Genomic DNA, 110076 nt, shown 5'->3' on the forward strand with positions numbered 1-110076 from the left:
CCACGAAGCACCGACCGACACCACAAAAGTTTCAAATTAAGAATCAAGAAGAAAAATCTATTTGGGTGCGTTCCGTTTCACGCGTTTTGAGATTGCAATGTTACTTAAGGTGCGTTCTGAATAAGTACAATGGAAGAGTCAAAAATACAATTTCTTGTACGATTTCAAGTGTCTTATGGTAAAATCATGTTATAAAATTGTTTGAATTTTATGTTTTTAGTCGGATACAATTCGATATGAAATTATTTTTACGTTCGCATCACATGATTTGTTAAGACAATTTAAGCACAGGGACAAAATTGTCCTGTCTGGGAGATGCCTTTACAAGAAATTATATTTAAAAAAGTAACTAATGACACGTTCGGATTTCAAATATTCTTTGCACTCTTGTGGATAAAATGCGATTTTGCTATCTGTTTTTAAAGAATAAAAAAGTCCTTTCCGAGCTAGTGAGGTGAAAATGTATTTTACTTCTCGTGTGTTAAAAAACGTAACGTGTTTCAATTCCACACTCGGCGTTAAAATACAACTTTGCCCCCTTGTATAACAAATAACTATTATTATTGTGATTTTTTGTGGCACTGATCATGTTTTAATAATTTATTTATTTCGACTGGACGTGTAGGTATTCCTACGCGGAGTGTTCTTATCACAGATGTCATATATACCATAGATCAAGCAAACGTATCTACTTAGCGTGTCAAATGAACTCAGTGAAATCCACTGAGTTGTCCGTCTTTACTCGCAGCTTGCAGCTTTCGGGCGTCAATTTTTGTAAGTTGAAGTCAACCAAAACATAAAAAATGCCTCGTTACGTGATATTCAATTGCAACAACATAAAAATTATGAACAATCAAGAGCCTGAGACATATTTAAAATTACAGGCAAGAATCAACTTCAGTACAAAATTTGACACGCTCGGCCCGTATACAAATATATGAATTTGTTTCTTCTATCTAAATTAAGTTCTGTGGTTCTTATGCCTATGCGGGCTCCGGTAATTCACCTATGAAGGATTTTTTAAGGAAATTTTCCTGCATGCAAATTGCCTGCGGTTAAGCTGGATTTGAGGATAATGGTTTATAGGTCTTTTACCTAAATACTTACCTCTGTATTAAGCTTCTGTACCGTTATTTGAAGCCTATTTAATATATTGAGAGACAGCGATACTGTTTGTAGATGCGTAGCGGTTCACAGCAGGTACCTACAGCTGAACACCTGTAAACAACTTGCAACTCCAGTTTTACGATTCAGGTTTCCCCTTCCCCCAGGCGACCCGTGCCGTAGGGACGGCAACGATGTTTCATCATTGGCGTTCTGTTTGTCGGAACGTTCGGTTCACTACAAAAAATTCTTAGAATTCTTTAATTCTTGGAATTTTTTGTAAGTTTAATCAAAAATATCGTTTTAGAAAACGGTTTTACCGTTCGTTTACTATTATAAATTAAATGTTTTAGAAGCTGAGCACCTGATCGATTCACTTTGAGCGCAGCGTGTCGCGTAAGTAAGCGATTTTTTATTTCTTTTTCAGTTATTTTTTTTTTCAGTGAATCGATTCGTCTTAAGCACGGAACAGGTCAAGAAAGTAAAAATTGAAAAATGATCTCATTGTCCTCTTTGAGACTAAAACAGTCCTTATTAAAGTCGTAATTGACGCGATTAGTGTTTGTTTTGCCTTGCGGCCGAAGATGAGCCTGTGCTGTGACCTGATAATTTCCGTGCGTGCCCATTGTGGTAGGTACTGTGCTGCGGGATAAAATTCCTTTACAATCTCTTTAAATAGATCGATATTCTGTAACGGAATTCAGATTAGATCAAAAGTCGAAAGGTAAAGCCTATAGCTGCCGGACTTGGCAAGGGCGTCAATAAATATGTATTGATTCTAAGTATCATGTTGGCTTTTATATCCGATCCCTGTGTGCCTTAAAATCGACTTTCCGCTCTAAAGAAAGGTATCTAACAAACCTATATCATTAGCGTCTTTGTGGAACATGTTTGTGTAATCCGAAAAATGTTCCGTAAATAAATATGGGTAAATTTTAAATGCACAGTACGGTATCGTCAGGGATACCTCCGAAAAATGTAGTTTGGTAATATTCTTATGCCTTAATCAAATCTAAGCCGCTTGCCAGTGGAAGTAAAGGATTACAAAGTGAAACTCGGGTATGTGGAGAGTTGTATTAATTACCAAATATAAGTTCCGGTTAAAGATAATTGAAAAAATCTGCATACGTGAGAGTCACTCTTTAATTCTTAACTATAATAATAGCGTTTAATAACGCAAGGCGAGCGTATTTGATTAATTTGATTACTTGGCTGCTGCGTAAGCAGAGTAAAAGGGTGCATCATTGCACTAGCTTACTAAAAACTTCTTACCTGCGCAAGGTGTGAAGAAATTTACAACCAGTATGTTTTTATTTTGTGTATAGGACTATACATAAAATAAAAACATATATAAGGATATAAAAGGCTGGTATAATAATTATAATTCTGTGGAAGCAGGCATGAGTGGAAAAATTATCAAGTGTTAAGACGGTGTAAAAGCACTAGTCTGACCCAGTAGGCAGTGACCCTGTCTGCAGAGCCTATTGTTCTGGGTTCGAATCCCAGTATGGGAATATATTTGTGTGATGCACACAAATAGCGGGACGTAGTTGAACGAAAGAGAGCCATCCTCTGAAAATAGCCTTTTATTTGAATGGCTTTTCCCTTTTTACGTTGAGATTATATTCAAATATGTTTGTGAATTGGATCTTTTTCCTTTTACTACGTCCATTTTTTCCCGAGCTACGGTTGTGTTATTATGTATTTAAGTATACATATGCCTATAATAAGAGTATTATGTCGCCTTGCTACCATAGTACAAGCCTTCCTCAGTTTTTGGAAAAATAGATTCCCCAATGTCTATTTATTTTGGTACCGATAATAAATTTTCCGCTTATTAAGGCTTATGAGTATTACTATTTATCTAGATAATAAACCGGCCGTCTGCGCAAGACGTGCATCTTCCCATTTTCATATTTCCCGCCTGCGCAAGGCGTGTGAATAATATGATTGTTAAGACAGCTAAAAATTTTGCAGTCTGCGCAAGGCTTGCAATTTTCATGACTCAATTTTCTGCCTGCGCAAGGCGATTAAATATTTTATTTAGCCTGCTGAAAACCTGCCGCCTTCGCAAGGCGCGTGTTTACATATCCTGCGTCATAAGCAGATCAAGCAGATGTGGTATAATAGGTATAATACAATTAGCATGGTTCTAAAGCGGTTTTTGTCGGCCTACGCAAGGCGTTTTTGAAACTTACGTGTGATGGAGGAAACAACACAAGATGATAACGCCTCCTAAGCTTAGTACCAAGTGCTTAGTTTGTTAATTACCAAGTCATTTTGACAGTGGTTATATATTTCTACTGCGGAATCACTTCCCAGTAAACATTAAATAGTCTCGAGAAGACTTGTCAAAGCGGACCCCAGGCCTTCACAGGCCGCGGCCAATGCCGGGATAACGCAAGGAGGATGATGATGAGTCTGGTGAAGACTAAAAAGATTATCACAGTTATTGCTGGTGACTTGATAAACGTGGTTTCCTTTTCTGTGGGAACTTTTTCCACTATATAGTTATCTACTACATATTTTATCCTTGTCGTTAACGACGTTTGAAACACCTAGCTCACGTTGACGCGGAGTGGGTTGACATGATAATATTCAAAATTAACCACGGTTTTATCAGCCTACTGATTTAGGTTTTAAAGTGGGATTTGAGGTCATTTAATCATTTAAGTAAACCTGTTGATAGTGTTGATGCATATCAAGGCCGCAGTATTCTTTGGTTCAGGATATTAACCGTTTCCCAAACATCTTAAATGGGTTATTTATCTATTATTTTAATCAAATAGTTATATATCTAGCCCGCTGGCCGCTCCGGCGCCACATGAGGCCAATAATCTAAAGATCAGATTGCTTTGGACTGTTTTAGGTCATTCATTTGTTCAGTTAAGCCCACGTGGGTTGAACACATTTCAAGGAATTGGCTATGTGGATGAAATAGCAATACAATAGCATAGTTTTTCGCTATGTAAGAATGCAGTTGTGATATGTTATTACATATTTTGAGGCTCCAAGAACGACCTGAACCAATGTTACAGAGAACCATTACATTAAAATGTGTTCACATCTAGGGTATGCAAAAACCGGTTAACTTAAAAAAACCGGTTAATAACCGAGACTTTTCCTTCAAAACCGGTTAACCGGTTATTAACCGGTTTTGAGGATTTTTAGTAAATGGCCGTACTACGCAATAATTACAATTACCTTTAAGAATTCTGATGTTGATGATATCGTAGCAGGTATTACTTGCACGATGAAGATCATTTTTATCCAGTTAATTCCAGTTTTTGGAAATTTGGTAAATGCGGATATTGCTAAAATAGGCTTGTGTGGTTTGAATGTGATTCGTCAGTTTTGCGTTTTCTAGGCATGTCTACAGCTCCCAGAGCCCCTAGTAATACAAGCAATTGATGTAAGAAAACCAAGATCTCCATTTTGCCTTTCTTTTAAAAAATATATTCTTTATTCTTTATTTCATTGTAGTCATGTGCATGATACAGTAGGTGTAGTATAGTTTGAAATATACGGTAGACTCCGGTTACAACGACGCTCAAGGGACCGCTGATATTACGTCGTGTCGTACTAACCGGATGTCGTACAAAACGAATTTCATTTCTTTTAATTAAAAGTAATATCTACATCTCTATTACTAAAACATTTCAATCAATAGGTTTATTTACATGGTATTATTATCATAGTATTAATACCTTATTTTATTGTGACTTGTTTAGTTAAAAAAGTCCTTTTTAGTATGCGTGCTTGCTCATCATTTGTAAGTAAAGCTAGTTTATACGCAATCGAAAAATGCAAATTGGGTTCTATTTAGCTTATAAGATTAGACCCGAGGCGAACAAATTGTTAAAATTTTAAAAGCAATACTTCAAAATCTTGCTACTTATTGTAGGCAAGACAGGGGGTCGTGCTCGGGTGGAAGTAGCTTTGTTTCCTCAATTTACTAGTAAAACTAAAAACGTTGTCGCTCGTCGTTGCAACCGGACTTGACGGACGGATTCTGTGTAAAATGTGTCGTAAAAAGCGGCTGGTCGTTAAAATCGGAGTCGTAATAAACGGATGTACTTTCATACTATCACATACGAAAACCAAATAAATACCTGTGCTTATGTCGTTGTAAGAGGTTGGACGTTAGGTCTATGCGGAGTTGTAATATACTAACCGGACTCTACTGTATTGTATAAAATGTATAATTGAGTAGACACGGGACTAATTTTTAAAATAAAATCATTACAGATAATAATGTTGTCAATGAAAAGTATTGAATAAATCTTTATTATTAAAAAACATTAAATAAATACGTATTTTTGAACCTTTTAATGCCTAATTTTCCAAATTTTGAGAAATAAATATGGTTTCGGTTATTAACCGGTTAGAGACTATAAAAACCGGTTTTTAACAGAGGCCAAAAAGTCTCGGTTAACCGGTTTTTCGGTTAACCGGTTAACCGGTTTGCACACCCTATTCACATCCTCATAAAGTAGCACGGGGTGACTCGTCTACTCATTATTTAGTCCGAATGAAACAATGCGTATTTAAATTATGAGTTTTAGGTTAAGATTACCGCCATAACACGTTTTTAAAAATAAAAGAGGGGAAAAGGACACCTATGTAAGAAGTGATAAAATGTATGGGGTAATAAACCCACCTACAAGCTTAAAACGCTGTCATATTACAGCTTTTCATCAGCATTTTAAATAAAGTAACCTCTATGGCTAATAAATATATCACATTCATTGGGTATTCGGAAAACTATTTCTCATACCTAATCATTGTTTTTGGCAACAATATTTTGCAGGATAAGTACTTGATGTGGTTTCAAAATGATTTTAATACTCATATAAAGATAAACCGTCAAAAAATTAAAGCTATGCCGAATAAGCCCATGACCCATGGGGTTTGATGAGTGTCTCAAAATTTTGTTTGGAGCTCAGATCTCGGAACTACAGATCTAGGTACCTTAACCTCGATATCATATTCTTCATTACAAAACCAGAAGGCTACGTCATGCCATATAATGGAATGATTATATATCTTTATGCTTCCAACGAAAATTACGGGTCTTACCCGCATACATACGTATCCTTAAGGAGAAAAATATTTGATTGTAACATCTTGCGCTTCCATAAGCTGGTTCCCCAAAACAAAAAGGCATTTATATGAAGAAAATTCTATCATCAGCTTTGGCTATTACATGTGTACAAATTACAAATAAAACGCTTCGCACACGCGCGTCTAGTCGCCTAGGCGTTGTTAGCCTATGGCCAATCCTTGGCTTAACAGAAAGTACATACATATTGGGTAAATAGCTAACAAAAAATATTAGGAAACTGGGAGAGAACTCTCCAGACAAAAAGTCTAAGGTTAAGTTGTAGCCTGTTAACCAAGGCAATTAAAAGTTGAACTGTTGTAGTACAAATACTACCAATTGCACAGGAGGTACTTTGTTTAGGACTGTATTCATACATGGATTCAATGACCTTAATACGTATACTCATAATGTATAACGAATGACTAAGTTATACTTATACAAAGCCTCAATAGGCTTGTTATTTGATATACTTACACTTCCTTTCTGGATGATAGATTCGTTTACCAAAAGAGTATCTTATGCTTAGGAGATTTCAATGATGAAAAATTCACAAGTGTGCTTATCCTCACCATATGATAATAAGACTTTTTAGAATGATTAGATTATTTTTTTTTACCACTTACCAAACGTGCCCAGATTATTATTTCCGTTAATAAAATTGGAACCACGTTACACATGGCCCACATGGGTTCAGTATGGGTTATACTCAAGAGGCCAAGAATATTTCCGGCATACTAGAATGCTCGGGAAAATTACTAAAATTAGACGTCATAAAACGAATTAAGTACATCACGAAAGAACCATGATTGTTGGAACATTAGTCATACCATTGGTATTAAGGTTTTCAATAGCTGCGCACATTAGTGTTATACACTTTTAAAGTTGTAGCCGATTGAGCGAAATTTTTCTTCGCTACCAAATTTTGCCATGTCATAGCCATAAGGCAGTAATTATAATATTCACTGTCTATTATGTAATGCTGTAATTGCCAGAAATAAATAGTGACTATTTGGATAAGGCATTAATGAATGGATCAGTTCCTTAACTGTTTTCTATAATATCATATTATGTAATAATATCATGTCATGCAAATCAATATATTAATATAATGTACCTATGTCATGTCGATTATTCTATGATACTGAAAAGAGATAAACGAGTTGCGAGAAATTTGACACACAATCCAAAACTTAAGTTTTTCGCTTATACTTACCCTAAAAGAAATGATACTGCAATAACCCTACTTACTGGCAATTGCAGAGTCGGGGTCAAAACATTAAAAACATACTAAGATTGGATATAATAATGAAATAAACGTAAACAATAAGTCATGACCTGACCTTGTTAGGGGGATGAAATAAAAAAGTAACAGGTTTTTTCATAATTTATTTTAATATCATTATGGGTCCGTATACACAATAGGTATATAGATAAAATTTAAAAATATTTAAAACATTCCTTACCGACTAATAATAAGTTACAATAGAAAAATAGGTCACTGTGCACTTATCAATTCAGTCACTGCAGCTGCTGTCGGCTGCAATTCACATTCCTCCATATAGGTACACAAGGTATCTGATGTGTGAAGTGCACTTGAAGTTGTTATTTCCATTGGCGATTCAATTAATCACATTGGCGTTTCTTGACCACCAGGCGAATACAGACACGTCTCAATATATTAAATAGGCTTCAAATAACGGTACAGAAGCTTAATAGCAGCGTTTTACCTTACAATAAAACGCATATTAAGCGAAATACCTTATTTGAAGCCTATATTTTTAACTACGCCTGTGGCTACAACACTCAGTTGCAATAAACCAAGGCACATTTATTTTCCCATTTGAGGGTATTTTTTGTTCGCTGCTAGTAAACAACATTTTTAGACTATTCAGTTTCAAAGATACGTCTTTATTTCATTTCACATTTGAATTTATAAATGATGCAACTAAATATTTGGTAAGTGGTATATTGCAACTTCGGTTAAATTAATATTTTGAGAACCAATGATGAAACATCGTTGCCGTCCCTACGGCACGGGTCGCCTGGGGGAAGGGGAAACCTGAATCGTAAAACTGGAGTTGCAAGTTGTTTACAGGTGTTCAGCTGTAGGTACCTGCTGTGAACCGCTACGCATCTACAAACAGTATCGCTGTCTCTCAATATATTAAATAGGCTTCAAATAAGGTATTTCGCTTAATATGCGTTTTATTGTAAGGTAAAACGCTGCTATTAATCGTTGTGGTGACTGTGGTGAAGTAGATGTAGGGAAAATTGTTTTTCTGCCTAGATTTCCTTAATGGTAGTTTTTTTGTAATCCCATTTCAGAAGTTAAAAGGATTAGGACTCTACAGGGGCAATAAAATTATTGTATTAGTAAACTAAGTGTGTAGTTAAATTACTTACTAACGTTTCTCCTAATTCTTCGCGACTTTACCCACGTTTTTTAGGTAAGTATAAGCATTTATTTAATTGCCAACTAGTATTCATATTTATATTTTCGTCTTTTAAGCCCTAAATTATGAAATTATTTACTCTAGAAGATCATGTACACCTACTCTTTTTATAATAATAATAATAATAAGCCCGCGGGGGCAGCTTGTGGCGAGCTGACGGTGAGTGGCGACACCGCGGACCCCTATTCCAGAGGGCACTTCCATCTAGCCCTCGCCTCTGCGCTTGCCTTAACCGGCCGGCCAGAGTGGATTCGCAAGAGCGGGACCTATGCTCCAGGTTGGAAGTGTAAAATGTCATAACGCCGGCGGCCTGCTGAATGGAACACCAGGAACTGGCTACCGCAGACTCACCTCTCGACAACCTTTTAGCCACTCTCAAGTGTTGCTCTGTTGTCGCACCGTGCGTGCGGCCGTTTTGCAGGGCCCACTCAATGAGTTGGCGAGTCACCGCCTGCCTTTACAATTGTGAGACTAATTGTCACGGCAGGTGTCCGATAGTCTCCTCCCATAGCCCTTTAACCAGTTCATCCAACTTTCAAAACAATAACCCATGACCTTAGTTCCCATCGCAGCACAAAAGTGCTGCACTGCAATAGTCTTTGCACCTGGCGGGGACCATCTCCGGTTGTATCATATTGTGCGCTCGGGGATGGTATCCGCCACGTGTATCCCTTGCCTTTAGATTAAAATGTCTAAAAGGGCCTCTGTGCTGTTGGCTTCGGCCCCACGCATGCCTCCCAAAGGTCCGGGACCCCATGGTCCCGAGATATGGAAAGACAAACAAATAATAATAATAATAATAATATTCTTTATTGTGCACATTAAGTAATTACATACAACAAATAAGATCAAACAAGAAATTAAGCAACAACAGGCGGTCTTATCGCTAAAAAGCGATCTCTACCAGACAACCTTCGGGTAGTAGAGATCAATATGTAACGGAGAAATATAAGGGTAGCAAAAAATAAGTGGTGTGAGAGAAAAAAAAAACCAGCACAAGTAACTACGTAGAAATATACATACTAATATAAGTTATATAGATATACATACATACACATACATAAACATAATATTATATATACATATAAAAAAGCAACAGAATAACATGTTTAAGAAGTTTAAGGAAGTGACAGATAGTGTAATTTCAGTTGAGCCTTAAAAATTGGGAGAGATTTGGCACGCCTTAGATCAGACGGCAGAGCATTCCACAACCGAATCGCTTGAAAGGTAAAAGAGTCGTTATAGAATTTAGAAGAAGAGGAAACTTGGGCAAGTAGGTGATTCTGGGCGCACCTTAAAGATGAAAGATATTTGAAGCGCTCCTTCAGGTAGAGCGGGGTGGAGGGGTTGAAAAGTATACCGTACAAGTGAGCGAGAATATGAGAATTGCGTCGCAGACGTATAGGCAGCCACTTGAGCTGCGAACGATAATAAGAGACATGATCATACTTTCGCAAGCCATAAATGAACCGAATACATACATTCTGAAGACGTTCGAGTTTGCTAAGTTGCTCTTCAGAAAGATCAGGGTAGCTTATATCTGCATAATCTAAAATCGGGAGAAGCAAAGTATGAGCTAGAGCAATTTTGGTCGAATAAGGTAAAAGGTTACGTAGTCGCCGTAAGGATCCTATTGCAGCAAACATTTTCCTACTTACCTCTTTCATCTGAGGAATCCAAGACAGAGTACGGTCCATTATTATACCTAAATTTTTTACTTCAGATGAATAAGGAATTAAAGTGCCGTTAAACGAAATCCTAGGTAAATCGGAAAAATTGATCCGACAGATAAGTTTCTGACTACCAATAATGATAGCTTGCGTTTTAGATGGATTGACTATAAGACCGTAGCGGTTACTCCAATCTAAAATGTTTTCTAAATCATTATTTGTAGTGTTAATAAGGGATGGGAGATCGTCAAGCACACCCTGTGAATAAATTTGCAAATCATCGGCATACAAGTGATAAAAAGAGGTAAGGTTGTTGGTGATAAGAGTTAATAAAAATTGAAAAGAGAAGAGGAGATAGAACGCCACCTTGCGGAACGCCAGCAAGAGTGCTACACCAAGAGGAATGTGCATCTTCGATTTTGATTCTCTGCCGACGGTCAACAAGGTAACTTCTAAACCAGTTAAGAGCCGGAGTAGTTAAATTTAGAGAGTTTAACACTGAAATAAGAATATCGAAATCGACGGTATTAAACGCGTTACTGAAATCCAACAACGTTAATACCGTCACCATCCGCTTGTCCATTCCAGATCGGATGTCATCAGTGATTTTGATTAGTGATGTGACCGTACTATGGCCAGAACGGAAGCCGGATTGAAAAGGGTTCATGAGGCTTTCTCTATTTAAATAAGAAGTGAGTTGTTGATGAACTAAGCGCTCGAGAACTTTAGAAAGAAAGGGAAGAATAGATATGGGACGGTAGTCAGTGAAAGAAGAAGGATTAGATTTTTTAGGTAAAGGGACAATGTAAGCTTCTTTCCACAGCATTGGAAAAATACCCGAAGAAATTGAAGAATTGAGAATGTGGGTAATGATGGGAAGAAGGAGATCAAGTAGCGGTAGGATCATATTACGGCTCACATTGTCCACACCAATAGCATTGGAAGATATCGATAGTAAATTTTTCTTGACATCACATTCGGAGAATTCTGAAAAGGAAAATTTAGAAGAAACAGAAGTAGTAACGTTAGAGAGATAGTCGAGTGTTTGAGCCTTAGCCGGCCCACTGAAGGTAGTAGAAGCAGAGAAATGCTGGTTGAGTAAGTTGAGATCAACATCTTTATTCACAGGGGAATGCTGAGATTTTCCCACACCTAAAGTTTTAAGGAATTTCCAGGTCTTAGAGGGATCACCATTTTCGATAGAACTATGAATGTGACGTCTCTGGGCATCCCGACAAGCAGTGCTGCATCTATTGCGTAGCGAATGGTATTTTTCCTTATTTCTATCAGATGGATTAGTTCTATATCTCGATTTGGCCACATTTTTCTTAGAAATTAAGGAACGTATACTTTCGGTCAACCAAGGAGCCGGTAAATGCTTAATTTTAACAGGGCGAATTGGGGCATGTGTATCATAAAGCTGTAATAGAAGAGAGTTAAACAAAAGAAGCTTGTCATTGACATCACTAGCCCTAAATATCATGTCCCAATCCGCTCGAAGAGCATCATCGCACAACCTCTCCACACTCATTCTACGAAAACTGCGTTGCAACAAAATTCTAGGTTTTGGTTTAGGTGGTCTAATTCTATAGGATAGTAGAAGTAGATCGTGGTATGAAATTCCACCGCTGAATATTGCTCGTATTTAACTACATGACTAGAAGAGGAAACAAGAGTGAGATCCAATAAAGAAGGGGAGCAATTAGGAAAGTTGTGAGTAGGCCCAGACGGGAGGATAGTTAGGTTGCAAGCTCCAGCTAAGGAATTCAATGCATTGGATCGGTAATCATTCTTAAGCAAACATGTATTAAAATCACCCATAATGATATGATGATTGAATGAAGGCATAAGGTCTTCTAGGAGTTTCTCAAGCGAGGAAAAGTAATTTATATTCAAAGACGGAGAATAAAAAACACCCAGAAGAACCTTTGTATGGGATAAGGAAACATCTAGAAATAAATGTTCGGCTTCATTTGAGCAAGGGGGCGACACACTGACAATAGAGAAAGGGATGTTAGATCGAAGATAAATTGCAACCCCACCACCGCCTCTACCAGAACGGTCATTCCGCACCAACTGAAATCCTGGTAAGGAATACGAGGTAGAAGGTAGACATGGTTTAAGCCAAGACTCAGATACAAGAATTGCGTGTATGTTATTCAGGTCAAACGTTAATAAAAGATCTTTATAATGGGCAGGAATACTCTGCGCGTTGATATGCGCAACATTAAAGTTTTTATATTTCGGAACTAATTTATTTTCGAGATACATTTACTGGGTGTACATCTATTAACCTTAACAATAAAGGTATCATAACTCATAAATCTCATAATCATGAACAAACAAAGCTTGCATGATCTGGTAAGTATTCACGAGGCGAGGGAAGCCGGTAATGGCAGTTTTTCAGGTTTGCCCCAGGCATGACGCAGTAGGAACTAAAACATCAGCTGATCTTCCGTTCATTTCTGTTTTTTATTACGGCTTATGGGCGTATTAGTTCCTAATTCCTATACATATTTAAGTAGGTATTAAATAAGGAATGCGTTCAAGAATAAATAAAAATTCAATTTGGTTTTAGGTACTGAAATTGCTTTCTGTCCGTCCAATATAGTGCGACGCGTGTGCATAAAAATTAAATTATTATTAAAATAAATAAAACAAAACACCTTTTCCAATACTAGTCAGTCTTGAAAAAAAATTGACTGTATTAAAAAACGTTGTAATTTTAGATTTATTTAATGTAACATGTAATTTACCTACAAATTGTACTTAATATTTGCACAAACTGTGCTTTTAAAATCGCTGCTAACTTAGCTTGGTCTGACTCGCGTATAGGTCCTTCGTACATTGATAATGATTTTTTCTATTGTATATTTTTCTATATTTGATGTTTGCTATACAACAACGTGGACAGAACCTGGATAACATCTCGCCATAGCCATACCATTCTATGCTCACGCATAGAACAAGTTAGCATATCAGCTCAAGTCTGCATGTCGAAATGGGCAGTTAAGAGATACGATCGAAGAGCGCCGTGCATTGCAAGGTATATATAATTTAATGAATAGTGGACATAGTGGTATGTCCTGCCGAAGGGTTAAGCCTCGTTGTCATAGGAAAGGCCAATTCTAACTTATTCTACCAATTTTACATCTAGGTGATAGCAAGGACGATATAATACCGGACAGACAAATCCCATACAAAAAAGCGTACCCGTGAAATGTATGGACCATTTAGAATTAAAACTAGATGCCGCTGTTTCGCAGCCTGAAAGTGGCCAAAATCATATTTTCCCCAAATATTTTTGCGCGTTTTTATTTTTTATTAGAACTAACGACATGCTTCTTTATTTTAATATCATGATATCATGATGTCAATACACATTTTGAAAAATCATCAGTGTAGTTACGATAGTATTTAATAGGTGCGCTAAAAAAATGAGGTACAATTCTTAGATTGTAAATCCTATATAAATCATCCTTGGTAATCAAGCTTTGAGTTTTACAAGGGGACGAAGTTGTTGTTTAAATGCTTGTTATATTGATACCAAAAATTCAAGCAATAAATTCCAGTATTCAATAAATTGAATCATGAGCGTTGCGAGGGTTTCAGGGCACGGAGGTTAAACAAATTTTGCCACCGAGTGAAACACAACATTTTTTACCACATCCACAAGAGGAAAATATTAAATGAAAAACCTAAAACTAAATCAAATTCATACAATTTTGAACCATTAAATTTATGATTCAAAATCACCATGTAAACGTGAATTATTCCAGCCACCTTTGAGCATCAAGTTAAAATTTGTGATACATGTTACAGGACTTTGCACTCTTGTGAATAAAATGCAACCTTGTCTGTATTTGTCTTGTATGTATTTATGGGGCGACTCTGTCCGTCTGTATCTCTGTCTGTCACATTACTAAATATCTCGAGAACTACTTAAGCTAATCGCTCTGAAATTTGGAATACTTAAGAATATCGTTAACCTGTAGAAATTTAGAGTATTATTCAAATATCAAGAGACGAATTACCAGTTGGTGTAGTGAAATATATTTAATTTTGATGTCACAATGTAAGTTCAAAGTATATTCGCTATGGAGGGGGAAGGCTGCGTGCGCTATGGCTACGGGTTCGGCATAGGGCGGGAAAATTTTGACCATTCGCCCACTTCGCCCAAGTTATGTATCTTCACAGTACTTACTTACTTTTATTTTGCCAAGTTGCCAGCCAGATAAAAAAAAACATTGATCGCATTTAATTGTTACAATCTTCGTATAAAAACCGAGAAGGAAGGATAATTTTCCGGAATAATACACAGTTTCCTTGCTATGAAACCTTTTTAAACCTTATCTACCGTTCAATAATTAATATAATTATGGACCTTGATCGGTAAACAATACCGCTATGAATGTTAACACAAAGTTGCAGCGAAACGCGAAGGCGACGTCCGTTGAGGCTGCGTCCGTGTTAGAGGTGTCGCAGCATACCCTTGACCGGCCGTCAGTCGCCGCGCGACTCTCGGTCAGCATCCTCGCGTCTCTCCAGCGCCAGCTATATAGCCGGTTCACCCCGCGGACACCACAGTCCAGAGCCATGCGCCTCCCCCTAAACGCGATAGCTGACGCTCGCCGAAACGCGACATTTACGCACATCCCCATCGCAATTTTGCACTTTATACTGTACACTCACATCTTCGAATAATTGACTATCAGTGAAAACGACTAGTGGTAGTGAGAGACTGCAAGATGAAGGGGCGGAGCGAGGAGTTCGCGCCCCAGCCCGAGCTGCAGGAGCTGCTGCAGAAGCCAGGCAGCCTGCCGCTGCTGTCCGATCGGAAACGCGCGACAAGTATGACATATATCTCATTTAACTTATCTTTAAATCCGTTGACCGTGTTTGTAAATATTCTAAGAGCAACGTATGTAAAGAACTCCGTCACGCTGGATTAGATTTGGACGTAAGACGTAAAGCGTGCATAACTAAAACAGAATCTCTATTATTTGTTAAAATTATTATTGAGCAGGTACGAGTAACATAGACGTTAATTATTCAAAATCCTTGATTTGATAATGTCCAGTGACTTCTCTTAACTCTTAAAACTGGTATTTTCCATAAAAACTTATTAAATGTTCATAGAAGATTTAGGTACCTAATTTACATGTTACTGTTAGCTACAGGTTCGAGTATATGTCAAGAATGCACTCAAAAAGTATAAATAACGCGGAATGTACATAGTACCCACGCGAGGGAGCCGTCTGGCGTTCGGATTAGGTACTAAATTTATTATACTTTAAATGAAGTAAACCAGTAGAACCAGTATTTTGAGAATAAATAAACGTGAACTAAAGTCAAAACATAAAGTGCTTTCGATCGTACTTTGTCGGTGTAATAGAGCACGTGCTCAGTTGATTAACAAGCGTCTAAGAATAAGAACTATAACTTGTATTAAGTACCTTATAAAGCGATGTACTTACTTGCTTTGCTAAGGTGGAGTATAAATATGTATTCACTTTTGTAATTGTAAATAGAAATACTTATTTATATATGAGATGTCTTTGATAATATTCCAGTTTATTTTCAATGAAAATATTCTAGTACTAGTATGTTTAAATAAATATTCTGTTTTTAACTCCTTAGGCAAAAAGAGGGGTTTATACTCGTATGTTTAACGACAATGTCTGTCTGTTATTTTTATTTGAAAGCAGGTTTTCTAGTGGTGGTGCATCCGTTTTAAAGCTACAGCATCAAAATGTTTTTTTCTGAATACCTGTGTAGTGTATAATAAGTAGGTATTAGGTATGAATAATATCGTTTGTAGTGTACCTCAATATTTTTTGGATGCAACTTACTAGTGCGTAACTCATGGAAAACATTAGATAAATTAATTTATTGACCCTATATTTTACCATATTACGAAAATTTTATCAAACTTTTAGCTTAGGTATGTACCTAGTTAGTACATAATAGGTAATACATATACATATAGTGAAAAAGTGTTCTTTTTTTTTTACAAATTCAAGTTTAACTAGGTATCCATTAACTACTACTAGGTACCTATCCATAACCACAAAATTAAAATTTTGAAAAAAACCCCGACATTGTAGACCGCGGATTTTCAATTTTCAAGAATCATGGCTACGAACACTCCCGACTAACTTAGGTTTCAAACAAATAAAAACTAAATCTAAATCGGTTCATACGTTCGGGAGCTACGATGCCACAGACAGACACACACACACAAACAGACATACACGTCAAACTTATAACACCCCGTCGTTTTTGCGTCGTCTACCACACTTTAAATTAAATATCATTACCTCTGAAAACGATTGAAAATAGACGCGGAAAAATTATCGGTCGACATTTGATGCGACACGACCACTTTTTTATTACTATTCTGGAGGGACGGATTGGACATAAGAGAGGTCGAGGAAAGCCCAGACGCAGCTACATGGACCAAATAAAAGAAAAAGTAGGGGCCGTGTCGTATCAAAGAGTCAAAGAGCTGGCACAGGGGGCCGATTTTTGAGTCTCACTGTCACTAAAATACCGGTTGAAAACGGTGAATTGCCTATTATTTTCAGTGACAATTTTCTGAATTCGAACGCCGTGAGACTCAAAAATCGGCCCCCAGAATAGAAAAAGCTGGAAAATACTCCACCGACAAGAGATTAACTCTTAAGTTTATGATGATGATGACCTCAAAGTCCTCAAAGGATAACTGTTAAAAGATCTGGTGTTAAGTACCTCCATTTTTGTAGCAAGAAACATAATTATCAAGGGTTGGACAAACACCAGTCATTTAGACATTTTCACCCTGTTCCATTTGTATGGAACAGGGTGAAAATGTTTAAATGACTGGTGTTTGTAATAAACCCCTATTTTACCTATGGCAACGTTTAAATATGCCATCACCCCGTGTGGCCACGGGTTAAGAATTTCACCACCCCCATTCTTCCCGTGGGTATTGGACTAAGAGCGCAGAGCCGCAAGACCTTCCTCATTTTCTCAAGGATGAAACTTTGGGATAATGTAGAGTTCGTAACTTCGTATCGATGTTTTATATCTGCAAATATGACTATATAACTTAGTTCGGCCCGTCGGCCATTTTTTTGCTATAAGGTTTTTTTTATGACAACAAAGGCGAGAGGCTGGCAACCTGTCACTGCAATGTCACAATTTGGATTTCTTTCAACCCCTTTTTACCAAGAGTGGCACTGAAACTTAGTAGTTCATGTGCTCTGCCTACCCCTTTATAGGATACAGGTGTGATTATATTATGTATGTAAATATGCCATAAAGCGGCGTTTGTCTCGAACAATTTTACTCATAAATGGGTAGACATGGTTACGATTTCAAAATGACGGGTATTTTTCCCACCCTTGATAATTATGAATAGGTAAATTTAGGTAGCCCGCGTGATGGCTAGTATGTTTGTCATCGTGTGGACAACGAAAACATAACCACGACTTTTTAACTTCGCGTCAATAGATAGTATAGATACCTACTTACACAGATACATAGACTAACGTGATGCCACTACACTTTACGCACACTGCCTGCAAATCGTTGCTCATATCTCACCACGCTTGTTAGTCCTAGTTGGCGTGATAGAGCACGAATAGGTAAATATGATGCTCGCACAAATTTTGCTATAAGAATATATTCCAAAACAGTGGAGCTACTATGAGTTCAGTTTGTTCAGAAGACGTTTACGTCGATAGCGAGAACGGCGCGTTAAATGTACGGAGAACAGCCAAATGCACATACACTTACGATATAATATGTACTTATTTGTTATCATCGTTATCGAATATGTTTCGTTTGGGGGATTGGGGGTGCCAAACTGACAAACATTAACGCTAAACGCCGATCAAAACGCAGTCTGGCTTTGTCGCGTCTATACAAAAGTGCGATAGAGATTCTTACCTAAAATAACGATCCTGCCGGCGTAGCCGAATGGCAATCGTCGATATTATTTCATTTCATTTCATTATAGGTAAAACAGCGCAATGCCGCGAAAAAGTGCCTACTAAAAAGTACAGCCACCGGCATAAATAGAGAAGTGATGATTTCTGTACCTTGTCGCTTTTAATTGTTTGACAATTTCGTATGAAATTTCAAACAATACGTTAATATGACAAGGTACAGAAATCATCAATTATTTATGCCGGTGACTGTACCGGCTGAAACAATTGAATCAAATCATCGGAGTCACTGCGTTGATACATTCAGATATTGGCACATCGTAATAGCTTATGACAGCTTATGACAGGCGGTGGCATAATCGTTAAATAATGCAAGTTATTTACAATTTACATAGAAATAGGGGGCGGCGTAAAACTAAGAACAAATTCCTTCCTTCATTTCTTTTGCGCTCTCTAAAATCCCACCCCAGTATTAAGCATCCGCGTCATAAATACTCATAGACGAGCCAAAGTTAATTACCAAAAACAGACTCAGGTAAAAAAAAACAGAGAAACGACATTAAAGTGTGCCTACTGAAAAGTGAAAAGTGGCTCTGAATAGGCATCGGAGTTACTTTTTTGATACATGAAATAGATGTAGGTATGGCATCTTTATTTTTTGATTATAAGAATTATTGAGTTATCGAATTATTTGATATATCAGTGCACAGTTTTGATTTAATTTAATTTAATTTGATACATGAAATAGATTTTCTTTTCTTTCTTTCTTTTCTTTTGTGAATATGTGTATATGGACTAAAGTTGCCTGAAATGGGGATGGGAATCCAATACATTCCACGACTCTTGACTCTCCGAACAGACTCCAGTGGCACATGCTATTAGGTTATGACGGGAGCGGTAGGGCGTGTTTAGATATTTTTGGACGCCCCGGCCACTCCGATATAAGTTTATTGGTTGGGGACTGAAAATCAGCGGTCCCGCTGAGTCTCATCCATTTTACTGCACACACATCTGTAATTTTACATACTAAGTTTTTATAAGTTCTTACATTTCCATTTCGTGATGTGTTGGTAAATAAATATCTTTTTTTTATATATCTGATGGCGACTAAAAGGCTCAGGCAATTCTAATATACTTGGAAATTAAACGAACTTACCTGTAAGTGAAGTTCTATTTCAATTATATTAGCTGCACAAATTCCGAAATGATATATATTAACTTGTAGTACGCCGTAGTACATACAGCCCCTAGCCATGATATTTAGAGTAAATATTAAAATTTTTGAACGAAAATTCAAAAAACGTTGCGTCACATTTCCGAACGGCGCGTCTCCGTCACGCCGTTCGGCGCTACCAACTTCATTTAGTTTAGAGTGATATACCAGGACATATAACTTCACTGCCAGCGACCCGCTAGGCGATCCTCAATCGCAAGATTACAGAGCGGGAAAAAATATGCTACATAATAGCTACATAAGTATATGCTTATCTTGTAACGCGTAACTCGCGCTGGCAGTGAATATGCCAACTGATATAAAATAATTTGGCTAACAACTCAGCAAAGCCAGCCTTATCCTAAACTTTGTCAGGGATAGCTCCGGGATCCCTGGTTGTCTAGGACAACGCGGGTCCTGGGCGGAGGGTTATCATTTCGGAATTTGTGCAGCTAATATAATTGAAATAGAACTTCACTTACAGGTAAGTTCGTTTAATTTCCAATTATTATTACGCTGCACAAATTCCTTCAATGATATATATTAACTTGTAGATGTTTAGAGATATACAAAGTTTATTTCTGGCTTTGTATTAGGTATACAATGTTAGCCTAGCAAAATTATGTTTTATGTCAAGATTATGTGAATTTTTAACACGTGATAATCCTTAATCACTTAAATTTCAAATTTCTAGTGATATCATCATTTACCAAACATTAATAAATGTATTTAAACCAAAAGGAAATCCTTCCTTATTAATATTCATCTAGTACCATCTTATAATACTTATGTTTTATAACTATCGCAATCAGCAATGATACATACTATCTTTGTTTTTAAGAATTAACAACTCAACAACTATAGGTACATATAAACAAGTCTTCGTAATATATTACTGCTTACAATTTTATATTCATTGTTAATTGACGGAAACACTTGTTTCCTAACTAACTAGACATCGATCATCGATGCTCTATCAAAATCAATTGTAGACACTAAGGGCCTATTATAAAATTTATCGATAACTTAGAAGTATCAGGCCTGATGTTTTTCTGGTTACATCAATATTGACTCCTAATCGATTTGCGGCTAACACCGACGCATGGTGGGTCAAATGGGAGGTGAAAATGGAGGTGTCAATACCACTATCTTATTTACTTAATCCACCTACTAATCTAAGTGGTTTCTCATAGGCAATAAATAGTCGTTCACACCCACCACATATAACTATGTTGTTATGCACTCGTTGATCCGTACAGCTACCTACTTTAGAAGTTTTAATAAAGTCTGAAATTTTTTGAAGGATCTTTTCAGGATAATGGTAAATAGTATTATATAACTTTATCAATACAGATTTTGCACTCCGTGTGCTGTGACAATTGCTAATAGGGTGACTAATTTTTTACTCGGATATTTCACACACTTGTTGACAACGTTGACAAATTGTTTAAAACCAATTACGTCTCGATATTTAGGTTATGGTGGGTATATACGAAAAAAACGCACCTTCATAAAGCGTATCACGTTATCATCTGATGAGATCTTTTCTCTCAATAAAAGCACCAAAGCAGATGTGCAACAATTGACACTTTCATACCCAGCTAGCTAGCTACCTCGTTACACAATTTGTTAAAACCTAGTATTTGTGGAATAGATGTCTTAAAACAATTAATATTATTTTCCACAAAACATATTACATAATATTTAATATGCTGGTATATTAATACCAGCGTGTCAAGTACGTGTGATACTGCTTGACGGTGTTGGGCGCGAGGGACTGCAGCATGTCACCGCCGCCGCCCCCTTCAGCGCCAGCGCTGCCCGGAGAGCCCCGCGGCAACCAGGATAACACGTCGCTGAAACTGCTGGTTGCTGGAATAACATATATATAAATGAGAGCTGGGGCCCAATTCTTTGCATTTGACTTGACAAGTTTTATAAAATTGAGCTTGCCACTTGGTACAATAACAATACCTCTTGATTTTTGTAGAATACATAGATATACATATATGTTTTAGAAAAATCATTTACTTTAGGTATTAGTGTGAATGGGGGAAATATCGTAGAAAAAATAGGGTGTCCATGAAAAAAGTGAATGCATTTAGCATTTGCGCGACTAGCAGATAAGTCTATATCCAGATTTCTAAAACACTGCAGGACACCCTCTAAACATTCATCATTTAATTCACATTCAAATTCCGAATGAGCCTTTTTAGATTCCCTATCGGCTATCACATTACGTTTGGATTTAACATATGAGGCAAATATTGTGGTATTCGTAATATGTCTATCTTCACATTCACTCCACTGCCAAATTTTGTCTAGCAATTGAATTAAGGTGCAGGTAACATGTCCCCCCGGGCGATGAATATATATGAGATAACTGTTGAATTATCTATTCTTAAAAGAATCTCACAGTCAGATAGGATCAGATCAGAACAAAATGTCTTTAAAGATAAGAAATGCGCTATAAGCTCTAGATAATTTATGTGATGTTCTCTCTCAACATCATTCCATAACCCGGCAGCTGTCTCCCTACCACAGGAGCCGCCCCAACCTGTCAATGAACTATCACTATAAATTTCTCTATAAGATTTATTACACTAAATTTTTCATTTAGCCTCATTTATAGTTCTTGCCACCATTCTAATTCATTTTTTACACTAAGCATATAAACATAATGAAATCATAATTGTCATTATTTTTTCTTAAATATGTATATTTTTGTCTCTAGTTATTTTGTATACATGTAGCCATATTCAGTGGCAGGACAAATAGAGACAAGCAAGCCAGTTAAACGGGCAACATCCCTAATATAACAATTTGACAAGTTTATAAATAAATTTATTTCTTATTTAACTTTAGATTTATTCTTATCTGGTAAAGAAATATGCAATTTCTTAGAGTCTAATATGAAACCTAGATATTAGACAGCATATCTTTGTTTTAAGCAGTTTTTTCTTCCTTTAAGCCCCAGATAGGAAATGATATCAAATGTAACTTAGTGTACTATTTAAACATTCGTCGTGAGAACTTCCTAGATAGTTGCTCATTATGCAACCTTTTAGATCTTATATGTTTCATGACAGGTCTGAGTAGTCACTGTACATATAAGGAAACATTTAATTCTAAGGGTAAAACTTGAAACTGAAATATTTCAGTATTGGACAAGAAACAGGTATTTCCTATATTTATGGTGTATACGTATATATATATATATATATGTCAAAAAATAGGGCATCTTGAAAATCTAAAGTGCTCATGAAGCAATTTTTGTGCCATTAGTTTCCTCCTGAGTCCTGACATGTAAATTAATAAATTCAATTAATTTTTTAGATTCTTTAAAAAGTCAAAATAAATCACTAATCTCCGTATGATTCTGCCACAACAATATTTTAGACACATATTACTTTCCAAAAGAATTACAACTCACAAGGTAAATGTTTTACAATACCTTTTATTAACAGTTCAGACATAAGTGTTTAGTAAACACCACACTGTCAAAATCAGAGAAAGATATCAATTTAGGAATAACTGATTGTAATGTCATAAATAAAAATGAGATTTTGTTCCCAGATGGCCAAGACCAGACCCTTGGGTCATTGGTCATATTCTGCCAGTGCGCCAAAAAATATTTAATTTGATCGCAGTAACTTATACCAACCTGATCATTTAACAGCTATTGTAATAGTAATATTGCTGAGTGCGACACCTCCGCTGATGATGTGGCTTGGCAGAAGAGGTGGTGTTGTTATGGTTTCCTGTGGTACAGCTTCTGACCTTGGGCTCTGGGTATGTCTCTGTGTTATTGGTTGGGCCCTTGAATTTGTATCTTCTACTAGGTTATATCTTCTTAGGTCTCTTCAGATCTTCCCTAGATTATTCAATGGCATTTAAAAACTTTTTAGCTATGTTTTCTCTAAAAACACTAGTCAACATCACAATATTTTAAGGTCCCACATACAATTTTATTGTAAAGACCCGACGTTATAAACATCCTTTTAAGTTGTAACTCCCTGCGTCTCACAAAAAATGACCAATTCATTCAGCAAATGTTATGAGGGCCAAGCCAGTGGCAAATAATGCGCTTGAGACTTCAGATTATTTCTGTTCTATGGCTTTATACTTTGTAACTTCTGGAGCAGGATGTTTCTTAGTTGACTTGTCCTTTCTTTTCTTTATTTATCTCTTTGTAAGCTGGACAAAAGGTTTTTGCCAAAAAACAACCTGCTCAAGTGCCTCACCGAGAGGTTAAGACTTCATCGCTTAGATCTTCAATTGCTGAAAAATAGGAATAGCATTTTAGTGCACTTACAAAGCAATGAGACAGCCTAGGTTGGCATACCACTTTTGATTAACTCTAGGATAAAGAGCTGTGCCTAGCCGAGCACGCCACAAAACCCAGTAGATATATCCAACATAATCCAACAAGAAGTTTGGACATCCACAGCAAGTAGCAGTAGGTTTGAGTAAAAAACTCAGTGCTGTCGGCAAGGAATGTGTCTAGTATGACAACACCACAATGCCTAAGACTGCTGGCAGCGAACGCACCTAGTATAGTACGCCAAGATTGCCAAATGCAGTTAGCAAGCGGAGATACCTAGTCTAGTATTCCAATTTTGCTCAGCACAACCTTCACACATAGTGCCAGATGCAGTTAGCAAGCAGAGATACCTAGTATAGTATTCCAATCTTGCTCAGCACAAACTTCATACAGTGCCAAATACAGTTAGCAGACAGAGATACCTAGTATAGTATTCCAATCCTGCTCAGCACAAACTTCAAACACAGCGCCAAATGCAGTAAGCAAACGGAGATACCTAGTCTAGTATTCCAATTTTGCACAGCATAATTGTTGTTCCATGGCAGTATTGGCAGTGCAAGGTGTAAAATTCATGTGCATGACCTTCAAAAACATACAACACCAACATCTCACTAGCGGTCAGAATGCGTTTAACAAAGCACACACCACTGTCACCTCACAAAAATATATTAGAAGTTTGAAATTGTAAATTCTTTTCTTACCATTTGTGCTTCATTATGGAGGTCCTCAGAATCTCAATGACAACCAATGGAGACCTGTTACTACTTCTCGACGCCGCAGGCAGAGATGGTGATCTCGAATATAAGGCAAACCTAGGGCGCGGTTTGGATCTTGTAAGATAACGCAAACAATGTCCGCAATGCCCGCGATCATGGCGGCGAGGGACGCCCGCGTTGATCGGCTTTCTTCTATCTTCCTCTCCTACTCTTCTTATTTTCTCGCCTAATTTATCAAACAGATTACTTTCCACACTGTCTAATTTACTTCGATACATTATAATTCGCATTTTTTCCACTTTTATACGCAGAAAACACTTTAAAATTAGATGACGCGTAATGGCCGTCGGCTGCATGAAAACGACAATGAAGTTGGTAGCGCCGAACGGCGTGACGGAGACGCGCCGTTCGGAAATGTGACGCAACGTTTTTTGAATTTTCGTTCAAAAATTTTAATATTTACTCTAAATATCATGGCTAGGGGCTGTATGTACTACGGCGTACTACAAGTTAATATATATCATTGAAGGAATTTGTGCAGCGTAATAATAATCTTCAAGTGAACCATCAAGGCTTCCGAAGCATTTGTTACCGTCGCTTCACACGCCCACATAATAATGCATTCAAGTGAGACTTCAGTGCCTTTCCCAGACTAAAAACCATGGTTAAACGTGGGTTAAACTGATGAAGGCCGATTTTTCTTGATAGCCGTGTATTTAGTTTAATAAGTCAATACTTGGTGGGGATATTCCTAGACTTACACTAAGACGAAAGAGGACATGCCGCGCCAAATTGCCTTATCAATATCATACAAACGTCCTACCTAGATATTAACATTATTTAACATATTTTGCCATTAATACCATAATCACAGCTTTGGCCCTTTGATTTTATCAAATTTTTATCATTTTAATAGTTACAACCATTTTAAAAATTGTATGAAAACAGTTTACTGTTCCACTTAAAAAAAATGTCGAACCCCCTGCGTTCATAGCTATGGTTAAAATACATCTTAATTGTATAAAAATATTTTCCAAACTGATCCAGGGTCATGAGAATTACGATTGTATGGAGAAGCGGCCGTTCCCTTTCGTCTACTATTTAGTATTTACTTACCTATATGCAAAGGAATTTGCGTGAAGAATCAACCGCAGCCATAACCGCTTATGTAATTTATACATTATCCTGTAAAGAAATGTATATTATAATTCATAGTACATACTTATAAATTATGGAGTGCGATTTAACTCGTCATTTGAAGTCTTAACACATATGTACCATACTGCACAAGCACATGAAACTGCTCATGTTTTAGACCTCAGTGCCACTCTGCTAGCAATTAAGGGGTTGTAAGAAAACAAAATTGTTATATTGCAGTGACAGGTTGCCAGCCTATCCCCCACAGTATAATTGAACCCATATCTCACGGAAGGAAAGGGGGTGGTGAAATTCTTAACCCATCACCACACGGGTCATCGGTAGTCATCATGTTAATTACTTACCTACTTATTATTTTAATTTTCAACAACATAAGCAGTAAATTTTAGAAATGTCTGTTACAAATAAGCTACTCGTAAATCAAATATATGCCTAGTTATAAAGACCTTGCACTTTTGTCTCACGGTATTGAAGATACAGACAGGGTCATAGGTCACCGTATACTGTCCATACTGTCATTCACGGTTCGGCTATACACTTTCGAATGAAACGGAAAACCTAACCTTAACCTTTGATTGAGGTTAGTCTTTATTTATTTAATTTATTAACACAATAGGTGCAGGTGTGGATCATTTTAGACCTTAGCTGCACTAAATCATCTGATTAATCGAATATTCGGATTTCAAACCTTACTCACGACTGATAAGAACTGAGTGCGTGGGGTGAGGCATTCTGCTTACTTCTTGTCCACGAATGCTTTCTTTGTTTTGTAAATAAAATAAACCTAAACGTTTGCCTAGAATGGCTAGAATGAAATAATATTAGTTTGATTTTGAAGATAAATAGGTGTTAAATTGTTAGCAATAACATTATCCGTATTAAGAATTGATCGAAATTGGTTTCAGTAACGTCTATCTATTAAATATATTACTTATAAATAAATAATTTTTAAGAAAAAAAACCGTCGCCTTTCGGGTTCTGGTGAAAGATACTTGCGAATGTTGGATTATGTAGAAATGTGTAGGTATTTTTTGAAACTGCTTTTAATGCTTTAATTATTAGATGGCAACACAAATGAAAATACGTATAACGTTAAGGTTTGAGGGGTTTCCTCAATTCCTCATGAATCCGATTATAAGAAATCGAAGCTTGACAAACTTTGTCTTGAAAACTCAATATTACACTACACTGCAATACAGAGTGTGGATTCCATACGGGCGAATAATGTACCCAGTTATAGTATCCGATGGTACGAATCGTATAGGATAATCATTTTGTTAAAAAATGTTATTAATTAAGAGTAATTAATTTTTGAAATCTGGCCAAGCAGCAATGTACACCATCCAATTAATTTGACATGACATAAACGTCATGTCGTAATGACGTTTAGGTAGGTACGCTAATTGATGTGGACATAATACATTGCGTGCTGAATTATTATGTATGAAAAAAAAAATCTCATCTATTAAAAAAAAAAACATGTAGTTGTGCTCCTTAGATCCGATACTAATCGTCATTAAGATATTCGCCCGTATGGAATACACACCCTGTATACTAACTACAAACATAACTAAATAAATGTCACTGTTCTGAACTTAAATGCATGCTTTTCTTACAAAAATACCAAAGTCACTATGAGTGTGCCGTTCAGATTTGAGGAGTTCGGTTCTGACCATCATCAGCAGTTCCACTGCACCAAATATCACTGTTCTGGACGTAAGTGCATGCTGTTCTTATAAGAATACCAAAGTCACTATAAGTGTGCCGTTCAGATTTGAGGAGTTTGGTTCTGACCATCATCAGCAGTTCTACTGCACCAAATATCACTGTTCTGGACGTAAGTGCATGCTGTTATTATAAAAATACCAAAGTCACTATAAGCGTGCCGTTCAGATTTGAGGAGTTCGGTTCTAACCATCATCAGCAGTTTAACTGCACCAAATGTCACTGTTCTGGACGAAAGTGCATGCTGTTCTCATAAAAATATCAAAGTCACTATAAGCGTGCCGTTCAGATTTGAGGAGTTCGGTTCTGACCATCATCAGCAGTTCCACTGCACCAAATGTCACTGTTCTGGACGTAAGTGCATGCTGTTCTTATAAAAATACCAAAGTCACTATAAGCGTGCCGTTCAGATTTGAAGAGTTCCGTTCTGGCCATCATCAGCAGTTCCACTGCACCAAATGTCACTGTTCCATACCTAAATGCATGCTGTTCCTTTAAAAACACAAAAATCACCATATTTATGCCTTTCAGATTCGAGGAGTTCCCTCGATTTCTCCAGGATCCCATCATCAGAACTGGGTTCTGAGAAAAATGGGACCAATCTGTATGCATATACATTCAATCAAAAAAAACATTTTCTAAATCAGTCCAGTAACGACGGAGATATCGAGGAACAAACATAAAAAAAAAAACCTACAGACGACTTGAGAACCGTCCTTCTTGAGAGATTTGAGGCGACGGTTAAAAATAATGTTTATAGAAATTATCCGTTACGAGGGTCATGCCAAAAGAAATTAGATACTCCAAATTTACATACTTTATTCTTTATTACAGCTATCTATTTTTTCGAAGTATTCACCGTGAACACGTATACACGTTTTCATCCGTCTAAACCACTTAGAAAATACCGATGACCACTCTTCTTTAGAAACCTCAGAAATTTCGTAATTATACGCAGCCAACGCATCTTCTTTGTTCTCAAATCGCCTTCCTTTTAATTTTTCTTTAATTTTAGGAAAAAGATAAAAATCACAGGGGGCTAGGTCAGGGGAATATGGGGGGTGGGGCAGAATAGTCACATTTTTTGAGCTGAAATAGTCAAGTGTTTTAGCGGAAGTGTGCGGGGCAGCGTTGTCGTGGTGCCAGAGCAGGTGCCGGGTTCCTGACTTCGGCCGCTTGTCACACCAAGCTGACAGTACTCTTGGGGCACAAACTGTCACATACCATTCTGAATTAACTGTCTTTTGATCTTCTAGCACTATTGTTGCAATATGTCTCGTCTTGCAGAAAAATGAGGCAACCATTTGTTTTTGTGTGCTTCGGGTTCGGCGACATTTTGTTGGCGTCGGCTCATCTTCAGAACACCATACTGTGGACTGTCGCTTTGTTTCGGGATCGTAGTTATATAGCCATGTTTCGTCACCTGTAAGTATATCATATACGTTTTTGTTCTCGCCTGCGTCGAATTTATCTATCATAAATTTGCACCAATCCACGCGACGGTCTTTCTGTAAATCGGTGAGCTTGTGCGGCACCCATCTTGAACAACGCTTATGAAGAGACAGTTTACTATGAATTATAGTTTGCAATGCTGCTGATCCAATGCCCAGTTCACGCTCGAGCTCTACATATGTAATTCGTCGGTTCGCACGAACATTTTTTTCCAGTCTTTACATTTTCTTCAGTGACTGCGGTTGGCTGCCGTCCGGTCTTCGCCTCATCTTCAAAGCTCTCCCGTCCTCTTTTAAATTCAGCAAACCAATTGAAAACATTTGCACGTGAACACGCAGACTCTCCAAAAGTCGAGACTAAAAGTTCAAAACACTCTTGAGGTGTTAAACCTTTTTTAAAGTCATAATATATCATAACACGAAAATCACGTCGAGCAAGCTCCATTGTTGCGGAAAATTCCCGCCAAAATTATTTAGAAAAAAAATAATTAAAAAAGGAATCCTAAGAATTTCTAAGTGTTCCATTTTTAAATTTATAAGCAGATAACCTACCTTTACATTGGTGTATAACTGGCCAGCATCAATCAAATGACCATGGAGTATCTAACTTCTTTTGGCATGACCCTCGTATTCCGGATATTTTCAGTTGGATAATTCGAATATTTTCGGATAAAAATATTGGCGGATATTCGAATATCCGGATTGCAAACCCTAAGTCCGACACAGATTATTTCATTGTTATTCAGATTCTCAAATTTTGTTCCGTTTAAATAAGTTTTGAAGGAGGAAACAGTCGAGAGCGGAACCACGATTTTAAAGATTTTTTCGCAATATCTTTTAACTGAGTTGTTCTTAATTGACATTTTTTTTAACTGAAATCACCAAATTGAAAGGAAAGGAGTCCCTTTCCATTTTATCATTTTCGCTCCCGTAGCATCTTAAAACTATTTGAAATAACGAGGGTTGTGTGACTCCTCGTGTGGTGACGGGTTAAGAATTTCACCACCCCCTTTCTTCCCGTGGGTGTCGTAGAAGTCGACTGTGGGATATGGGTTAAATTGTGACGTAGGCGAGAGGCTGGCAACCTGTCACTGCAATGTCACAATTTGGATTACTTTCAACCCCTTTTTGCCAAGAGTGGCACTGAAACTTAGTAGTTCATGTGCTCTGCCTACCCCTTTATGGGATACAGGCGTGATTATATGTATGTATGTATGTATGTGTGACTTAACCTCGTATAATTAAATCTTATGACTCGATCTCGTATCATAGATCAATCTGGTAACGTTTGAGAAGTAAGGCCAAACATAACAAATTAACTGAACGGGGTTGAGTCACATCACAACAGCCATCGATAAGGTAAACTCGTTATATCTAAGTAAGTACCTACAAGTATTTACTAAAACAATGTCGTTAGATACTGAAGCATCACGTTAAGCAAATTTAGTTTTATGATAGGTTATTGCTGATTAAAATCATTATGCAAGTGTGTTTAAAATAAGATCTGGCCTATTAAATATAATGAACTTTGAGAAATGAGATCATTATATATGCACTCTTTCATAAAAAATGTCGCGGCATTATGCATGCAGATGTGCATATTAAACTTGTTTATTTAATTGACTTGCCTATTGCGTTGGTTAAACTGAGGTGAAGATTATGATGACAAAGATGATATTGAGATCCATAAATATTGTTGTAGAAGTTATGTATTAAATAATAGACAAATACGTATAATAATATTAATAATTGAAGAACCAATTTCGCACATTTTTTTACAATAGGATAACGATAACACAAACAGAGTCAGTGGTTTCGTTATTCATAAGTAAGTGTCGCAGTAAGATAGATAAAACCGTTATATAGTTATTACCCTAGGAATATAATTATACGTCGTAACATAGTTAAACGAAAGCGATTAATTGCTATCTTACTAGGAATATAACTATAATACGTTACTAGTTTAGTCAAATAGTTATATGACTGGATTCAGTCTAGTGAAATGATTGTAGGCAGGAGTGTGGCGGTGCGGCAGAGGTATAGTTATAACCCTAGGGATATAATTAAGTATATGCCGTAACATAGCTAAACAAAAGCGATTCATAACCATCTTACTAGGAATATAATTATAATACGGTACTAGTTTAGTTATATAATTATATCACTGGATTAAACTTAGTCTAGGGATATAATTATAATACGTCTCTAAGTGGGACTGGAACCGGGTGTCCCGGTTCTTTATAGTTCTATACCAAAAAAAAAATCAAAAGGAACCCTTATGTCGCGACTCTGTCCATCCGTCTGTGTGTTTAGAGAGAATAAGTACATTGAATTGGAAATAATTAACGAATTCTTGCCCTAAACAATTCTTCACTGTGGTTTGTTTGTTTAACGCATATAATTATATCCCTAGGGTTATAACTATACCTCCGCCGCACCGCCGCACTCCTGTCTACAATCATTTCACTAAACTGAATCCAGTTATATAACTATTTGACTAAACTAGTAACGTATTATAGTTATATTCCTAGTAAGATAGCAATAAATCGCTTTCGTTTAACTATGTTACGACATATAATTATATACCTAGGGTTATAACTATATAACAGCTTTATCTATCTTACTGCGACATAAGTATACAATTTGCTCGCTCACTTTCAATTTCGTGACAATATGAAATTAAATCGTATTAAATAAAGCTCAAGGCAGCATCGATGAGATAAGGAACAAGTCATTTAATTGTCACCAAAATAACACCCGGAAATATGACGTCGTGAAAGGTGGACAACCGGCAGGGTACCTATGTTTACCGACAGATTTAATGCCACACGAATTAAAGCTATGTAATACATAGACTCATATATTACTTCGTATGGACGGGGCATAAGGCTACCTAAAATAGTGTTAGGATAGATGCGACGTCAGTAACACTAACACCGCTGTGCACATAAGCAAGTGTGCAATCTATGAGACCAAATTCGCGCGTGTGATACGAACTCGTCAACCAATAGCCGCCTTTACACGGATGCTGTATCGCGCGTCATACAGCAATCGCGTGTGAAAGAATGCGCGTGTAAACTTGGGAAAGAACGCGCGATTGCGTCTGCCAGTGCGGGCGCGCAATCGCGTGGTTGAGGTTGTCTTTACACGTACGTTCATTCGCGCGCGCAAGATGGCGGACATACGCTCGCGGACTAAAGAATTAGTGGTTAAATTACTTGGTCTTTATAAATCGATACTATTAATAACAATGAATAATAATAACGCGGTATATCGCGCACGGTTAGCCTTTACACGCACGCTCTTTCCGTTCTCAAAAACTACGACGCGCAATCACGCGCGAAAGAATGTGAACCTTAAACATGCAATCGCGCGGGATTGCGCGCACAGGCTTAACCGCACGCTATCCTGTACGCTCCGGAAACGCGCGATAGAGCGACTGTGTAAAGGCGACTAATCGCGTTGTAGCGTTTCACTCATTTGTAGTCAAAATTCTACGAATGATATGAGTTATCCTATCTAGTATTATTTCCAAATCTTCGTATGTAAGTATATGAAGTTTGGTAAAAAATACATCAGTAGCTCGATGGAAAAACTTGTCTATCAGCTCTGGGTCCAGCACTGGAACCTTAATTATTATGCAAAAGTATTAGGATATTTTTGATGAATGGTCCAGCATTTATAATAAATAACATATTACCTTTTTATGATAAACGGATTCATATCTCAGATATTATTCATAAGGCGTGGTTCTACTTTAAGGCTGACACAGGCACGGCGTGAGAATATTGATTATCTACGCACCTTTTTGCACTCTTTTAAGTACTTATTCTGAGGCAAGTATACCTACCGATGTAAACTCAATGTCCAATATTGCCAATAATTTATATGTAAACCGGCAATAATATATCAATTGCAATATACAAAACGGATAAACGTCGCTTATTCTGTGTGTATACATGTTAATTAAATAAAAAAAAATATGTGCTACTTTACGTATTTAGGATTTCAGCCCATAAAAGGGACATACGATTAGTATTGAATCTACTTAGTTACAGGCAATTTTCACAGATGTGCCATTATATATTATGTTCTCAATAAATTACTCGTCATACATAGGTAACTGTGTGAACAGTAGCCGAATGCACAAACGCTCACGATAATATCTCTTTCGTAGCTATCGATCTCTATCGCTCTTGCGTATTGGCTTGACAGAGCCAGACTACATTTCTGCGGCGTTTCGCATCGCAGAAATGCCATTCGGCTACGGGGCCTGTACCGCAGAGCACGTCTGATTCTCATGAGTACTGGATCGAATCATCGCGCCAAGGGCTTTTCATAAGATATGAAGAATATGCGTAATGTGCATGGCTGCATGCCTAGATTGCCTAGGATATGGCCGTCAGCATTAGTAATGATGGAGAGTTTAAAGCCTCTAAAGTCTCTAAACACCTTCAAGTGATTGACGGATATGAATGGCCACTTTATTCAGCAGAACGCATTTTATAGGGTTCCGTACCAAAAAGGTACAAAAGGAACCTTTATGGCGCCGCTCTGTCCGTCTGTCTGTCTCTCTGTCTGTCATTATTAAATATCTCGAGAACTACTTATGCTATCGCTTTGAAATTTAGAATACTTATGAACATCGTTAACCTCTACAAATTGAACCTATTATTTTTTTTAAATTTATTAATATTACTTACAGAAAATGGCCAAAATGAAAGGAGGGCAAACTGTAAATTTCAAGTAACTAGGTCAAGTGGGTATCGTTAGAAAGAGCTCAAATTGTACATGCATATCAAAATTTTTATAATTTTTTGGTTGTGGAAAAAAAATGTTTTTTGAAGGAAAATGTTAAAAAAATACCGCCCCCCCCTTCCCCCTTATCTCCGAAGTTTACCAACATAAATTTATGAAATTTTCACCAAACATGGCTATTATAATGATATATTACAGGAAAAATAAAATCGTACACGTATCTTGAAAACTTTTTTTTTTAATTTATAAAAAACCTTTCATATTTATATTTTCAATTTCAACACCCTTGCGGGTGTTTTAGTACTAGGGTATGCAAAAACCGGTTAACTTAAAAAACCGGTTAATAACCGAGACTTTTCCTTCAAAACCGGTTAACCGGTTATTAACCGGTTTTGAGGATTTTTAGTAAATGGCCGTACTACGCAATAATTACAATTACCTTTAAGAATTCTGATGTTGATGATATCGTAGCAGGTATTACTTGCACGATGAAGATCATTTTTATCCAGTTAATTCCAGTTTTTGGAAATTTGGTAAATGCGGATATTGCTAAAATAGGCTTGTGTGGTTTGAATGTGATTCGTCAGTTTTGCGTTTTCTAGGCATGTCTACAGCTCCCAGAGCCCCTAGTAATACAAGCAATTGATGTAAGAAAACCAAGATCTCCATTTTGCCTTTCTTTTAAAAAATATAGTTTGAAATATACGGTAGACTCCGGTTACAACGACGCTCAAGGGACCGCTGATATTACGTCGTGTCGTACTAACCGGATGTCGTACAAAACGAATTTCATTTCTTTTAATTAAAAGTAATATCTACATCTGTATTACTAAAACATTTCAATCAATAGGTTTATTTACAGGGTATTATTATCATAGTATTTAATCCCTTATTTTATTGTGACTTAATTGTTTAGTTAAAAAAGTCCTTTTTAGTATGCGTGCTTGCTCATCATTTGTAAGTAAAGCTAGTTTATACGCAATCGAAAAATGCAAATTGGGTTCTATTTAGCTTATAAGATTAGACCCGAGGCGAACAAATTGTTAAAATTTTAAAAGCAATACTTCAAAATCTTGCTACTTGTTGTAGGCAAGACAGGGGGCCGTGCTCGGGTGGAAGTAGCTTTGTTTCCTCAATTTACTAGTAAAACTAAAAACGTTGTCGCTCGTCGTTGCAACCGGACTTGACGGACGGATTCTGTGTAAAATGTGTCGTAAAAAGCGGCTGGTCGTTAAAATCGGAGTCGTAATAAACGGATGTACTTTCATACTATCACATACGAAAACCAAATAAATACCTGTGCTTATGTCGTTGTACTCGTTGTAAGAGGTTGGACGTTAGGTCTATGCGGAGTCGTAATATACTAACCGGACTCTACTGTATTGTATAAAATGTATAATTGAGTAGACACGGGACTAATTTTTAAAATAAAATCATTACAGATAATAATGTTGTCAATGAAAAGTAATGAATAAATCTTTATTATTACAAAACATTAAATAAATACGTATTTTTGAACCTTTTAATGCCTAATTTTCCAAATTTTGAGAAATAAATACGGTTTCGGTTATTAACCGGTTAGAGACTATAAAAACCGGTTTTTAACAGAGGCCAAAAAGTCTCGGTTAACCGGTTTTTCGGTTAACCGGTTAACCGGTTTGCACACCCTATTTAGTACCTGTGTTTTTTAACAAAATAACAATGAAATTACCTGCTTTTAAATAGAGGCAAAATGGTTAAAATCGGTTTACACAATAAACAATTATCCCATAAAAATCGTCTTCCATAGTAGCTCGCGCGCATTAGTTTACTCAATTTGCCGATAGATATCGCTATACGTTGAACGCTCATTTCCTACATCGCGTTTTTCCTGATATAATGAGGTCGGTTCAGGAGCGTCCTTGCAACATGTCGTAAGTCGTAAACTATTGAAATCGAATAGTTTTGATTTTATTTGGACGTGTTGTCTAACAATAAAATTGTATATTAAATATTACTTGTTATGTGGGAAATTGAGTCTTGAGGGATTTAGTGAAGTCTGTAGAGTTCTATGAATAACATTTTGATGATTCAACTACTGAAAGTTTGTACGGAACCCTCGGCAAGCGAGTCCTGCTCCCACTTGACCGTTTTTTTACATATGGCTGTAATACTGGTTAGGTTATTTTTTTTTTGTTAATTAAAAGATAAGTGATTAAGCAGACAACTCGTGTCAGGTGCCATCATACATCTATGTTCTATGTAGGTATGTCATATTTGTTACAAAACACCGACTTCCGGTCCACCTACGTTTATCTTCCAAATTATGTGCCCTTGTTGCATGATATTACTTATATAATAATAAATACGGCAAGAATAATAAGATTAAGTTAAATATTGTTCATCTGTCGTCGTTTTAAATAATATCAAAATTTTTCAAGACGAAGAAACTTAAAAAAATAAGTGAATCTACTTACCTATGTCCAGACCCAGTAAATCCATCATCCTTGATAAATGTTTCACTCGTGGTTAATACAAGTAATAGGCAATCAATTACACACACAAGCATCCACGGTTCGGCACCATCCATGTGTGTGATATGATTGATAGGTGAACCATTTCAACGTATATTTACTTTATTAACATAATTAATTATAGATCATAATTATTAGTCCTCGAGTTTTTATTTTTCATTGTTTTGTCTCTGGGCGTAATAAATAGTATCGTAAAATATTTCGCTAGCTCGAGATAAAAAGTTAGCATTTGAAACAATAACTTTTATAGTAGTACTATTAAATAGGATTTTAATCAAGTACGAGTAAGTTCCGGAATAATTTTTGCGAATTTGATTGCTGAAATGTATGTTAATACGTAATTTGATACAAAATGCCATCGTACCCGTTTACACACCCAATATAAGTACTTAGGTACTTACATCATTTAAAAAACTTTTAATGAAAAACGCACACACAAACAGTACATAACCAGTTACGAATAGAAGTAAATTAACATGGGATGAGTTATCCCAAAGTATTTATTACACAAGACGATTCTAGAGAAACGAAAATTCTACGTGATTGAGATACATGGAGGTCAATTGTTTACATAGGCTCGTGAATGGATTAAATTGTGTCTGATGTTCTATTACGCAAGATTGTTTTCCAAAATCTCAATAATAAGTTGCTTGTGCAAAGCTAAATATAATAGGTCCTACGTAATTTAAAATATACTGTCGTATAATATTTATAAAATTATATTTCAACGCGGTCAATAATGTGATATGAGCCACTGGGGCATTTAAATCTACGTCAATCCAATGTCACATGCGCGTGGTATCTAATGCTAAACGCGTAATTGTGCAATGCTGTGAGGAACACTGTTGTATCCATTTGATATAAATCTACTAGAAAATTACGTACCTATTACCCAACAGTGGATCGTGTGGAAAATTAGCCCTTAAATTAGATCGTCTATATATTTAACTGAGTACTGAGTACGTGCTTATAGGTACAGTCGAGTTCTTAAATATGTGTACATTTTTTCATCTTATTGCAACGAGGTAAGGTGAAGAAATGTACATATATTTATGAACTCGACTGTACAATGAAGGAATACCCACCTACCTCTAAAATTTCTTGAAGTGCTGTTAATTTCTCCTGCGCTAACACAATATGTATATAAATGTCTCTGTTTGACCCAAGGTTGATTGGTAGAAAATGTCTTTTGTTTAGTGCAATAATGTTTGAAAAAATAATTAAAAAAGAGTGTGAATTTTAATTGGAAGGTCGCAGCGCGCAGGTTCTAATTCTAACCCAGGGGTTTTCAGTCAAGGAAATCATCGTATTTAAACTAGGATAATTCCGATAAGTCCCAGGTCACCCTACGGGTCTACGGGGTATGGGTTTGCCTGGGATATCCATTACTGTAGTTTTTTTTCGTCTCTTCGCATAACGTGACCGTAATCCGTATACTAGCATTATTACCTCATTCTACTCTTTGAGTGATTCGGTAACAGGCGCTACTTTGAATGTGCCACGTACATATTTATTGCGAATCCTATCAAGTCGCCTGACACCGCCGGCTCATCTAAGTATTTTTATTTTTATCTGTAACTCATAGATAAATATTTTTTCCCCTCACTAGCTCGGAAACACGTGTTTTTTCCTTTAATACCAGCGGGTAAAAACGCATTTTATCCACTAGTGGATAAAGTAATTTGACCTTGAATAGAGGCAAATTTTCTGCTTTAAAATTGATAAAAGTGGGTTAATCTAGTGATGAAGATGTTTTACCACCTGTGGAACTACTGGAAGCAGTGATAAACGCGTTTTTTGCGTTGTACTTTCCTCGCTATAGTGAGGGGAAAAGTTTTGTGTTACACACGAGTGCAAATGTATTTTACTTCTCGTGTATTGAAAAACTCGCTTCAACTATAGAATCCTTTCGCTTGCTCGTTTTTCAATTCCACACTCGGCGTTAAAATACAACTTTGCACTCTTGTATAACAAATAACTATTAGACCTTTGATATCTTATGCCTGTGCGCTAAATTACCTAGACATATTACCATAATTTAATACTAAACGTGCCTTTACGCATTCATTTATATTCAAACCGAATGCCTGGCAATGCGTTTTTAAAGCCAATCAACTTGGCTCTGTATGAAACTGGACCTTTAATCTATACTAATATTATAGAAATCTCTCTCTTTGGAGAAATGTAATTAAATAACTTTTATTTAAAATTCAAATAAAAATTTTATCACACACAGTTGACGCAGTTATCATTGACCGTCATCGCAACCATGTTTGCAGTCATACATTGCTGTTCTGAAAATTGTCAAAAATTCAATATGAGGTGAAAAAACACACTTAAGTCTTAATTCATGATGACAGTATGAATTAGATTCAATAGTTTAATAGTTTCAGATTCCACTGATATGAATTAGGTATATGCCTGGTTTAATTTATAGCCCGTCTAATAATAAGTCTTACACGCTGTGTAATGTTACTTCCATTATTACACATGTTTGTGAGTACCTAATGTACCTACATAAGTAATATGTACTAAATTTCACAAGCAAGTGCTGTTTTAAATAATCCTGAAAATGGTTATTAAGATCGTATATATAAATAAATAAATAAATAAATAAATAAATATACAAGAATTGCAATAGCGGGGCATATTTAATATGTACGCCTGGGGTTATTAAGGTACAGACAATTGTAACTAATCAATTTTTTTCATTATTACACTATGATGTTGAATTCTACATGTATCCACTGAACACGCCTACCATATATAACCGGTGGACACTCTATTTAACAATTAAAACATTGTAAAACATGGAAAAAATGGACGACTTACATTTGCCCCCAGTCGAAATTTGCCCCACTGTACCTTAAGTTCTTCCCCTGTATCCGCTGTTTGAATTTTATCGGCCCACGGGAGCAGTTCCCATAATGATTAATAATTGATTATGTAATATAAGTAGGTTCTATTTGACTAGATGAAGTTGATATATGCCACGAGTTTAGCGATAAATTAACTTACTTAATTAAATATTCAATTTAAATATTCATGGATATCGTTCTTACTTAGACCGAAGTCGAATTTTTAATTTTTTATCTATGAAGGCTGTCTAAATTGCGTGAAGCTTGCCTTGATTAGCAAATCGAGCGAATATAACTGACAAAAGGCAATTAAATTTAATAATTAGGTAATTATTTTTTCCCCTCACTAGCTCGGAAACACGTGTTTTGTCCTTTAATACCAGCGGGTAAAAACGCATTTTATCCACTAGTGGGTAAAGTAATTTTACCTTGAATAAACTCAAATTAACTGCTTTAAAATTGGTAAAAGTAATAAGGATCTAGTAATAAGGATGATTTACCACCTGTGGAACTACTAGAAGCAGTGATAAACGCATTTTTGCGTTGTAGTTTCCTCGCTATATAGTGAGAGGAAAAGTTTTGTGTTACACTCGGGTGCAAATGTATTTTACTTCTCGTGTGTTAAAAAACTCGCAAGTTCAGGATTCTATTCTCGAACCACTGGCTTTGCTCGTGGTTCAACTATAGAATCCTTTCACTTGCTCGTTTTTCAATTCCACACTCGGCGTTAAAATACAACTTTGCACCCTTGTATAACAAATAACTATTCCACCTCAGCAGCTGGAAAGAGCGTATATTGCTGCATGGAACTAGTGGGAAAAATAGCTATTTTCTCACTGCAAATATCTAAACCAAGTTCAAATTTAGCAGCTTGTTACGATTCTCATTTATTTGTAATAAAATGCTTTACTTTCTATGTATTATTTTTAGGGTTCCGTACCAAAAAGGTACAACAGGGTGGCTAGCCGAATGGCACAATCGCTCACGAAACGCTCACGAAACGAAGCGTTTGGCGTCGGAGAAATGCCATTCGGCTACGGGGCCAGGAACCCTTATGGTGCGACTCTGTCCGTCTGTCTGTCCGTCTGTCACATTGTTAAATATCTAGAGAACTACTTATGCTATCGATATGAAATTTGGAATAGTTATAAACATTGTGAACCTCTACAAGTTGAAAGTATTTTTTTTTTAATTAATTAATATAAATGATAGAAAATGGCCAAAATGAAAGGGGGGCAATCTGAAAATTTGAAGTAACTGGGTCAAGTGGGGTATCGTTAGAAAGAGCTCAAATTGTATACTGTATCAAAACTATTTTTTATAATTTTTTGGTTGTGGAAAAAAAAATGTTTTTTGAAGGAAAATGTAAAAAAAAACCGTTCCCCCCCTTATCTCCGAAGTTTACCAACATAAATTTATAAAAGTTTCACCAAACATGGCTATTATAATGAATATTACAGGAAAAATAAAATCGTACACGTATCTTCAAAACTTTTTTATTTATTTATAAAAACCCTAAAAACCTTTCAGATTTACATTTTCAATTTCAACACCCTTGCGGGTGTTTATTGTACCTGTATTTTTTAACAAAATAACAATGAAATTACCTGCTTTCAAATAGAGGCAAAATAGTTAAAATCGGTTCACGCAATAAACAATTATTCCATAAAAATCATCTTCCATACTAGCTCGCGCGCATTAGTTTACTCAATGCCGATAGATGTCGCTGTACGTTGAACGCTCATTTCCTACATCGCGTTTTTCCTGATATAATGAGGTCGGTTCAGGAGCGTCCTTGCGACATGTCGTAAGTCGTAAACTATTGAAGTCGAATAGTCTTGATTTTATTTGGACGTTGTCTAACAATAAAATTGTATATTAAAATATTACTTGTTATGTGGGAATTTGAGTCTTGAGGGATTTAGTCAAATCTATAGAGTGCTTTGAATAACATTTTGATGATTCAACTATTGAAAGTTTGTACGGAACCCTCGGTGAGCGAGTCCGACTCGCACTTGACCGGTTTTTTTCTTCTTGTTTGCCCTGCTGAGGTAAAAAATTGTATGTGCGACACGAGAGCAAATTCATTTACATTTCGTGAATTTTGAGACCCTCACTGCGCTCCAAATTCTAAATTAGAATATTTTGCTTCCTCGAGACTCAAATTTGTCACTCAATGCAGATATCAACTCATGTATAATTCATGTCAAAGTAAGTCGTTAAAGAGCTAGAGGTATGTGTAATCGTTCCAATTTAGTACCTTTTATGTACATGTGTATACATAGGTAATTAATTAAGTACCTATTTTATGTATTTAAACTCTAACGGCTTTTTGGAAAACAATCTCAAATATCTGAAAAAAAAAATCTTATAATTTATTGAAATATACTACCTACAATTTAAGACGTTCTTGTAAATAAATATTTAAAATTAGGTATGTTTACTCGTCGAAAAGTATACAATAACAATTATATGCATCGATGATACTGTTGATAGATGTAGCACGCCTTCTGGTTACATCGTTAAGATAGACCAACATCAACAGATTTCGACAAAAACAACATCCGCAAATTTAAAGGTTAGCTGGAAGAAATCCCTTAAAGGGATAGGTTCGCCTTTGTACCGTCTATCCTGTGTCATATCTGTGTTTTGTACAATAAAGAGTTTATACATACATTTATACATACATAAAGTAAAAAAAAACATTACATTACAGAATGTTTATTAACCCCTAAAAATAAAAGTTTTTTGATCTGTATTGTGTTACATATCAAATAAAAAAAATTTGAGTTACGTAGTTTAAGGAATAATTTAAGAAAACAGTCAAAAATTACCATTCCTCCCCTTTATCTCTGAAACTACTAAGCCTAAAATAGCCCTTTAGCTGTAGATGACAGGAAAACCTATTAGAAATCTACAGTCAAGCGTAAGTCGGACTTCAGACAAAAAAAAACTTAAGTTACGAATTTCATCAAGTGTTACAAAATCTCTTTAAATTGAGTGAGCTCGTGCGCGTTTGAAAATTACAAATATTTTTATTAGGAATTGTTCAAAATATCAATAATTTACATAGATACCTTAAGCGCCTTCAGAAGTGTAAGGCGTTTAAGACCGAAGAAAGAAGGTATATTGTGTTTTAATGTACGGAACTGTTGGAACGCCTGACTCGCACTTGGCCGTTTTTTTTAAATTGCGCTCAGTATGACCAGTAATACCTGTATATCTACCCAGCAAATTATTTTAGGGGATTAAATAAATATTCTACTCTACAGCAACATAAGCAGCGTATAAGATAAAGATATAGGGAAAAATACGTGCTGAATATCTATATAATATGTATTACTCGGACATAAAAAATGTCCTAAAGGTATTAAACATCCAATTTTATTAGCGCAGTTATTGGTTCCATAGTAAAAATTGCACAGTATGACATGTATATTTGCCCCGTAAATACTTTGTGGTAGGTATCCATACTATACTAATATTATAAATGGGAAAGTGTGTGTGTCTGTTTGTTTGTCCGTCTTTCACGGCAAAACGGAGCGACGAATTGACGTGATTTTTTAAGTGGAGATAGTTAAAGGGATGGAGCGTGACACAGGCTACTTTTTGTCTCTTTCTAATGCGAGCGAAGCCGCGGGCAAAAGCTAGTTACCTATATTTTTTTAATTTATTTACTTATACATATAAAAAAAACATGACTAACCGTTTTACATTTTTTTCACCAAACTGGACACAGTTTATTTTCGAATTGTAAGTACGCCCAAAAAAAATTATATTTTTTTTAAACTGCAACTAACATACTATGTAGTATAAAATCATCCCCAGTATAACCAATATCATGTGGGTAGCTAATAGCTATACTAAGCTAAGTATGCGATAAAGACACAGGAAAATGTTTTGCGTGAACACACTCTCTCTCACAGGGGGTTTTCCCCGAGACTTACAAGCCGGTTAGGAAGACTTGGGAATCTTGGGATATGTATGTTGATTTACCGGGATTTACCTTTTCTTTCAATACGATAATGACGGTCTGCGATCTACATAAAGTACTAAAAAGTTTCCTATTCCAATTTCCTATTCCAATTCCAACCCGTGGAGCGCCCCCCCTCCTAAATTATATACTATTTATAGACACCGTATGGTTAAGGACATTTAGGGATTCTCATATAATCATTATTTTTAAAATCGGGACTTAATCGCGTATAACTACATATTAAACTGACCTCCAACGTTTCAAGGACGGCGTTGTCCCCGTGGTCTCGGAGAAGACTGGCTTGAAATGACATCAACACCTTCTGACAGCCGCGCGAGTTTTTCGAACTACCCGCACTTGGTTTTGATTATCAACTTGAACTGTTTGCGCACTAGGGATGTTACTCTGTCGACATACAACACTGACGATATCTGAGATCACGGGGACAACGCTGTCCTTGAAACGTTGGAGGTCAGTTTAATATGTAGTTATACGCGATTAAGTCCCGATTTTAAAAATAATGATGTGTAATAATCGTGAAAGTTTAAATCAGTGATTCTCATATAATATTATGAAATTATTGTTTTTTTTTATTCTGATTCCACGTAGAAGTTGTACAAACCAGCAATATTTATTTTGTTTTTATTCATTGTATAACTATGTGTTTGTTGAAGTGTTGTTTAAAAACTTCGCCTCTTTTTAAGAAACCTTGTTATGTACCTGCTACAAGTCTTTTCACCATAAAAACAGATTTCACCATAAGGTAACGGCGGCTATCAACGCGGGTATCGAAATCGACGTCCATTACCGCCGCATTTGCAAATACGCATTTTATAGGCAAACCGGCCAATTTCCTAAATAAAGTTACTCACACAAAGGAAGCCTGTTTAGTTGACTAACGCACATATAGGCGCTAGAGAGTGTGAATGAAAGAAGACACTCGCTATTTGACAGTTTTTGCCACGGGGCCGCAAGAAGAGGTTGTGTCATACTGACGCGTGACGCTAAACCTAAGTGAACTCCAATCTCATTTAGTAGTTTACGTAATAATTGTGACAAATAGGTGAAAGTTATGCATTTTAAATTGTTGTTAATAGTTTTCTACATGACTTCTGAGTACTTTTTACGTATTGTTTAGCCTGGAAATGTGTTTAAAGTGGAAATTAAAAGACAGCGGTGAAAGGCGCCATTTTGTGAGTAGATTCTATTACTGTGGTATACCACAGTAATGGTTAAAGTAGTGATATTAGTTCTTTATGCTTTATTTTAAGTATATGTGCTCGGTTATATAATGTCTTACACTTGTTTCAATCTTGATCTATTCACGCTATCAAAGAACTATTTACGTGGTATGAAAAATATTTAACAAAATCTTAATTTTTAGCAAAAACTTCATTACTGATTTCGTAGTTTCTATGAAAACCGTTAATTTGTCAATTTTTTTAAACATTGAGATAAAGTCTGATGTTTACTTACCAGTTATGTAAACTTGGTTTTAATATAAAGTTGCAATATTTTATTTTGATTTGTAATGAAAATACATCTGTATGACATTGTTTTTATTGCTCGGAATTAGATTTTATTATACTCCAATTTATGCCTATCACCGATGGTACGATCGGATAACCCTCGGTAATGGAATATATAAGAATCTATTACCGATCCATGCAATATTTGTTTGGGTCGGTAATAGGTTCCTAAAGAAGTATCTATTACCGAGCGACATATTAGTCTTGTATCAAAATATGACATTTAGAGTACCGTAAGTACAGATTTCTTAGATGAAACTGAGTCTTCTGTGGGTATTCATAAAGTAAGATAGTATAGGTATATGTATTTGTCATAATTTGTATATTCAACCGTCGGTATTAAGCTCCGAATTTTGAGATGGGTTTCTATTTACCGATGGCAGAAAAACACTGTCATTCATACCCTCGGTAATGAAATCTCAATTCGCGTTAATAGAACCGCAGCCTGTTCATTACCACGGTAATAGAAAATTTAGGTATGCTGGCTTCAATAATTATTTTATGACATATAATAAACTAAAATCATCCAAAAACTGTTCAAAACTAATAGTTCAATAAATACTCTTCCATAAAAAAAAATATTTGTGGCCGTTAACGAGCTTTGATACCCTTAATTTTTTGGAATCTTTTGAAATCTTCCTGAAGTACCACGTTAATAGGCGCCATTACCTTAATAAACTTGTGTTTATTTTATATCCTACAAATCAGGGAGAAATCAATGCCCCGTTTTTTCTGAAACATCGGATTGAAAAATTGGTATTAAAACAGTATTTTGTAACACATTGGGTAATCGAACTTATACATATACGAGTATCGACTTTCTACTAATGAAGGCTCCGTCCTTACGCGTTAGGTGCAATAAAGGTGTTATTATCTGAATTTTCAAAATAATTTCATCTATAATTTAATGCATAAGGACCCTTTAAGAATAAACAGAAAGCCACTGATAAGTATAAGAAGATTTCAGTCCCCCTCAGTTGGGAGGGGGTATCCACTATGGGACCGGCAAGAAACTCGGCGGGCAACTTCTTTTCAAAACATTACATCTTATAATTAACATGCATTAAATAACAACATACAATTTAACATGCAAAAGTATTCATCAAAGAATATGAACAGACTAGGTACTCTATGGAAATCAATTTCAATAAATTATATTATTGCTTAATAATACGTCGTTCTTCTTCAGAGAAAACATATCAAATTGTCATAGAAGAAAAAGATAATATGAATCTCAATATCATTAAATATGTAATTTACCTACACAACATAAAATATAAAATATTTGATGTGCTTTCTTATCTGAACTGTGTCCTCTATACATAATACAATTATTTTAATTGCTATTCGTTTTTTGTAGTTTCTGGTTCGGGCCATGCATGTTTGTCTGTCAAATAGTCCTCGACTCTGTAATAAGCCTTTAACATCAATGATTTTTTTAAGTAGTTCTTAAGAGCTGGGAGGGGTAATCTCAAAGCAGTGTCAGGTAACTTATTATAAAAATGAATGCATTGCCCAACAAATGACTTCTGTACTTTACGGACACGAAACTTCTTTATGGCAAGCTTATTTTTGTTTCTAGTGTTATAATTATGGATATCAGAATTCTTAGTGAAACAGTCTAAATTCTTAACAACATAAATTATACTATCATAAATGTATTGGGAAGCTACAGTTAAGATATTAATTTCTTTGAAGAGTTCTCTTACTGATTCACGTGTTCCTAAGTTGTAAATAGAACGAATGGCTCTCTTTTGTAATACAAAGATAGTCTGTATGTCAGCTGCTTTGCCCCAAACCAGAATACCGTATGACATTACACTGTGAAAATAACTATGATACACTAGGCGAGCTGTCTCAACATTAGTCAGTTGCCTGATTCTCCTAACGGCGTATGCGGCTGAACTTAATTTGCTTGCTAGTTTCTTTATATGAGGACTCCATTGTAGATTTTTGTCCAATGTTAAACCAAGAAACAGTGTTGTATCTACCATCTCTAAGCATTCATCATTCAAAAGTATTTTTGTATCGATTGGTTTAACATTCGGCAGAGAAAATCGAATACATTTGGTTTTCTTAGAATTAAGAAGTAAATTGTTGACAGTAAACCACTGCAGTACATCAGCTAACGTGCTATTAATTACATTGTAATCCGTAGATTTTCGGTCAACATTAAAAAGCAGTGATGTATCATCAGCAAAAAGTACTATTTCACAAAAGTTTTTCACTATACATGGCAAATCATTTATATAAACCAAAAACAGGAATGGACCTAAAATTGAGCCTTGTGGCACTCCTAATTGGACTACAGTCCCGCTAGAGCGAGTTTTGTTAACAACTACTGTTTGTGTTCTATTGCTAAGGTAAGAAGACATAAAGTTTAGGGCATTTATAGACAAACCATAATGTTCTAATTTCAAAATGAGCGTTCCATGATCCACACAATCAAAGGCTTATCAGATTATGAAAACATAGCTCAGTCATAAATATACAATATTGAGTACCTGACACATTTAAGTAAATTGTTACGGTATGCAAATAAAAAATACTTAGTGCTCTACAGCCACAACAACTCAATTTACCGAGTAATTAGACACCTTGTGGGTGGCTGATTGCTGTAAAATGTAAATACGGATTAATAAGGCATATGTATATTAAAATGGGTATTTTAACGTAAACAGGGGCGCGGGGCGTAGCGTATTAGTCAAGTGCATATTTGTCGAGTCTTTACACGTTGGCACCGCGGATATTTATCTGTCTCAAATATTTTGGCGTATTATTAGCAGTTACACTTTTAGAAACGGTCAAACAAATCTTGTCACTGAAAAAAGGTGCGAAATTCATATTTAGTATGTGTAACGCTTAACCTTCGCCGCTACATTTTTCAAATTGGCCGCTTTTTAGGGTTCCGTAACAAAAAGGTACAAAATAAACCCTTATGGCGCCGCTCTGTCCGTCTGTCTGTCTCTCTGTCCGTCTTAAATATCTCGAGAACTACTTATTTATGCTACCGCTTTGAAATTTGGAATACTTATGAACATCGATAACCTCTGCAAATTGAAAGTATTATTTTTTTTAATTTATTAATATTAATTACAGAAAATGACCAAAATGAAAGGGGGCAAACTGTAAATTTCAAGTAACTAGGTCAATTGGGGTATCGTTAGAAAGAGCTCAAACTGTACATATCAAAACTATTTTTTATAATTTTTTGGTTGTGGAAAAAATGTTTTTTGAAGGAAAATGTAAAAAAGAAATACCGCCCCCCTAATCTCTGAAGTTTACCAACATACAGTTATAAAATTTTCACCAGGCATGGCTATAATAATGAATATTACAGGAAAAATTAAATCGTACACCTATCTTGAAAACTTTTTTTTTTATTTATAAAAAACCTTTCAGATTTACATTTTCAATTTCAACACCCTCGTGTTTATTGTACCTGTATTTTTTAACAAAACACCAATTGAACACACCTGCTTTCAAATAGAGGCAAAATGGTTAAAATCGGTTCACGCAATAAACAATTATCCCATAAAAATCATCTTCCATACTAGCTCGCGCGCATTAGTTTACTCAATTTGCCGATAGATGTCGCGGTACGTTGAACGCTCATTTCCTACATCGCGTTTTTCCTGATATAATGAGGTCGGTTCAGGAGGGTCCTTGCGACATGTCGTAAGTCATAAACTATTGAAGTCGAATAGTCTTGATTTTATTTGGACGTTGTCTAACAATAAAATTGTATATTAAAATATTACTTGTTATGTGGGAAATTGAGTCATGAGGGATTTAGTCAAGTCTGTAGAGTTCTATGAATAACATTTTGATGATAGATATATTTTTCAATAGTTATTGAAATTTTGTACGGAACCCTCGGTGAGCGAATCCGACTCGCACTTGACCGGTTTTTTAAAAGTGACATGATTTGTTTGGCCGTCATATTAATAAATTTAAAAAATGGGACAGACGGACAGTCGCACCATAAGGGTTCCTTTTGTAACTTTTTGGTACGGAGCTCTAAAAAGTCCTCTGAAGTTTCGACCTGACAAAAAATGTCCATCTTCTCGCACTAGAGTGATTTAAAAGCGCCATCTGTACTGAAAATTATTATTACTTTACGATCGCATCTGATCTGATTTGACGTCTTGATATATTTTATTTCCATTATAAAAGAAATTATGTTTTCACCTCACTAGCTCGGAAAGGACTTTTTTATTCTTTAAAAATAGATAGCACAATCGCATTTTATCCACAAGAGTGCAAAGAATATTTGAAATCCAAACGTGTCATTAGTTACTTTTTTAAATATAATTTCTTGTAAAGGCATGTTCCAGACGGGACAATTTTCTCCCTGTGCTGTGCTGTGCTGTGTTTCTAAATTGTCTTAACAAATCATGTGATGTGAACGTAAAAATAATTTCATATCGAACTGTATCCGACTAAAAACACTAAATTCAAACAATTTTATAACATGATATTACCATAAAACACTTGAAATCGTACAAGAAATTGTTTTTTTTTTACTTTTCCACTGTACGTATTCAGAACGCACCTTTAAGTAACATTGCAATCTCAAAAAGCGAGAAACGCAACGCACCCAAATAGATTTTTCTTTTTGATTCATAATTTGAAACTTTTGTGGTGTCGGTGGGTGCATCGTGGAAATTGTAATAAACGCAAATTGACTTATTTCTGTGCAATTATGTTCCAGTTGTTTTTATTGCGTGTTTCCTCGCTTTAGTGAGTTATGTGTTACACACGGGATGCAAAGTTATTTTACCTCGTGTGTATTGCAACACTCTACGCTCAGGATTCTATTTTTGAACTACTCGCTTCGCTCAGGATTCTATTTTCGAACCACTCGCTTCGCTCGTGGTTCAACCATAGAATCCATTCGCTAGCTCGTAGTTCAACCCTAGAATCCATTCGCTAGTTCGTGTTGCAATTCCACACTCGGTTAAAATACAACTTTGCTCCCTTGTATAACAAATAACTATTTCTTGTCTACGCCCCCTGTTTGTACTTTAAACGAGAATATAGATCGAAGCATGTCGATCTCATTACACACACGTCAGAGGTTCCTACGTCAGCTGGCTTGTTATGCTACTGCTAGCGTTATCTAATTACCTAATACATGCAGTGAATAGGGGAAGGTTGCGATCATTGGACCAGCGCCTTAATTGGACCACTTAAATATTTCAAAACCTAATCGGACGGAATCCAGTAAGGTGCAAGGTGACCTTAGGTCTCACCTTGGGCCACTCCGTAACCTCAGTCACGCCTAGCTTCCTGAAAAAGAGTGACGCGTCCAAGTATGTTTCGAGCGCTGTTGAAGTTAAATTACGCGAAGGAATAAAATCATGAAAGTATAAATACATTTGCAATTGAATTTGTGTGTTGACGTATAATGCTTAAACATTTATTAATGAGCAAATTTAAAACGACAGTTTCCAGCCATTTGTTTTCTCTATTTTTTAATATTTTTATTTGTGATATGATACCTAGTTACTATCAATGAAATGAAATGAAATGAAATGAAATGAAATGAAATGAAATATTTATTTTTCCAAGTAGGCATATTACAATGCGCTTATGAACGTCAAATAAAACTACGCCGGCTCTAACCCTACGCCTCAGCCTCGAGAAGATTTCAGTCCCCCCTCAGTTGGAGGAGGGTATCCACTATGGGACCGGCAAGAAACTCGGCGGGCCACTTCTTTTCAAAACATTACATCTTATAATTAACATGCATTAAACAACAAAAAAACAAGATACAATTTAATAAGCAAAAGTATGTATAAAAAAAAATATTAACACAAGAAATTATACAAAGTAAAAAGCTATTATGATTATTAATAAGAGATGTTAGAGATGTATAGAGTCTCTAAGTGTCAAAGTACATCTAAAAAAATTATACATGAAGAAAAAAAAATAACTAAAATAACTTTAGAGTTGTAAAAGACTCTTGTTGTCTTAAGCGAAGGAAAAATATATATATATATACTTAATCTACTTTTTCCTTGGAGATGTATATGGTCGAATAACTAAAACCATTTTTGACACTGTTGCTTTTCGATTTTAAGTGTCAAACTTATATGACTGACAGATCATTCAATAAGGCTTTTTTATGAGAAGTATCATTTAGAGTGGTCCCTCCTTCAGAAACTAAAAAAAAATTGTTAGATAGGTTTTTTTTACTAAATATTGACTTACGTACTTTTTGCAGATATACTTGGAGACTCAAATTTCTTCCAGGTTATAAGTACTATTTAGTTAACCAAAATGAAAAAAAGATTGTATGATAAAGTTAAATACTTTTAGAGAAAAATCATATTTCATGAATTTGGTTTTTTTTTCTGCCAGCTGAACCACTGGGAATTTTTCAACAAAACTTTGCACAATCATACTACTAAGTGTAAGTAACTATAGAAAAAAAAACAGCTTCTAAACATCAAAGGGCATTTTTTCTTCCCTTATCCTGCTACGGCCTTTCCTAAGTCCATTGATAGCGACTTTGTGGTCCAATGAAGGCGACTCTGGTCCAAAGAAGGCAACAGCTTATGAAAACTTTTACACGATTTTTCTCTAAATGGATTATACTTTTTTTTATTGTGAAGAAGGTAATTCATAAATAGATATCAAGAATTACAACTTAATAATGGGATGCCCATTCTGTTTAAATGATTTGTTAATAAAGCATTTTGTTTTGATAAGTAGATAAATAAAGAACTGTTCCGTTCAAAGTGTTCAAACCGATAGCATAAGTTCCTAGTTCTCAAGATCAGAGTCGCACCATAAAGGCCCACGGCCCAGGTAAACGGCCCATTCTGACAAAATTGTTACCATTTTCAGTTTTATACTTAAACGGACGAATTAAAAATTATAGGAGTTTCATTCAGATTAAATACCTTTTTCATGTTGTTTTGATACGTACGATCTTGAGAATTGCTCTCGCCGAATAGTGCATGGAAAAATAAATCGAAGAACCAATCACCGACTGAGGGCTAAGGGCGCATTGCTGAGCGCTTTTTAGGGTTCCGCAGTCAACTAGGAACCCTTATAGTTTAACGGTTAGTTTTACGGATAAACTCGGAGACCGTTAGTACTAGAAAGCTGAAATTTGGTACCAATATGTATGTCAATCACGCCGACAAAGTGGTTAAATAGAAAGTGTAGTAAAATATATTTGTGATTTTTTTCCATTTCAACCCCAACGTGTGATATATTGTTAGATATGTATTTAAAAATGAATAAGGGTTCACGAAAATATTTTTTTCATTTTTGATATTGTTAATATTTTCGGAAATATTCGCTCCAAAAGTAAAAAAATATGTGTCCCCCCCCTCTCTGACTTTTGATCCATAAGTTTAAAAAATATGAATAAAACCATAAATGTAGAATTTTATAAAGACTTTCTAGGAAAATTATTTTGAACTAGATAGTTTTTGAAAAAAAAACGGAAACTACGGAACCCTACACTGAGCGTGGCCCGGCACGCTCTTGTTTATACTACGGCAAATAAGCATACGAATACGACCCGCTTGATGGTAAACAGTCACCGTAGCTTTATTATTTCCGTAGTTTATAAATTTTATAATTATTTACTAATAGATACTTTTGGTGCTAACACTCCGCGCCTTACTCACTAACAAGTTGAGTAGGGTCTAATGTTATTTTTGCTGCAATTTTCTGCAAGGGTAGCTACTGTAGAATATGACAATCTCTGATAAAGGCGACGTAACTTTACACCAATTGTTACAAAACCTAAGTTATTTATGTTTGTAATAAAAAATATTTTTTCAATTTTATAAAATAATAACAATTCAATTTAATTCTAATTAATTATCATGTAACTGGTGACATTCAATTTTTATATTTTTTCATTACAATATTCAGTATTGTTCGAGTTGACATTGTGCATATTATAAATCTTCAGTATTAATTTATTCAATTTATTTATTTACTGTTATTGATAATTCTATTATTAATTCATAATACTTGCATTTTTTTTTAATAAAATATTAATTGGAATTTATAATTACAATCAATTTAGAGATGGGCCGAATACGGACTTTGCCGAATACGAATATTCGGCCGAACATTCGGTTCAGCTGTTACCGAACCGAACATTCGGCCGAATATTCGGTTCCACTATATTTAATACCTGGCTTAGAGTTAAAAACTTTTCAATGGTTGGTAATGGGTACTAACTAAGGCTCTTAATGTTCCTATAATTTAGTGCATAAGACAGGGCGCTCATCCACACACCTTGCAACCTAAATGGTCGCGCACCGTGCGGTTTCAGAGGAATTTCCTCCCACGAACGCTCCGGCTGTGGAATGAGCTCCCTGTCGAGGTATTCCCGATGAACTACAGTATGGGGTTCTTCAAAAAAGGAGTGTACAAGTTTCTAATGGGTCGGCAACGCGCACGTGACACCCCTTGAGTTGCGGGCGTCCATAGGTTACGGTGACCGCTTTCCATCAGGCGGGCCGTATACCTGTTTGCCACCGACGTGGTATAAAAAAAAAAAAGAACATTTTGATTTTCGTTGCTTAAGCTACGTTATTTTTATTTTTTTACATAATTAATGTAGGTACTTATATTTAACGCATTTTTAACCCCCTTTGGTCCTTCGAATCCTGAAATAGGATGTTACTATCCCATGAATTACGAAACAACTTGCGCTATTTATTTACTTTGAAAATTCGGTAAATATTCGGCAATGTAACCGAACTATTCGGCCGAATACGAACATTGAAAAACTTGCCGAATGTGCCGAATACCGAATATTTACCGAATATTCCGCCCATCTCTAATAATCATATTTCAAATCTGTATTAAAGCCTGACCAGAAATATATGACTATTGTCAGGAGGGCGCTGTTATTCTGATGCAATATGTATATCGGGTGACAGTTCAGTTTAGTAAGAACAAAATAGTTCTAATGAAATTCTTCAACATGGCGCATAATGTATACTTATTTCTAGTCAGGCTTAGTATCTAAATTTACAAATGGCAATGTTTAAATTAAAATTCTGATAGCTTTTAGAAAACTTGCGGTTATTCTGCTCTCCAACGACAATTCACTGTGTCACTTTTTTCTGTCTTTACAACTTAGATTACACCAGTCCACTTATTACATTTTTTTTTCGATAAATCTAGTTAATAACACTAGTATATTTAACTGAAATTCCCAAATTGAAAGGGGGACTCCTTTCCATTTTAGCATTTTCGCTCCCGTAGTGACTTTTAAGAAAACCGCAGACCAGTGAAGATTTTACACCATTTACTTCTTGTTTATGAGTTTTATGACATGTCTACTCCATTAAGAAAAACTAGAAACTAAGCATTATCAATATTACAGTACAGTACTGACAGTGATTAATAAGTAAATTATAGACCTTATGTTTCATTAGTTATTTACGTCAAGCAAGACGGTAGTATAGTTACTAATACATACTTTACATTTTATTCAATACACACAGAAAAGAGAACAGTGTCGCAGACGAAATAAATAAAATAATTGTTTTTTAACTACTTTATTCCAGCGCGGAAATGCAGCTAGCGTCTTGGGAACCTTTGTAACTGGAATGACACGTGGGGGGATGTTTGATTGAATGTTGTTGGGATGTTTTCTGTTTTTTTTGTTGTATTTTTCGTTGTATATTGTAAATTAACTATTGTAAAGTATGATTGTAAAATATAATTTATCGTGTATTTGAATAAATAAAAAGCAGGATTGGTCTAGCTATTTTATTCTGTCCATGACTTTAGTACCGTAATATAGTAATAAATTACCTTACAAAGTTGAAAGTTTGTGGAAAAACTCAAATTTGTTTGGATGCTGTAGCCGCCGTGCAGGATCAGGAGCCGACGACTTATAAAAACTTCAATATAAGTAGACAATATTATATTCCAAATAGGTGCTGGTTTACAAGGGTGATTTGACTAAACGGTTAAGTATGGAAGTGGTGTTTAAGGTAGCGAAGATGATGAAAGAGTGATTTGCAAGATTTAAGCTGTTAAAAACGTTGGTTAAGTTTTAGGTGCCTCATTGGCCGCGATACATCGTATGTGGTGCGCTCCTATTGGCTCTTTATAAATCTTACGGAATTAGCCGAGCGATAAGTATACAAATAAAAGGTTGCGTTCGCAACAGATGCAAAAATTTCTCATCAGCGTATGAAAAATAAAAGGAGCTTTTATCAGCTTGTGAGATGTATATTTCTAGTCTACCTATTTATCATAATGAGCAAGGACTTACGAGTAACACGTCTAACGTCGACAGAGGTATCCAGAGAGAAGCGCCTGGAGTAATACATAATTCGAGCAAAATTTACACAGAGAATAATAAATAATCGCCTCACCTGGAAGATACGTTTACGTAAGTAAAGCTTTCAGTGAAATTCGGGGAATAAGTAGCATGTGAAATATGCTAAAAGACATAAAAAATGAAAAACTTATGTTTAAATTGGGTAGAACTAGGGATCCATTATTGTTAAATCCGATATAATTATGTCCATACTTATTTCACCTATTTGAGATTTGATCAAGCGTACATATTTATGATAACGTTTGTCCCCTAAAATCATATAGCAGATGTAGCACAAACGATTATAATTTTGGTGGGCTCTAATGCAAGGAAGTACATTAAAGCTCCTTGTGTTTTCTAATAGCAACACATTTTCATTCAACACATTACTTACATTTTGTGTAGGCAATTGGCAGCAGCAATAAAATTAATTTTTAGATTTTATTATAAATTCATGCAAAAGTAAGATAATATATCTACTTAAACGCAGTTATTAAATTAATTTAATTTGTGCTACCCATAGTGTAACTTGGCAAACCTGGCAGGCAATTATGGTCGCGCGATAAATGATAAAACATCTGGCCGTCCCTATCGCACTTACTAATAGTGCGATAGGGACGGCCTGATATTTTATCGTCTATCGCGTGACCATGCTATCCGTGCTGCAGGGTTAGCACATGATTCATACGAGAGTATGTCGCCGCGAGATAGACTACCCGTCCTTATGTCATTAATACAGTTAGAAGAAGACGTGGCATCTATCTCGCGGCGACATACTCTCGCGGCCATCATGTGCTAGGTCTACTGGTGTTATAATTAATCTGAGACCTCTATGTCGTTGGTTCTTGAAACTGAAAAAGGCTTGGGTGCGATTGGAAATTGAAGCACGTTTATGATTGTTGCAGCCCTTTCTTTTACTTTTAAATTAAAGAAAATATATACTAATGCAAGCGTAGCGTAAATATCTGTGCTCATCACACAAATAAATGCCATTTCCGGGATCCGAACCCGTGACTGCGGCTTAGCAGGCAGGCTCCACTATTCACTAGGCCAGACTGGTCGTCAAGTTATTTTGTTAAGAACATTCAATGACTCGGTAGTGGTCAGTGCCTATAGTGATGGATCATACGACTTTAGGCCTCATTTCACCAGAGTGCTAAAAACTAAGTTTATGAACACTGATCGATGGAATGGAATGGGGGATGTCTGAAAATTTTAAAATCGCCTGATATTTTTTCTGGTGATAGGAATAAGCATTTCTATTTACAGAAAAAAGTTACAGATTTTTTGGTAGCACCATACATTTTATAAAAATAAAAACGTGTTGCTCGACTGCGCGTACGACTCACTTCGGCAGTTATGAGATTTGTCTTAGTCTTTAAAAAAAATCCATTTTGAATCTGTGCTGGCCACAGACACTGACAGTTGATTGTCAGCTTGACATTTTTCTCGGAGAATTCGTAACCATATCTGGTGAACTATTTATTACTGTTTTCGACTCATTTTCTCTCCCTGGCCTCTGATTTTGCCTCCTTCTACGACTACCTTCGCTCTCGAACCCCGGACCGTGATTTTACTGGCTTAAAACGACGACCTTTGATTTTAAACCCTGGACCTGATTCTACTTGCATTAACGAAGACGTGTGCTTGCCCTGCTTGCTGCCGACGGCCTTTGCGTTGAACCCCGGACCTGATTACAATTTTTAAGCCCATTGAATTGGGAAAACGTGGATAGGTACTAGCGATTTTGTAAGAGCTAGTTCATCTAATTTGCCAAAATGTGGAACAGCGACAAACACAATGCCTGTGAAGAAGAAATTGATGAAAGATGCAGAGATATTTTGGACAGAGAATGTGTATCCCATTAATTTTGAAAAGTGCAACTACATGTAATAACATGAACTCTAATAAGAGTGTAATAAATATAAATTTGTCTTGATCTATATTAACATTATTACTCATTTTAGCACCCATAAGTACGTTTTCACATTATTCGATCTAATACCAGATGTTGGACCGATATCCCATACATTACAGGCGTCGTCTTGGATTTTTTCCATTGAAATCCTTCCGACATCCGATATTGGATCGGGTAATGTGAAAACAGGCTAACTCCTAGTAGTGATTCATAAGCGCACCTGCCTACAGATGAGAACTAGAGAAGGACCTGTGCCCTAAACAAATAACTTTAGATTGTTGGTTTATTGTCTGCTTTAAGTAGTTAGTGCTCAAAAAGGAAATGAGTTTGCGATGTGACGCCTAATACTGCTTTTCACATCACCCATTCAGAAAGGGTACTTTTCGGCCCTGTTAGGAGGGAATTAAGTGACACTTTTTTGTTCAATAACTTTGTCTGGCCTGTATAAAATATTAACGCCACGGAAAGTGTTTGCACATAAGTAATAATCAGTAATCAGTAATTCTTTATTGCTATCATTGGTACATTTCAGTAGGTATAGCACAGCTATGAACCCTGTAAGGGCACTGCAAATATAGTTCTCAATAACTAAAAATCTTAATACTTATAATCTTATAAATCTTAATACCTATATTGCTATGAGAACATTTTTATGTTGTAACATATTTTAATATTATGTATAAAAAAATAGTGTCGATTAAGTGCATAATATTTTTACAACAGACCTGATTCATATTTTAGTATTTTGCTTATATGTTGTTGTTGTATGTCCTAAGGCACTCCATAGGTGCATAGGGCCTCCACAAGATCCTTCCACGCCTTTCTATCTTGAGCCACCGCCTTGGCCTCGTTCCAGCTCAGTCCATATTCCCTCAGCTCGTTCTCAACGCTCCGCCTCCAGGTGTGTACGGGGCGTTTGCGGGCCCTCTTTCCTCCTTGAGGCCGCCACTCAAACGCGATACTGGCGCTGTTGGTAGCTCCTCTTCGAAGGGTATGACCGATCCATCTCCATTTCCGCTGAGCCACTTCCTGGGCGATCGGAGGTTGTCGGCACATACTCCACAGATTCTCATTCCTTATAGTTTTCGGCCAGAAGATACGGAGGATCGACCGGAGGGACTTATTGACAAACACTTGAAGTTTGTGCGTTGTGGTGTGTGTTTGTTTTGCTTATATGATATGAAAAAAAAGTGTCAAATGGTAGCAATAGTAGATTGTGCAACAAGGGAGAAAAATGAGATATATATCTTGAGTGTAGCAAGGTATTCTTAAATTTAATCCTGAGCGTAGTGAGGGATTCAAGTGTTAAGACACAAGGTGGAATTAAATTTGCCACACATATTAACATCAACTTTTAGGAAATTTATATATAATGATATGTTATATGAACATAAAAAATGGTATGTTATGTAACCATGTAAAAAAAATGTGTCCTTGAAGGGAAAAGTATCACTTTGGTCCCTAATAGCAAAGAGGAAAAGTGCCTCTTTGCACCCTCACAGTGCAGGGAAGAAAATAACCCTTTCTTTTCGAATCCCAGTCACTACACTCAGTATTCAATTACATATAGAATACTTCACTTTGTTCACAATTCAATTTATATCCTGGCTATAAATATGCAATTTTGCTCCCTCGTAACACAATCTACTAAAGTGCTGTTAATCATGCTTTAACAGTATGGAGGGCCATAGAAGAATATGGAAAGCCATAGCCGACTGAATTTGATAGTAACTTGACAGTAACTCGACACACATGACACACACCTATGTAACTCAGAAGTAAAATAAAACAACACAATAAATCAATTATATTTTATTATAGGACATTGCAAATTATAAAAAAAAATGTATTTTACCATATTTTTCCTATTGGTCTATCCAAAAAATACACATTTTATAAAATGCCACTGTGTCAGATATTTCTGGCTTTCTTTTTTATGATATTATTGCCAGCGTGTAACTGCATTTTAAGGTTGGTAAACAAGACACGGTATCTTACACTCAGGTGGTCTTCACAGCAAAATCGCACTCTGGTTGGGCAGTTCCTGCCAACCTATTGACACCAACTTTCCTTCAGCTCCTTTCTTAATATGAACAATTTTAAATCTGGATTTTTCTGGTTGGTTTTAGAACAAGTTGGTATAAAGCATGTTTTGGGATCCTTATATCGTGTTTATGTACTTGTATTAATTATAACAAATAGTGTCCGGAACTTAAAAGCGATGATCGTCAGGGAAAATCAGAAGTCAGGGAGGCACAACGGATCGTAAACAGTTCAGCAGGATCAGGTCCAGTGTTTAAAAGCAAACGTCTTCGTTAATGCAAGCAGAATCAGGTCCAGAGGTTAATATCAAAGGTCGTCGTTTTAAGCCAGTAAAATCAACGTCCGGGGTTCGAGAGCGAAGGTAGTCGTAGAAGGAGGCAAAATCAGAGGCCAGGGAGAGAAAATGAGTCGAAAACAGTAATAAATAGTTCACCAGATATGGTTATGAATTCTCCGAGGAAAATGTCAAGCTGACAATCAACTGTCAGTGTCTGTGGCCAGCACAGATTCAAAATGGAATTTTTTTAAAGACTAAGACAAATCTCATAACTGCCGAAGTGGGTCGTACGCGCAGTCGAGCAACACGTTTTTATTTTTATAAAATGTATGGTGCTACCAAAAAATCTGTAACTTATTTCTGTAAATAGAAATGCTTATTCCTATCACCAGAAAAAATATCAGGCGATTTTAAAATTTTCAGACATCCCCCATTGTTAGACGGATCGTTCCGGGTAACCTTATCTAATATCTAGTTCTGAATATAGTGTCTGAGGGATGCTACTCTCTATGCATAGGTACTAATAATGAAATAATTTGTAGGTACATTAAATTAAAAGACCTCTTGGTCATAAAATAATTTGCCTGTAAGAATATTATAGCAATGTCTATGATAAAAGTTCTAGTGAGTTAATGGCACACTGGCACTCCTTCGCAACTTAACATTAAGGAAATCAGTTATCACCGAAAATAAACTAAATAACCCATATAAAATTAGTATATTACGATACAAGTGCGGAAAAAAGGCTGTTCGTAACTCGTGTCACTTTAAAACACTCCCTGTGTTTTAAATCGACATGAGTTACGAATTTCCTTTTCGCACGTGTATCGTACGACGTTTTTCAGTACAGATGAGCCTCCGAAGTTTCGACCTGACAAGAAATGAACCACTTCTCACACTAGTGCATAAAAAAGCACCATCTGTACTGTAATAGTATATTGTGCAACAAGGGAGGTAAGGGGGAGTTTGTCTACGAGTGTTAATAACTCGCGACAGCCGCAGGCTGGAGAGAGTTATAGACACGAGTTTACAAAATCCTTACCTCCTGAGTTACACACAATATTTTTCATTACATTTGAGAGCAAAACACAGGGAAAAAAAAACATAAGGCAAAACCTTCAATGAATGGCGGTGTTGTACTGCCCGTTGCTATGGCAACGCGGTCAAGCTCAAATGGAGATTGCCGTCACAATTTCCTGCCAGATTGCAAATTATGTCGATTTATCTACGTGAAATTTACAAAAAAAACGTAAAACTCACTGAAATAATTGTAAAACATAAATAAAATGCATTTTTCATACCGTATAGGGCGTATAGTATTGTTTTATAGCTTAATAGTCAATTTTTAGTTGTGCAAAAAAATCCTTGGCTGATTGAAACATCCTTTGCCTGAAGAATTGTACAGATTGTATTATTTTTTAAAGCTAAATCCATTACTCCCTTGGGAATAAAATAGTACATTATTCTTCAGTACACGTAGACGCAATAAGACCTTTTATACAGCAAATGTGATGAAAACTATATTTACCGGTCATATTTTAAGATAAACACAGTCGGTAAATATCTACAGCAGATAAGTTACGTTAGACAAGATTAGTAATGTTTGCAACAGGGCTCGTGTTTGGAAAACTTACCTATGTAATAACATTATACCTACCTATGAAATAAAACTATGGAAACGGATTAAATCGCGTATAATGAATTTAAAATAATAATAATTAAATAAATAATTTTTTTTTTCCTCAGTCACCCGTTGACCACGAACGCTGTAAAGAGTTCGAAACGTCGGGATGTATTTTAAATTCATTATACGCGATTTAATCCGTTTCCATAGTTTTATTTCATGAGTAACTATCGCGGTAACCGAAGACAATATTATTATACCTACCTGTTTATACTTACAATATGAATGCTAATATAAAGAACTTACAATATAAAGAACTTGAACGGTTTCATTCTTAGAGTCCAGAGAAAGAAATACAGTTCCACTTCCATTTATAAAATTTCTATATTTATTAAATTTGTATATTTTCTTTGTATTATGACTTTAACTAACGATAACTAATATCAGACGTATCGTACTTATACACGAGTATGTTCAAGAGAAGTTTCTGTTATTTCAGCATATTTTTGTAATGAAAGCGTAACTCCACATAACAAGTAAAGTTCGTAGCTTAACTTTTATAAAGTTGTTCCACAATAACTTAGAAAATTACCAAATTTGCTTCAAGCAATATAAACTTTCCAAAAAATACTTGGTCTTTCCAAAAAGTACTTTGGAAAACATTTGTTCAATTGCATAGAGTACTTTTTGGATTGTATTATGTTCGAGTAAGAACCTAATCCAAATGGTGCTCTACCCTGGGCTGTTATAAATGATACATAACGTGGTGTGACAGGGACAGCGCGCCATCGCCATCGCACCGGTTCTGTCACGCCATGTTATACACGGTGCTCGTGAGCATTGTGAGAGACTTTAACAGCATATTCCTGATACCATTTTCAGACTAAAATGTCAAATTATACTTTTCTGGATTTCGCCTAGTTTCAGAGTAATCACCAACGGAAGAAAAAATATTTTATTATTGTTACTCAGTACAAAAAGCTTTTTTAACGGCGTTGATGACATTATGACGAATAGTCTCACTATCCTCATTGATAGATGTCAAAAAGAGAGAAGAAAACCTTTCAAAAACGAGGTTTTAGAAAAAAAAAAACATTAAAACTCATTTTTAAAGTGCCAGATTTATGAATAACATTTACTTTTTGTGTGAAAATACATTCAAAAATAGTAAAAATAAAAACCGGCCAATAGCGAGTCGGACTCGCCCACCGAGGGTTCCGTTCAAACTTTGAAAAGGTAAAATAATTTCATTTTTCTCATAATTATAACTCTAAAGACGTGACTAGAAGACAAGTATAGGTACTAATGAGCATTATTGTGTATTAATGTAACAGACGGACAGACAGACGGACAGAGTCGCACCATAAGGGTTTCTTTTTGTACCTTTTTGATACGGAACCCTAAAAATGTCAAAAAAATTTTTTTTTTCGCAAAATTTCTTCATCGGGTATTATTATTTTTTTCTTTTTTCCGCCTCAGAAATGCGTGGTAAATATCTGCCCACGAGCACTGTATATAATATTTTGTTATAAATACACACGCCAGTGTGGGAGCACCGTAAGTGTTAAAATCGCAATAAGCACTTCAAAGCAAAAATCCTGATCACATCCGAAACGTGAACGTATTTAATTTATATGCATTTTAGATGACATTGTCATTTTTTGTGTCACTTCGTAAAAAGGGAACTTCAATTTATTTGTATGACTCGGGATTTTTTTAGGCATGGTCCGCCCCGGGCATGAACATACTGAGCCGTATTATTACTTATTACAAGATTCCTTCTAATTTGATATTAATAAGTATCTTTATTAGTTTCAACTACTTTAAGTAGGTAGATGCTGACTGTAAATGTATATATCAGTCATGCAATTTTTTATCGCGCAACTACAAGGGTTGGTGTCCTAACTCCTAATTAAGTCCCTAAGTAATATCATAATATGAATGTACTCATTAGTTACTACAGTAACTCTTTGTGCCTATAAACTGTACAAAAGGTTTTTGCTGTTTTGCTATTGATGTAAGTAGATATTCATTATTAGTACTTACTTACGAGTATATTTAGGTATTTATTAAATATATATCATAAAATAAATATAACAAGTTATATGAATTCATAATTGTAATTTTACTTATTTTAACAATAAATATTGATCATAAATTACATTACTTTAACTACATACACTGTAGGTATATTATATTTTTATAATTCTTCTTTTGTCCATCCTTAACCTGATCGCATAGCGAACGGATTATGAAAGTATGGATAAGGCCCGTATTCAAAGGTTGGTCTGGGATGTTCCTCAACCACATCCAGCGGCAGGTCTGCAGATGCATTTTGCACAAAATCTGTTACTCCATCAAACATAGCGTGGAACAAATCGGAGAGTGTATATCTGCCAAGACTTTTTAACAGTTTAACTTTAAGATCGTGGAAAATTGATTTTAGATACGAAAATCCTTGTAGCGCGAGTTCTTCTATCGCCTCTCTGAATTGGTGTCTAAAAGCGTAAGCAAGGGATCCGAGTTGCTCTAAATCTTTAGTATGAAGATCTTCTGCCGCCTCGCTGATGGTGTCTTTATAGTCCTCAGAGTCCTCAATCCTCAGGAATTTGCTGACTACGGAAGGGCCTGGGCCCGGTTTTAAAGTAGACGCGGCATGGCTTTGGAGGACTACACTTGTTATAGTTACTGCGACGAGGATTAGACGATACATCTGAAAATAATTATTTTACATTTACATACAAAAAACAATTACATGCCTTAATACATAGGGGAACAATATTTATAAAGGTACTAGTTTATTAGAGGAAAAATGTAATTGCAAATGAATTATGCAAATTGGGTTTAAAGCGATCTGTCATTGATAACAATGCCCTTAAAAAGTAAATAATAAATAAATAAATAAACATTCTTACACAGACTGACTGAGTCCCACGGTAATATAATAAAAATCTACTTACATTTGTTTTATGTTTGAGCTTGTAACCTTAATATTCTCTCTGGTGTACAATTAACACTGGTAGTTCAAAAATGAAGTGGTGGAATTTTATACAATTTTAGTCTACATTATTAAATTATCCACATTATCGTAATTAGGTATAGATGAGTGTGAATCATCTACATGACTAAATAGTTCGTAGTTTTCACTATTCATCACTTGATGAACCATTTAGATACTATTAAACTTATACTAATGGAAGTTTGAGTATTTAATAAAGAATTAGTGCGTTACTAATAGATATTTTCTAAGTAAATTATCTAAAAGGAAATTCAATACAACTTATATTATGTCAATTAGAAATCACAATCTTCTTATAGCACTCGGAGTAGCAGCGCATGTGAGTTAAAAAACAGTTCATAGAATTTTAAAGGAGATTATCAATTAAGATCTATATAGGATTTGGTCGGTGTAAACTTGAATGCGTTTTACTTACTGCATTAGGCATGAGATAAGGTATAAAACATACTAGTTTGTTGCTCCAAAGATATAAAGAAATGGCGTTATTTTGCGAGTGTCCATTACTGGAACCGAAAAACTGCCTACCTCCTATGATGGACAAGGAACAATTTACAAAACCAACATTTACAAGAAACAATCCTATGTTAAAATAACTCAAACTGATTGCATTTATGGTATATAATATTGACTCATTGAGTATCAGTTGGCTTTAAAAGTAAAATTTTAAACTTATTTCACTGTCCATAATGGGGGATCCATTACTGGAGAACTGCCGTCCATAATTGGAGAAAAAACACCTATTTTTAATTCGTTAACTACATGAAGAAACCAATAGGAGTATCCATACTGCAATACGCTTGAAATGTAAAAGAAGGATTGGACATTCAAGATTTAACACGCTTAGCGGTAGAATTTTTACATTTATGAGTGAAATATCAAAAAGAGGCCAATAAAAATGACCTAATCGTTATTATGAACTCTAACAGCCATTTAAACGATTCCGATAACGATTCCTTTAACTAAAACAACTACATATATATAAAGGTTAGTAAATTAAAAATAAATGAGAAAGTTGCATCTTGACAATTTTTTTTATTTTTTTCAAAATTTTAAAATATTTTCTCTAAAATATTGCGCCGCTGAATCTGCTTAGAGAATACGACCATTAAGAAAATATTTTTTTTAGCATTTTCCGGTATAATATTCAGCAGATTAAATATCCTTGCAATTTTTAACCTTGTAAGTATTAATGTTATCGTTTATGTTAACTGGTCGCAATAAAAAAGTTTGTTGATTTAAAGCCTATTCAGTGCAATTTCTCCATTTGTGTTTATGTTTTTTATCATGAGTCGTCTGGAAACGAGTCTTTAAGTTTGCTGATATGCGAGATACGGAGAGATGTACCAATGAGTGTAATGAGATAATTTGTTCTCCTCGTATATGATTTCCAAGGAGTGCTGTTTTTTTTTCAAAGCATATTCGCTAGCTACAATTTTATTTTCCAGTATGTTAGGCATACTATTTACCACATATGTGTAATAAATATATCTTCCGTTTTTGACCTTATTCAGTGTCAAGGCAGTGCTATCAGGGTATATAAAAGTCTCACTAAACGGTTTACTTAATAAAGCCTTTAATTGAATAATTGAAGTGAATTTGAAATGCAATTTCTTTTATTTGTTTTTTTTTTATCTCGTCTGGCAATGCGTTGTTAATCTTACTGATATGCGAGATACGGAGAGATGTGACAATGAGTGTAATGAGATAATCGGTTCTCCTTGTATGTGATTTCCACGGAGTGTGGCAATGGTCCGGCGGAGCGCGAGCGCCGGCTCCGGCGCGCGCGCCGCCCGGGTGTCAGTCTAATCTATCAGCTCGGAGCGGTTCGGTGCTATACCGGCTAAATTACTTCGCGCGGGATTTAAAAAAAAACTTTTCTTTTTAATTATACGTAATTAAAAGTTTCCTAAAGTGAAAACTAAGAAACAACATTAACGCATGTTCACGTGGAACAAATAATTAAAAAATAAATATTTACAATTTTGTAGTAGGTACTGTGAAAAGCTGAAACACCTATGGGCGAAGTAAAAGTTAACAGCTTTCCGGACATAATGAGAAAGTGTTTCAAAATGGGTCTTTTTAAAAGTAAGTACATAAAATGAAATATGTAAATTCGATGTTTTTTTTTCAGGTTTCATGAAATTGAATGGTAATCGATATACATAATACAGGTACCAAAATATTATTTTAGTTTTCCTGTTAACTGAATGAGTCAAAATAAGAACATATAAAATACCTTCACTTGGAAAATGACGATCGAACGTAAACTGACATGACGGGTCTTTTTACGGCATATCGGAACAACGATAAAAATGGAAACGGTTCGGCATAAACTTTGCATAGTGCCTGCGTTCGATACCTAATCGGTAAAGAGTTTACTTGAAACACGTCGAAGTAGGCTGGCGTACTTAATAAATAAAATAGCACTTCCCCTTCCGCTGTAATGCATCAATGTGCAAGCGGGTCGACCGATCCCGAGGTTATCTCCGTATGCGCAAAATCGTTTGATATCACATAACTCATATACAAATCTTAGTTTGTGATTATCGCTGCAATTAAACTAAGCGATTACTACAGATTACACTAATTGTTTAATTCATCATACACATGTCATCTATGGTCATTTTCTTCAATTAATTGGGTTCATATGTATAAGTACAGATTTATTTCCATGATTTCAGTGTTCGTGAATTAGCCTAAGGTTTATTTGCCAAGACGAATATATACTTAATGTAAAATATGTACATACTATCAATTACATCTCAATTACTAAACAAAATTAAAGTATGGAACGTATATACGCAAAGCGTTACTTATACGTTAAGATGCTAGACTAGTTGCCGAAGGAAACATTACAATTTACATGCGTCTGAATACTTAATAAGCGTGTTTGTACATAATTTTAATAATGAAGCATGAATAACAGGCGTTTTACAAACTTCTGTACGAAAATATAATTGTATATGTCGTCGCATAACACACTGCTAATTTAAAAGAAGGTTTTCAATTTGTTGAAATCTTGTTTATTTTTTGTGTATTTTCCACGATTTCTTTGTATGGGATCTTCTTTTACTTATGTTTGAAGATAACAAAGTATCCATATAGATTAAAATATAATAAATTTGAATACGATTGTCGTTAAGTACTTCTGAATCTGATGCCGATGGGATCCTATTGGCTTAGCACTAGTGCACCGCGATAGTATGGTGGACTTGGTTTTGTTTGGTTTAGTATCTATTACAAACTGAAATAGATACCTACCTATTTCAGTTTGTAATTTATATATAGTAGTGTGAACCGTACTTATAATACGAATAAAAAATATTTTATAAAATAATTTGATTTGTTGTTGGACATACGTGTGTTTAGTGTGAGTTACACGTGAGATATTATCACGGTACACTCACGCTCTAAGGATCTTCAGTTTATCGTGGGACAGTCAATCAATCTATATGAAAATGTCCTATAAAATGAAGATAATGTTATAATTGTAACACTATTTAGTCACTGCTTAAGTGCTTATGGCGATCAATTGTCATTTCATAAAATATTGAAAGTTTTGGCAACAACAGGCTTATGTTGGTGATAACTGAACCTGATAAACGTTATTGTATCTCAATTCATCATTGTTATTTGTGTCTGAAGTATCTATAGCAATTCATATAAAGACAATAAAGTACCTACTTATTAAGAAACATTTCTGCATTTAAAACATGCTTGAAATATCGTTAGGTATATGTATGTGCAGTTTCGCCACTGCACAAGAGTGATTAAAATCTCTTTATCAAAACCATTTGTCTTAAAATCAAATGCCTACTTGACTGAAATCTTGCCCACTCATTTTTCGCACAACGAATGAAACGAATTGAAAATTCGCTGGTTGAGTGGGCCCCGCGCCGGGGAGGGGGGTGGGGGGCAATCTGCGCGTCGCATGCATCGGTGCAGCGCCACAATGACCCTCGTACCTTCCATTCCACGTATGTTTTCAGCTCGGAATAACCTTTTCATTGTGAATATTGTGCAGTATCCACACATATCATATAGGCTTCCTTGGATAGCGAGAGACGATGATACCACGAGCATTCGCAGAGTCTCTACATATTTGGATGCACCTTTACGCTTTACCGAGCAGTTAAGTTTCCACAGCCTTGGAATTAGAATTTACCGTTCTCGTAGCAATGTTATGCAAATTGCAAAATTTTTCTCGATTGGTGTTAAACCGGCATGTCATGAAAATCTTGAATACACACCAAGTAAAGTATTTGAATGTTAACAATGCCACTTAAGAATAATTACAATATCATTTGATATTTAAACACGTTAGCTAGCTCCCGAAGTCGTGACGTGACCAATATCTTATATCTTTATTAAAAGGTACTCGAACTTAAATACCTACTTGACAACCGCCCAACCTTTTGTTTGTGATAAAAATTGCATTTTTGGGACAAGTTTTTATCGCTTAATTGTACATTTCCTTCCACAGTCAAATAATGCTCGTCGAGACAATTCCACTACTATTTCTTATATCCCCAAAACTAGGTTGCATTGTTTTATTATATGTATGTACGATGTTGCTATGACTACCACCTATCTGCATCTTCCGACTTAGGTACGTAAGTGCGTTTTCACATTGTCCAATCCGATATCGGATCTATGACCGATATCCCATAAATTACAGGCGCCATATTGGATTTTTTTCATTTAAATCCTTCCGTCATCCTATATCGGGTCGGATAATGTGAAAACGGACTAAGCACATTTGTATGCACATTTTCAGCTTCATCGCAAAAAGAGTTTGATTTGCAAAGTTTTGTTTGATTAATTATTACAATGCAATGATGAAACTACATTAATAAAACCTTTTCAAAATTCCCCGTTATCGCGTGTGTAATTATTACATAGAAATCCTTAAAATCTTAAGTTAAAGTTAATTAATATATGTAGCACGCTATCGCGTTTGTCTACGTGTTAATGACTCCCCCGATTACCCAACCAAATGGATTAAAACAATAAAAGTCGCGTTTCATTTCGGTCTTTATCATTAACACTGTCATAGAACATGCATTGCAACATGGTGATTGCCTTCGTCCTTCGTTTGTGGGAAATTATATCTGAATGTGCAGTCTCCGTCAAACATCGGAGCGCTCGAGGAGCTCAAAAAATCTGAACACTCACTCTAACGTCTTAACAATAGAGGCGTGTTCAGATGTTTGTGAACACTTCGGGCGCATCGATATATCTGATGGCGACTGTGCTACCGTCGCGATGCATTTCGGTATGCAATCCAGCGCTTGCTCAATGGGCAATAATGGTTGTATAGAAAGGCGATTAGACCATAGATCTTGTTAATATTACACAATATACAATATTCACTTAAAAGTGTGCGTACATACAGGGTTTTTGTCACCACTACCTTTAATATTGTATGATGTAAATATATATTTCATACAGCGCAGCTTCAATCAGACAATTACGATTGAGAAAACAATTGACTTTCCTATAGAAAATATTAACATCAGACCAGAATGTATGAAATAACCATTTTTCCCCGTGAATAATGGGTTGATTCTGACTTATGACGGACGTTTAGTAGATATGACATATTTATTTACATTCACATCGCAAATTATTGTAAACAAAAAAATGGGAGACAAAAATATCTTGTGTTTGCGCGAAATTGTCCGAGGAATAAATAGGAATACGATATTTATTAGTACTTTTACGTTATTTTCGCAGTCAATGGTGTTTACATAAAAAAGAATTTCGTTGATTTATTAGTATACTGACAATTACTAAAAGTTGAAAAAATCTCTGACGTCTTTAATCTAGAAGGAAATTAATAATTATTCTTCTAATTACCTATCAAGAGCGGCTGGTCCATACAAGCCGATTCCCACCGGCTTGCCTAAAATTGATTACTGGTAAAGTACCTTAATGTTAAGGTAAGGTCAGTGCGGGCAAGACCGGCATAGTTTATTTGAAATAAAGTTTGAGTGGATAAAACTCTATAATTAATGTAGTCTGGCGTAATGCGCATGGTCCTATGAGATAGCAAATATTATATTTTACAAAGATTTTATAATATTTTGGTGAAATAAGGTACTTTTAAGTCATAAAAATCACATTTTATAAGGCTCGGCGGGTTGACCGTCCTCCCGCGATGAGTACAGAAAGACCGTCTAGTGCTTGTTGTCGCGTAATTTCATATGAGACTAGGTTCCAAAATCATGATCATTGTTATTTTACGCAATAACAGGGCAGAATGTGCTAGATAATTAATAAACTAATGTTAAAATTTTGAACATATAAGCATTTTTCTATTTATTCCCGTGTGGGGTTCATAACCTTTTCTTTTCCGACGGTCGTTAAAAATAGCAGGCCGTCCCTAGCGCACTATTTGTAAGTGCGACCATATTTTATCCGCGCGACCATGCTTCCCGTGCAGATATTGCATAATACTGTTTTTGCAACGAACACCTGCGATTTCTTCCTTAGCAATGCTGGGTTACTACCAGTTACGTAGAAGAAAACCTAATGACGACACCCATGACGACTTTTTGCGACTGTGGGATATGGAGCAAATTGTACCCATACAGGTTGGGTAATGCTGATTATAAAAATAATAAGCAACTTGAAACGAAATATTTGTCGCCGCATGTTTCACAATCTAAATATACTTAAACAATAATAATAAAAAACGGCGAGCTTAGGCTGGCAACCTGTCACTGCAATGTCGTTTACACTCGAGCCTAAAAAATGTTGGCAACTTTGTTTATCATATGCCGGTCTTTCCTTTCTCTTTTATGCGTTTTCTTTCTAAGTTACATATTTCAGAACATAAAACTAGCCCGTTTTGAGTAGAATAATAGTACTAGTCAGAAATAACGATTATTAAATGACTGCGTTACATACATGATATACAAATATTCCGAGTTCTATTTTATTTTATTTTTTTGCAACTATTGAAACTAAACGAGAAACAAGAGAGGGATATGTTTCATGTGCTGCTATACCTCCAGAGGTGTGAGAGGCGTAAATATATAAACAAAAAAGTTATAGTCAATAGACGGTCTTTCATCTTCACCACACTGGGTTTATTTTTGCTCATGTTGCCTAGCAGAAATTTTCACCAGCAGAATAACAATCGCGAAAAACTGTCTAAAGTTGACACTTAAGGTTTTGCTTTTACTGTGATAATTTCGTTGTATCGTCGAAATATACACACTTAGACAGTAAATTTATAAAGGAATGGTTCTGCGAGTTTTAGACATCGTGAATATGGTGATTATATTATGCTTAGAAAACGTAAATGTGAAAAAATATTAGTTCGTCGTGTCATTTTACGGTTAAGTCACGATTGTCTAAAGTGCCATAGATGCAATTGACGCCTTTATGCCAAAATCCGGAAAAACTCCATCGACAAAATAAGTATTTTTACAGAATGTGTTCACAAAATTTCACAAGAATCGGTTGAAAATCGCGCGACCAGTGGCCCGTTTCTCGAAAGGTACAAGAATTGTATTACAAGTGCGCGAACTGTCAAATCGTATGGGTTGTCATGGAAACACACTTGTAATACAAGGCTTGTACCTTTCGAGAAACGAGCCCCTGTTAGAGATCAGATCATCAAAGCAAACTCACGTTAGCCGAGGTCTACGGTACGGCTAACGTTCGGTCCACTATCATATGACAAAGACGACACTAATCGCAGGTCACCGCCACGGGTGCTGAGGTTTGAGCTAATCTGCGCTGCCGTCCAACGCTTCCGAGCGATAAGGCACGGCCGGCCGGCGGTTATCCCGACTAGCACAGTGAGACCGAGCTATGTTGCCAGCGATTTCGATTTTCGATAGGGCAGGGCAGACTTTGCACGAGTTATGTAAATGTCGTAATTTTATAGAATATTCCTTGCACAATTTGTCTAGTTAACCCAGCTGTTTTGAAACAATAAATTATATACAATGGGACCTCGATAACACGTATCTCAAGTCAATTACTTAACTCATCGTAAAACTATTACAAGACTTTATCTTATCGTAAAATTATATTTTTAAGAGCCTAATTCAGTTCATATGGTGCAATTTTATCGCACTAATGTACAAAGTGAACATATCCCACTAAACTCATAACCATCGTTGGTATCAATCTCAAATAATGGCGCATGCATTAGTTTTCAGAGAAGCGACTGTAATTTATGACACAAAACTAGCCCTGAAATAAAATTACGGAAACCTACAAAATACCCTTGTACCGTCAACCTTTGCCCCGTTCCTTATTTTATTTTACTGCCATTTCTTCATGATGTCTACCTTGACCTAAAAAAAGTGCGTTTTGACTTCCTACCGTCATGAAAAGTTATGTTGAATTGTCAACAGGGGCGATTTTATTCGATATTTTTTGATATTTAAAATGAATTGGGATTTGGAATACTGGAAGTTTTCTAAAAAAAAAGAACAAATCGAAAAATGTTACGACTCGTCACAATAAGTCTGTTGTACGCTTTTTCTGTGAAAGAAACTTAGTGAGGAAACCAAACTAATCCCAATAAGGCTACTAAGTAGGTTACTTTTGGGTAGAATGGTCAGATGACAGTGGTTTTCGTAAAAATAATCAAAATTTGTTGACAGTAGGCCGTCTTGCATTAGCTGTGTGAAAATCCAGGACAACGTGAGACAAATGTTGATAAATGATTGTGATTGTATTTTTTCGTTCAAAGTATAACTCGCTGATAATGAAGAACAATGCAATAAAGTTTACCTACTCGTATCTGGTTGTTGAAGTGGTTTTATCAGTCAATGAGGTTAAAACGTTTTACCATACATTAAATATATAGTAAAATGATGAAATTCATTTAATCTTACCTAAGCATTAGAGGCAGGTCATTCATTAATTATTTATCGGACATCTTAGATCTCATTAAAATAAAATCACAAATAGATAAATATTCCGTTCCGAAGTCATCAAAGACACCTAATCGATTTTTAACAGGAATTACCCGCTTACGGTCGCGTTCAGTTACATCTATGTACACAGTTACGTGAACAGAAATATCTGAACAAAGCTCTAATACTTTGAACATAAAAGCATCTCATATATTTTAATCCTTTTTATTGCTTAGATGTCACTGTCATTCGCGTTACTTTACCCTTCGGTGCTGAATCATTACTTAGGTGTGCTCTATGGCAGTTCCGACTCAACTATAATAATCTCATTATAGTTGACTTTAGTTAACTGTAATAATTTCAAAAATAGAACTTCATACAATTTCTATACTAATTTGCGATACCTGGCAAATTTTCCTGCATCTGAAACACATTTTTTTTTATCTGTCGCGTTATCGGCCAATCAGAGACGGTTATTACAAACAATTGGTTGCTAGGTAATTCGATGTTGATACAACGGTGAACGACGCTATTAACATTAATTTTAACTTGCATGAATGATGATATTTCCGTCCATTGATGATGAAGATGATGACTCGTAGAAAAAATATTGTATACAATAGTGATATAATTAAGCTTTTCACTCTCGTACCGTACTATTAGGCCACTCAGCAAAGCTTCGTGGCCTAAACATGGTACTCGACTGAAAAGCTTTGTAATTATCACGATTCTATAAAATACTATTAGAAATGTGTCTGTAATGAGAAACATTGTTTTGTTGACATTATGTCTGAAATACCTCTTTTATAAGGTCAGGTGGGGTAAGGGAAACATACTTCATTTTTTATATTTTACATCGAGCTCTAATCACTTTATTTAATGTCGTATATTCATCTTGACCGACACAAAGTATGCTTCTTTAAGTCTGCTTTCTAGGGCAAAATTAATTTTTAAACTAGCTTTATTGCATGTAGCTGGAAATTTATAAAATGTTTAGGCTGGTCCCGCCGTTTCCCTTTCCCGAGTTTTGGGGTAAGGGAAACACTTCTCTGAAATCTCAAAGTATTGGTGCTAGTGTGGATTATACCGGCAATGTAAATTAAAAAAAACATCATCAATCAAATGGAGACTTTGGTTCTTTGACATATAGTTTAAAATAGAAAATATTTACATAAATTGAAATTCGGGGTAAGGGGAACATATGGGCTTGAGACAAGGGTGGTTAACTAAAAATTATAATTGTTTTTAAAGATTTTTTTTACAATTTTTTTTCGAAAATTCAAATTTCATTATTGCAAATTAAAAAACGACTATTAATTATTAGTAATTATTCGTATTTAAAATACTGAAGCTTGGATCAATACAAAATTTCTGTACTTATAGAATATGTGTCTCTGAAAATGTTCATGATCCCTGAAATCGGGAAAAGGAAACATATGTTCCACTTACCCCGGCTATGGTAGTTCCCGTTACCCCGGTATGTCATTTGTAGGTTGTGTTATGAATCACGTTGAATTTTCATATTTACAGCATAGTTTTCTCAAATTCAAATACGAGACATGAACATTAAACATATAAAGGAATATTTACAGATATCAAAAGTCTTCGGACATGACTTTTTACTACCCAAATCACTACACAAATAATACTCGTCCAACTCGTGGTCTTGTAGCACGACAACAGATTTTTTGTTTTTGTCAAGGACGCACACTCCTTAGAGCTAGCGCTATTTTTGTTTTTGTTTTGGAACTAAATCCTAGGTAGTACCTTACCGACCACCAAATGACCCAGCTACAGTCTATAAATTCAGAGTTACCAATCAGTGTTTCCCTTCCCCCATAGTCCCCCTTACCCCACCTGACCTTAGGTAAAATAAAAACATAAACATCATAGACTCTAATTGCCGTAATTACATAGCACAGCACGTCTATGCTCACGTTAAGCCGATAACATTGCAAGATAACATTTCAATTGGCATGTGATAAAAAAAGAACTTGTTTATCTTCCGTCCAACTGCGACACGACAGATTTGCTTAATCCATTTCCTCAAAGTTCATTTGTTTATCAGAGCACGTAGGTCAATTTCTCGTGGACATTCAATGGCGACCAGTGTGTAGTGTGTAGGAAGAACCGGTTTGTGTTAGCAGGGCCGCGGCCGCAGGACAGCGGAAGTGGAGCACTTCCTCGCTTCCGGGGAGAATTTGTAATGTCACGGTCATTTTGACAGAGTTTAATGGATCGATCGAAGTCTCCAAGTGTCGCGACCCGCGCTACCCTTGATCGGAACTTTGAGGCTGTTTGTGCACTGCACTAATTGGTACCTATGTCAAGTCACGTGAGCGAAGACTCGATTTCCGGGGATAGTTTCACTTTAAATGTCAAGATTGAAGGAACTCGAATGGTTTAATTAGTTCATTTCTACTTGACCCCGCTTCGGTACAAGTTTTTATGGCGGCTTTTTAAGGTTCTGCTAATTGCACCCATAGCAAGTGAACCAAGACTTCATATTATTATAGAAAAGTATACGACTAATAGATATCGGTTCTTGCGATTGGTCAATCTATCGCGAATTTCAATTTTGTAAATATAACTTGTACATGTTATAGTGACAATGCTTTTAGACTAGATGTAAGGTTATTCACGCGAGCGTGTCCGAATGGTTTTCATAAGGCTGTCGCAAGATCCGCCGCTCGTGCCGGCAGCCTGCAATTTTCGTGCGCCCTTCACTCAACCATCGTCCGCACATTCCTATAATAACCACATGAAATTCATAGCTGTTGCTATATAATCTTTTATAATTATTTCTACTGGTTTCATGTATTTACTACTGTTTTTAGCCTACTTTTATGTCTCTGTCGCACTGTCGAATACAGACTCACCAACAAGTTGAATCAACAATATAATGTATCCAAATAAAGATCGTAGCCATCTTGATGACTCATCCACCTATTGGTACTTAATAAATAAGGCACCCAAAATAACTTAACGACTTGCATTACCTTATGAAAGTCACAGACACTACTTAGTAAGGAATACAAGCGTATTCTTTTAACAAGTAATTAAGATATCAATAATTAACCTGGTCATAATGATACACTCAGAAATATTTAGTGTCGCTATCTCTTAAAGAAAATATAATTTACTTGACATTTGACCTTATGCTCGTTAAGTGTGACTATGTTATGTATGCACAATTGATCGATGATGTTTATTCAGAACAATATTACTTAATAACTATAAATCGATATCGTATCTTGACCAAGATTTAATACTAGGAAGAGACTGTCACAAGTCTCCGTCTCCGTACTTAACCTCCCAAGTTCTGCAAGCCATTGTTTTGTTTTAAAATTTAGAATTCTTTGTAAGACAATAAAAGTTCAAATAAGTTATGAAAAAAAAGCTGCACTTTTAGATGGAAGCAAGCCGCTTTGCATGGTGATAGTAGACGTCTTAGTAAACGATTTTTTCCGAGGATATCGAAATTTCATCCCTTAGGAAGCCGAGCGTAGCGAGGTGTTTTATGAAAATTAAAAAATTAAAAAAAAATTGAAAAAAAAAATATTATAAAAAAAGTAAGAAAAAAAATAAAAAAAGGAAATTTACGTCTCGCACTGAATAACTTCAAAGAATGACAGACGAAATGTACAATGTCGATATATGAGTTTTTTTAAATCAAAGACAGATAAATTCATAGTTGAAAACTAAAGACCGCATCGAAATCGGATTAGCATTTTTTAAGATACAAGTTGCCAAAGTTGGGAAAATTTGCTTTATATGGCCACTTTGAAATTCCTTTGCCAGAAAGTCAGAAATAATATATTTTTCTTACACAGAAAAGTACATAGTGACAGTAGAACTCAAAATAAAATAGAAAATTCCGAGGATATCATAATTTCATCCCTTAGGACGGCGAGCGTAGCGAGGTCTGTTACGAAAACCGAAAAAAAAATCTAATTTTTTTGTTTTTAAAATTAGATTTTTTTTTCGGTTACATTTTAAATCTACCTATTTCGAAATAAAATTAATTCATTTTCACTACCATTCCATTGCAACTACGGTATTTTAATAATATATAATAAAAGTATTGTTTAACACAATGGAACTATAACAATATATTAATAAAGTAATAAATTAAAAATGTTAATAGTCTTCACAAAACTTATCTGAGATTATCAAATCAATGCACCATTTTTACCCGTGCCTGTGACTTATCGCTAATGATATCGTCGTACGTAGTAACGACCTTCAGGCGGCAACTGTTTTCTGTCGTCTGGACTCAAGAGACTTTCCTGCAGATAAATCCTTCACTCGCGAGATAGAGTATCCGTCCTTTTTTAACTGTATTAATTCGAGTGGGACGGGTAGTCTGTCAGGCAGGCGTGATACCGTCGCGCCCATCATGTGCTTGTCTTGCTGAATAAATAACAGGCGTGCTCGACGGGTTCTTTCACGGGCTGCTTTCGTATGCAGAGGCTTTGCCCGCGCTTTACGCTCCCGCTTTGGTCCCTTTAGGGGAATGCCATGTTTTTCGCATTTGAGCATAAGTAATTTCTTTGACATTACTTTACCGTCTCTAGGGTTCTACTATTTTTACAAACGAGGAAATCACATTCGATATGTTAATCAACATTGTCATAGCAGAAATATTACTATATATGTATAATGCATTGTACAGATGAAAACAATTGAGTAAGTGTAACGTTGTTTTAAGATCATTTTACTTTAAAATTTTTATCTCAATTCAAAATACCTGCATATAAGCCACTTAAATAGTACCACAAACAAAAACTTACGAAAATGGAGCCATAGTTAAGGATTGAATAAAAACGAGTTTCATGACATTCAATTCAAATTTAACACATTTTCGAGACAGCCCAAGGTCCACAGTAGTTTTTGGCAAATATATCTGATATATAAAAGGTTATTACCTAACTAATTAAGTATCTGTTTGCCGCAAGGCTAATTTAGTTGAATAATAAAAGGATATCCTACTTTGCCAATGAATGACTTTCAATTTCATATTTATTAGTAATTTCCATTGTTACTGCAAGTAAGCAAATAAACTACTCAGCTAGGTATTTACCTACGCATAAAAACAATAGGTACCTAACTGAACAGTTCGTAATCCTTGTAAAGCTGGCGTCCACTAAGTTCGCCGAATCGAACCTCAGTAATTCGCCTTCTATATTTACTATAAAACTGCGTCCATTAGCGACGCGTCGAATCGAAGAAACCCTTGCTTGATTGATAGCAAATGTAAGTACCTATAGCAGGCGAATTTTTGCGTTTCGAGTGGATGAGCCTTGTTGACGCCAGAAGGGCGATTTTTGAATCTCGCATGCGGGATTTTGTCACTAAAATACCGGTTGAAAACGGTGACTTGCTTATTATTTTCAGTGACAATTTTCTGAATTCGAACGCGTGAGACTCAAAAATCGGCCCGCTGCCTATACATTCAATAAAGCAAAGGTCTTTCGTACCACGGAAACCTCAAAAAAATATGCTGTGTGAGGTGACAGTATGTGGCCTGTGACTATACATTTTACTTTGGCAGTAGGTAAGTAATAGGCTACCATGCAGACTCTTATCGAATTTGGCAAAGAAATGATTGGTTCCTGTAGTATTTGACATAAGTAACCAATTTTTATAGATTTTGGGTATTCTCTATACAAACGCTCTCGACTATTTCCTCCCTGGTTTTTGAAGATAGAGCAATGATATTTTCAACACAGATTGTTATTATTTTTATCTGTGTCGGGCCGTTTTGATTTTTTTGATATTCTGCTTTTTAAGCCTTTTTCACTGTGGCGCAAAAAAAGGTGTAATACTCAAGATTGGTAACAAACACTTTCGAAACCGGGCTCTACGCGGCGCTACGACATTTTCGCTACATACGGGGAAACCCATGTAATCGGCTACGCTTCTACGAGCGGTGTGCCCGACAGTCGGGTTCTTGGTAGCGAAAGTGTTAACCAAAAAAGCTAAACGGTCCGACATAGATTATTTCATTGTTATTCAGATTCTCAAATTTCGTTCCGATTGATTAAGTTTTGAAGGAGGAAAGAATCGAGAGCGGAACCTCAATTTTAAAGATTTTTTTGAAATATCTTTTGACTGAGTTGTTCTTAATGGACAATTTTTTTTCGATAAATCTAGTTAATAACACCACAGATCAAGATAACACGTATACAGAGTGGGGCCTGTAACAAAGGCGAAGAATTGAACTCTAGGCTATTCTCCTTATACTGATCAACATTTGTTCGGCGACTTTTAAAAATAACTTGTATTTTGATTTTTATCACCCTTGAAAGTTTTTTCTAAGAGGTAATGTATTTCGAATTCTGTTAAGTCTAAAGTGTGACAGACAACGTCAATGACAACAATAATGGCGTACATTGAAGCTACTATTTATTTTGTATGAAAAATTAAAAATTTAAAGACTTTATAATTTTTAAAAGTCACTGAACAAATATTGATCAGTATAAGGAGAATAGCCTACAGTTCAATTCTTCGCCTTTGTTACAGGCCCCACTCTGTATATAACTAAAATTCCCAAGTTGAAAGGGGGGCTCCTTTACATTTTAGCATTTTCGCTACCGTATCCTCTTAATGTCGAGTCAATCATTGACATTATGAACTTTATGCCTCATACCTTAAATGTCAGAAAATTTTGAGTTCAATTCGATTTACGTCATGCGCAGACAATCTATAGATTAGGTAACATGGCTAATGATGTTTTTGCCTAATTAAGTTAAAGTAAACTTTATAAATGTTTTTTGTGGTTTTCAAGTCGCAATAAAATATGGTAGTATTTTTTTTCGGTTAATTGGACAGTAATAAACAATATAAAATAGACTTTAAAAAAGGGTCAATTAGCCTATTCTCTAACAACATGTTCATGCTAATAAAGTCACGATTAATGCGTTATTATTTTCGTATTACTTACAGTAAAATTCGTATATTCGAAACTTTGGAAATACAGTAGCACTGAATAAATACCGGGAAGATAATTAATTATCAATAAAATAACAATGAACGTTGTATCCAATACCACTTATAAGGCGAAGAAATTTCTGGGTGAAGGCTCCTTGCGGTCTCTAGGTAGACACTCGAGAACTAGTTGTCCTTTTATGAGTTATTGTAACAGGTGTACCTACAGTAAACAGTATACAATTTACTCGTTTCCGTTTGTAAACAATGGTTCCTTGACTTATTGACTTCGTACTAAGTGTTAAAAAATATACGAATATATGTCTGTATGCCACCATTTATATGTACATTATGTTATGGTAGACAGTTACCTTACATGCTTGAGTGTTGAATTTTAACAGAATTCAAATCGATAAATTGCTTTTGTAAGGTTACAGCGGGGCATTTCTCGACTGGGGGAAATTGTAACTCATCCATTTTTTCCATTATTACACTATGATGATGAGTTCTACATGTATCCACTAAACACGCCCACCATATATAACCGGTGGACACTCTATTTAATAGTGCAAACATTGTAAAACATGGAAAAAATGGACCAGTTACATTTGCCCCCCCCCAGTCGAGATTTGCCCCGCTGTACCTTGATTAAATTAATGAATCGTTCTCCACGCGTGGTTTGTAAATTTCTTATTATTCAAGGTGATAAGTTACGATTCCCTGTTAATGTTCAAATCCTAACTGATCGTTTTATTTCTTCAGGTTTAGATGAGTGCTTTGCCCAAACACTGAATAATTAAAATTTTATAAAAGGTTATTTGATTTAGCTTTAAGGTAATACGAGTGATTACATAGCAATTGAACTCCAGGGCAGAAGTGTCCCAAACTATATTATATGTATATACCATAAATATTAAAAATATAAGATAATTAATAATAAATATACCTGTGGTAGGTCCTCGTACACTCAAAACCTTCAACCAAGGCGACAAAGTGCCAACTGATTCTGTACCTATACTACCTATCCTGAAGTTTTCCAGCTGACGAAGATGCCTATGGCGTTTCACTTTAAATCTTGAAATTGTGATATTATTCTAATGATGTGAAGGTTTAAGAACAAATATTACTTTAATGTTTTAGTACAAGAGTTTTACAAATAATAGGTATATTAATATGAGCATAACCCAGTTGCAAGCGTAACTCTTAAAATAGATGACTCGTTTATGCAACACAACAGGGACCCTGCAGTGGCAAGACAAGTCAAATCTGAATTGAACTATTAGGGACAATAGCAAATGTCTACGACCTGAGGTACTCGCGACGCGGCGGAGTCTCGTCCCAGCCTCCTCTCGGACCCTCAACATCAAATTGGTGGACGGAAGCCAATGCGACTTTATTGTATTAACCAGCCTCCATTATCTCGAGTTGACGCTAAAAGACATGCTTAGCCTTCACCTCTTTCCGCCCGTATGTTTACGTCTGGTTAAACGACGATTTATTATAAATTGCATGTATATATATGTTTAGTAATTTTGTTGAATGTCATATTCAACAAAATTACTAAACATATAAATTGTTGCACATTGAACAGAATGCTCAATTACTAACCCTGCTACTGTAAATAGTAAACCGCGAACTACTGCAAATTGTTATTAGTATTACTGGCAGGTTGAGCTTACTGTGTATTATTTGCGTCGATATCTGTGAGTGTTGTTTAATCAAGGATAAGCTTTATAGGCTGTAATTAATGCATAATTGTATAATATTCTTATGTGGTTAATTGGTCACCTCATTTTAAAACTATAGGTGCAACTCATTAATTCAACTCCTTTTTAAACATTTACTCCAAGCTCGATAGTAATTTAATTCTATACATGCCAATGATCTTTTTTATCCAGGTTGCACAAATAAAGACAATAAAGAAGTGCACGGAGAGCATACTGTCAACTGGAATGAGCTTAATAAACATGCTCATAAATTCAATGATATCACGTGCATCTCTAAGAATAGGGTCCGTGTAATATTAACAGATTGAATATAATTGCAGGGGATACGATAGGAGTCATTTGCACGTTGACGCGTAGGTACGCCGAACAGTGAACAGTGACCGAGCGCTGGCGGGATCGTGTCGAATCAGTTTCATTGAGCACGTTTGCTTCCTGACGCGTCCCCCAGCGATCGCCCGCATCGCTCCCCGACATCGCTCTATGACACCAAATAAGAGACAGCAACATAGCTAATCTAATTCCCAGTCATCTAGCGACCAAGATTCTTCCGTCTCATAGCGCTTCAGAGTTTTCAGACGGAAATTTATGACCCGGCGTTAAGCGCCCGCTTCTCAGCACGACTTTGATAAATTTGGACACTTTTTTTCCGTAGTCAACTAGGAACCCTTATAGTTTCGCCATGTCTGTCTGTCCGTCCGTCCGTCCGTCCGTCCGCGGATAATCTCAGTAACCGTTAGCACTAGAAAGCTGAAATTTGGTACCAATATGTATATTAATCACGCCAACAAAGTGCAAAAATAAAAAATGGAAAAAAATGTTTTATTAGGGTACCCCCCCCTACATGTAAAGTGGGGGCTGATATTTTTTTTCATTCCAACCCCAACGTGTGATATATTGTTGGATAGGTATTTAAAAATGAATAACGGTTTACTAAGATCGTTTTTTGATAATATTAATATTTTCGGAAATAATCACTCCTAAAGGAAAAAAAAGTGCGTCCCCCCCCTCTAACTTTTGAACCATATGTTTAAAAAATATGAAAAAAATCACAAAAGTAGAACTTTATAAGGACTTTCTAGGAAAATTGTTTTGAACTTGATAGGTTCAGTAGTTTTTGAGAAAAATACGGAAAACTACGGAACCCTACACTGAGCGTGGCCCGACACGCTCTTGGCCGGTTTTTCAAATTGCTAGTGTTTGTCATCTTCATCTTTTTCTTTCTTGCTTATGTACCTAAGTACCTATTATCATGTTTACGGACACTGACAATATAGCTACTTGACGCTACGGCAGGCCACAAGTTTCTTATCAGAGACACCTTCCTTAAGACTAATTAAAAAAGAACTTCCATGACATGGTTAATTGTAAAGTTTTTCTAAGCGGGTATTGGGCAGGAAACTATTAATTAACTTTCCTGCATTCATCGAGGGTCTTCTGAAGCCGATTGATTACTTTTTTACAAGACAATAAATAATTATGAAGCAGCCTATCCGTCACCGTGACCGTTAGTTTGGCATTAACAAAGATAAGGATATAGGTAGTGGGTATTTGCTAAAGTAAGTAGTCAATTTGCATTTATTGCCTTTTCTCGAAATAAGGTTTTAACTTAAAATATTTAGAACCTTGTTATGTGTTTATGTGCTAAACTGACCATCAACCGAAGTTGTAGCGTCATCAATTTGAACGAGCATATATTGTATATTAATTTATGGACCAGAAGTATCAGCGTTTTTTCTTAGGTAGGTATACTTAATTTGTCTTTTACGGAATTATATTATCTTTGGTATAAAGTTGTTAGATTGCAGCATCGATTAAACGTTTTTACGCGAACCTCAGACAACTTAGCTTACATTACTCAAATTACAGCAACAATTACGTTGTTATTTAGAAAGTGGGTCACGGTGAGAATCCGGAAAAAATCCTTTTCTTATATTATAATTTTCTTGTTAAACTTTAAATAGGTTACCGAGATAACTAGTCAACATTGTTAATTGAGCGCAAATAGATTTACCTTTTAGCGAATATCGCGATGGTGCATCGTCCTCTAGATGAAGCGGACGAAACATTTTCGCAAATAACGTGCCGGGGTCATTGCTCTACACCGTCACATTAATTTCAGGTTTGAAAAACAAAATCGTGTTAACTAATTCGAACTGCAACACTAGCAATTACTGACTCAGTAGTCATACCTAAAATACGTTGATAATTAATAAATAAGACTTTAATTTTAATCGGAAATGTTAACTAGTGCTCGCCGCACTAATGCCCAATTGATGACACCCTTCTGTTACTAACAATGACTTTAGTTATTAACAATGACTTAAGATTTAAAGTAGCATCTACTGGGATACATGTAGACTATTGGTATACCTTACACTTACGCCGTGTCTTGCGACCGTCGCCGTCGCGTCTCATACTTCCATATCGATAAGGTTTGATTTCGTATGCGTCGCATCGCCGTCGCGCGACCATCGCGCGACCGTCGCCCACGCAAGCCACGGCGTTAGAAAGAATACTCTTTCTGGGACACCTCAGTAAAAGATACAGCTACCTGTCGTCTATTGTCTGCCAATAGGTAGGTATCATCATCGTTTCTAAAACTATTTAGGTAGGTACCCCCTGCATTTTATTTGCCGATTACATTCCTGAAATTAATCATAAAATAATTGACGCATGCCATTTTGCATGTGTAGGTAAGGTAACTGTCCCATATTACGGGAACTTAAGACGTTTCCTACTTTGACTGAGGATTGTAAAAAAAAATGTGAAGTTTCTAGTCATGTTAATTATTTTATTTTAAGGATAAGTCTTCTACGATGGATTTAAGACACTATTTTGCATCGTAACTTCTAATTTATAGAAATTACCGTTGTTTTACTTAACCCTTAGTTTGCCCATTATTCCGGGATACAATTTTGGTATGGCTTCAATTCCGGGAGTCGTTGTACGTAATTACGGGATACCTTTAAAGTCCACGTTGTTGAAGCATAATGTAAAAAAAACGAATTAAAAATATTGTTTACATAAATATATAAATGCACATATCGTTTTGATAGATGCTTATACAGAGTGTATTTTTTATAATTGGCAATGTTTTGATGGGTTGGGGTGGGATGGGAAATATGATATTTTACGGTATAACTATTGTATGATATAATGACAGGGTGTTATAAGTTTTACTGTCTGTCTAAGGCATCGCTTACGAATGGATGAACCAATTTAGATTAGTTTTTTTCGTTTGAAAGCTGAATTAGTCGAGAGTGTTCTTAGCCATGTTTGATGAAAAACGCTTTACAATGTCGGGGTTTTTTTTTCAAAATTTAATTTCCCGCCGCCGGTTATAAAAATTGCACGGTACTCGTGAAAATTTCAGTTTTTTGGTACTGGTGATCAGTGAGCTACACCGTATACATATATGGCGGTGATACGTTATTCAAGTATGTATATATAAATAAATAGTACTCAATAAATAAATATTATAGGCCGTTCTTACTTCTTACACAGATTGACTGTCTGACTAATTTGTACTATTTTATATTTATAATTTTATATATGTCTATCCTATTATGTATTATCCTCATGTAAATTTTAGATTTCTAGTAGTAATAATGATTGAGCTAAATCGTAGACGGACAGACTGACTGACGGACAAACCAATATGCCGTATAAAGATTTTTAGCTAACTAAGGAAGTTTAAAAACATAATAGTCGGGTCTCTATACCTTATTTTGTGTTTTTATATTTTAATATACTTTATATATAGGCATACCGGAAAAATATACACTCATATAAAGTCGTGTACTTAATTACGGCAGTCAAAACGAAGGCTATATTAAAAGACAAACAAGATTTTTTTCTTAGTACATTGGAAGATTATATAACAATTATACTCAAAACATCGAAATAAGTAACCTTTGTGCTTTAATTTTGTGAAATAAAACAAATTTAATGTCGATGCCACACTCCAATATTTCGCACGTATTACTCAACGAGTATACATTTCGTACTCAATTATGAGACTAAAATCTAAAAAATATGTGTACCGTAATTATGTCACTATAATCTGTAATCTTTACTCAATAAATTTACATCAAATATATAAATATACTTCACCGCAAATAGTAATAAAACATAAAAACATTGCGGACTGTGTTTTCGTTATTCCGGGATACTCCCGCAATTATGTACACCGCGTCAAAATGGTGTACATTATTCCGGGAGCGGGTATTTTAATTAAAATATGCTTTAAATTAATTTGAAAAGATGATATAAATGTCTTTTAATAACTATAAGACAATTATGAAACAAATTTAATATAAATAAACTAACCCGCATCACAGTAAACCCTTAAGAAGTTACGCTGCCGCGTTAAGCTCACCGTCAAACACGCCCATAGAAACCACTGCGTGGTTGCGACTGACGCGTTTGGAGGTACCTCACGGCTTCAAAAGATATGATAGATATTTGAAAATCGACTTTTTCGGTTCTATATGATCTATAGTTAATAAAATACTGCCTAAAATTAAGATTTTACTGATAGTTTCCTTATTTTGCGACAAAAACCAAAGTATCCCGGAATAATGTACCACATTTTACTATCCCGGAATAGTGTACAGTTACCTTAGCATCATAACAATAATTACAAACTAGGTTTCATGCCAGGTCAGCCATGCAAATCGCGATCCCTGTAATCGATACACCCCTCAACCTTGGCCCCAAATGCAGTACGCTGTCTGCTAGATGAAGAATAATGTCTCGGCGGATGACGCCTGCTCTCTACTACATTTGTTTGTAAAACGGAGAGGCGCGTAATAGCGGGCTGGGCCTATGTGGGAACGTCGTATCCTCTTGCGTAGTTGTGAAACGGGATAAACATTGATAATTAGCTTACGCTGAAGGTTATTCAGTATTTTTTTATCTCGTAGGTAAGTCTCGGTGTACCTACGAGTACAAGTACTTACAAATTAAATTCGAGTTTTGAACTGTTACAGATATAAAAGATGGTTCCAAATTCAAAATCGGAAACATTAGTCTGGGTTTTACGAGGTCAATTTTTTTGATAATAAAAATCGAGAGATAATTGAATACCTGTGATATACCTGTGTCTTGGTGTACATCTTGGACACTGTCCGACTATACTACATTAACCCTTAAATGCATGATTTTTTCTTTTAACGAGATATTAATATATGTGATAGTCAATGGTTTTTTGGCTCTGGGAAAAATAATAAAATAGTTATTTGTTATACAAGGGGGCAAAGTTGTATTTTAACGCCGAGTGTGGAATTTAAAAACGAGCAAGTGAAAGGATTCTATAGTTGAACCACGAGCGAAGCGAGTGGTTCGAGAATAGAATCCTGAACTTGCGAGTTTTTTAACACACGAGAAGTAAAATACATTTGCATCCGAGTGTAACACAAAACTTTTCCCCTCACTATAGCGAGGAAACTACAACGCAAAAAATGCGTATATCACTGCTTCCAGTAGTTCCACAGGTGGTAAATCATCTTTATTACTAGATTCACCTACTGTTATCAAATTTAAAGCAGTTAATTTGACTCTATTCAAGGTCAAATTACTTTACCCACTAGTGGATAAAATGCGTTTTTACCCGCTGGTATTAAAGGACAAAACACGTGTTTCCGAGCTAGTGAGGGGAAAAAATAATTATATCGATTTTAATACTAAATCAGTGTTAGAAGTTAAATAGGCCAAAACTTATTTATACAAATATATAATAATTGGTAAGTTTTATTTGTAAAGTTTGACTACTATTAGAAAGGTACAGGTAATTTTCGCGCTGTTGCTCGCGTTTCTCGCGAGGCGGCGCTCTACGAGTATGTTTCAAAAATCTACATTTTAACCCTTAAATGCATGGTGATGTATATATATATGCATCATATATTTGTTGGCCTGTGGCTCAATATGTAGCTATCCAAAATCACATTTATAGCTTAATTATTATTCAGTATTTATTATTAATTAATAAATAATTAAATAAATTAAATAATATAATGATTTACTATTTATTATTTAAGGATAAAGATGAAATGGCGGAAAAGTGTGAAAAAACAGAATGATGGCGATTTTTAGTATGTGATTTAGGCAGATTTTTTCGGAGTTAGTAATTAGTTTATGTTTAAACATTTTATCATGGGGGTTTCACAAATAGTGTACCTTTCTAATAGTAGTTAAACTTTACAAATAAAACTTACCAATAATTATATATTTATATAAATAAGTTTTAGCCTATTTAACTTCTAACACTGATTTAGTATTAAAATCGGTATTGTTTTTTTTTTAATTATTTTTCCAAGAGTCAGTAAACCATTGTCTATCACATATATTGATATCTCGTTAAAAGAAAAATTCATCCATTTAAGGGTTAATGTAGTATAGTCGGACAGTGTCCAAGATGTACACCAAGACATAGGTATAGCACAGGTATTCAGTTATCTCTCGATTTTTATTTTCAAAAGAATTTACCTCGTCAAACCCATACTAATGTTTCCGATTTTGAATTTCTTAAAGGGTTAAGTACTTTAATACTTTTTCGGTAAGTATATCAAAGTTCAGTTCTTAATTACATTTCGGTAGGTAGTACATGTTTCATTGCAAAAATTTATTAAAATAATACGATTAATACTTAAATGAAAACAGCTATTTGAGGAAGTTTGTGTTTTTTCTGAGGAGCGAAAGTGAAAACCTCTGGATTCGAATTGATGAAGTCCGACGATAAAAAGGCTTCAAGATTGCCAATTTAATTTTTGGCAGCCCAATTATGTTCCGAAGCGCAATGACTTTTCAAAAACAACACTCACTGAACAAGTGAACACCTCAAAAGATTATATACCTGACCAGGTTAAACAAAAAAAATCTACTTAGGTAATTAGATCCCCAATTACTCGCAATAAAAAGAATCTAAAAACTGAGTAGCCATGACATTGCCGTCGCAAGTGTCGTAACAAGCTAGCGTTCGTTATGGGCCGAACCTCGATCAGCTGAAGATCATTGCCAAGGCGGCGCGCGCGTATGGTTCGTTAATTGCCGAGCGCGCGCGAAATGCTCCTGCGCCGCCCGGGCCGTGGGAATCGCACGCGACACGAATTTATTAAGTTCTGACTCTGTTCTATATACGTAATGATCAGAATGAATTTTATGCTTTTGTTGTAAGATTACTCAAATTATTGTTTTTTTTTTGTTTACATCGAATTTCGGCGCTACAAAAGTGAGAGAGCCTTATCATAATCAAATCAAATATTTATTTGCGACGCATGTCGTACGCCTTTATAAATATATTGATAGAGGTGTTTGGTGTAAGTATGGAATAAAATATGCTGAGCTAAAGTTTATATTGGTTGACTATATACAATACAAGACGATGAAACCTGTAAACCACTCTTTTCTTTGAAAATATTCCTGTCGGTATACTTCTCGAGCTGTCTATCAGGACAAATTGAAGCTAAATAGGAAGTCTAGATGATGAAGATGTGGACGCTACTAGCTTGTAAAGCGCAGATTATGGCGTGTCACGCTCGGTTTTCACCAGATAGAACCGGGTCACATTATTATATGTAAGTAGGTAACCGTAAGTAACTCTAAACATCGCAATCGTAAACGATTGTGTAACTGGATAAATGGGTAACTTCGACTTAACACACTTTAGCAAAGATATATTATGATTGGTTCTAATTACACGCCGTACGATTAGTAAATAAGCAGAGATTATTTGCTTAGCAGAATAATAACGTAATGACACTAATGACAAATGTAGTTCTGGGGAAGTAAACTTAGATTAATTTATATTTCGAATAATTTATTAGAATAATAATGATTTTTTTATTTCGAAGCACCTACTCTTTTTGGTTATGTTTTTTTATTTCAGCTACCCAAAGGTTGTCTGGTAGAGATCGCTCTTTAGCGATAAGACCGCCTGTTGTCTGCCTCTATTTATAATCATTTGTATTGCCTCCACTGTATATTTTTTCTGTATCTTTTGCTGAGGTGTGCCAATAAAGAGTATTCTATCTATCTATCAGATCAATGTAATACTCATATAAGGTTAGTGTCGGGAAGACCGTCTACCCAGAAAGACCGTCTACTGAATATAACTTTTGTATTTATATATCTATCACTTCTTACACCTCCGAAGGTATACCAGTTTTTCATCCTTAATCCATTGGTCTTCAATAGATATCCCTAGGACCTAGGACGAACACTAGTTAACAAAAAACTTGATTCGTGTTTCGAACTCGACCATCGAGTTCAACGTGGTTACGCAAAAAATTAAAATAAAATAGGAGCAGTTGGAATATTTGTGCATTATGTATGTAACGTGTTAATTTAATAATCGTTCTACCTGCCTAGTACAATTAATGCTCTTAAAACGCGTTTAATTTATTGTTTTATGTCCTGAAAGATGTAACTTCGAAATTGTGCCTAGTCGGAAAGTATAAGAGTAAGGCACCTTTTTTAGGCTTTATGGGAAATAAGTCGACTTCAAACGGGTGTTGTAGGTTAATTTTAATTATAAGTTTCGGCTTTGCATTTGTCTGGACCTGAAAAAAGAAGGTTATCAACCTCATTTACGGGATATGACGGTCTTGCCTTATAAATAGAAAAATGCTGATATGTTGAAAATATCAACGTTTATTTTAAATAAATAAATATTATAGGACATTCTTACACAGATTGACTGAGGCCCACGGTAAGCTAAAGAAGGCTCGTGTTGTGAGTACTCAGACAACGATATATATAATATATAAATACTTATATACATAGAAAACATCCATGACTCAGGAACAAATATCTGTGCTCATCAAACAAAATAAATGCCCTTACCGGGACCGCGGCGTAGCAGGCAGGGTCACTACCGACTGCGCCAGAGCGGTCGTTGTTTTAATATCTATCACATTACTCCCTGTTATTACAGAATACGATGATTTTGATACTTATTCTCATATTAAATTACGCGACAACGAGCACTAGACGGTCTTGCCTTACTCAGCGCGTGGGGACGGTCAACCCGCCGAGCCTTAAAAAAAGTGATTTTTACTACATAAGTTTACTTTAATTCACCAAAGTACCCATTATAAAAGCTGTGTAGAATATAAAATTTGCTAGCCCATAGGACCATGCGGATCACTCTAGACTACTTTAGTAGTCTAGTTTTATCCACTCAAACTTTATTTCAAATAAAGTATGCCGGTCTTGCCCGCACTGACCTTAATTATTATTAAGGCAATATTATATAGACACCACATGGACATCTAGAAAAAGGTTTCGGATTTCATTAATAAACAATGCAAGTTAATATTAAAATACAACTTTGCCCCTTGTATAACAAATAACTATTGTCTACCCCGAACATTTATATAAATTAATATCGGGTAGTTTTATGTTGTTTACATCTCCGGTGACATTTTGCTGGGACGTCAGTCTTCCGCGACCACGGCCAGTGCAACCTGGCCGAAACGTTGGGAAAAAAGGGAAAAATAATGTTAATTAATCGCGTTCGACCTGTATGTGACTTTAAATATGTGTACAAAGCGCGAGAACTTAAAGTGTTATATCATTAAACATCTTGATAAGGGATAAGGATAGGGATAGGGATAGGGATAGCGATAGGGATAGCGATAGGGATAGCGATAGGGATAGCGATAGGAATAGCGATAGCGATAGCGATGGCGATAGCGATAGCGTTAGCGATAGCGATAGCGATAGCGATAACGATAGCGATAGGGATACGGATACGGATACGGATACGGATACGGATACGGATACGGATACGGATACGGATACGGATACGGATACGGAAGATTACGTTTGCGATAAGTATAAGCAAAATGTAAAAAATTGTAAGGGATAATAGAAAAAAGTACTTTTTACCCACCGATCATAGTGTCGAAATACGGGCTATGTGGGATGTTTATAAAGGTTTCCCCAGCGTATATAGAATTACCTACGCTGTGGTCGGTGTGTAATATTTCTACAATCATTGCAAGCAAAAGTATTATGTGCAATCGAAATAATCGCAGATAAATATACCTACCTACAGAGAATACTTTTATTACGCGGGCGAAGCCGCGGGTAAAAGCTAGTAATTCCTATAAAGGCAATTGATATAGGTATGTATATATATATTAGATATGTAATATGTTACGATTCAAATCATCAAATCATGTAATGTAAGTGTATTAGAATACGGAAATGATCTCGAATAATAAAAGGTTCTTTGAAAAACTCTGATCAAAAGATCACATTTCGCAAGCATATCATGTTTTCAATAAGAGGAAATGTACCTGTATTCGTATTAATTTACTTTACGGTTGGTTAATAAAATAATTATTTGCGAGTAGTGGACTATTCTATTACATTACAAATTTAGAGGTGACCGTTCCATGTCTGTATACCAGATAAAATGTGTTAAGTATAGTAATAAGAGACAGTAACAAACAATAAAGTGCACAGTGCACAGGCACAGCAAAAAATAATAATACATTACTGAAAATATTTAGCAATTTGATTAGGTATTCATTCACACGGTGGCTGAGATCGTCGGTGTAAAATATAAAGAGTGGGGGAAATGATTTTAGTGTAATTTGCCGTGACGGATTACGGATATTTAGCATTTGATTTTAAAATTCTTATAAGGTTCCGGTTTTGATACCTTTCTGTAATCAAGATGAAATTGACGATGACGAGTACGAAACTGCTTTTAATCTTGAAATTTTATGCGCTTGAATATTTACATCCTACTTCATCTGCCTATTCAAACGGTACCCATGTGAGCAAACCTTTTATTAAACTGTTATTTTTATATTTCAGTAATCCCGACCGGGACAGCGAGCAAAGAAAAATGCGTAGAAGAGACCGACGTCGTCTCGCAGGCCATCGGCAACTATGGCCGCTGGCAGCTGCTGATGACGTTCCTGCTGTCGCTATTCTCATTCCCCTGCACGTTTCATATATACCTGCCGACTTTCACGGTAAATATTCTCATCTGGATATTCTGTATATTAACTGGGGTCAGACTATTTATACTCCAGACGACCTAGACGAAGTGACAATAGGTTACGTTCCGAAGCGTCATAGCGTGGAGACCGACGTCGTCTCTCAAGTCATCGGCAACTACGGCCGCTCAATTAAGCTGATATCCCATATCTTTCTCCGAGTCTTAGATTAAAGATTATATATTCAAATTCGGTAACGGACGGTTTGGTGCAACCGACCCTAAGAGTATTTGAACCAATAGGACGTTTTTTTACTTTTTTAAATTAGTCATTCATTTAATTACAAAGACATCACGACGACAAAGACAAGACGTGTTGTCATTGTTAAAGATTTTTTGAGCGTCTACAAAATTAACATACGTATTGAGATATTTAAATAGAAACAACACTTAATAAAAGGCTTGATACACGTGTTATAATGAGCTTTGTTTTTTAAATGTACCTAGGTATTGGTATTTTTTTGCACGAATAGTTATTTTAGGAAGGATTACTAATTAACTACGTATGTTTTTTAATGTTTATTGTTATTTTTTACCAATGTGCAACAACAACCAACTACATGAAAATAACACACATATGTACATACATAGTTTACGTGAACCTAGAAGACATTCCTGCTTAGATAAAGATCTCGATAATGTTACTTGTATTCTCTCGCTGAATTATTATTTTCTCTAAAATTATGTTTACCTTTATAAATGTAAGGTGTCAAAAAAATACTTTTCCACATCAAAAGGGTCAATATTTCTATTTATATTTTTTCACCAAAGTATGCCTAATTATTGGTTCACCAACGATAATAAGAATAAGAATAAGAAACCAACGATGATGACATGGTTTGAATTATTTTTCAGGCGAGAGAAACCAAATACTGGTGCCGGATGCCTGGAAACTTGACAGGGCTACCGATAGAAAACTGGATCAATTACAGCCAGCCCAATAACAATTACTGCCAAGTTCGGGACATTCCTGCCGGTATCACGGTGCAAAGCATACTGAATGGCACCGCACCATTGCTGGACACATTCCAGAAATGCCAGGAATGGGACTTCGATCGGTCCGAGGTGGGAGACACCATCATATCCGAGTGGAACTTGGTTTGCGACAGAGCAGGGCTGACCAGTTTGGCTGAAGTTGTGTTTTTAGTCGGTGTGGGTATCGGTGGAGTAGTAGGCGGCTGGATTTCTGACAGGTATGTTGAATTACCTTATTGTTATTAAATTAAGGAAACGATTCTGCGTTTTGTAAACTCACGTACTCGCTCTGATTTACTTGGTACTTATAGTAAAAGATTTTTGTCTTATTCCTCTGTCCTTTTTAGGGTTCCGTAGTCAACTAGGAACCCTTATAGTTTCGCCATGTCTGTCTGTCCGTCCGTCCGTCCGTCCGTCCGTCCGTCCGTCCGTCCGTCCGTCCGTCCGTCCGTCCGTCCGTCCGTCCGTCCGCGGATAATCTCAGTAACCGTAAGCACTAGAAAGCTGAAATTTGGTACCAATATGTATATCAATCACGCCAACAAAGTGCAAAAATTGGAAAAAAATGTTTTATTAGGACGCTACATGTAAAGTGGGGGCTGATATTTTTTTTCATTCCAACCCCAATGTGTGATATATTGTTGGATAGGTATTTAAAAATGAATAAGGATTTACTAAGATCGTTTTTTGATAATATTAATATTTTCGGAAATAATCGCTCCTAAAGGAAAAAAAAGTGCGTCCCCCTCTAACTTTTGAACCATATGTTTAAAAAATATGAAAAAAACCATAAAAGTAGAACTTATAAAGACTTTCTAGGAAAATTGTTTTGAACTTGATGGTTCAGTAGTTTTTGAGAAAAATACGAAAAACTACGGAACCCTACACTGAGCGTGGCCCGACACGCTCTTGGCCGGTTTTTATTTTTGAAATTTAACCAATAAGGACATACTCTTGTGAAAATAGATTTATTTTTAAACATAACTATGGTTTTGGCCCATATTTTTGTGAACTCATTCATAAAATAAATTCATTTTAACTTTTTGGTCCAGAGGAATAAGAAATTTAGGCCCAGAGGAATAAGGTAAGTCAGGATAGGTTAACAAAAATGTTAAAAAACCGTATATTTATAGATTATATATTGTACTTTTGTTCACAAAACTATCAAAAAAGTTTCTAGAATACTTTTATATTTATTTTTATTAATAACATTCAGACTGTAAATGCACTAGGAGCTAAAAAGATCAAATTTTTTTATTATTAATATTTTAAAAAAATCTAAGTTTTTTTATTATGGTACTTTAAAATATAGGAAATCACTTGATAACTACTCTTCTTTTTGAAAGTCAGTTAAGAAAAACAAGAAAAATTTAGAAAATTCTTATTCCATTGTCCAAAATCCATAGGAATAAGGGACAGAGGAATAAGAAATTATCGAAAAAAAACCAATGATTCATAATGTATATATACAACGCGGCTGTCGTTAATAATATGAATAGATAGTACGTAAAGCAATTAATTAAGCAAAAAAGTACATTTTTAAAAGTTACACAAATCCCAAAAAATCGAACAGAGTCATAAGAATGATACCTGAACCACGGACAGAGGAATAAGATATTTACCTTCGTAATTCCGGAGCCACGTGCAACAGCCGACACTTCCACCTCGTACCACGTTCCGAGCGCGACTGATTATTCCCCGCGGGGGAGAAGTTTGTCTACAATCTTCAATACGTTTACGATACAGGCGAATAAAACCCGCACCAGAGAAATAAGAATTTTGTCGCGGACATCTCTTATTTCCTAAATTTTAAATACAAAATTATAGATAAAAAAATACTTGTTGAATTTTAGTAATGTAGTAACTAATAATGTATCCATGTACTCAATCAAAATATTCGTTAAGTTGACTGAATTGAAGTTATCATCACATGTTTAGAGAAAAATGGAGAACGGACACGACAGTGTAGTAAGAATAACGGATATATTTTTTTAATATAAAAAATTACAATGACCTTATACTAAAGCTAATCGATGTCCCAGTCGACTAAAGATATAAAGTATCTGAAAAAAAAAAACAGGATTTTAAACTAAAGTTTTCAGTGAAATAAGCCTCCGGACATTGAAAATTAGGGTCTCGGAGAATCACCCTTAAGCGTGCAGTTGTAGGTATTTAGTTGAAACCGAAATTGATGATAGACTGACTTCTTCGAAAATAGTAGCTTATTGACTTATCACATCATTGGTGATATTTTGCATAGAACAGGATAATCCGTTGGCGCCGATCTATTTGGGCAATGACTGATCCTCCATAAAAGGTTTCCAAACATGATACAATTCACTGTTCAAACTTTTCAATTATCATATTTCCATTCCAGGTTCGGTCGCAAGCGTATCCTGATGGGCATGATGATAGCGCAAAGCATTCTCGCTATCCTGTCGCTCCTCGTCCGGTCTTACCTCCAATACGTGATCGTGCGGCTCGTTATGGGTCTGGTGTCAGTGTCTGTGGTGTACGCCGCCTTCGTGTTATCTGTGGAGCTGGTGGGGGGGAAGTGGGTGACCATCGCGGGCGTGTGCAACTTCTTCCCGCTGCCGCTGGCGTACATTATCGTGACGCTGCTCTCCTATGTGCTGCCCAACTGGAGGACTTTGCAGCTCTCGCTGTCGCTGCCGGGATGCTTGTTGATGATTTTGTGGTGAGTGGGCGAATCTGTTTACTATATTGTAATCTAAGTTCCTTCACAAACCATCCGTTCGTTTTATTATTTAGTAGTTAAATTACAATAAATATTTTGCCGATGCGCGATGTTCAGATATTAAAGAACTTAATTTTTACAAACGTAACCTAAAACGATAGTCATATTTTAATTTTAAATGTAAGCATGCATCATTTTAAAATGTTAACTGCTGATCAATTAATGATCTATGTACAAGAGGCACTTACAAGATGTTAGGCACATCTGTTTTTGGTCCAATATGTACCATCAAACTATGTCAACTTTTTAATTGACATTATTAAATAGCTATTGTAGTTGTGTCGCTTAACTTCAAAACTGGGTAAATCCATTCTGCTATAAAGTTGATTATCTTTCAGATCATAATTATATTTTTTATTATATTCAACCTTAAAGTAGAATGGATTTACCCCGGTTTGAAGTTAACCGACACAGTTATTCATTTATTACTTAGTTGCCATATGTTGCGCAATAAAATGTAAAGTAAGTTAATTAACTTTATGAATAAATTTATTGCAGGTTTGTCTTGCCTGAATCACCAAGATGGTTATTAAGTATGGGCCGTACTCAGGAAGCCAAAGCAATTTTACAAAAAGCAGCAAAATTCAACAAAAGCGAACTACCAGCCGATCTAGACAAACTGTTGATTATACATAGAGCAGAGAACCCCGAGGAAGAGCCAAGCGTGCTTATGCTGTTTTCAGGGTACCTACTGAAAAGAACGATATGCCTGTTTCTATCGTGGTTCTCGATGACTATCGCGTATTACGGCCTGTTGCTGAACATTGGCAATTTCCAGTTGGGCGATCTTCATATGACGTCTATCATACTGGCTGTGGTTGAAATCCCTGCTATAGCTATGAGTATACCTATTCTGTTAAAAGCAGGAAGACGAGCTCCGATATTCATTACCATGCTGGTGTGTGGCCTGGCGTGTGTCGCCAGCGAGTTATGCTCGATGTCAGCATCGGAGGAGAAATGGGTGGTGATACTTTGCCTCATGATAGGGAAGTTTGCGATTGGCGCGACCAACATGATGCTGCCGATTTTCACCGCCGAGTTGTATCCTACTGTGATAAGAAACTTGGGGGTAGGAGCTAGCCAGATTGCTGCGGGCATAGCTCTTATCTGCATACCATATTTATGGAAACTGGTAAGAATAAGTAATATTTATAATTTGTATGTGATGATATATTTTGTCAACACAAATATACCTACAATACACTTGTATTATTAGTTCACGAATCCCTGAATTTCGGACCAACTTTCTTCGTTTCTTATCATACCACTTGTCTTCTTCACCCTATTGCAGTAGCGTTCATCGATCTAAACTACCTAGATGCACCATCACGGCTTAGAATGTGTCCGCAGCAAATTGTGCTTGAAAATGTTCTAAGCACAATTGGGCGGTCAGTAGCGCTTCATCCGCCGTGTCGGCAACATGCCGAAGTGCTCCGTAAAAAAGTGCAAAAATAACACCTTATATACGTTAAAAAAGGATGACGTATCGTATTTCAGGTAAGTAATTGTTAATAATTTTATAATATTATGCATTTATGGCCAAAATGGTTTCCTAACTTACTAAAAACATTTATTTTCTAGAATAATTGAAGTAAATTCCTTGATTTGGTCTTACGCAGTTTGTCTCTTTCTCTTGCGCTATACTAGTAATGAGCGGACGGCGACAAAAGATGGTTGAAGTGGAACATAGTTAAAAATGGAATGATGGAGTCGCTAATTTATATTTTTTGTAAAAGAAGCCTATTTCATATTAATAATGTATGTATTTATTTATTATTATGGACCAATAAGTCTGAAATAAATGATTTCAATTCAATAACATTAATACATATCTTATAAATTACTTTAATTATAAAAAGAAACAACCCGGGAATAGCAAATTCGTTTTTAAGTAATAAAAAAGGTTTTTATTCCAGATTCTCAAAACAAGACGTTGAAAGGGAAAAATGGCGCAAGATTATAGCTGAGGAGCGGAGAGAAGATTTACCCACACAAATCTTTGAAAGAAATTACGTAGAATAATAAATTAATGTCATCATTCAATTCTTCTCTTAATTCATATTCTCCAAGTGCACCATCCCTCACACACACCACATACAATCCCTCAACTGTTTACCTTCACATAATCGCTACACATACACTCACTACACGCACACACACACACACACACACACGTATGTTATATATATACATACATACACACACATATATATATATATATATAAGTTTGTCAAAAATGCCCTTTTTCTAGCACCCTGTATGTTTTTTCCAAAATCTGTAAATGCCATTTTTCATAAATTTGAAATTGATGGATGGTTCCCTTAGACTATTTTCATGTAGGACTACGGGATCTCATATCGGCCTTACTGACCCGCTATCAAAATACACCCTGTATAAGTCCTCATAGTAAAAATTAAAAAAAATTGAATGCACTTTTACTAAGTTTAGAAAATAAAATGAAGTCTTCTTTCAGCAAAATATGCTATCTACGATATTTAAGGTACTTTCCCTCCATGTGGCATCGCCGTGGGACACCCTGTATATACCTCAGTTGACTCTATTTAATAATGCAAACATTGCAAAACGTGGAGATATTGATCAGTTGCAATTTTCCCCCAGTCCAAATTGTCCCGCCGTACCTTATATATTTTTTTGTTTGAGATAATATCAATAAAAATATCATACAGTAAAAACTCATTTTTTTTCGCTTAAAATACGCAAAATCTCGAAAAATGTTATACCAAACGTTTTGTTCCTTAAGAAATTTTCTATCTAATAGGATTTTTTAAAACAGTTTTTCGCAAAAATACCGCAAATTTCCTCATTCTCGCCTTTCATCTCATAGCGCGACTCCCATGATGCCTCTGTCCATCCTCGTTCCCAATGTAAAAATGGCGTTTAGATTGTTGCAGCGCGAACGAAATTAAACTTATGTTGGTTGCAATAAGACGTAGATTTGTTTAAAAATATGCACACCTGCGATCTGCGGTAATAAAATTTTATGGCTTTCGCGATGATCACATTCATTAATGTCATAACCGCCAATTGCTTGCATTTGAAATTGAACTTTAAGTACTAAGAAATAACGTTGTTTTTGTAAAAAAATGAAAGTAGTTTTTACTACATTGCGAAGTTTTCGTTTGTCAACTAGACGCACACATTTGCAACTTAGCGATCGGACACTTTTGAGTGTCGAATTTGTAGGCGATAGTGTATCTAGGAAAGTTTAAATCGATGGTAGCGTTCAATAAACTTATTTACAGTTGCAAAGTAAAACGCATGCAAATTTATATAAATATGTAGTAGTTAGTGTAGTATTTACACACTGTCTAATTCACAAATTGTATGTAAATGGCTATTTATTATTGGGTTTTGGGTTAGCTGAAAATGAACGAAGTACAGTCATCCATAAAAGTGGTTTTACCACTTTTCGATCTTATTTGATTAAAAATAGAGCCGAAAAGTGGTATACCATTTTTTGGCTGACCGTACAGATATTATAATATAGTGGGTATTATGTAACATTTGTAACGTTTTTGTTTATACTTAGATTATACATATATTTATTGTATGGGATTGTTGATTGTTTTCTGGGGTTGTAGATTTTTCAGTCGAAAAGTTTTTTAGTCCCAGTCCCAGACAATTAAACTTTTGATCCTAGATAGGAATGGGTGGGGAGTACTTACCATCTAAAACCGTTTTCGCGTAACAACCCGGGATCTGGTAAATGTTCTATCTAACCCAATCATAAACTAGATATACCCAATATGAAACGAGTTGTTTACAAATTGTTTTTCAAATGTAATTTCAGAAAGCGCTGAACGAGCATCTGCCGATGGTGACGATCGCAGCGCTGAGCGCGTTCGGCGGCGCCATCGTGCTGCTGCTGCCAGACACCTCCAGCACAGACGAAAAGAGACCTAAGGACAAAAAGTAACATATTCAACAAGCTACGAATTTACAGACTGGCAAAACAGAGCAGAAAATAATAGGGGCGCCACCGTCTATGTAAACCGTTTACATGTGGCAACTGGCAACTTGAGTCACTTTTGTATAAGAATAAGAACAGTAAAATTGACTTTCCCATCCCATACTTTTACCAACGTATAACAATTCTCGGTTTTTCGCTTTTGCAAACTTGAAAAATAAAAAAAAAATAACTATATCACCTAGAGACATGATTTTTTCACCAAAAGATAGCTTATGTTCCGTAATATTAGGAACTAGTCGTAACTCCATATCAACAAAGTGGGACGTTTTCCCGTGCACAAGCACAAATGTTTGCCATTTCTACTCTATTTTGCCAATACCAAGCAACTTAACTTGACAACGACTGTGAGAGGCCCACCGGTCCAAAATTATTTTACACGTCGAACTTCTATGAAATTATGGCCTTTACATTGTCAACTTAGTTTGAAATGACTTTAAGAAGTTTAAGAACCCAAAACTTACATTTGACAGCACCCGTGGCCTTACCGTTTTTAAATCTGCAGTATCTGCACCAGAGATCCTACTACGAAGACCGATGTTCATAACAAGACACAGAACAACATTTCCTTAGGTATCTCTCATTAAAATAAGTATAGGTAAAGTAAATATACTCTAACAAACATAGTCACATATATATTACTATTATCTACATAATATGTTACTCACGCCATCTACACTTTATCTTACGAAGTGTGGAAACTATTATGTATGTTTTGTTCGTTTGTTCACAGAGCTTCGTTCGACAACGCTTCGCCGTGCAACGGTACTTTCACAGCCACGGACGATAGAGGGCATTAGTTACCCTCCACCAGTGATTTGTTAACTATAGTGTTAAATATATGTTTTGTTTTAAAAACAAAATTTATAACAGTGAAAAAACTAAAGTGAATAGTGAGAGTAAAATCGAATTTAGTACAAGTTAAGAAAAAAAGAGTTGAATGTTTCTAAATAATGTGAACGAAAATATCGTAAATGTATAAAATACTAAATAGCGTTATTTAAGTTATCTAGATGCTATAATTGTCAATAAGGTTACATTCGTTTAGATTTTACATTAAATATGTCACTGAAGATAGTTTACCTACCTATAGCTGTTAACTTGTTGCCATCACGGACAATTTTTGCCATTAGTTAATGTTACCGTTAATTGGAATTACCTGTAGGTTACCACATACCCGATGTGGTACGGTTAAAATGTTACGTGAGTGAAAAGACTCGTACCTATTGATAGTTACTTCTTCATATGTATATTATTTAAGCGATCAAAATGGCGGCGGTTAACACACACAAATATAATTTTTTCACCTCACTAGCTCGGAAAGGACTTTTTTATTCTTTAAAAACAGATAGCAAAATCGCATTTTATCCACAAGAGTGCAAAGAATATTTGAAATCCGAACGTGTCATTAGTTACTTTTTTAAATATAATTTCTTGTAAAGGCATGTCCCAGACAAGACAATTTTCTCCCTGTGCTTAAATTGTCTTAACAAATCGTGTGATTTGAACGTAAAAATAATTTCATATCGAATTGTGTCCGACTAAAAACATTAAATTTATACAATTTTATAACATGATTTTACCATAAAACACTTGAAATCGTACAAGAAATTGTATTTTTGACTTTTCCACTGTACTTATTCAGAACGCACCTTAAGTAACATTGCAATCTCAAAACGCGTGAAACGGAACGCACCGAAATTGATTTTTCTTCTTTTGTGGTGTCGGTGGGTGCATCGTGGAAATTGTAATAAACGCAAATTGACTAATTTCTGTGCAATTATGTTCCAGTTGTTTTTATTGCGTGTTTCCTCGCTTTAGTGAGGTGAAAAGTTATGTGTTACACACGGGATGCAAAGTTATTTTACCTCGTGTGTATTGCAACACTCTCTACGCTCAGGATTCTATTTTTGAACTACTCGCTTCGCTCAGGATTCTATTTTCGAACCACTCGCTTCGCTCGTAGTTCAACCATAGAATCCATTCGCTAGCTCGTAGTTCAACCCTAGAATCCATTCGCTAGTTCGTGTTGCAATTCCACACTCGGTTAAAATACAACTTTGCTCCCTTGTATAACAAATAACTATTATAGTGTCCGTCCACAATCAGTACCCTTACAACGAGTCACTGAGACGTTCAACAGTGAAATATTCGCTAACGAAGTTTTTTTTATTTATTAGTTCGCCCTTTTTAAACGAAATCTAAAATATTCCAAACTGCTTTTTTACTTCTGTGATGAAACAGATAGAATAATTATTTTAAGACATTAATATCTAAGTTTTTTGTATTGTATAAATGTAAGTCCTGGCGCCTACTATCGGCATGGCAAAGCATCCTTCGACATGCCGAGGTGTACTTGGGAGTATTGAAACGTCCCAACGCCCAATGGCCTACCTACTGAGAATATTCTAGATGCTCTGGAAATTTGGCATGACCTGATAATGCCTGGGGGATGCCTTGCCCCGTATTCCCAAGTGCACCGAAGCATGCCTTAGGATGCCTGCGCAATACATTCTGACATTGCTGACGGTGGGCGCCGGGCCTAAATACAAGATAAAAAGATCGTATTAACGCCGTTTAGACGAATCTATGTACCTGTTTGTGTTTGTTACCCTGTAATATAGTTAGTTATATTTATTCAGCTAGGAATTATGTTTAAATAAGTAGTTTAAGACCTCGTCTAAATCTTATTGCAATATTTAAGTAATGAAACTTAGTTAATGACTTATGTATAGGTACCTAAAGGCGCATTATTTATTAGTACTAAGATAATGAATAAACATATAACTATAATGTTTCTGATTGCCTACTATGTAAGCATAATCCATAGCATAGTGTTTTAAACTACTTCACATGTAGGTAGGTATTATGTTATCGTCACTGAGTGCTTTGGAAAAAATCTTATTTTGCCAACCAAAAGTGAATTTATGTGGTTTGAGTAGCAGCACGAGATTTTATTCAAAGTAGTTAAGTAATGTAATGTAATTTATATTGAAAACGATAATAAATATTAAGTCCTACAGTTAAGTCAATTGAAAATAAATGATCAAATAATACTTATATGTATATAACTACTTATAAAACTCTATGATCAATTTTGCAATAGCCATAATAATTATGTTGATATCCTATATTTCTCCGATAACCCATTATTGCCCCTTATAATTCATAAAACTAGTCTTATGTGACAAGAAGGTTAATTTATAAAATAATTGAGAGAAAAACATATTTATGTTATGACAAAAACTGGCAAGGCTTCATGTTTGTCGGGAAATGTAGATTTCGCATATCATGTACCTAAAATAAGAACTGCAGGTATGCCATTAGCGAGTTACCGAACAATATATATCATATTTAGGTAAGACTGACTAAATCCTGTGAGTAGCAGTAACTTTTACATCATCGGTCCCAGCGTACGTGTACAAGTACACATGATATTCGAGTTTTGAACTCTTATAGTTAGAAATAAAAAAAAGTTCAAAATTCAAAATCTGACTACCTAATTGGCCTGGGCTGGGCCTTACGAAGTTGTGCCCAAAACTATATAAGAAATTCTGAGCTGTGCTCCTGACTACACTTACACTACATATCAATCAATGTTCATAGTTTCATAGCCCCTCTAGCATGTTAGTAGGTATCGCTGTCATCGCTGATAATCAATATTATACCTGGATTAATACTGACATAATATTAACAAATTTGTGGATCATACGATTTTTTCTTCTTAATTTTTTATGTGGCATCTATCTATGCGCATACTGGTCTGGACTATATATTACTGTATTGTCTTTAGTAATTTCAAAGCAATGGAGACAATCTGTTTCCTTACATTTGGTTTCTTTTTGTAACACTGCCAGGGATCAAACCTAACTAGCAGGCTATGTCAAATGAACTCTCTCATGCTGGAGAGGCGGGCTCGTGTACTTATAACAAGCGGTTCTTTGTCAGCCACGCTGATTTATTTTATGACTACCGAAGAGCGACTCATCGTTGGTGAGCGCTGTCTAGTATTGTTATTTTGTAAAATGACAATTTTTAATAAAGCTTATGATTTTATAATTACTTGTTTTAATTCCAGAGTACCTACCACAAAAACTATTCAGGTAAGTGGAAATTCCGTCTTTATCCTCTTGTATTTAAACTACGAGTCAGAACATGAAATTTCCATTGAAGACTTTTTGTAGACCATTTGTAGTTTGAAGCATACTGTACCGGCTCAGCCACGTATGGGCCGTACTTCTGTCAATGCCAAAATCATGCCACAATAATCTAACAGATGGCGCTTAACGTCTGCTAGTAGGCCTAGGCAAGTGCGGAAAGTTGTATCAATCCTACAATACACTAAGGGGCAAGGGCCACTTGCACCACCCGTTTAACTCAAGGTTGACACTTGACAGCCCACTAGGCTGTCAACTGTCAAATTCCATATAAAACGGTGGGTTAACCTAACCTTTTCGGTGGTGCAAGTGACCCCAACGGAGTTCTGAAAGTCAATCACATATATAGAACTTCTGTCAATCACTCTACGGGCTTCGGCCCCAGAGCTACGGACTTCGGCCATCCACCGCGCCTTTTATCCAAAAGACTATCTATTAACTTGTAAGATGAACCATGAAGATATTGAATCTGTGAATTAGGCAATAAATATGTGGACAAAATTGATCTGTAATTTTCAGTATTCTCAAGCCATCATATATACCGTCACCCTTCTCCTACATCTAGATTTCTCAGTAACCACCAATTGTGCATCAAATCAGATAAATCTCGTCATGGGGCATGATAATTTAGTTCGCATACTGTACAAATGGTCGTACAACCAAGTTGTCCGAATCGTTTTACGCACAGTCGTAAATGTATCAACATTTCCACTATTTAAATGTGGCGTGTAGGTATCATGTCAATGTTTATTTGATCTTGGCACAGTTATTTAGTTCACGACGACCGCAGCAGCCGCGGTTTTATTCAAGGTGGGTATGCAATATACTGCTGCAGTGCAGCTCTAGTTATGTGGTACTTTAAACCGAATTAATTTGTTCCTAGAATAGGTCGTACACATTCGTAAATCTAGTTTGTTCTAAAAGTTATGTCTTTTAAATAAATGAAGAAAGAAGAAGTGCCGCATATGATAATTTTATATTTATTTTATTAATACCTTTTATTTAATTTTAATTATAATAAAAACCAGTCAAAATTGAAGGAAGGCCAAGTATAAGAGTTTTAGTCACAATTTTACAAGGGAGCAAAATTACATATTTAAGACAAGGGCTTGAATTGAACGAAGCAAACCCTTTGAAAAAGAATAGAAAAGTAGGGAGGAATTCTGAAATAGGTATATAATTCGGAGCGTAGTGAAGGGTTCGAGTGTTAACGGCCAATGTGGAAACTGGAAATATTTTGCTAATTAATAACCATGCTGCTTTTCATGATGACTTGTGAGAGAATTAGCTTTAAAATATAATTTAAGCTCAACAATTAGTATATTTAGTATGCAAAATAATGTGTCCTATAAGATCAAAGTGCCATTTCAATCTTTCCTAATAGGGAAGAAAATTCCCTTTTCGAGTAGGTGAGAGGCGAATGTAAAAATATAATGACTACAAAACAAACGGGACGCACGGGAATATAGAACCGCGCCCTCAACATTTCCGCGAAAATCTATTCAGGATCAGTCTCAAACAGTTCGACATCAAATAACAGGAAAATGTTCTACAAATATATGTACCAATTACATATTTTAAGTAGATACACAGAATATATAATAGTACACTATGAAATATTTAATGATTTTAGTGAAAATGTACCTACATAAGTCATTGGTTATGTACTTGTCTAAACTGTCATAAAATCAAACAAGCGACAACACATTCAAATGAGTGCGGGACATTGACTCGTCTAGGGCGGTGCATTCCCTTGGTCGCCATTACAAAATGTCGGTAACGGTGACGGCTGCGCCGGCGTCAGACGTGACGTGCATGCGTAGGTACTACGCGGGCAGGCGTTGATTTCGACCAAGTTCTTCAATGAACTAGTTAATGAGGCGATTGGATTTCTAGGGAAATGGTCGATGGTGGATCTCACATATTCATATCTTATGAGTACTAATGTGGATTTATCGAAGGATGCTCAAGATAAAATGGACTGACAGAGTAACAAATTTAAGAGTTCTGGAAATAATGGAAAAAGACCTAGAAATCGTATCAACAATAAAGAAAAGAAAGGCAGCATATTTCGGACATATATATAGAAACAATAAATATAACCTACTGAAATTGATAATTGAAGGAAAAATTTAAGGGAAGCGTGGCCGTGGTAGAAGGCGCATATCATGGAGTGGGAATATAAAAGACTGGTTAAAAGTGAAGAGCATAGACAAACTAATTCGCATGACTGAAAATAGAGAGACATATGGACATATGGTCGCCGACCTCCTGGACGGAGATGGTACATGAAGAAGAAGAAGATGAGTACTAGACAAAGTTCGGAGAAAACAATTGTTTCGAATAATTGAACACCAGAACACCACATGTATACCTACTAGCAAATACATTTTGGTCGCTAACGACATGTTAGCGTGTAGGTACCTACGTAAAATGTGGTAAAATACAATAATCGCAATTAAAGGTTTAAAGCTGTTATCGCAAATACATCATACAAAACAATAATAATCTGAAACTAACCTTGTCAAGTTGTAGAAACTTGACTTTAAATCAGAATACTTCCGTTCATTGGAGTATCAAAATCATTGCACGCATTAACTATAAATCTTGTACCGTATAGCCCTTTACGGTTAACCACTAGGTGTTCACAAATATATTAAGATCCACAAAGGTATTAAGGCAGTGAAAGAAATGCACTACAAGTAATTACACAGTTTAAATTATTTAAATCGTCAATTCGTTGGCAAATAGTGAAACAACAGCTATCCGAAGGTTTTCTTTAATGGCTTATTATCTTTTTTCATAGAAAACTATCGCTACGCAATGTTTGGCCGCCGGTCATTCACCTTAAAAACTCCTGACACAAATACATTAAGCAGTAGTATTTAGACACTGCACGGCCCCGAAACATGTCCTATTGTGGACACCAATAGAGGACGTCTCGTGTCGAATCAGAAACGAGGCGGTGGAAAAAGGCGAAACGGGGCGGGTAACGGAATCGTGTGGCGCGGTCCTAAAGGGTATCACAGTCAGTAGTGCGGGGAATTGGAATGCATTGTTTGCATATATTATAATAAACTATACGGAATTTATGTCTACCTTTAAGTACTTGGGCTTACCTCGACGGATGAACGAACTAGCGTACCATGGGCGTACAATTTTTTTATCTTTAAAGGAATCTTTGTTTCTTCAAAGGCTCTTGTCTCTATTGAAGTTCATGTTTGTGTTAAATGTTGTTTGTGTTGTTTGAAATTAGAAAAAATACGTTGAAATTACTGCTGCGAAACCCTAGACATAATCTTGACTTGACTGAGTTTATTTTTGTTGAACACTTCAATAATTATACATATAGTCCGGTAGATTACTTGCATGGTCCGAGAACACAATTATTCAGAAACAAGGACTACAAGGAGTGATGCCAATTTGATCTAAGGTTAACGGGTCCAATTAACAAAAGCAACACACTAGCAATGTGTCACGATTGATTCAAGTGCATTACCTACACTACCGCTAAAACTGTATTGTTACATAATTGATTACATTGTCAAACCCGCCCCAAGGAAACTGAAACTGCCGTCGGTACCGCGGGATAGCAACGCCTCGTCATCGCAGCGCGGGGAATGAACTATTATGGCTGCAACTCTCACTCCGCGTTGTGTTGTGAACAAAGATTTCAAAGGTAGGACGAGGCAATTCATATAATTTCCACTGAATTAGTTTGATTCACCTCGGTGAACGCTACAATGAGATTGATTGTATCCGTCAGGATGGCGTGAGAGATGTCTGAACACATGTATGTATTACGAGAAAACAAGCGCCTGTTGCAAATTAGTAGGCAAAACATACAAATGAGCAATATAATTTTTTGTTGTTGATTTGACCGTTTAGGTACAGTTATTTGGTGCAAATGTTGTGACGATTCAGACATCTCTCACGCCATCCTGATGGACACGATTGATTGAGGAATACCTATGCATGGCACGCGCGATCGGGCGCGTAGACTGCACGCTTTGCTCGCATTCATGCACTATGTAATGACGTCAACAACGTCTCTAATTCTACTGCCGGCCTAGCCGGAGTGGTAATCGTTGACGCTACGTGGCGATAGAAACTTCAGTCTGGCTCTGCCGCGCCAATATAGAAAAGCAATAGGTCTGCTTATCGCTTTTCTATATCGCTACCTTACGAGCGTACACTGACATCATTTTATAATTTTTTACTGGCGGTATGTCACGTCCGTACGAAGTAATATATATGTCAATGGCCACGATACTTGTGATGCTGCCTCGCGCCGCTATACTTTCCTGTGCGTGCTCGGACTGCGATTCACTGACCCGATCATGTAATACCTAAATGCAGTATCCTGTCCATACATAGCAAACTGATTAGGTTATCCGCTATTATAATATATAGTTAAACGTCTGAAACTTCCGACGGTTGTCTACGTTAATATTCATGAAATAAAACTATGGAAACGGATTAAATCGCGTATAATGAATTTAAAATACATCCCGACGTTTCGAACTCTTTACAGCGTTCGTGGTCAACGGGTGACTGAGCGGGGGACTGGGTGGGTGAGCGGGTGAGCATTTCCACACGGGTGAAGGAACACATAGCGGATGTCAAGCACCGTCGGCAAAGGTCTGCAGTCTCTGAACATGTCATGGATAAAGTCAATCATGCTATAAAGTTTGACAAGCCTCTGGTTCTCGCTAAGGAGAAGCGATATATACCCAGAATGTTGCGAGAGGCCATTGAGATCAAGAAATATCCAAACTTTAATAGAGAGGATGGCTTTACTTTACCACCGGCTTGGGATCCAGTAGTACATCTGATAATGGAACAAGCACGACGAAGGCTGTGAGGCATTTGTGTTGTATGGTGTTGGACATTTGCAGTTTGTTTCTTTTGTCAATTTTGTGTAGATTAATTGGTTAATTATTTTTTAACAGAGTAATGGTAAAATTTTTTGAATATTGTATAACTGGCTTTATTAATAGTGTGTGAACCTGCCTTAGAAATCTATATTATTTGTGGTCATGGTTCGTTAATATTTCTTGTAAGTGGGTAGCTTTTGCACATTTTAATTTTTCCTCAGTCACCCGTTGACCACGAACGCTGTAAAGAGTTCGAAACGTCGGGATGTATTTTAAATTCATTATACGCGATTTAATCCGTTTCCATAGTTTTATTTCATAAGTAACTATCGCGGTAACCGAAGACAATATTACGTTAATATTGCTAATATGTTATGAATACTACTTTGTGTGGCACAAAAAAGCTTTGTATTTCCTGAATGTTTAGGAAATAGGTATAAAAACTTGTTTTGGTAGTTTATTATCTTGATAGCCATAATCGACAACTAATTATATAAGGATTTATACCTACTTATTTCTTCATTCCCGTTTTGGGCACAAAAAAGCACGTTTAGTTTGCAAAGCCAGTGTGACATGTAATAGAAGGCAAACATCGATTACCTATTACTTAATTAATACGTATTACCTGCAAACATTAATATAATAGACGTTAAACGTGTTATTTAAATTAGATTGCAGTTCTAAATTAGACATTTAATTGTTTTTCTTTGCACTTTCCCAAATCTGGCATATGTGCCTGTTAGCCTGTTACCGTTAGGTATTACATAAATCATTTTCTATTTTTGTAAATACTGTTTGTTCTTTAAATATTTGCACGTCGGCATGCAGAGTGAATGCATTTCCTTTTATTGATATTAAGTTCTTTACATTACTGTGTTCTACAAGTATATGTACCAGTGGCGACGCGTGAAAATTTTTGTTGGTAAAGCCGGAGGGGTTTTTGGGATATGTTTTGTAAGGACTCCTACAGATACTGCAGAATTTTAGGGAACCCACTGGGAATCGAGTTGTATCGACGCTACGCCACTGATATGTACCCATCTGAAATAAAACCATATATTTAATTACATTTACCTACACTGAACTGCG

At 35.8% G+C, this 110076-nt stretch overlaps 1 protein-coding gene across 2 annotated transcripts; it reads left to right on the plus strand.

The window, feature by feature from the left end:
• The first annotated feature begins 14839 nt into the window (after window positions 1–14839).
• LOC125229285 (organic cation transporter protein-like) lies at window positions 14840–101370 on the plus strand. Of its 2 annotated transcripts, none has more exons than XM_048134079.1 (7): window positions 14840–15182; window positions 92049–92209; window positions 93088–93425; window positions 95585–95905; window positions 96464–97097; window positions 99777–99898; window positions 100687–101370. In XM_048134079.1, the coding sequence occupies exons 1-7, from the start codon at window positions 15080–15082 to the stop codon at window positions 100751–100753; spliced, it is 1746 nt and encodes a 581-aa protein (XP_047990036.1). In that variant the 5' UTR covers window positions 14840–15079; the 3' UTR covers window positions 100754–101370. The 2 variants fall into 2 exon arrangements, with proteins under 2 accessions (XP_047990036.1, XP_047990037.1); XM_048134080.1 differs by lacking the exon at window positions 14840–15182 and adding an exon at window positions 65493–65767.
• Window positions 101371–110076: the final 8706 nt, after the last annotated feature.

This window comes from Leguminivora glycinivorella, chromosome 9, assembly GCF_023078275.1.
Source record: "Leguminivora glycinivorella isolate SPB_JAAS2020 chromosome 9, LegGlyc_1.1, whole genome shotgun sequence".
Classification (NCBI taxonomy): Eukaryota; Metazoa; Arthropoda; class Insecta; order Lepidoptera; family Tortricidae; genus Leguminivora; species Leguminivora glycinivorella.

Coding starts and splice junctions, on each gene's coding strand:
- LOC125229285 (XM_048134079.1), top strand. CDS start 15,080: ATGAAGGGGCGGAGCGAGGAGTTCGCGCCCCAGCCCGAGCTGCAGGAG. Junction 15,183..92,048: donor CGATCGGAAACGCGCGACAA/GTATGACATATA, acceptor TTTATATTTCAG/TAATCCCGACCGGGACAGCG. Junction 99,899..100,686: donor AAGAGACCTAAGGACAAAAA/GTAACATATTCA, acceptor GTTTGTTCACAG/AGCTTCGTTCGACAACGCTT.